Source organism: Rutilus rutilus (genome assembly GCF_951802725.1).
Source record: "Rutilus rutilus genome assembly, chromosome: 7".
Classification (NCBI taxonomy): Eukaryota; Metazoa; Chordata; class Actinopteri; order Cypriniformes; family Leuciscidae; genus Rutilus; species Rutilus rutilus.
This window is the reverse complement of record NC_140221.1, coordinates 40,544,705-40,688,883: the sequence shown is the minus strand read 5'-3', so window position 1 is coordinate 40,688,883 and position 144,179 is coordinate 40,544,705. Positions and strand designations below refer to the sequence as shown.

At 38.6% G+C, this 144,179-nt stretch overlaps 3 protein-coding genes across 9 annotated transcripts; all 3 read right to left on the bottom strand.

Annotated features, from left to right (window-relative positions):
* Positions 1–31,647: 31,647 nt before the first annotated feature.
* Positions 31,648–70,951, bottom strand: tet3 (tet methylcytosine dioxygenase 3). Of its 4 annotated transcripts, XM_084415051.1 has the most exons (12): positions 70,654–70,951; positions 67,495–68,209; positions 57,249–57,305; positions 41,370–44,289; positions 39,739–39,829; positions 37,473–37,566; positions 36,871–37,079; positions 36,365–36,515; positions 36,165–36,254; positions 35,787–35,924; positions 35,069–35,417; positions 31,648–33,516 (listed from the first exon to the last, which is right to left on the bottom strand). In XM_084415051.1, exons 2-12 carry the CDS (start codon positions 67,858–67,860, stop codon positions 31,790–31,792), a joined length of 6,192 nt encoding a protein of 2,063 aa, XP_084271177.1. In that variant the 5' UTR covers positions 67,861–68,209; positions 70,654–70,951; the 3' UTR covers positions 31,648–31,789. The 4 variants fall into 4 exon arrangements, with proteins under 4 accessions (XP_084271177.1, XP_084271174.1, XP_084271175.1 ...); XM_084415048.1 differs by lacking the exons at positions 67,495–68,209; positions 70,654–70,951 and adding an exon at positions 57,720–58,210; XM_084415049.1 differs by lacking the exons at positions 67,495–68,209; positions 70,654–70,951 and adding an exon at positions 57,724–58,123.
* Positions 70,952–71,256: 305 nt separating this feature from the next.
* Positions 71,257–79,520, bottom strand: ap3m2 (adaptor related protein complex 3 subunit mu 2). Of its 2 annotated transcripts, none has more exons than XM_084414821.1 (9): positions 79,409–79,520; positions 78,681–78,961; positions 77,174–77,345; positions 76,948–77,085; positions 76,752–76,837; positions 75,082–75,215; positions 73,651–73,858; positions 73,116–73,260; positions 71,257–72,407 (listed from the first exon to the last, which is right to left on the bottom strand). In XM_084414821.1, the coding sequence occupies exons 2-9, from the start codon at positions 78,951–78,953 to the stop codon at positions 72,307–72,309; spliced, it is 1,257 nt and encodes a 418-aa protein (XP_084270947.1). In that variant the 5' UTR covers positions 78,954–78,961; positions 79,409–79,520; the 3' UTR covers positions 71,257–72,306. The 2 variants fall into 2 exon arrangements, with proteins under 2 accessions (XP_084270947.1, XP_084270948.1); XM_084414822.1 differs by lacking the exon at positions 79,409–79,520 and adding an exon at positions 79,049–79,255.
* Positions 79,521–80,783: 1,263 nt separating this feature from the next.
* On the bottom strand, positions 80,784–131,399 carry kat6a (K(lysine) acetyltransferase 6A). Of its 3 annotated transcripts, none has more exons than XM_084413451.1 (17): positions 131,259–131,399; positions 124,381–125,668; positions 102,454–102,562; positions 101,705–101,820; positions 99,642–99,723; positions 99,412–99,526; positions 98,952–99,307; positions 97,237–97,352; positions 94,352–94,467; positions 93,658–93,799; positions 89,740–89,901; positions 88,964–89,057; positions 88,588–88,819; positions 87,683–87,878; positions 86,824–87,567; positions 86,387–86,645; positions 80,784–86,255 (listed from the first exon to the last, which is right to left on the bottom strand). In XM_084413451.1, the coding sequence occupies exons 2-17, from the start codon at positions 125,008–125,010 to the stop codon at positions 83,005–83,007; spliced, it is 6,720 nt and encodes a 2,239-aa protein (XP_084269577.1). In that variant the 5' UTR covers positions 125,011–125,668; positions 131,259–131,399; the 3' UTR covers positions 80,784–83,004. The 3 variants fall into 3 exon arrangements, with proteins under 3 accessions (XP_084269577.1, XP_084269575.1, XP_084269576.1); XM_084413449.1 differs by having other exon boundaries at positions 98,943–99,307; positions 131,259–131,397; XM_084413450.1 differs by lacking the exon at positions 131,259–131,399 and adding an exon at positions 130,951–131,054 and having other exon boundaries at positions 98,943–99,307.
* Between the last annotated feature and the right edge of the window lie 12,780 nt (positions 131,400–144,179).

Here is a 144,179-nt window from a genome sequence, read left to right as displayed (position 1 = left end):
AATCACTCTGGACCCGTCACACCCAGCACACTTTCTGTTTGAACTGTTACCGTCTGGTCGACGCTACAGAGCACCGAGCACAAAAACAACCAGACACAGGAAAAGTTTCTTTCCCCAGGCCATCTACCTCATGAACACTTAAATGTTCCGCTACTGTGGAACAAACATGTGCAATACTTCCCTCAGACATTTCATTATAGCACCTTATAACTTTATATATATTTATAATTTATAATCTTTTTATTTTTATTTTATTTTTATTTTTTCCATTTTTTATTTATACCTATGTTACTTGTCTTGTCACTTTATATTGTATGTGTACTGGAAGCTACTGTCACCAAGACAAATTCCTCGTATGCGCAAGCATACTTGGCAATAAAGCTCTTTCTGATTCTGATTCTGATTCTGATTCTGAAGGCCTTGCATGAACAAAGCAGTTAACTCACTTAGAGTTTTTATTTTTCTATTTTACTATTTTTCTGAAAATTATTAGTAATAATTAATATTAGAATTTTTCCCTTCCATCCCTGAGGAGATCTGAAAATTCACAATATTTACAAATTATACAGTAATGGGATTATTAAAGCTATTCAAAACCTTCTAAATTCTGTTTCATTCAATACATGCAAATGGAGACTTTTCCTATCATACCATTAATCAATGAAAACAGACTTACCCATTCCATGGTCAGAAGGTCAGCTTTAATCCATTCACAAAATCATCTGTGAAAAAATGTCCTCATTCTGATGGCCGATCAAAGTAAATTTCAGAAAACTCACATCAAGGGATCCCGGGTTTGGGCACCATCTGTAAGGGTGGATTCCTGCAGTGGTTCAAGCTGCAAGACTGCCGAATGACTAAAGAAACGTTAATAGCAAGATGGTAGAAAACTGCACATTTCTTGTCTATTCCACCCACTGCCACTTATACCAACGACTGAAATAAGGTTATGGTTACACTAAAAATAGTTACAAAATAGATGTATGAGATGATGAACTTATACCATTAATCTTACCCAGCATGTAAAATGTTACCAGAGAGAGAGAGAGAATTTTTGAATTTTAACACACCTTTATTACAAATAACCTAAACTAATACATTCAGTTCCTACCTACAGGAGTACAAAAAACATACACATTCAATATATCAAATATCCAAATAAATACCCATAAAAAACTCATTCCAAAACATGTGCAAACTGTAAACTCTCATTAATTATTTCACACAGAGCCCCCTTATAACACCAAATAAATTCAAAAGACACAAGATCCCCCATAGCCTTATAATACCGAAAATCAATTAAAATTCTGGATTTTACTAGGTTAAGAAACACAATCTGTAAATTAACACTTGAATTGCGTTCAATTCTTGTTTTTCTATATATCGCCGCCTTCGCTTGACCCAGTAAAAAGTTCAATAATTGGCAACAAAATCGACGTCTCCAGATGTATTTAAATCCACAAATAAATATCTCCAAAGAAAAAAATCTCATAAAAACGACCAAATAAACTCTTTAAAACCTGAAACAATGGTAAAAGCCTGTTATGAGAGAGAGAGAGAGAGAGAGAGAGAGAGAGTAAAATTGTACATTTTAAAAGTACAAAGATCACACATAGCTTTGTAAAATCAGAAATCAATCAAAATTCTTGCTTTAAGTAATGATTTAAAAACAAAAATAACATCATCATTGCTTTTTTGCTCTATTTTGTTTTTCCTACTCATGTATATTGCCAACTTCGCTTGTCCCAAAATAAAATTCAACAATTGAAAACCAACTCGCTTTTATTTATCATATTTAAAACCAAAAATAAAAGTCTCAGGATAAAAACACTCTTTAAACTTATTACACAGTCTTTCTACCATTTCAAACAAAGGTCCAACTAAGTCTGATACATTGCATGAAAGCATGAAACACAGTCTCTTTTTTTTAACAAAAAGGACAACCTGAGTTATTCTTCGGATCTAAAACTGAAATAAAAGAATTCACTGCAACAGCTCCATGCAAGATTCTGTTCTTTTTGATAATGGTGGCTTGTACAACACTCTCCATTCAGGTCTTACCTCATCACCCAACTTTAACACAGCACGCCAAGGGGTATCAACTCTATTATTCAACTTTCTTTTGTTTAGAACGAGCACACACATTTTATACAGCTCTTTTCCAACACATGAAAAAAAATCAACAGATGAAAACTTCCTTTGTTGAATAAAACAACACCAAACACATCCCAAACACTTATTTTCTTGTTTGTGCAAACACAAACAAGAAAATAAATCTTCACTGTCAGGGATATTAGTCCCTAAAGTATGGAAGCTTGTTTCCGCCACAAAATAAAACATTTTAAAAGATAATTGCAACAATTGCAAGTTTACATCTCGCAATTCTGACTTTATTTCTCAGAATTGCAAGATTAAAAAGTCGCTATTATTATTTATTTATTATTAATTGGCGGAAACAAGCTTCCAAACTAAAGAGAATTCCTCCAACATACATTTTTCTTCATCCGTAAACACTTCTTTTAATTTATTCAGATAACGAGAAACTGAACGAACAGATTGAATTCCAAGCTTTTCAGTAAAAGTTTCTACATTCTGAAAACCAGGCCCAGTTAAACACAATAAATTATTTAAAACATAAATTCCTGAGTCTTGTAAACTCCTACTAAATCCTGGTAGGAAATTGGGTGCAGAAACATAGTCTTGCATTAAGTATCAAGGGTTCATTCAGTAACCAAAAAATGGAGTGAAAATTTTCAGTCCTTTTAATGTGAAAAAGATTCCAGATCTTAAAAAGAACGGCAATTTCGAGAGATCCAAACACTGAGGGTCCATTAGGAGAAGAGATTTGTCCATTCCGAAGTTTCCAACAGTCTTAAGTAGGGCACAACTAATTGCCCTCCAACTCACATTCATCGGTCCATCAAGAAGTTCTTTGTAAAAAATGAAGTCGGAAAGCTGCAATCCTGCTCTGTAAGTGAATCAAACCCTGGCCTCGTTCTTCCTTAGGTAGAAATAAAACACTCTGTGGAATCCAGTGAAGTTTGTCCCAAAAAAAATCAACAAAAGCCGCTTGAATTTCGGCTATTAGTTTCACAGGAGGATCAATACAAACCAGTCTGTGCCATAAAAAAAGAGGCAACCAAATTATTTACAATAAGCGTTCTACCCCTATAGGACATGTTGGGTAGAAGCCACCTCCATTTATCTAAACGTAAACGTCCTTTAACTTTTTGTAATACACCATCCCAATTCTTTTGTAACAAATTATCATCTCCCCAAAAGACCCCTAAATATTTCAAACCCCACCTATTCCAACACAAACCTTCAGGAAGACTTGGTTTCCCTTCCTTCCAATCTCCTAATAAAAAAGCTTCACTTTTTTTCCAATTGACTTTTGCTGATGACCATTTTCCAAAGTCCTCTATCAGTCTAGATAAAACATGTATATCACTTTGTTTGTTAATTACTATTATGAGATCATCAGCATAAGCTGATAAACAAAAATCAAATTCACATAAAGGTATCTTGAAACCATCTAAATTCTTCCAGATTTTTTGTAGAAGGGGTTCAATGACAACAGAATACAACATTCCAGATAACGAACATCCTTGTCTAATACCTCTTTTGACCTTGAACGGAGCACATAAGCCACCATTAATCTTAATTATACTCTCTATGTCACTATAAAGAATTTTAATCATGTTTAGAAAATTCTCATTAAAACCAAAAGCTTCTAAAATATTCCATAAAAACTCATGCTCAACCCGATCAAAAGCTTTCTCTTGGTCAAGAGACAACAAACCACAATTGATATTAAATAATTTGGAAACCTGTATAACATCTCTAATTAAAGAAATATTGTCAAATATTGACCTACCAGGTATACAGTACGATTGATCTGAATGGATCACCTGTCCCATTACCTTAGTCATTCTCTTAGCCAAAGTTTTAGAAAGTAATTTATAATCACTGCACAGAAGTGATACCGGCCTCCAGTTCTTGATCTCCAAAAGATCCCCCTTTTTCGGAAGGAGAGTAACTACTGCCCTTCGGCAACTCAACGGCAGCCCACCCTTCAGCAAACTGTCGTTGAATACCTCTAGCAGGTCAACTCCTAACTCCAACCAGAAAGCCTTCAGAAAATCCACTGGAAGCCCATCTACTGTATACCTGGAGCTTTCCCGGACTCCATATCATGGAGTGCCTTATACAGCTCTCCCAGGGTTAGGCTACATTCCAGTTCTTCACTGGACTCCTCTGAGATCTTTGGTAAATCCTCTAGAAAAGGAGATTTTCCTTTATTTTCCGGCTTAAGTTTACTTTTGTACAGGGATTGATAAAAACTCATTGCTACATCACGAATCTGTCTGGGATTATATAACAAATTGCCATCCTCAGAACGTAGGGCATGAATTAAACGTTTCTGCCCATTTTTCTTCTCATGACCAAAGAAATACTTGGAAGGTGAATCCATCTGATCAGTGTTTAAAAAATGAGCACGAACTAAAGCACCTTGTGTCTTAAACTCTAACAGCTCTTTAAGGTCAGCTTTTTTCCTAAAACAAGTTTCCAAAATATTACTATCAGCTGAGGATTGATACAACTTTTGTAAATCTATTAATTGTTTTTCACGAAATTCTACAGACTGATTAAATTCTTTTGTGACATTTTGAGTATATTGTTGTGTGAATTGCTTTATTTGTACCTTTCCGTAATCCCACAATTGCTGTAAGGATTTAAAAGACATTTTCGTTTCTTTAAAAGATTTCCCTTTTTTTTTTTTATGATTCAATAAATAATTTATCATTTAAAAGACTCGTATTAAAATGCCAATAAGCACTTTTGGATTTCACTGAATTTAAAATAAACGTACAACTTACCATACTATGATCAGTAAAAGACAAAGGCGTGATAAAACATTAGTTAAATAAATTTAAATGATGTTTAAATACATAAAATCTATCTAATCTTGCCAGTGATATATAATTATCACGCATGTGGGCCCATGTGTATTGTTTTTCATTACCATTTATCATCCTCCAAATGTCACATAAATCATATTTCTCAATCAGATGAATTAACCTCTTACGTGAAGCCATATGAGGTTCAACATGATTTCTGTCCATATCCAACTCAGTACAATTAAAATCACCACCCAAAAAAAGAAACTCTTCAGAACCGCAATATTTTAGTGTTGCACAGAGTATCTAAAAATAGTAATCTCATAGGTGTCGTTGGAATATAAACACAAATAAAAACAAACACAAAATTTTCATAAGAAGCTCTAAATTTTAACAGTCTGCCTTTCACAACTTCAACTACATCATACAAAGTTGGTTTAAACTTTTTATTTAATAAACAACCACCCCACCACTTATATTTGAGTAATTACTTTTAATATGACGGATAATCCACTAAATTCCTTAATCCAGTCAACCTCATTCTCCACACTACTATGTGTTTCCTGTAAAAAAAAAATGTTTTCTGCTCAATTTCCTCAAAAATGTGTGCTTTCATTTTTATTTTTTTGCCCCATTAACATTCATAGATGCAATATGAATTTCATTCATAATGAAGGCAAAGAAAGAGAAAGAACACAATACACCATACCAACAGGAAAAATTCCTTTTCTTCCACTTATACAACATCATTGTTGTGAGCGATATTTATGTTCCTCACTATTTTCTTCAACCTATACCCTTCTTTATTGGTAAATGAATCACTAGCCATTCAACTTCTGTCAGGTCCATTAAGTCAAGAACACACAGACAATAAAAATAATTTAAGAATTTTTATTGAATAGATTGCAAACAAGTGGATGTTCCTGAATTGAAATTTGGCGGTATGGCTCTGTTCAGGGAGTCCTCTGACCTTTCATGAGCACCATGAAATAGCAGAGAGTCAGAGGACAGCAGCAGCATTAGGGAACGCTCACACAGTTTAGGACTGTGAGAGCTAAAATATCCCCCCTGTGAACAGAGCAGGCAACATGACATAAAGCAAATGCCACGCTATGCATAAGGAGGAGCTGGGGAGGTGGCGGGCAGCAGAAGCGAGCAGCAAGGATGTATGAGCAAACTGAATGTGCTTTAAATAGGGCGCCTTGTTTGAGCTTTGGCCATTGAGCAGCGAGTGGAGTTAACGAGCTAATGCAGCTCAGCTGGAGCAGATCAGCTGACGGGACAGTGTTGTTAGCAAATAGCATTAGCAGCGTCTTGACTACCTGGCCTGCCAGAACTGACGCTGACGCTCAATTTCTGTCAGGTCCATTAAGTCAAGAACACACAGACAATAAAAATTAATTTAAGAATTTTTAATTCTAATCTCAATTTCTATCGAACGGTCTACCACATTCTCCACCACTACCGAACCTTCTTCTTGAACATCCACATTAACTTCTTTTCCATCATTTTCCTTACCCTGTACAACTACTTCATTACTTTTTTCTCCCTCAACATTTTTGGTTGGGCAATTCCGAATTAAATCCCCTTTATTGCCACATCCGAAGCATTTGACTTTACCAGTCGTGACGAAAACCGAATAACTAAAATCCTCAATTCGAAATTCAAAGTTAAATCTAAATCGGCGTCATCCGGAATTATCATGTATGCGAAGCGCCTAAATGAAACGATATGCTTCAATAACGGCGATTCGCTACGGATTGGGATCTTTTTTATCGGTGACACCAATTTACCATAGCGCGACAGCGCTTGAGTTAGAATTACATCACTAACAAAAGGTGGTACATTAGAAATGATTACTTTTTTCGCTGGCATAGAAAGTGGTAGAACTGAAATAAATTCCCCATCGATGACAATTCCCTGCTCAACCAACTCATTTGCCAACTCAGACCATTTCTGTACAGTAGAGATATCATTTAAAGGGTATCTATTATGTTTATGCACTAAACAAGACCAATAACCTTGATTTATTAACCTATTAACACAGTATACCCCATTTTCCCATGATACAAGGTAACAACTATAGTTGCCGCTTGGACTTTTGATTAAGTATACAAAAAACTACAGATATCTTGTAAGTTTTGTTTTGTTTGGATGATTCTAGAGACCTTCATGATTATATAGATATTTATGTCAACAAAAAATACTTATTAGCAACGTGAAGATGACCTTTCTTTGGGAGGGTTTGCCTTCGCCATGTTTCCTGGAAGTAGGGGAAGGAAGTTGACAGCCTCATGTGACAGGAAGGAAATTAATAATTTTTGAAATCCTTTATTTGGTTGTTTGCTTGCATGTCATTGAGACATAAAACATGGATAACATCTAGAAAAATACTTACAAAATGAAAATGACAACTATACACTGCGGCAACTATAGTTGCCGATGGGTTTAAATGACCAAAAATAAAAATTGCCATTGGAATAAATGGCAATGCTAACAGTTTGCTTTCTCCAAGTAATAAACACCTCCTTGAGAGAGCAGAAGCGGAATCGGCTCAAGTTGGACAATCTGCCTCTTCCTGGTCTGGGAGACAAATAATACATTACCAGTCATGTCGTGCTGATTTAAGTTAATTCCATGCTACCCTTGTTGATCACTCTGCAAGGGTCTATAACAAAGATAATCTCAAATTAGTGGTTGTGATTAAACATGTACGGTTGTGAAACTAGAACACCAGGCTTTCTGTGCATAGACATTACGCATTTTGGCAGTTTGTTGTTAGTTTGTTAGTGTTAGCTGTTGTCAATATTTGCCCTGTATTTAGTGCTCAGTTTCGTGTATAACTTAGAGTGAAAATGCATGGAGGGACAAATCAAGACAAAAATTAATAAGCAATCATGCCTTTTTTTGGGTGGAAATATTATTTTCCAGAGAAGACATATATATATCACTCCATAGGGGAAGAGTTGCAAAATGTTGATTATAAACAACAAGATCATTCTTTATGCATGTAAGGTGAGCAGTTAATGTACCCAGATGCAATAAAAGAGAATGTTTTCAGACTGAATGGGTGATATATTAAGTTTTCCTCTCAGGACTCTATAATGGTGCTATGGTTATGGCACACTGCGTTAGAGTGGCAGCCTTCAGGGAAATTCATTCTCGCCAGCTGAGAAGAACACCAGTCAAACATTTGCTGAGCAGCTCTAAAGCAATAGTATGAATTGCAATAGTGAAAGTATTTTTCATGACATTGTAATGTGGTTGAAAATTTGTTTAAAAGGTTAAAGGAAGTTGAAAACATTCATCAGACAAAATAAAATCAAAGAGTATCCATAAAGTATGATAGAATTGTAAACATGCCAGTTTGAACAGTTTACAGAAGGGTTTCTCAACTCTGGCACTCGAGGTCCACTGTCCCATAGTGTTTAGTCAAGTCACCTTTAATTATATAGTGCTTTATACAATACAGTGATAAACAGGAAAATAGTGATTCAATGATACAGACAGAATTCAATTCTGCTGTAAAGCAGCTCTTAAAAGACAATAGTAAACAGTCATTATTCAGTATCAGTATACTTAATATTCAACAATATTATTGATCTGCCTACATTGACACCAATACATGAGAACTGAACTAAGCTGGACGATGACATCACTGTTTTCTCCAGAGCGGCTATATATATATATATATAAATGAACTAAATTAATAACTTTTTTAGAACAAAAATGAACCATCACTGAACTTACTTAAGGTAGACTATGACGCTATTTTCTTGTAGATCTACTATACAGCCAAAACTTTTTTGCATTATTTTCATGTTATCACTGTAAAGCTGCTTTGAAACAATCAGTATTGTAAAAAGCGCTATATAAATAAAGGTGACTTGACTTGAAATCAGCTCAGTGTTGACTCATTTCGATTAAATAACTGTGTAAAGTTTGTCTATTTTAGTTCAGTTCGTCTATAAAGCATCTCTGGAGAAAACAGTGATATAATCATTCAGCTCAGCTCAGTTCTCATCTAATAGTGTCACAGTGCAGTCAAATCAATAATATTGACGGCTGCTTCTTATTTCTAATTTGTGCATCCTCGTTTCCTTTCCTCGGGTCTCGGTTCCACCCCATTAGGATGCGAGGGAAAAAATTAGGACTGAGGAAACAAAGAAATTTCTTATTTGTATTTTGGAATATTCTTGATCACTTCAAAGCATCACCCGCTGCGCTCAAAGGATCTTGTCATCATGTTGTTGAAGTTTGGTTATTTAATACATTTATGAATAATAATAATAATAATAAAGCAAGATGCCCTGTTGAACAAACAGATTAACAAATGATAAAGCTCGGGTTGCTGAATATTCGGCAGTGCATTGTAGTCTCCTTGAGGAAAAATTTGATTCATTCATTGCAATTGGAGAGGAAGAATTTACTAAACTTGTTAAATCATCTAAATTGACAACATGTACTGTATGTTAGCTATTGAAAGAGATGCTTCCAGAGATCATAGATCCTCTTCCTATTATCATTAATTCATCTTTGTCATTAGGATACGTACCAAAAACTTTTAAGCTGGCTATGATTAAACCGCTTGTTAAAAAAACGCAACTTGATCCTTCAGAATTAGTTAATTACAGGCCGATCTCGAATCTACCTTTTCTGTCTAACATACTAGAAAAAGCAGTCTTCTCACAACTATGTTCCTTTTTAGAAAGAAATGATATCTGCGAGGATTTCCAGTCAGGATTTGGACCATATCATAGTACTGAGACAGCTCTCATTAGAGTCACAAATGATTTGCTCTTATCATCCGATCATGGTTGTATCTCTCTATTAGTGTTACTCGATCTTAGTGCTGCATTTGATAATATTGACCACAACATTCTTTTAAATAGACTAGAAAATTATGTTGACATTAGTGGAATTGCATTAGCAAGGTTTAAATCATACTTATCTGACCGTTATCAGTTTGTAGCAGTAAATGAAGAGATGTCTTCTCGATCAAAAGTTCATTATGGCGTACCACAAGGCTCAGTACTAGGACCGTTGCTGTTCACTCTGTACATGCTACCCTTAGGAGATATCATTAGGAAGCATGGCATTAGTTTTCACTGTTATGCTGATGATACTCAGCTCTATATTTCTTCACGCTCTGACGAAACTTACCAATTCACAAAATTAACGGAATGCATAGCTGATATAAAAAACTGGATGACTAGTAATTTCCTACTACTTAATTCTGAAAAAAACAGAGATTCTAATTATCGGACAAAAAACGTCCTCACGTAATAACCTAGAATACTGTCTAACACTTGATGGCTGCTCTGTCAAGTCTTCGTCGTCGGTTAGGAACCTGGGTGGGCTCTTTGATACCAATCTTTCATTTGAAAGTCCACATGTCTAGTGTCTGTAAAACCACATTTTTCCATCTTAAAAATATATCTAAATTACGTCATATGCTCTCAATGAAAAATGCGAAACAATTAGTTCATGCGTTCATGACATCAAGGCTAGATTATCGGGTAACACTTTATTTTGATGTACCCTTTTGAACATTCTGTTGAATATAAGTAACTTTGCAACTACATGTCAACTAACTCTCATTAGAGTATTAGCAGACTGTCTGCTTAATATCTGCTAACACTTTATTGTGATGGTCCTCCAACAGATATTATACTGACTATAAGTAACTTTGCAACTACATGTCAACTTATTCTAGCCCTAACCCTACCAGTCTATTAATACTCTGCTAACACTCTAATGAGAGTTAGTAGACATGCAGGTGCAACATTACTTATAGTCAACAGAATGAGTTAAAGGGACCATCAAAATAAAGTGAAACCGATTATTGTAATGCTATTATGGGTGGTTGCCCTGCACACTTAATAAACAAACTACAGCTGGTCCAAAACGCAGCAGCTCGAGTTCTTATCAGAACCAGGAAGTATGACCATATTAGCCTGGTTCTGTCAACACTGCACTGGCTCCCTATTAAACAGCATATACATTTTAAAATATTGCTGATTACTTACAAAGCTCTAAAATGGTTTAGCTCCCCAGTACTTGAGCGAGCTCTTAACGCATTATAGTCCTTCACGTCTATCTAATTCCGGCCAGTTGATAATACCTAGAATATCAAAATCAGTAGATCCTTCTCCTATTTAGCACCTAAACTTTGGAACAGTCTTCCTAACATTGTCCGGGAAGCAGACACACTCTGTCAGTTCAAATCTAGACTAAAAACACATATCTTTGGCCTAGTATACACACAACACATTATAGACTTCTATAATTCAATGTTAGGCTGCATAGTTTAGGTCAGCCGGAATCGGGAACACTTCCCATTAATCCTGATGTACTTGTTACATCATAAGAAGGATGGCGTCTACGTTAAGATAAGTCTCTCTAGTCTGTTTATCCCGAGGTTTACCGCAGTCCGCCGTATCCAGGCTGTATCCAGATCTGATGAAGTAACTGTGCCTGGACATGATGACAACGCAGTCCTGAAGTTCATCTAGGCTCTCCCCTGTGAAGGCCTCCTTCACTTCTCTTAACAGATAAAACGTTGTTGTTTTATCTGTACAGAGTCACCACGTGGCTACGCGGACGCGATAAATAATTCTGTATTATAAATTTTTAAGGCCAGACAAGTAGTTTGTTGAGGGTTGATTTGTTATAAAGGACTACACGCCTGCGCACATATATATTAAAACGCGCATACCTATGGACTGAACATGTGATGCACATGTACGCAACGTCGGTGTTTGCACAGAGGTTTGCGCGAGGTTGCGTAGGTTTGTGCAGAGATAACTGATAATCGTTTGCACCTTGAAACCTATTTCCGGGAGTGCGTTCTCGAGCCACCAGGCACTGTTTTGTGTGGATTGGCAGCCGGAGCGCATTAAGGGTTTTCTGTTAGAACGGAGTCGTGTTAGCGGCCCTAAGTTAATAACTAATGATCTTCGCAACGGAAGTGAATCAATCAATCAAAATTAACTTTTGCTGGACAATAACTTTATCCTAGAGCTGCTGTAAAGACAAAACAATCTCTGTTACTGTAATTTCCTATTATCACTGTAAAGCTGCTTTGAATCAATTCATATTGTTAAAAGCGCTATATAAATGAAGGTGACTTGACTTGGCTTGAAATATGTGAGATGCATGGTTTATGTAAACTGCCAATCAATAGGGAAATTGACTTGCAATTTCTGAGTTAAATTTTTACATAGTAAATCCTACACAACACACAGTGTAGGGCAACACATCAATGACAAAAATGTTCAACTTGAATTACTGTTTTGAAATTGAGGTTGGAAATCTCTATGTCATTAGTCAGTGACATTTTAAACTCTTCAACGAATTGAGCTATTCAGTGCTGAGAAAGTGTTTAAAATCAATAAAATGAAATAAAAAATGCTGTCTATTGTTTTTTTTTTTTTTTAATAAGGTTACAGATCCCACACAGATGTTTTGTGTGATAATAGTGAGTAAACTCACCTGGGCATTAAATCCATGTTGATAAGAGATGGAGCAGCTTGAATCCGTGCTATTGTGGAGCTCTTGTAATTGGATGAATTCAGGTTCCAGATTTTATATAGAAGTGTGTGTGTGTGTGTGTGTGTGTATATGAATTTCTATTTTATTTTTTAACAATGCAGTATATTATTCAATAGGTGTTTTCTCTTGTTCTCTTTGATCCTTTTTGCACACATCAGGATCATCTTACAAAAGGTGCAAACATTACACAGTATGTCACTTCTCTGGAGATCTTCTGGAGGGGATTGCTGAGAGGAGAATGATGTCCAAACGGGACCATCATGGACAATACATCTCACCCCCTATATGGCATGTTTGCCGTATCGACCGACTGATCAAAAAAGCCTGCCTTCCTGATGAGTTTATTCAGCCGACAGTCAGACATACAATCAATCGATCAATCGTCAGATGTTACATGATCCACTTACCTCATACCTATATCTATGCCAAAATTTCTTTATGAAACAACTGAGAGAAGTCCAGAACTACAAAAGACAGCTTCTGTTCAGATCAAGTCACCTTTATTTATATAGCGCTTTTTACAAGACAGATTGTTTCCAAGCAGCTTTACAGCGATAACAGGAAATGAATGCAAAAAAAGCTGTACCGCAGATCTAGAAGAAAATAGTGCCATATTACAGCTTAAGTTCAGTGATGGTTCATTTTTGTTGTAAAAAAGTTATTAATTTAGTTCATTTATCTATACAGCCGCTCAGGAGAAAACAGTTATGTCATTGTCCAGCTCAGTTCAGTTCTCATGTAATGGTGTCAATGCAAGCAGATCAGTAATATTGTTGAAAATTAAGTGTCCCCAACTAAGCAAGCCAAAAGCCAAAGGCGACGGTGGCAAGGAACCAAAACTCCATCAGGTGACAGAATGGGGGAAAAAAAACCTTGGGAGAAACCAGGCTCAGTCTCCTCTGGCCAATGAACGAACAGTGCATACACAGTGCAATGTGCAAATTATGATTCAGGCAGCAGTACAGGTCAGAAGTCAGTGGTTTTCTGCCAGGCTATTTCACAGTTCAGAGGACCCTTTGTCAGTCTGTCTTAAACTGTAATTTGTTTTGATAAAATATTATTATTATTATTATTTTTTTTTAAAGTGTGTGTGCGCGTGCGTGCGTGTGTGTGTTGCTTTATTGCAAACAAACCGAAATCTTATGGGTTCACACTAACAAGACATTAGTTGAAGCAAAAACCTTTTTCTTATTCTGTATATCAAAGCTTCACAAACGAGTCCTTTGAGTATTATCTCTACAAGCTGTCTGCATGTTACCTTGAAACTGCTGAAATTTTCCAGAGAAGACATATATCACTCCATAGGGGAAGAGTTGCAAAATGTTGATTATAAACAACAAGATCATTCTTTATGCATGTAAGGTGAGCAGTTAATGTACCCAGATGCAATAAAAGAGAATGTTTTCAGACTGAATGGGTGATATATTAAGTTTCAGAGGTGGAAAGAGTACTGAAAATTTGTACTCAAGTACAAGTACCGTTACATTGCTGAAATAATACTCAATTACAAGTAAAAGTACTGGTGTCAAAAAAGTAATTAAGTAAAAGTACAAATTACTCTTCTCAAAAACTACTCAGAGTACTAGTTACTAATTACTTTTTAGCTGGCGATAGTTAATGCATTACCAATAAAAATATACAACCAAATCATAGATTTATGTAGAAAATAGCTACTTTTAACACATTTTTACCTTATTGTCGAAGGACATTAATTAGTGGATACTGGAATTTCTAACTTCAATATGACACCTTGAAATATGTCAATATTCAGTAGGCCTAGCCTATAATTTTTAATACCATCGGGAAAACTACTACATACTAAATATTTTAATATCTACATTTTTGTCCATCCATTTTGTCAAGGCAATCATTATTTTCAAGCATTGAAAAGCACAACACTCATTGTAACAGTAATCTATTTGAATGGAAAAGTTTAATTCAAGTCTTCTGAAGAGACACGTCCACTTTATAAGGTGAGATTTTAATTTAGGCTTTTGTTTACATATTTAAACATTGATCAATAACCATTACAATAATCTAATATTTACTCACTCAGTGTATTTGTCTTTACAATAGGGTAACGTGAACTGTTGCAATAGCTCACACACAGCACAAGGAAGCTTGATGATTTCAATTCAAACTGAATTTAATTTGCAAAAAGACTAGATTTTTCATAACTTTTGACAGCGTTTAATTCAAGAGCATGGAGAGATTGGAGCTGGACGTCATTTGAGTCTGCAGTGAGAACCACTTGGAGAGATTCGCGATTACACATTATATGACACACAGTCCGAGAGCGCACACTCAATATCCGAGTCCAGTTCATTCGTAGCCTACATTTGAGAGCTCGCGTCCAGTTTTCTGCGATTACATGAATGTGCCCTCGCGTTATAATATTGTTCGTGACATTTGCCATTAAAATATGCCATAGAAACTTGCAGGTATTAATAAAATTATGCGTAATAGGCCTACCTGCAATCCCGCGCTGAGGGGAGGCGGGTGTGTCAAACTCGCTGTCGTTGAGATGAGAGAATGAGAACGCGCAGCTGGTATCGTATTGGTGTATAGGCCAAAATGAGTATTGACAGATATTTCAGTATTGATATGTATCAAAATATAGATATTTTGACAGTACTATACTATGTAGTTTGTTGTTCCAAACTTTCAGTCCAGCCATTAATCACTCTGAGCTCCTCGCCTCCTTCATGATCAGCTCTTCAAAACCTGCTGCGATTGCGGCGGCTTTTATTCAGTCCAAATATCAGGGGTTTTATTGGTCCGTTTACGATCGAATATTTGTATTGGCTACCGAAATGCCATTCAAAGATTTGAATATCAATTCAAATTGTACTCAGTAACGAAATGTGATTTTACAAGTAGCGAAGTAGATTACTTAGCTTAATATGTAGGCTACTTGAGTACAAGTAAAATTACAGATTTAAAAATATACTCAAAAAAGTACAAGTACCCAAAAAAACGACTTAATTACAGTAACGTGAGTAGTTGTAATTCGTTACTTCCACCTCTGTTAAGTTTTCCTCTCAGGACTCTATAATGGTGCGATGGTTATGGCACTCTGCGTTAGAGTGGCAGCCTTCAGGGAAATTCATTCTCGCCAGCTGAGAAGAACACCAGTCAAACATTTGCTGAGCAGCTCTAAAGCAATAGTATGAATTGCAATAGTGAAAGTATTTTTCATGAAATTGTAATGTGGTTGAAAATTTGTTTAAAAGGTTAAAGGAAGTTGAAAGTTAGTAGACATGCAGGTGCATTCAGGCAGCAGTACAGGTCAGAAGTCAGTGGTTTTCTGCCAGGCTATTTCACAGTTCAGAGGACCCTTTGTCAGTCTGTCTTAAACTGTAATTTGTTTTGATAAAATATATATATATATATATATTTTTTTTTTTTTTAAGTGTGTGTGCGCGTGCGTGCGTGTGTGTGTTGCTTTATTGCAAACAAACCGAAATCTTATGGGTTCACACTAACAAGACATTAGTTGAAGCAAAAACCTTTTTCTTATTCTGTATATCAAAGCTTCACAAACGAGTCCTTTGAGTATTATCTCTACAAGCTGTCTGCATGTTACCTTGAAACTGCTGAAATAAAGCCAGATTATGAAATACTAATAAGGTAAAAGAAAAGGCATCTTCATACAGAAACAAATATATTAAGAGTCACACTGTCATTTAAAATAGTTTTAATAAGATGTAAATCACGTATCTTGTATACATTCAAAGAAGTTTGATTATTTCATTGTAAAAAAAAAAAAAAAATTCCATGCAGCAGTCATTTATCCACAATTATTAAAAAATGTAGTTTAATGTAGCCTAAGTCTTTCTTTCTTTCTTTCTTTCTTTCTTTCTTTCTTTCTTTCTTTCTTTCTTTCTTTCTTTCTTTCTTTCTTTCTTTCTTTCAAGTCAAAACATTCCATTTTCCATTTTATTTCGCTTTGCAAATTCGCTTCCACAAATTCTGTGGTTCAAATTCGACAGAAAATTCAACATTTGACTTCCGGGAACGGCAGGAATATCAGTAGATTGCCGAATGATAATCTCCAGCTGTTAGTCGACCTCACCAGCAGGAGGTGCAGGCGGCTGTTGACGAAGAAAACTATAGAGCAATGGGTGAGAGATTCATTCACTCATAAAAACGGATTTACAGAAATGGAGCCAGCGGTAAGTATTTGTGATGTTTATCAGGGCCTGTATATTTGTGGTAAAGCAGATAAAGACACAAAGAGCCACATTTTAACGATCTGAAACGCAAGTATCAAACGCGAAACGCAAGTAACTTTATGGGCGGTTCTCGGGCGCTGTTGCTATTATACCGGCGGGATAAATGACTCTGTGTGACTCTAGATGAGGTGTGCATCATGACTGGCACCTATGAACACTTTACAGTTGGTTTTATGGCTGTAGGTCATTTTCTTCAAATGCTATTGAAGTTAGAAACGTGTGTACCAATGTCGTTTTCATATATATACCGGTCCTGATAAATATCACAAATACTTAAGCTTTCTCCATTTCTGTAAATCCGTTTTTTTTTTTTTTTTTTTACATTCTGTTTAAAAATACAACCTATAATATTCAACAAATTCGCTTCCACATATTCAGTGGTTCAAATTCAACAAAAAATTTTTTAAATTTTTTTGTTGCATTTGAACCACTGAATATGTGGAAGCGAATTTGTAAAGCGAAATAAAATGGACCGAAAAATGCCTGTCGAATATTATAGGTTGTATTTTTAAACAGAATGAATATTTTGGAAGTGAAATCTGAAAGGTGAACATGGATTATTGAATATTTAATAATGAAAACGTGTGAAATGTTTTGAATTGAAATATTCACAGCTTAAATATACAACCGTGTTTAATTTCAGTCCTTAAAAATGCAAGCCCTAAAAATACAATGCGTTATAATGCAAGCATGGTTAATGCAATGCATATTTATTTCAAGTGCATGCCAACAAGCTTTTTTGTTTAAAAAAACATTTGTCATTATTTTATTTCCAAACAGAACATCCCATTAAGTAGATATATATATATATATATATATATATTTTTTTTTTTTGAATCTAGCAAAATGTAAACAGTAACGTAAGTTTATTTACAAAAAAAAACAAAAACACACATGACTTCTTCCCCTATCCTGTTGTTTTGTTCTACCTGTATTATATAGTTGATCCGTGTCTGAAATCTATGGTTATAACTTTATTGTCTTCACTTGTGAGTTAAGTTCTCCAAACTGAAATTCCAGTATCAATTTAAGAGAGTTCACAATTAAGAGGCTTGTGCAATTGTCCTTTTAACTCAAAACCTTATATTTATGGTGCCCCTGACTAGGAACTTGATCTGTTCCAGGCTTTCTGTGAATCAGTGCCAATTAAAGGCACAATATATACGATTTTTTTGGATTAAAATATCCAAAAACCACTAGAACATTGTTGACTTGTGTACTTACACTATCCCAAATATTTTCAACAATCCAGGGAAATCAGCAATTTTGACCAGTGTTGAATGTCATATCCGCGTTACCCTCGATTTCCGGTTTACTTCCATAGAACCCATGGAAACACCAAAGACGCTTTAATATAGTATGTGTTTCATTAGACTGATGAGCAACTGTTTGGATACCTCTATGATTGTTTTGACCACGTAAAAAAGTGCTGCGTTACCATCACAATTTGAATTAGTCAAATAAAGTCAACTGTATCGTAGTAATTCAGCACTTGCGGCTGTTTCATTAGAATAAAATAAAATAATATGAATTTCAAAGTTGAAGTTAAGGGAAGGAGGAGGCAGATGTTAAACATAACTTTAATTGTAAAATAAACATAAACAACAAAATGAAAGGAGCGGCAGCAGCTGAATGCGGCATAAGCTTAATAAAAACAGCAATGTAAAATGTCCCAGGCTCTCGGGACATCATATCACACTATGTTAATAAAACTTGAATGCATTAGATCATCCATGAAAAGAGGATTTCTGCATGAGCCCTTCAGATTGCTTTCATCGGCTGAGAAGGTGAAGACAACAACTGCCATGATTCCACGCTCATTCATAATCAAGCTACGCCTTTGTTATCGTTTTGAATAAGCGATCTCTAGCGGCAAAACTTACATCCGGAAGCATTTCTGTTTAACTAACTGATTTTTTTTCTCTCATAAATTGCTACTAAATTTCTCAAACTAATTACAAAGTAGCCTAGTAAATCACTATGGGATGATTTTAGTCTCATTCTGGATCAGTATAAAGAATCCACCTTATTTTGCAACGCTGAAGTAGGCTAAGCTATTTTCTATTTTCATATGGCGCTATAAGAAATAACTGGACAGACAAGTAAATGGTAGCTAACAATTTGTGCTACAAACTGGGGATGCACCGATGTATCGCCAGTAGTCGGGTATCAGCCGATGATCAGGGGCGATTATATCCTGTCAATCAAAAGGAGGTAGGAAAACGTGTCAGACTGCATCTCACTGTGTGTGAAGAAAATGTCTCTTGTGTTGAATTTAGGGCTGTCTACGTGACAATAACGCATTAACAATTAAAAACCGCGAGGTTTATTTGACCCTATGATTCACCCGTAGATCAAGCAAGTGTTGCCAGGTCAGTGTTTTTTACCCTACACTAAACATTATTTGTTGTGTGCCTCCTATCAAAATATCCATTCCATTTTAATTCAAGTTATAGCAGGATAAAACATGAATGTGCATCAGGGGGCTTGTTGAAAGATACAGTACAACTTGCTGATATGTATCATATTTCATGCAGTTGCTCAATCAGCGTTTCAGCTGTGGAAAGACGTCAATAAAACAGCTTGAGAACAATATGTCACTTAAAGTTGCATTTACCTCAGGAAAGTTATCCAAAATTCACAATTCCTCAGTTAGCTATAATATATATATATATATATATATATATATATTTTAAATAGAGAGGAGCTTATTTATTGTTAGGTCTAATGATGTTTGGAAAAAATGTCTCATGAAGACAAGTGTTTATGAAAACTACCTTAGTAGTTTTTACCTTGTATACAAACATTTAATTGTATTATTTTAGTGTAATTATTAGCCTACAGCATTAACTTGGCGAGATTTTTTTTCCCCTAAGAAAATCAAATTATTGGTTTTGGCAGATTTGATTCTGAAAAATCTCTATTGGATTAAAATATCCAAAAACCACTGTTGACTTGTGTACTTACATTATCCCAAATGTTTCCAACAATCCAGATCAATCAGCAATGTTGACCAGTGTAGAATGTCACTGAAAATTTTTGTATCTGTGCATCTCTACTACAAACCTGTGTGTTTATGATTACCATAATAAATTTGAATAATATTATAAATAACAGTGCGCAATATCAAGCATCAGACTGCTAAAATAACGAGAAACGAATGAGATTGGAAGCCTCGTCACATTGAAGTTACGTTAAAAATAAAGGTGAATAGCTGTGCAATCTGGTGAGGTCTCATTTTGTCTTCATCAGCAAAATCCAAAACTTAATATCAATGAAAACAGGATGTTAATGGAATTAAACATCATTAAAATCATTTGCCGTTGTCCTTTTTAAAGGATTCCCAACCCGATAGCAAAATAAAATGCTTGTTCGGTGAAGGAGTTTTTCTCAAACCTGCTCCTGAGGGACCCCAGCACTTTACATTTCGAATGTCTCTCTTATCTAATGACTGATTCAGTTCATCACCTCATTAGTAAAAGTTCCATGACCTCAGTTGAAGGTGTCAAGTAAGTGCCCCCAAAATGCAGTGCCAGAAACCCCCATGTACCAGGTTTGAAAATCACTGAAGAAAAGAGTTCATAGATTAATCAAAATACATGTACTAAAGCAGCCAGCGAGAGAACTCTTGCCATGTGGGTTATGTGAATGTGAAAAGGGCACACACCATGCACGTTAGTTCACATGGTAACAGAGCCTAGCTGGAATTCTGCTTCAATGGTTGTGTTAGCAGTAAAAAAATATGTGCTCAGAAAAGTTCAAACTATTTTGTTTGTGCAGTATTGTCATGATATTCATGTCAGGCATCAAATTCAGCACCCTAATAAAACAAATTTGCATTAACAAATTGTATATTTGGAAATTTGAACAAGCAACTAGATAGTCTGAAGATGTCTCTTTTCCCCCCACAGCATGTTGATGTTTGGATACCAGAGTTTCTGGGATGATTGTTTACAGCCTCAAGAGAGTCCGCTCTGGAGTCTCTATTATATTTTGTTCCTCTGAAATCCACCAGGTAAACATCAGATTAAAACAAGCACACCTTCCCCCATCAAGCTGCATAATTTGCGGTAGCACTCATGTCTGCAGTGCAAACAGTGCGAGAGAAAATTATGTGCAATATGTGAGATAGGCTTTAATACTTTAGTAAGTGCTACTGATAATGGAAAAAACCCATGAGCCTGTTTATTGTAGTGTCTTCAAAAGGCCAACAGTATTGAACACAACAACCACTATTGAATATATATTGAAAAACTATACAGAGACTAATTTGCACAGAAGCAATTTTATCCATCTATTTTAAATGGATTACACAACAGCATCACATAGTGACTGTACTGAGAACCCTTTCATAGTAGAAACATTACTAAATCGCCAATTAAATGCACTTTGCATTAGCGTGCAACTTCTTTTGATGAGTGGTCTCATGCTAAATTCTCAATCTGAAGGTCTTGAATTCTGGTCTAGTATTCAAAAAGCATGGTAAAAATGACTAATGGCCTCCTTTCTTTGGACTTTTGTTCCTGGTGCTGTTCATTATACCAGTTTTTTTAAAGCACATACAGTGATTTAATGTAAACAACCAATAATTGCAGTCAAAAAGAGAGATTTTTTGAGCAAGAACGCTGAACTGAATTATTTGCAACCACATGAAGATGAGAGGAATCTGATCCAAATAAGCCAGCTTTAATTGCAGTTTCTTCTTTACTCTTCTTAACCTTCTTTGGCATTAACAATGGTCCTCATTTATATTCTGCATTCAGTGCTTTAAGGGAACGTGCTCTGTAAAGGTGCTTGGCTTCAGAATAGGTCAAATCCAGGCTTCCAGCTATTTATAAGCGGTTCACAAAAAAAAAAAAGAAGTAGATTTGAAAAGAAAGCATTCATTAAAGCCATTCATCACACATCTGAGTAACTATACATAGAAGCTGTTCATGCTGCATGTTTTTTCCCCTTCACATGTCACTACAGAGCCATAAAAACAGATAAATAAATTATTTAAAATGGAAGTTTTCACAAATTAGAATATTAGTATGCATATTTGCACCTGTTAGCCTACCATCATTTACATGAACATCTGCCTTCCTCTTCTACTGGTTGAACTTTCACTGTTGGATGAAACATGGAACTCAGATGCTGAGAAGATGATATGGAAGGATGTCAAGACCCAATTATAGCTAGCAAATTAAAACCATGTAAAACATGAGTTAATGTAATTACATAGTGAATGAAGGCCACCAGCTATTGATGGTTTCAGCAGATGCCATGAATATCGGATCAAATGTTCTCCAGATTGTCAACAGCATTTTCAATTTGGTCTGAGTTATAGATGAAAGCTATTCAGTGACTCAGCAAGGTTCATAGCTTGGATATAAACTCGGCTGACCTTTTTTTTCTCACTTTCTTTGTGAGATATATTTATGCTCGTTTGTTCAAATATAGGCGTATGGTGGCTGTCATAAAAAACATGACAGAATTATTTGCTACGGTAAATATTAAAGAACAAGATAAGTATGAATACAATGAATGCAACATAGTGAAAACTGAGTTAATGGACATTGAACGGCTTTACTGAGGAAGCTAAATATTACGTTACGTGACATAGGCCTACAGACCATTTTCACATTTCCGGGTTTCTCAGAAGCGGAAGTCGTCATAGTTGGGTAAACTTTTCTTGCGGTGAAAGAGGGAATACATTAAATATTTTTGTGTGTGTTCCCATTTGCTTAAATAGCAAAAGAAAAACTCCACAATAGTGTTTTCACAACTTTCAAAAAAGGGTATTTTTTTCCCTTTTTTGAAAGTTGTGAAAACACTATTGTGGAGTTTTTCTTTTGCTATTTAAGCAAATTATTTAAGATAAAGATTGATATTGGCAGTCAGAAGAGAGAAAGATGTCAATTTTACAGTCACTCCCACAGCCGCAGTTTTACAAAAACTCTTTTACATAAAACAATGTTATACTATATTTAGTTGACTCGTGTACTTGTAGGTAGGTTCACTCAACGCTGCAAAGCCATCGCTATGGGAACACCTTCGGTGTGACGAATGTCTGAAGCCCTTATACCAGGGGCGTCCAAACTTGGTCCTGGATGGCCACTGTCCTGCAGAGTTTTAGCGAATCAGCGTGCAGTATTCAGGTCAGGTGACAAGGATGTTAGTCACTTAGAAAAGACGTGCTAGCTGAGAGGAGTTTCGTCAAGGTCAAAGCTGACTAAAAGTGATCGAGGATGGATAATTTCACAGACTTGAGGAACCCGTGATATATTCTTTGGGGTGTCAAAGGAAAATAAAAGCTGAAACTTTTTCATGCAACCTTGCGAGGTAAAAGCTCCCTGTATTTGCGTGTAATCAACACTACAATAAAATTTGTCAGGCGTCTATGTCAGTTTAGGAGATTAACGTTACAAAGATTAACCAAGTTTTTTTATATATATCACTGCAATTACTTGGTTTTGTTTAACTCTGAAACATGAAATGTGGAGTTATCTGCTTTTGCCAAAAAATGACAACTTTTGCTAAAAAAAACCTAACTTTTAAGACATACTTAAAAAACATACTTTCAATGAACTTTAATTTTGTAAGTTACCTTTATTATTATTATTATTATTATTATTATTATTTAGTTATTATTACTTTATCAAAATAACCCAGCTGCAGTTGGAATGCACAAAAAAAAAAAAAAAACATGATTTATGAACAAGAATGGAGTTATCTGTTTTTGCAAATGAACTCTTCTGTTGTAAATGTCTTTATTAGGAGAGGGTGTGCAATTTTCAAAGAGTTTAATTAAACGTTCATGTTCTATATTTTGGTTGCATTTGTGAGTTAATAAAAATGTAACTGATTGTGTAAACTTACATAATATCTAAATATTGATACCTCACAATTCGATTCGATTACGATTCAGAGGGCATCTTTTTGTGTGTGTGTGTGTGTGTGTGTGTGTGTGTGTGTGTGTGTGACTACTTGGTACTTTTAAAGCAAAGTATTTATAATGACCCATAAAGAATTTACTTCCAGTATATTTTATTAATAAAACAAATGGAAGTGATTTGGCAAGTCAACTGTAAGGTTACATTTGCCAGCATATGTCCCAACATTGCAAAGAACTAACAGGAAAAGAAATGTGTGCCTGTACCAGCATACTTGTTGTAAATGAATACAAACTTAAGCATATTCTGCTAACATAAAATAATAAACTTCTATCTAACATCCTCCTGTTATGTGCAGGAGAGAAATAGTAGAGAAATGTAATGTAGAATGTAGAGAAATATAATCCTTCAGACCAAAAAAAAACAAAAAACATTTTGCTTTAGCAAAATCACAAACAGCTTTCATACAAAAAAAAAAAAAAAAATAGAATGATGTACCAGCAGCTCTCATACAAAAACCATGCTTGTGGACTTATGAGTTGAAATTGTTGCTGTATACCACAATAAAAAACAACTTAGACAAAAAAAGCACAGTCAAAATGTAACTTTTTTGTGACTTATAATGGTCAGTAATAGAGCTTGGATGTCATCTAGTGAAAAAGTTTGGTACTGCACCCAAACAAAATCTAACTGAAAGCAACTTTTTTTTTAGATATCAACCTAAACTTTGGAAGACAACTTGTTCCGATTTTTGGCTTCGATTTTTTGCAGTTTTTGAGTATTCAACCTCTAATAAACGCTTAAAAAAATTGTTCTTGCGTTATAGCTCGTCATTTTCAGGCCTTTATTCTCATAAAATTGAATTTGTGTTATCTTTTGAACTCAACCTGAGGTTTTTACCTCATGTTCATCGCTATTTCAAAATAAAGGCCTGAACACACCTAATGAGTATGAAATATTCTTGTTGCAAATTGATAAATTACTGCTCCTCTGTAATTGTTTTAAAAAACAGTCACCAAATATGAAAACTACAGATTGTAAGATTTCAAATGATATATAGTTTGTCAATATTACTTTAGGTCTTTACTAATATATTATTGTTTTAAATATATAATGGCAAACTTCCCATGTCCCTTTGGGACGGTGTCAGTTAAGGGGTTTAACATAATCTAGCCTACTAAAGTTAATAGTTTCAAAGTAAGTCACAATAAATCCAAATTTAACAATTTATTAATAGTCAGGAAAATGTATCATGCCAATTACATAATCAATTCAAAGATAATCAATACAAAACATCCAATGCTCTGGAATAAAGAGTAAAAGATGACAAAAGATGTCAAGAGTAAAACCTGACATTAGAAAAAATACATAATGCTGAGTCAAGTCAAGCCAAGCCAAGTCAAGTCAACTTCATTTATATAGTGCTTTTAACAATATAGATTGTTTCAAAGCAGCTTCACAGTGATAATAGGAAATTAAAGTAACAGAGATTGTTTTGGCTTTACAGCAGCTCTAGGATAAAGTTATTGTCCAGCTAAAGTTAGTTTTGATTGATTCACTTCCATTGCAAAGATCATTAGTTATTAACTTAGGGGCCGCTTACACGCCACCATTCTGAAAACCCTAAATGCGCTCTGGCCTGCTCATTTGCACAACAATTGTGCCTGGTGGCTCGAGAACGTAGGTGCAAGCATTGAAAAATGTTGAAAAAGATTATCATCTCCGTGTAAACTTCAAAAACGCGAATCGGTATAAAAACACTGACGGCGTGCACATGCATATTACGTGTTTAGTCTATAGGTATGCGCTTTTGAATATATATGTGCGCAGGCGTGTAGTCTTTCTTTACAAATTGACCTCACCAAATGACTTGTCAGGCCTTAAAAATTCAAAATACAGATTTTTTTGTCGCTTCCACATCCATGTGAACTGGAATAATTTTGATAACGTTTTATCTGTACAGAGGTAAAGGGAAGGAGGCCTTCACAGGGGAGAGACTAGTTGACACTTCAGGACTGCGATGTCCCTCTTCAGATCTGGATACGGCTCGGATCCGGCAGGCTGCGGTAAACCTCGGGATAAATAGAAAGACTAATATTAGCGCAGACGCCATTCTTCTTATGATGTAACAAGTACATCAGGATTAATGGGAAGTGTTCCCGGTTCCGGCTGACCTAATCTATGCAGCCTAACATTGAATTAAAGAAGTTGATCATGTGTTATGTGTATGCTTTTAGTCTAGATTTAAACTGACAGTGTGTGTCTGCTTCCTGGACAATGTTAGGAAGACTGTTCCAAAGTTTAGGTGCTAAATAGGAAAAGGATCTACCGCCAGCAGTCGATTTTGATATTCTTGGTATTATCAACTGGCCGGAGTTTTGAGATCGCAATATGTGAAGGACTATAATGCGTTAAGAGCTCACTCAAGTACTGGGGAGCTAACCATTTTAGTGCTTTGTAAGTAATCAGCAATATTTAAAAATGTAGGCCTATATGATGTTTAATAGGGAGCCAGTGCAGTGTTGACAGAACCGGGCTAATATGGTCATACTTCCTGGTTCTGGTAAGAACTTGAGCTGCTGCGTTTTGGACCAGCTGTAGTTTGTTTATTAAGCGTGCAGGGCAACCACCCATAAGAGCATTACAATAATCTAGCCTTGAGGTCATGAACGCATGAACTAACTGTTCCGCATTTGTAATCATTCCTCAGTCCAGACGGGTGTGTTTTGTTGGTAAAAACAAAGCAGGTGCTGGATGCATTGGATGATAGAGGCTATCTCTCCAGCTTATGAGGCGCGTGGCTTGGCTTCGCCTCTAGGTGAGCCTGCTCATTTTACCAGAGGAATGGCTTTTTCTCAAGCTCTTTTTAAAGGCTTTTCTTTGGAGGATATTTGTGTTATGGCGGGATGGTCTTCTCCAAACACCTTTATCAAGTTCTACGTTATGGTATATCGTTCCCATAGCGAGAACTTTTCAGTATTGAGTGAACCTGAAAGGGAACGTCTCAGTTACGTATGTAACCTTGGTTCCCTGAATAGGGAACGAGACGCTGCGATGTCGGCCTTTCCCATACCTTTCGATAAGTAGCATCCTTTGTCTTAGAAAACTAATAAAATAGCACGCAGCACACTGATATGAAGCTTACGTGACATATTTCTCAGGCGGTGCTAGCGCTACTGCAATGAAATGGTGGGATGGTAATCCAGAGAATTATTTATTTTAACCAGTGTAATGGCCCGTGTCATTGCGTCACCTGTAAATGACATCATATCCGCGTTACCCTTGATTTCTGGTTTTACTTCCGTAGAAACCATGGAAACACCAAAGACGCTTAAATATATTATTAGACAGGTGAGCAACTTTTTCGATATATTTATTGACAGAAAGCTTTGTTATACAGCTTACCACGGTTAGTATTGTTTGAATCTCTTGCTTTACCACGAGTAACATGTTTTTACCCAAAAAGTAAATCAGACAACTATATTTTGTCAAGTGGCTACCATAGTTAATTACATATTGTGCCTTTAATAATCGATATATATCGATTCATCAAAATGACAATCAAATCTGAATGTTTGTGCAAGTTAAAATCTAGGGGTACACAATTCATAAAGTGCTATCTACAGTATGTGACATTTTATTAGCCTATTCCTCAATTCATGTCATCAATTGTTGCAAAGAGTTTACATAATCCAGACACTTCAAGGCCCTCATTTTTCATTTGTCAAAAGGTAGCTTATCTTTGTGAAAGTAGGCATTTTATGTCAAAAACAACATAACCTCTTTATATGATGCATGGACAATTCCTTCCAAAATGCAGAAGCTGTTGAACAACTGATAATGTTATATTTTTATTATGTAAATTCTGACGGCCGTGGGAAAATGTATCCAGCAGATGTTTTTGAGGGTTTATGTGAATGGTCCGATTTAAAGCATCTACAAGTGGAAAATAAAACAATTCCTTCACATCAACCTTTGGCTAGAGTATTATGTTAGTGAGAATATAGTTAACTGAAAACTTTTTAGATGTACTTTTTGACATTGGACACATTACACGAAATCCTCATTCACATGCAAGGAAATTCCAATTGGCACGTTGCCACAATTCAGTTCTAACAGAAGTATTTGCCTGGAATGGTTAGAAAAAGACTATTCTTTAAAAAAAGACTATACCTAAAAAGGTTACATTTTGAATTGCGTGACCATAAGCGTGCATGACTTTTTACTGCACAAGTGTCCAGCAGGGGGCGCTATTACGCCGAATGATTTTTTTTCGCAGAGCTAAAGAACTTTTGAAATTACAAGAACAACTGGAATTAGGTGCAAATGGAGTAACTGGTAGTTAAAATAAAATCTGATGTACAGCAATAATGTATAGTTTCCCATGCACAACAGAACTGTCAAGATTGGCAGTCAATAAATGAATACACACTGCCACACACGTTATTAATTTTAAATTTTTATTTTTTTTCTTAGTTTAGAACATAAAACAGTATTGTGGATCTTACCACATACACTATGTATTCACATAATACACCATACAGCTACAAGGAGAGAGACCAAACAAAAGATAACACTTTTTACATACTGCATACTCAACATGAAAAATAGAACTAAGAACAATCTTTAACTCATAAAGGAATGTAGCTGCCAGTTTTCTTTCTTTCTTTCTTTTTTTTTCCTTTTTAGACATATTGTCCTTTTGATGTTTTAAACTGGGCATGATTTATACTCATAACAGTGAGTGCTGATTGAGGGGGCAGGGTAGTGTGTGTATGTGAGTGTTGTGTTTGTGTGTATTTGTATTTGTATGAGTTTGTGTGACAATGTGGCCAAATGTGAGTAAAGAAAAAGTGAGTAAATTCAATTAAATGACAAAATGTATACAAATTTCAGAATGGGTGAAAACATTTCTGGCCAGTTTAGGTAGCACCAGAATATTAAATTAACAGTCTATTCACATCAAAAGCATGAGTACCTATTCCTCTACCTGCCATCATGCTCTTCAAGTACCATTTCAATTATTTAGGGTGATGGCTAAAAAGGGAAACGATCAGTTGGAGTGCTTTTTTATTTATTTATTTATTTATTTAAAAACTGTGACCATCAGAAGTGTTTCAGAAATAACTATGTAAAAATATTTTAAAATGATCAGCACCATATAGGTTTTCATCTCAAATACTCTCAAAACGAGTTCACATCAATTTAAGAGCCCAAGAACTTCAGCAACAGTGTTTGCCAAGAGTCATTTCCACAATGAACTCTAGAGGGTAGCACCATGGTTCAAAAGACATTTAGGGTGAATGAAATTGCACCGGGCTTCAAGAGCTGTCTTGAAACTCAGCTTTTTCTCAACTTCAGGGGTAAGTCTCACATCTCATAGAACAATGACAATCTAGATAATATAATGTCAGTGCAGACTCAGAGTTCTGTAAAACTTACCCCACACAATATTTAATAAAAAAAAAAAAATCAGCATTACATGATCTACCTGGAGATTTGAACTGAAAGCTGCAAGTTTAAACCTGATATTATTTTAGGTTCTATGGGCAATTTTCGTGTAAAAGAGATGTACTTCCAATCCCTTTATATATAAAAAAAAAAAAAAAGTGAGTCCTGAATCCTTGCGAACTGTATTAGTCAACATGCTCACATTTGTTTCTTTGTTCTCCATTACTTTATGGTTTATAGATGTGGATCAGATGCAGGGGAAGGAAGCCGGTGACAATGGTAGTACAGAGGTATTGGTGTAAGTACAGTACTCACGAAAGGAAGGACAGCAGTATCTTGAGTACACTGACAAAGCATCCTGCTTTGAGATCTGTTGTTGACGGCTTGACATACAGACAACTGAAGACTAAAAATTCAGGAATCATTCATGATTAGGCCATCATCCCTCACCAGTTAAATAATCTTACCTAAATATTTAACTATTTACATTTCTATCTCTCCCAATAAAATTCCTTTAAAACAAAAACTAGGTTTCAAGTTGTCAATAATCCGTTCTTATTTTTTTTTCTCTCATTAAAATCAAGATTAAAAGTGCTTTTATAAAATCCTCTCTTCGATATTTACAATTTCTCTAAAATGAACAAACCCAAAAAATAAAATGACAGCAATCACAATAACAATAATCATCATCATTATCATATAATAAATAATAATAAAAAAGTAGGTACGAATGTGGATGTAGGCAGCAAGCCTGCAGTCTGTAGCGCCCGTGTGTCTGTAGCATGTTGTGACTGGGACCAGTGTCTGTACAACATGAGGTAAAGAGCATTAGGACCACTTAATGAGCACCAGGATCTCTCCTCTGTGAGTGTCAAGCATCTTAAAGCCCTGTGTAAACCAGTGGCAGCCCTGCATTGCTCCCTATATGAAGCTCACAGACAGGCATTCACACTGGCACACATACATTCTAACCAGCGTGCATGTTTAGGAATCCATACACAAATGGACACACACACACGCACGCACACACACACACACACACACACACACACACACACACACACACACACACTCACACTCATGCATCGTGTACTTTTACATACACTCGCACAAACTACTGAGCTGAAACTGTATGCATTGACATTCAGCACCATGAATTCCAGGTGTGGGTGATCTCTCAGGGCAAAAAGAGAGAAGAGGGCTGATTACAACGAGAGGGGCAACTTTACAGGAGCATTAAAGACTCATAGTAGCACCAACTCCAAGAAATGTGCTCTGTCTATCACAAATGGGTAACTACAGATAAATCTGGACATGGAAGACATGTTCAGTTTACACAGGGCTGGTTGTGTTGGGAATCCCATACATAAAACCAATTATTGGGAACTAAGGGAACCAGTTAGGCAAGTCCCCCTTTAGCTTTAACCCTGTGTAGATCTTTTCTGGACAGCCTGCTGACTGAAACCAAGCAGATCCACTAATGTTTCAAATCTACTCATCTGTAATGATAATTTTGCAGCAATGTTTTTTAAAATACTGATTTCTTGCCTATTACAGCTCAAGGTCTTTGCACTACAGTCAATTTGAGCATATCTAGGGTAAATTAAGCAGAGATTGCAGAATTTCAAACCAATAAAAATTGGCTGATGATTTTAGAATTCCCTGTTTGAGCCATGTTTGGATTGTTCAGTCTATGTGGAAATCACAAGCTTAAGACCAATGGTGGGTTATCTGCAGCTCTTTAGGGCGGTTTTATGGAGGTGAATTTTTGCTAGCACTATCAGCACCTTAGAGAACTTAGTCTAAAAATGTCACATGGGTAGTGAAGGATGGCCAATGAAACTGCAGGCAAATGAGTCAGCACCAATCAGATGACATGATTTAAGGTTGAACCAATTACCGGGACTGGGAGGTCCCCGTCACTGAACATGACTGACATCTGCTGCTAAAGAGCACCCAGGTCCAGCACCTGCCTCGATATTGTGAGGGCAAAATTAGAGACACTTGAGACAGAAAAGAAGCACCATTTGAAGGGATGAGAGACTTCACAGATTTCATTAGAGTGGCACCAAACAGAAAGACCCGAGCTGGAGTCTGGCCCTCTCTTTCTTGTGCAAGTGTTCGGTGACTAGCGCAATATAGAGCAAATACTCTATAGTTGCCTTAATGCAGTCACATAAACATGACTTGCAATGATGTGAAGGCGCTTCATTAATATAGAGATTGGTGGGGTTGGGAGAGGTGAAAAGCGCGACAAACAATGCTGAATAGCTTGTTCTCATGTTCATAATGAACACGTGAGAATGAAGAAAGGAAGTCCCTCTTAGTCTAGAGAGAGAGGGGGGGGGGTCATATTAATAAAAATTATGAAAAAAAACAGTAAAATAAAAAATAGTCATCTTCATAATATAATAACAATACCTGTAATATCAACGTTGACAGTAACAATAGCAATTGTAATAATATTGATAATAGAGCAATAATAATCAAATTCACTGAAGGAGGGGTAGCTATGGAAATCCCTCCCACGTTGGAGAGAGCAAGAGCACCATAGACAGCGTGTCCGTTTGGGGAGTTCCCAAACTGCTGCCAAAATTTGAGGTAAAAGAAAAAAAAGTGAAAAAGTGCCCCTTCTTCTAATATCCCTCCCTTGTGGTGGCTTGAGAGGTGTTAGAGCTAGAAGAGGGTAAGCAAATGGTAAAGGTGTAAGATTCATGATCCTTATCATTTCTATTCCCATCTCTGGCTCTAGGGGGCAACAGTTTACAAGAGTTCACACGAATCGGCTGTAAGGACCAGTGAGGTGTGTGGACGGGTAAGGTGAAACAGTGACTACAGTGGTGGTATGCTGTGTGGGCGCCATTCGTGTAATCACACCCTCTCGTTTGTCCTTGGTTTGTCCAGGGGATGGGCTTGCTGATCCAGCGGCCCACTTGCGCTTTTTCCCATAGGCCTTAATTTCTTCCTGTGAGAGACCCAAAAGAGCTGCTTCTTGTTGCCGCTGTCGTGCTCGCTCGGCCAGGAGTTTCATCTTGGATTCCCACAAAGCCATACCGTGGCAGGGCTGGTTCAGGTTCTTGTGCTGGTAGAATACCAGGGATATGCGGCTTGGGTGAGAACGGTCAGGCTTTTTAAGTGGTGTGGTGGCATGGAGCTCCCGACGGGCACACTCAATCAAAATAGAGCCATGAGCAGGGGCAACTGCAACTCCTCCAATGTTGGGATCCATGAAGTTGTGTTCACTGTCCGACCACACCTCATCCTCATCAGGGTCACGTTCACTCTGGGTCTCTGCCTCACTGTCCCAACATGCCTGACCATTCGACCTTTGCAGTGCATCAGGAAACAAGCGTCCCTCAGGAGCTGGAGATGGTGTGCTTCCTGCTGCTGATCCACCACCAGATTTCCAGGCTTTCTCCTGGAGTCCCAGAGGTGCAGAGCCACAATTCTCACCTGCTTGGGAAAGCATTTTATCTGGGAAAGCACCAGCAGGGTTGCCTTGCCTGATACCACCAGTGCCGTAACCCATGGGACCGTAAGGACCCCATGCTTTAGGCTGTGGACTAGGGGCAGGGCTACCCCACTGTCTTGGGGTGGATGGGTGTGGAGAGGGTGCAGGTGATGGACTGCCTTTTAGGGATGGGGACGGAGATTGGGCAGGGGATGACATTAGAGTGTTAGGGCAGGGATTCCACTGTTGCTGCTGTGGATACTGAAGTTGTTCATGTTGGTGTGGGTGTTGCTGGTGGAGCCTCTGCTTATCTGGAGTGAAAGGCAAATTAGTTGCAGTTCTGATGTTTCCATCCCAGCCTTTAGAGACTATGCTGCCATTTGGTTTGTGCTCAGGCCAGCCTTCAGGTTTTGGCGTGGTACTGGGAGTGCTAGGGAAGCTCTGAGCTTGCCCATCCGATCTGCCATCATATAGTGGCACATCCATGGGCTCCTGCTTGATGATTGGTGTTGAGCGGTGGGTCTGCTCAAGGGACACTGATGGAGTACGACTAGGTGGAACAGGAGACAGCGAAATCTCAGAAGGGTGTGGGTAGCCTTGAATGGATGCATTAGCCATTTGTTGCTGTGACTGCCCAGGACGGCTGTGATAGGCCTGTGCCAGTGTGGCTTGGAGACACCGAACATCTGGCTTTTGGTCAAATGGTGTGGCAGAGGGTTCTCCAGCTTTGGGCCAGGCTCCGTTATCATATCCCAAGAGCTCAGGAGGAAAAAGTGCACTAGGAGGGTAGTTGTAATATCGGTAGCGTATTTCTTGGAGGTTAGGGTGAAAGCCATTGATGGGGCTCTGTGCAGGAGGTTGGCTGTTGGTAGGGATGCGACCTCTTGCATAGTTACCAGGGTAGGAGAACGAACTGCTTATGCTGTGGGGATCAGGGGTTGTCTTGCCGTTCCTTAGTGCTGGGTAGCCATGTATGGCTCCATTGAAGGGCTGGAAGCGGTCGACAGGCTCTTTTTTGATGGTTGGTTTCACCTCTTGTTTTGGAATAGCTAGATAACAGATAAACAAGAAAAAAACAGTATATATTAAATGCATACCTGTCAACACTCCCGTTTTCCCCGAGAGTGTCTCGTATTTCACACCCATCTCCCGCCCCCCTCCCATTTAGTTATTTCTCCCGTGAAACTCCCCTAATTTGTATGACATGGTAAGCAAGTTTGTGAATATTTTGAATAAAAAAGGAAAAAGGAAATAAAAGCTATACATCTGTCATAAAGTGTTATTGTGGCTGCGGTGTGTCACGTGACAAATATGCCGCGCCGCCGTGGAAACATTAAGGGGGAACACGAACACGCCGAAATGCTCTTTTTATGCCGAAATGTCCGTTTTGTCGAGTAAGAGCAGACTGAACAGTCTTAAATTAGTTAAATAAAGTATTACAAACAAAGAGTTGTGAGAGAATGAGGCACATGTGAGATGTGTCATGCAGCAGCGGCTGGTCTTAAAGGGACAGCAGCAAATAAAGCTTTCTGTCAGTAAAGTTAATCAAAGAACAAAGGTAACAGAGAAAAACACTCGCTGCTCTTGACTAAAGAACTTTTGTAACTTTTATAAGGATTAATCAATATATAATTAAAAATTTATGCAGTGCAAACTGTTAGATAATTTTATTAAATTTCTGTAGAAATATTACAAAACAATAATAGAATATTTCCTACCTGTGAGACAAACATTTAAAATATACTGTCTTTATGTTGTTTCTACATTAATTTGGAGATTAACTGTGAAACTATTACATTATAAAATATATTAAAACGTATGTTTTTTTTAATGGCGATTAATTGAGATAATCAGAAAAAATGTGATTAATCTAGTTAATTTTTGCAATCAATAAAAATAAATAAAAAAGAAACATGAATAAGTATTATTCATGTTTATTTTTATTGAATATTATGTATTTATTTATGTTAATATCTGCGCATTTAATGTGCATTTAGCCTGCCACTGCCATCCAACACCCCCCAACACCCCCCAACACCCCCACGTGACAAGTTTCCAAAGTCCACGTCTCTAAAATACTCCCACTTCAGCTAAATTAAAGACTCCAACATGCAAACACATATAAGAAGACATCATCCAGATGTGCCAATAACCGGAGCTTGGCAGAAAAGCACTACAGGAGTACAAAAAATAATCTCTGCAGTTTTACGTTTTATTTTTCATTATTCTATTTATTTTGTACTTTTGTAACACAAGAGATGCTTTTCAGTTTTGTAACCGACTGTGACCAAATACCTTTTGTTTTTTATCAGCCCTACAAAAAAATGACCTATGCAAGAGTGCATTCTGTTTACGGCTCTGTGCTTAATACAATAAAGGGGGCTGTACTGTATCAACTAAGGGGACTAAATGCCGCTAGGTGGAACAAACTGTAATTTGCACTGATGTATGTTCAAAATAAATGAAAAGAAACCTAGCTTTGGTGATTTGTTGCTTTTTCCTGTTGTAACGAACTCGTATCGAACCGTGACCCCAAAACTGAGGTATGTACCGTACCGTCACACCCCTAATATAGAGTTAAACTAATATTTAACCACTGACCTTTATTGCCTTGCTGAGGGTGGGGTGACTCCATGTGGTGCATCTCCATCTTGACAGTCTTCTCTGGGGTTTCTGCGAGCTGCAATTTTCTGTTCTTCTTCTCTGATGCTGCCTTTTTGGCCTCCAACCGACGCTGCCGGCAGGATTTAGCAGGTTCCGGAAGTTTTCTAACCTCTCGACGGAAGTTAGAGAGCACCTGGATGGCTCCTGTTTGCATTTTGAGACGCTGGTTCTCCTCACTACCAAATTCATCGGTTGTAGAGATCTTGTAGAGTGGAAGCACATGCAGCTGCTCATCTTCTGGAATTGTGCCCACTGAGCGATTGTCCTCTTTCGTAAGAGTGCACACCTGAAAGTAACAAAATTAGGAAGTGTAAGGCTAAAGTAAATAGCAACTACTTCCACCATAGGGTGCATCTAACTCCTACTACCTGTTCAAAAAAATTGAAATTGAAAAAATTTTTCACACAAAACAACTCTAAACTCGACAAGTGAATCATTTTTATTCATGCTTATTTATTTGTACATGAATAATTCACAATGCATGTATTGTAACAGTAGCACTCCAGGCAGTGATCACAGTACAGCCATGGAGAGCATTCACTTAAAAAATAAGTAAAACATCTAAAATGGCCTCTACAGACAAAAAATACGCTGTATATAATCGCACATTATTTACACAAATACATGTACATGTAAATGAAAATTAGTAACGTACCACAGTGCAGCCATTGTGAAGGTTATGCTGGTCTTTGTGAGCATGGGCACAGAAATCCATGCATGCAGTGACTCCTGAAAATGGCCGTCCTTCCTTCAAACCCAACCGACAGTCTGAAGCAATGTCTTCATTTAAACACTGAGAAACACAGAATTTTTTTTTTTATAAATTAGTTTTCTGTTTATTTCTTTAACACTTCCTGATAAATATAAAGTTCTGAAACATTAAAATAATACACTTTTTGATCACATAAACCGCACCAAACCAATTACAAGAAAAGATGTTTGGTTTAATGTGCCTGAATGGTGTGAACTGGGAACCCTTCAGTGTAGTGTGACTACACTGACTATTTTTAATTGTCAAACAAATTCAACAAACCTGGTTACTGTAGGCCTGGGGAGCCAGCTGATGATATAGAGGGGCCACATGCGTGGCCAAGTTTTGGAAGTTTTCCCTGAGATCATCCTCCTATTCAAAAAATAAAAAATAAATTACTCATGGCTATTTTTATTGGGCTTATAAAAATAACTACTAATTACATTCAATAATTATTCTCCCCTTCTTTATGAGCAACTAACCTCTTTGGGGTGGTCTCCCTGCAGTCTGAACTTGCGAGGGTTTTTGCTTCGAGCATACTTGCATCCATTGAAGTACATGCTCCAGGAGCAGCCAAAAGAGAAGGAAGCTCCACAGGTCTCTGAGTCCTTCCCTTGGCACGCACATGTTCGACTGCAAAAGGCACCCACCATGAATTTAATAAGTTGTAACAATAAACTCTTACAATAGGTGACCTAAGTAGTAGTCATTGTAAAATAGTCCAGAAAAATGTACCTAATATAATCAAAGGAATGATTCAGAAATTGTCTTAAGGTCAACACATTTTTATAGAAAATCATCAAATATAAATCCACCTGATGTTTGACTGATACACATGTGATACAACAAATTAGGTCCAACTTTACAGTCATTAAACACAAATTAGTCAACCTGAAATTTAATTTTCTTGTGACCTCTTTGCTACATCTCTTGAAGACACAAAAGTCCAAAAATAAAAATAAAAACATCAGTTGTGTTCAAAACTCACTCGTCATTGAGTCCACAACGGCGGCTGGTGGGGTTGCCGTATTTAATGATGGTTTCTGTGAGTTCTCTATACAGTTTATCTCCCAGAGCACGGGGCACACCTTCCCAGGCCAAGATAATAACAACAATAACAGAATTGGCACAGTGGTGCCCAGGCCGTTGCTTCACAACGCATAACAATTTCTCCTTCTCGCTGCCGCGACGAATCACCTACAGAGAGAAAGACAGTCAGTAACGATGAAGGCATACGGCAGATGCTAATCTGTACGTGTGTTTACAGCAGGAAGACAGAAATCCTATGTATGCAACTTGTAAATTATTTTCCCTCTTGGGGAGGGTCACAATGTAAAGAAATTATTCGGAGGGATGTCTTTGACTGTTATGTCATGTCTTGTGACTTTTGAAGTTTAAAATAGTCCCGCAGTGCATGCTGACAAGCTGTTTTTGAATGCCAGAAGGTTCTAAGAAACATGCTTGTTTGGCTTATGTGAACTCCAAACCATCCGAATTATACAGGACTTTCTTAAGCCCGATTAGTTGTCCGATCATTCAGGTAACCAAATGACTAATTGATAATAGAAATATGTAGTTTTCCACACTTACCCACTTAGCGATAGGACATCCCTGAGAGCTCTTTCCTTCTCGTCCTGTGTAAACCACCCTCTCAATACGAACGGCTTCACCCTTCTCCCCATACCTGGAATAATAAAGAGAGAGAAGGGGACATATGTAACTCAAATCACACAGATTGATAATGCAACATGAAAACAACCGTCCTCCTCAATCTTAATGAAGATTAAACCACGTTGTATACTTAAATCAGATTTTTGGCAGTCAGAGCCAGTGTGGAGAGTTCTGTTCTCCTACAAAGCAGGAATAGCTTCAATAATGCAATTATGATATTGTGATACGTTGGAATGTATTGAACGGTTACATATGTGACGTGATGCATGTCATATAGTGAAGTAGTTGATGATACTCAGTCCTAATGTTTACACACATTTGTGACCCTGGAACACAAAACCAGTCCAAATATTTGGCCGGGATACAACAATTTGAAAATCTGAGAGTGCAAAAAAATCGAAACATTGAGAAAATCGCCTTTAAAGTTGTCCATTTATGTTCGCAATTGTGCTGCATTCACTTACAAAAATAAATGTTTTATTTATTTACGGTAGGAAATTTACAAAATATCTTCATGGAACATGATCTTTACTTAATATCCTAATGATTTTTGGCATAAAAGAAAAATCGATAATTTTGACCCATACAATGTATTGTTGGCTATTGCCACAAATATACCTGTTCTACTTGTGACTGGTTTTGTGATCCAGGGTCACATTTGTGTATGATGGCCCATGTTCGCAGTCAACAATTGCTTGTCTCCTCAAATGAAACTCTCAGTGCATGAGCATGACAGCAGCATGTGGGAAGGATAAATACTGTTCAGTTATAACTACACAGTCTGATGGAGAAGCTTCCAAGATCCACAGGGGTGGGCTATAAGGTCAAAGGCCACAAAAGGGTCAGGCTTAGGCTTAAGAAGGCTTTAGCCACTGTCTGACAGACAAACAAAGGGGAGGTTCTTCTTCTACCCACCACCTCCCCCTCTGTCTCAGAGGAGATGGCTCAAGCTATAGAAATTACAGCCACTATGCCCTCAATCAGCACTCAAATAAAGCAATGAGAGTGGACAAGTGTACCAGAGGTCAGCAAAGGTGGAGATACTCTATCCAAATGGGTCAAGGAAGTCTTAGCTTCTGTATGCTTACAGGAGAAAGGGGGCAACACCCTGTGGAGCTTTTCATATTCCTCTTCACTTCTGAATGATCACAGGATCTTTAAGTATTAGTAAAAGTTTTCAGACCTCAGGGAATCTATAAAGTAATATCATATATAGCAAATTAACTTGATTTACAGCATAAATAGAGCATTTTGAACATATGGACACCATATGACAGCACTGCTGAAAAGGAAATGTTATTTCCTTTTGCCATGTGTATCTGGAAAAAACAACAACTACAGGATACTCATTGCTTCAAGTTTTAATATATACCCTTTATATATACCCCACCATTTTTATCACTTCACCACCTCCTTCTTTGATTTCCTCTAAATTCTTTCTCTCTTCCCCTGCTATTCATTGTCTTTCTATCTCCCTGTCTCTCCCTTGTGTCAATCTGCTGATGCCAATATTTCCTGTTACTCCTGTTGGATTCTGGGTCAGGAATTCCCTGGGGACAAGATCATAGAGAAGGAAGGTGGGAGGAGGGGAAGGGGAGAGCAAACGGCAGAAAAGGGAGATGCTTATCCTCGGCTGGTTAAGAATCTGTTGCCAGGATCCAACTGCCAGAGCTTCCAAACAACTCTCACAGAACAATGAAAGGGTCACTAGGGAACTCTTAAAGCAAATGACGTAGGATCAGCAGTATTCCTCTGTGGTTTCAGAAGTTTAATAACTTCTAGTTTAAACAGTAGAAAAATATATTGTAATCTATAAATGGATTTTCATTTGAGTTTGTCTGAATGTTACTCATTGAATGTGCATGACAATATTTTCTGAAAATTTTTTTTTTTTGGTTAACATTTTACTAAAAAAGGACAAGACAGAAAAGGCAATTGCAAGAGTAAAAGCAAGCAGACTGACCATTAAATTCAACATTCAAACTAGTTTCTTCAGCTAATTCCATTGTTTTAATAGTAGATCAAGAAAGTTAAAAAAAAAATTGATTTTAAAGTAGGATCCCACATGGCCCTTACATGTCCTGCAGGTTGTGTTAGCAAACACACATGCCCACAAAAAAAAAATCTGTGGAGGAGACATTATGGTATGCAATAATGATTCAGAAATCTGACTTGTGCATCTCACCTCTCTTCCATCAGTTTTCTGACTGAAGGTATGTCTGGCCCAGATCCCAAATGGTTGTAGTATGGGCCCTCGTCCTTTTCTAGGATTTGGTCTAAGGGAGACAGATAGTGAAAGAGAATGCAGGTTAAAGCATGGACACACTCTTTTACAATGATGGTTAATTCAGATGGCTAATGTGTAATTCCATTAGAACGATAGTATGAGTCAGTCATGTGTGTGGGTGAGCAAAAAGAGATAAAGTCTTATGAAAAAAGTGTTTGTGAGAAAATAGAAACATCTAGTGGATGCATACTTCCTGCTTACTCAGCAGTGTAAAATACTGTACCAACAATACATGTAAGAATAGCTAACAAAATAGGAAAAACTGAGTGATTTTGAGAAGCACAGACTATGAGAGAGAAAAAAGATACAATCGTCAAAAATATATACTAAATATATTCTCCCATGTTAAAATCAGAACTGCTGAATGTACTACATATGGAAAGTGTTTGGTGTGTTTTTAAGTATCAAATGGCACTGGGTGTTCCCTGTGGTGTTGACAGAGTGCTATAAGGATTCACTATGGAAACCTCCCTTCTATTGTCCTTTGCTTTTAGTAACAGTCAAGCTCCAACAAGTGTTCAGGCACAGCTTACTACCCTTGAATGAATACTTTCTTAACTGATTTCTTTCATATTTGGCAAATAATTTTGACAATTACAAATCACACATATAATACGGTTTATATAATGAGGACAGCTTATTGGAATATCTTCAGTTGAAATTTGCAAATAATTCTTAGCTATACTGCTGCAATGCAATCAAACAATGCAATAGGAAAAAATTCACACAGTTCACCAAAGCCTCTGAAATGACAAAATAAGAGATACAAGGGCTGAGCTGAGAGGTTGCAGACCATCTCTTCTCACCCTGTCCTCCCTAGTCCCTCCCTTCTTTGATGTCTAGCCACAGTATATCATATGATATATGAGCAGACTCTCTTCATTGTTACTGCCTCCTTTGGAAAACTAGCTGTACTCACTGTACCAATAGCCTGAACATAGACAGAAGGCACTGCACTGCACTGGCACCCAAAGAATTACAATGGGCTCCTTTCTTCAAAACTATTGTTCATCTGCAAGAGGCACAGAGAACAGACTGCAGAGCAATGCACGGCCCCTGATAGAGCACACATTCTCAGACATGGCCCAACACTACCCTGAGAAATGTGCTGATGCAGAAATTATGTGATGAAAAAGAAACATTTTGATCTTCCTGAAGGGAATTTTGATGATCAATTTAGTCTATGTTGTAGTCTATTGGAATAACCTTAATCCTAACATATACTGGTAATAAAGCTAACTGCAATGAAGCTAAATTATATTAAAATATAAATTGAGCTGGAAAATGTCAGTGGCTAAAATAAAGCAAAAAGATAGGGGGTTAGGTGGGTTAGCTAAGCGAATCTCATTGCCTGATCAGTAGACTGAAAGGGGATCTGGGGTGATGTGCTATAATGTCACAAAATCTCAATGTCTGTTTATCTGCTTTTTTTATTCTGTTTGAGAATATGAGTGTTCTTTCCCAGTTTGGTCCAATATTTTTTTACTGGACCAGACTTTTTTTTTTTTGCTCAATTCTCTCACACTTACCTACGCAGTCACAGATGGGAAAATCAGGTTGGGAATTTTTCCCAGGTGTATCCAGTAGGCTCTTGGTGGGAGTGTCCAGGTAGCGCAATGGTGACTCAAGAAAACCTTTAAGTGAAGGGGAGGAGGGAAAGCTATCCTTGGTGGGAGTATTCAAATCATCCCCCTCTCCGTCTGTAGAGAAGCATGCAGTTGTGGAAAGCACAGTCACGCCACCAGATGACTCAATCTTTATACGTTTAGTTGGAGGGGAGAAAGGTGTGATGAAGGGGTGCTGTCGCTCCAGAAATGCATCCGTAGCTACAGACAGGAGCTGCCCAGAAGGTTTCACATCCACCTCACATTCCTCACTTTCCTGTTTGACAGTACAGAGCTCCTCAGATGGCAATGATGTTTTTTCTTTCAGTCTTTCAGTCATGTCCTTTTGACCTTCATCCATGGGCTCAGACTCATTTGTGGGAACAGGAGGGCAGTTAACTGGCTGCTTTGGGGATGGTGACTCGGGTCTGGTTTGTCCTGAGTTTGGTTGTGACTCGGTCACCACTGGCTGAGCAGGGCCATTCTCTGGGGTCTCTGCTGCAGAAGCTGAGGAAATGGTGTCCCCAAACTCCTCCTCAAACTGGCGAATAAGCTCTTCAAATTTTGGATCTAGGTTACTGAGGCCAGCCAGAGAAGGAATTGGCTGTGTTGTAGAGGTTTGAGGCGTGATACTGGTTGTTTGGATGCTGTCATTTGGCCCAGCTGGGCCTGAGCAAGCTATCACCTTCTGGGTGGATGGTGCTAGAACTGACACAGGGGTAGAAGAAAAATGAGTATTTTCAGAGATAGGTGCACTACTGCTATTCAAAATTGATTCCTGAGATTGAGCTGGAGCTGGGTGGCTCTCAGCCACCTGAGAGGGGGGAAGCCCAGCTTCCATGCCTGGTAGAGATGGAACAAGCTGAGAGAGGGATGGTGTATATCCTGGGGAGATGAAGGGAGGTTTCGATATTGTAATCTGTTTCTGTGGGAGAAAAGTTGGCAGGGAAGCTTTCTGTTTATGCTTCTTGATAACAATCTGTTTGGGTTTTGGAAGAGGTGTGCCTAGTGGACCAAATAGCCCACCCACTGACTGCTTGAGAAGAGGAGAACTTTGAGCACCCTTTTTCTTTTTGGGTTCTTTGTGCTCCTGTTTGATGGTTACAGGACTCTCTGGAATAGATTGTGGCCACCATTTACGAAGGTTCTGACAAGCCATGGGGGCTAACGGACTAAAGGCAGGAGAATTAGAGAAGAGGTTACGTTTATGATGAAGGTGCTGCTGTAGTGCTGCCTGAGTTGAGTGCCTAATGGTGGGTGAAAACTGCTGACCCTGGAATGGCTGCTGGCCATTTACCATCCCTTCCTGGCCCATGACTGCACATCCTGAGCCCAGGTACTCCTTTGTGTCTGCCTCCTGCTTGATGTGAGGCATCCCAGCAAGGCTGCCCTTGCGACCATCCTGCAAGCTGGGGTGAAGGAGTGGGAACTTGAAGGCTGAGTTGGTGTACTTTCCACCGGTGTCTCCGAGGAGTTGCTTTAGCTCGGACACTGGGTCACTGCTGCCTTGGGATGGGTTTACAAAACGAAGCTGGGACTCTGTGTTCTCCATCATCCATGGGTTCCGGGGGGAGCTTCTCTCGCAGCTTCCAGCTGTGCCCTGGTTCCACTGCTGGGGTCGGGGATTGGGGGAGGATGGGTGTATGCTTGAAAATGGGGACTTGGAGGATGGGTATGGGGAAGCATAGTGAGATGAGTTAGGTGCAGGGGCCTCACCCTGAGACTGAGGTCTCTGCTGCTCCCAAGATGATACCTCCTGGGGGTAACGTCCTGAAGGGATGGATTGTGGCATAGCAGAGGAGGAAAAAAAAGGACCAGATGAAGAAGAGACCACTTGTGGCATACTCTGGGGGTAGGAGGTTGGCAGATGCTGATGGTGATTTGCAGGTGAAGATTCGCCTGGAGGAACAACAGTTTGTGGGACAGTTGCAGACAACTGGGTCAGAGCCTCAATTGCAATGGCTGTTTGCAAACTAACATTTCTTTCCTTGGCTATGGACAGAACAGTAGGGGAGCAGGGAATAGGTGCTGGTGGGCCAAAGGGTCTAGGAGCAGAAGGCTGGTTAACAAGGAGCTGTGGATTTGTGTCTTGCATACACAAGAGGTTACCTCCACATTGTTGTGGTTGGGATTGAGAATAGCGATGCTGTGCATGTGGCTGTGGAGGAGCACCCGTGATCTTACAGGAACCTTTATCCTGGGAGTTAGCCACCATTTTGATTTGCTTCTCCAGCCACTCCAGGTAGTCAGGGCAGTCTGGGCCATCACAATCACAGTTAGGTGGCTTGTGGCCATGACGGGCCTTGCTCAGTGCTGCCTGAAGAGTGTTTAGATCTTCAGGGGGGCACAACTCACCATCCACACCTTTCTTTCTGGCCTCCTCACCTCCATTAGACATTTCCTGATGGAACCTTTCATACAGCTGAGCTGTAGGAGTCTGAGAAGTTTGATGGTTGGTGTACGGTGGCAGTGAGCCAACAGTAGCAGAAAAGGCCACCAGGGTTCGTGCATCCTCCATATCCACATCATTCACTGGAGTGCTGGCATTTTGGCCACTCCAAGCACCCTGTTGAGATTCAGGACTTGAAGACTTCCCAGCTTGCTCAGGGACCCAGCCTGGTGTCTGGGAAATACATCCAGCCCCCTCATGGTAGTTGTGCTGGTGTTGCTCCCTGGTCACGCCCCTGACTTCTTCATCACAAATATTTTCTTCATTTGCTGCATGTTTGCTAAGCCCATTAGGCAGTTCATGGTTTAACATGCCTTCTTCCAGGCGATCATGGGACCCAATTTCCATCTGTCCTCTTCCTCTGGGGCCATCCACTGAACCCACCACAGAAACAGTCTGTGGAAGAGCAAAAAACACAAGTTACTTGACAATTTAGCAAACTGACAGTTTACTTATATGTATTGAGTGTGTGTATCCTTTTCAAACCTTTTAAACTATTCTCAAACCTTTTGTATCAACAATGTGTTCTGCATTGATTACATAAAAAAATATAGGGCAAATACTATTTTAATTTATTAATTGCAGACTAATTCAAACAAACATCATAGCATTTTGTCCTGGAATAGTGACATAATCTTTGACCTCTATTAACTAAACAACATACTCTGACCTGTTGGACTGATTCATCTTGGTATTCTCAGTAAAGTTGCTGCCTGATTTGAGAGAAGACTACATAATACTTTGTCCCATGGAGATCACCGAGTTGTCTTATGTTCTTCTTTTGCTCTCTCTTTGTCTTTTTTTCTCTGCTCGCAAGAAAACACATTCCGCAAAGAGAACATAAAATTGGTTATCGCTGTATTGTCTAATTTAATTTGTCATTGGGCAGATGCTACTAAAATAACCTGAGCCTACCTGTAAATTTTTCAAGGTCACAATGAAGACCAGATCAACTGTCTCATGCAAATACAACCCCCTATTTACAATTACAATACAACTGGTAACGCCAAAGTAAACATGCTGAGAAACTCTTCCTGGTTCCTGGTTTGCAAATATCCTCTTTGCTGGTCTCTATTGTGCTTTTTATCTTGAAAGGGTTAAATGAATGTTGTGGAAACTCTGAACTGGCTCCAGATAAGTTAAAGAGCAATATCACCATGCAACCATTTTGTGGCACTTTTAAGTGATAATGTATCTCTAAAACACACCATATTATTATAAATGTATGTGAATGATTTGTATAATGCCTTCAGTGTTCGGTGCCTCTTTCTATGTGAAAGAGTGGATGAAATTAAAACCTGTTTGCTGCACAGAAGACAAACACAGAACTTTGTCCATGGTGAAGGCATATCTTAGAAAAGAGGACCTTGTGGTTTTATCACGTTAACTAAATAAATAAAAAACACCCATGAAAAAAACCCCACTAACATACATAACTCTGTCTTTTCGTCGTAAGCAGTAATTCTGTAGTAGCATCTACAATATTTGACTATAATATATATTTTTCCATTAAATGAAGTTGTTTAGACTGCGGAGACAAGACATGCATGTTCATAAGCACCCTTCTAACCTAATAGCTCTGCAACTAAATGTCTAAACCTGTCTAAATGTTTAATAGCTCTGTAACTAAATGTCTAAATCTCTCTGATTGTGTCTTCATTGTGACAGGCCTTTAAATGGGTTTTACTGATTGGCAAGCTGTTCATACACTTTGAATTCACCTTAACTGATGGTGCCTGTTTGGACCCCCATGGGCAGTGTGCCAGCCACTGAGCAGACTGTTTGTGTGTGTGTGTGTGTGTGTGTGTGTACGTGCGTTTCAAAAGCATGCGTCAGACTAGTACCCCATTTACCAACAATGGTCACACTTCAACTCTTCAAAAAAGCTGAACCACACAATTGTTACAACAGACTATTTTTCCTCTTTTCAGTGATGCAATAAGCACCCACGTGCATACCATCACGCAGAAAACTTTCACAGTATAGTCTTAGTGCCACCGCAGAGTTCACTAGAACACACTAACACGCAAAAAAAGCACGAAATAGTTTGTATTCTAAACAGAGAGTTGATTTATTACATGCGCCATGCAAGATGTGTATCAGATTCTTTGGATCAGTGACATATATATGCCGTACACCTGCAAATACACACCTGTCTGACAGCAGAAAGCACGTGCTTAGGCAATTATCTGAGGCGTGCCAGGGCTTTGATCGCTGCCAAAACTCTCTCCCTCTTCTTACAGACAGAGCTACTACTACTACCAAAACATTAACACGCCCAACCAGAAGAGACTGTAAAACCGGTTTTACTCAGAAGTATGAGGTGCCCTTTAAACTCTATGTTGCATCTACTATGTCTCAGAAATTACACACAATTAACAGCTGTCTCAGAGGTTGACAGCACAAATAAAAAAAACAAACAAAAAAAGCAACAAAAAAAAGGCAAAAAAAAAAAACCCAGAGGGTTGGGGTTTAAAGCCTAGTAGTAGACAGCTGAACAAGGTAAGACACACAACACCCCCCCTCCCCTTCCCGTTCCCCCGTACTCCGGTGTCTTTCACAATCAAAATACAAAGCTCAAGCATACAGAGAGAGAGAATTTAACAGATTGGCGTCTACTCACAGTGGTCTAGCTGTACCAATAACGTTGCTGGAGAGACAAAGGTGGGAAATGTGGACAAGAAAGTGCATGGAATACAGCTTTCAAGACAGTGCCAAATAAAAAAAAAGAAGAAGAAGAAGAAGCCAGCTGGTGGAAATCCACTATGGGTACTTTCTCTTTCAGTCTTTCTTTCTCTCCCTCTCTTCTCAGTCAGCCAGGCAGTGCGGCACACGGACGCGCACACACATGCACGCACACACGCACGCACTCTGTCATACACACCTCCCCCACGCACACACACTCGCTCTGTTTCTCTTCCTATCGCCACTGCCGTTTCTCTCTTTCTCCCTCTCTCATTATGTCTCTCTGCTCCTCCCTTCCCTTTTTCTATATTCTCCTTCTTCTTTCTGCTTTTTGCATTCACCGTCTGCTTTGCCTTACAGCCCCCACCTCTCTCTCTCTCTCTCTTTCTTTCATTTGCTCATTCACTCCCTCCCCCCTCCCTCGTTTTCTCCCTCCCTTCGTTTTCCTCCTCCCCCTCCTCTTTTCTGTGTGTGCAGAGTGAGAGAGGCCATTATCTGAGCCACACTGGGCACGTACGATGGAATGGTGGATAGTGCAGGAAATACAGCTGCCGCAAAGCGTAGAGAGCAAGAAAAAGCACGATTGGCAGACTGGCTGGCTACTGTGCTAAATAAAGGACTATATGAACACAGATCGCAGGGATGAAATATGAAAGCAGAGATGCATGCAAAACAAAAATGAGCAGCTATATTATTGTAGAGGTGTTTTGGTCTCCATAAGATGGAGGCTGCAGCGGTTAAATGCAGACGTCTACTCAGTCATCACACAGCAGCTGCCATTCAGTGTTTAAGAATAATACCCAAAAAAAAGAAAGGGAAATAACTGGCTCCGATATATTTATTCCTGTCATTATAGTGCCGTCCTCAATAGTTCACAGTCTATTTGAACTCTTTATTGACATGAGCTTTATATTGCAAAACATCATAAGACGTTGATTTCGAACAGATGATAGCTGGCAGAAGATGCTTACAGACAAAACATATACAAGTGCTGCTGCTTAAACCAAATCATGTGAGACTGTCAAACCGTGAAAGGAATGGCAGTCATCTACATCATATACGAAGCATATACATGGGTGCGCTTATATAGACCACAGATATAAGAGTCAAGCAGCAGCAAACAAGCCTTGAAGCCGAGGAACACAGGATGTGAAGGGGAAAGCACAGCGACTGTCAGAAGCGACCACAAGGTACAGGGAGGTTAACGGGAACCGCAGAGAAATAGGAAGCTCAAAGTTTTGAGGGAAAAGACAACGAACGACACATAACACATGCGTTTATGCACAATTTTGCTGCTATTTAACTATTTTGACTTGTCGATGGTGTTTATTCTGCTCGGAAGCGAGGCAGGGTGACGAGGTGCTATTGCAGCGATACAGAAGGGGCAATGTTCGTGTGCGGGACTCAAGGCTAGGGAAGAGCAGAAGATAGATACCACGATGGTAAGTGAGTGTTCAGTGTAAAAGACGAATTTGCTTTCAGTCTCGCAGTCTTAATCGTGTTCTGCTTTCCCTTTTCTGAGCCACTCTTGCGCTTTCTTTCCTTCCTAAACACTTTGTTTCATGCCAACCCATCTCTTTGAACTCCGAAGCTTCTCAGCTGGGTCTCTCACGCTCGCTCTTTTGCTGGCATCTTTTCTATCTTTACCTCTCCCTTTTCTCCATGAGCTTATTTTTTGTACTCGTTCTGTTCAGAGAAAAACATGGCAATCGTCTTTGACAGTCGTCAGAAAGCCCCTCGGTAGAATCGCTTTTGTATTATGAGGGTGCGATCACACACTGCGTAACACGCAATTTGTATTAACCCGCATAACCTCTTGCCATGTCCGCAACTCTCTCGTTTTGTCGTCTTTCCTTCTGATCAGTGTCTTTCTCTCCCGCTCGCTCTCTTGCTGTTGAGTCCTGCCAGTTGGATCGCCACCATCAACACAGTGAAGGCAAGGCAACCCCATGGACAAACATACACAGACCCAAAGCCCGAGTGGAGAGGTAAAGTGCAGTCACCAGCGGAGGAGAAGTGCGTGAATGAGAGAGAGGGAAAACGGAGAGTGGGAACCGTTATGACGTTGCAGTTGCGTCACCACAATCATTCAATGCTCCCAGTCGGCGATAGAGGGCTGGGCAGATGTGTCATAACACAAAATGTAGATGTGCCTCCCCTTACACACATACACATTGGCCCGTCTAAGCGTAATCCCTCACTCCTTTCAGCGTGACACAGCAGTTCTTGTGCCCTGTAGTAACCTCACCCTTCCTATTGCAAGTTACGGCGCATCTATGCTGAGAGGAGCGAAACCGGAGCACTAACAAAATATTCAGCAATGCGGAGCTGACATAACACTGATTACATGGCAACATTCCTACAAGCGTTATTTTGTTAAGCCACAAGGTGTCTTTGGACTTTATTTATCGGGTGAATGATTTGTGCCAATATTTGTTAATGCTGACGAACAATGAACCTTTAACACGCCATAAATAGACATAAATCAGGTGAACCGACACCATTTAAGCATGTACACATGCAAACAAACATACACACATTTAATGGGATAGTTCGCCCAAAAATAAAAATTCTATCATCATTCACTCACCCTCATGTCGTAACAAACCTCTATGACTGACCTTCTGTAAAACAGCATTGGACCCCACTGACTTTCATTGTATGAACAAAAAAAACAAAAACTGAACTTTGTAAATGCATACAGGTTTGGAACAACTTGAGGTGAGTAAATAATGGCAGAATTAACATTTTTGGGTGAACTGTCACTTTAACAAATTTTCTTCTCACCTCGATGTGAGACGCGACAAGCTGGTTGCTAATATTGAAAGACAAAAATGATACATACCTGTCCTATATAATCAGCTCTACTAAACCAAACAGGAAAATCTTGATTCTTCACAAGTATACCCAGGGGTCCTTTGCTTCTACATTACAGTAAATGGCTGAGGTGCCTTGTGTCTTTTAAAATATGAGAAATCTAAACCAAGCAAGCCACAAACATCCACAGTGTCACAAGACAGTTGATCATTGATCCAAACACAAGAGACACGGGGGATGTGAAACTAAACAGGTCTCAGAAAGACCACGGTAATACACGGAAAGATTTGGCATTTCAACAAGATCCAAAAGGTCACCACTAAATGCTCTTTCTAGCAAGTTACTACTCATCAGACGAGTCTCACCTGAATCTTAAACCATCATTAGAATACAAGATGTGCAAGGTCAAACTTAAGTAATGAGAGTCGTTGACCTACTACCACTAGACAGGAACTGAAATTCGCTACTAGGCAGATGCAGCTTGCTGTGGCAGTTAGCCTGTAAAAACAAGACATCGTGTTTGAGGGCACAACATTGATAGAGTATGCCTGGGATTAGTGATAAATTATACTGATAGATTGGCCAGGCTGATTTTGAGAATACTGATCAGTAACAGTTATACATTTACATTCAATGTAAAAGTTAATTTTAGCAGGTCTGGGTTTCAACCACCAAGTCTTAGGAAAACAGCACAAATAATTAAACAATAATTTCCAATTCTTTACCAGCAACATCTAAAGAATACTCATGTTTGATTAGGAACTCAGTTTAAGAATGCTCATTCTCAGATTTGCAAGTTCTCTGAAAAACGATGACTGACACCTTAGTTGTTACGGCATTTGATGATTTACGGTCTTTTTGTCTTTTGGTTCATCAGTGTAGAGTGACTCATCCGTTGCTCACAATCACCCACATTCACCAAAAAGGGAGAAAAAAATAATAATCAAACCCCCACCCACACAAAACCACCTACAGAAAAACCGAAAGAAACACACACACCCATAGGAAACAAGCAAACACATGAACACACACAAGGATTCAAACATTTCTGTGAAATAACTCATGAAGCATGTGAGGTTGAATATATTATTACAGTGCACAGTATTTTAGGATGGAATGTATAGATTCTAAATACTGCATTTTAAGTATTCCGTATATATCTACAGGAAACAAACAGTTACATTAATTGGATTAGAATCAAGAAAGATAACGGTTTCATCTTGTTTGGTCTGCTTAAGCACAGTTTTCCAAAAGCCTAGTATCCCCAAAGAAAATTCCAACATTTGAGGAAGAGTGTAGACAAGAATAAAAAAAAAAGGTAACAAAGCCAACTTTACTTTAAAACACAGCTGTCTTTTTATCTATCACAACAAGTTTACCCTTTCCATCTCTCTCTCACAAACCCTCCCTCCCTTTCATTATCTATATTTGTTTACTAAACCTCTCCCTCCAGTCCAGAGCCCAAACTCTTTCACATGAACAGATAAAACATGCCTGCGCTAAACTAGGGGCCCAACGAGAGGCTAAACCATGGAAGAGTTTCAAACATGCTTTCTAAGAAATGTATATGACTGCGTGTGAGGGCACACGCACACACTAAAACGAATGCAGAACACTTGCACGTGTACATGCTGATGCAAATAAGCTTAGGGTCACTGAGTGCATTAGGTCTGGGGCAGATCATGAATGGTACAGACAGTCATTGAGACTATCAAGGCATCTACTTCTGTTTCTCTTGACTTACCTTTCCATTTTTTCCAATCTTTATAATTCCCATTTCTTTTTTCTCATTTTTGTATTTCTTTAGTTCTACCTATTGTTCTCATTCCCCCAACATTTAACTACCTCCCTCCCTCCCAACCTCGTCCTCTTTCTTTTTGCGTGCACCTTGTTTTTGGCATCCCCTGACGTGATGCCTCTTTTTTTGGGGCAAGGCTGGTAGGTCTGTGAGGTGTAGGATGTTGAATGTAAATCAACATGAATGTCTGTGTGTTGAATGTCTGTGTGTGCACGTCATAATTCGTCCTGCCTGACACATGGCACATGCAAGTCAGCATGCACAACTCAGCTGAGAGCCCCCTCCTCATTTTACCCCACAAATACTCACAAAGGGAAAGAGAGAGACAGACCAAGAGAAAGGGAGAGAGGGGGAGAAAGTGAGGGGGAAGCAAAGCAGAAAAGACAGGGAAAGGGGGGAAGGGAAGGGAAGGGAGGAGCGACCCTCATCACTCAGTAAGATGTTGGGAAAGGAGGAGGTATGAGACGGAGGAATAACACAGCCTAAAGAGTGGTCTTTGTGCAAGAAGTTTTGGAGGAGAAGGAAAAAAAAAACTGGTGAAATTCGATGAGGGGAATACAAGAGAGAGGAAAGCAGAAAATAGCAGACTGGTAAAGAGACGAAGGCTTGAAAGAGAAGAAGGACAGAGAGAATTGAAAGACAATCATGTTGAAGGAGATAGATAGATGACATCATGCAGATCTCTTTCAAAATAGAAAGAAACCAGATCCATAACCCAGTCTAGGTTGACTATATATTCTCAAATGGCTGAGAAATAATATATCAAATAATAATAAAAAAGCCTCAAAACTCAATCTATGTTGGGCAAAAATCTGCCACTATTAACCCAAAAACCTTATTCTGTTCAACTTCTATGGAGAAAGCAGCAATAAGAGAGAGAGAATACTATCTCTCCAGTTCTGCAGTGGCTTGTTGCCAGCCTTGTTTCTCTCAGGAGTAAGGCTAAGATTAGCTCCCCATATGTTCAAGTCAGGCGTAGCTGCTCTTAAAGGGCCAGGGTCTCTTTGAAAATGGTACAAAGTACACTGCAGCAATGCATGGGCTGTTTTGTCTCAGCCTCTCTTTCACATACAGTTGAGCACAAATGCCTTCCAGCTATCAGCCAATCTGCCTTTCATGCATGTACAATCAATCAATCAATACTTATATATACTCAGCTGAGTTATATATAACTCATATATACATACATACATACATACATGTTTTTGTACATGGTTTGTTTTTTAGCACCAAATCGGAGTATTAAAGTGATAACTGAAAGATCATATGACACTAAGACTGGAGTAATGGCTGCTTAAAATTCAGCTTTGTCATCACATGTCTAAATTACATTTTAAAATTATATTTAAAAAACAATAAGATCATCTTACCGACCCCAACGGTATTGTCTGTATTTGTGTGTCTTTGTGTATGTGTATGTGTATGTGTATGTAGAAATTACAAATCACCAGGGGTAAGATGAAAAGAGAGATAAACACACCGATACTGAACTAGTTCTCAGCTGATGTGTCACAGTACATCCTGTCCATTCATTTTTCATTAACTGCAGTAGTGCAGTCATCCATTCCACAGGAGAGTCACAGCCACAAGCCAATGTGAAGGGCAAACATATTAATACATGTGTGGTTGACTTTACCCAACATCAGTTTGAGAACAACTAGGTACAAATATCCTGGATAGAGACAGAATTTTGGTTAAAAAATGTATTAGGACACCAAGCAATGGTCTCACACCATGTCCTCCTTCCTAGCATAACAAACAACATGCTAGGGAAGTATGTACTTTCTCTGCCACTATAGAGTCCATCTATCCTCCATCTACTGTTTCTGTCACTGGCCATAAAAACAGATAGCCTCTCCCCAAATTCAAGCCATTGGTTGTGATGCACAAACAAACTGAGTAATGTCTTTGCATATTAAGATAAGAGATTATTTTAACATCAAACATCAAAATTCACCATTTTAACCTTTAACTATACAAGTTATTTTGGTTATTGTATTATCTTAAATGCATCTGCACACACATGCAATTTTTCAGGGTATACATGATGGTTCAGCACAGAGCCGTTTTATTTACAAAAACAGACAAGGATCTGCAAGCATTTATTTTAGCTGTAACAGTTTCCAGCCTCCTGGTGTTGATCAAGCCTGGATAGTTGAAGCTGACACTCTTAAGGATCATTTGAGTATGTTTAGCCTGCTCTGTGAAGAACCCTGCATATGTTTAACGTAAACACCTTTCTCTTTCTGTCTTATGCATGCACACACACTTTTAATAATAATAATAATAATACGAGTTTAGTATGTTTATTTAGCATTTTGAATTACAAGGACATCGGCATGTCCTCATAATATAGGGGCTTTGCCAGGATCCTGAATACACACCACAATATAAGGACTTTGGCTCCTCATTATGTAGGTCAAACCAGTGTGTACACACACACACACACACAACACACACACACACACCCCTACTTGACATTTAAAAATGCAAAACAGGATGCATGGTCTGCTGAGGTGTCATTTTTTGGAAGTTAAAAATGTGTTTGTATACCAGATTAATTTGTATACCAGATTAATTTGTAGAGACAATTATCTACAGTAGTTCAGTCATGAAAGTTTATAGGGTGCAGGCTGATTTTACATGCAATCTGTAAGCAATCACATGACTGCATAGCAAAAGCTGACTGGCTTCTAAAGATCCTGCAGCCAATGAGATTGCTTGCTCAATGTTTAAATGTAATTTGTGACCTGTGCTGGCAAAATTAGTCACAATGAGCACATTTTCAAAAATGTTCTTGTTATATTCATTATCATAAAAAAAAATAAAAAAAATAAAAAACACTTCAAAACGAATATGATTTGTTGGAATCGGACAAAAAAATGATACACCTGTCTGAATCACCAGTCGTCAAGAAGCGAGCAGAAAAATTGCTGGGGGGTTTTCAGCTATTAATTAAAAAAAGGAAAGATTTAGGAAGGTACACCTCTCAGAAAACGTACAAATAAAGATCATTTTAGATGTTTAATTGCTATTTGGAGCATTAGTATAGATAGACGAGGGCTTAATGAACTAATTTATTGTGAAAACCTAAAATTCAACAAAAATGTACACATTTCACTTGCTTTGCCTGTAGCTTGTAAATAGTCTGTGCACTTTCCTACTCATTTTGCTAGCATAGGTCACATTTAAATATCGAGTTCCTCTGAAACCCTCCAGCTCCACCTGCCTAGATCTGCTATGGGATTTATGTATGCCTATTTATGCAGCAGCAACATATCTTACACGCTCACAGCAGCGTGTCTGTGAATCTGTTAGCAGTAGTAAGTACATACTTGCTCTGCTGCAGCAGAAGCATGGCAGATCTAGGTGCAGATCTTGATGTCACCAACACCAAATACATTAACATTGCCATATTCAATAACATGCTCAAATTATTTTGAGAGTTGTCATGTTTGAACTTATAAGAAACATGCCGTGCTTACTATTGATTATTGTTAACAAAATAAGTTTTAATTTTGTTATATGATTCAAAGCAAGCATACATACATATAATATATATTTTCAAGTTACAGAATTCAAAAAATATTGCATAGCAGGAATGACCCAGTTATCAATCAAAAACATCAAAACAATGAAAAAGGTAAGAATTTAACTGTTTTTGGAAATTGTTTAATGCAACAAAAAAGTTTTGCACAGCTAAGAATAGATATACAACAAAACAATTAAAAGTAAAGGTGAACAAATCGTTGTTAATATGAATCATGCCTAGTACCTAATAAGTCCTAGTGCGTGCTACTAAGATGGTGGTATATTTAGTTAGAAAATCCTTTTTAGGTCACTCGCTGGACTTTGGAATGTTTGGTTGGGTGAATAGACAGGGGAAAAAAACAGACCTAATGATGTTACGTAAACTAAGCTTAAACTATAGCTTGTGCATGTATTTTTTTCTCTCCAGGAAATGGTCATGTGGTGAGAGACAACGGCCAATCAGCTAATTAAAATAGTTTACAGCCATCATTTTTAACATCCTGTTTTCTCAAGAGTGAACTTCCGTCACCGTTAACTCATGGTGGCATCAGTAGAACACAACCCGTCTATACCAGAGTGAATTACAATGTGCCCGTAATTTCAGGAGTGCGATGAAACAAAAACAAGCGGCTTCCTGCCTTTCGCATTACCTTTAAACGCTCACACTCACAAACCATTTCCCCTCACAAGCACACATTCACATATACATACACACAAATACCACATCACGTGAGCAGCCTAATGGGCGGGTCTGAACTATAATTACAGCTGTGATGTCATCTGCCACTCACTGTTGCCGCAAAATCTAGGTCACTGTTAACCCTTTCCCGTCACGCCAGGGGATTCCACACACCTCGAAATGAACCATTACTACAGATTTTCCATGAGCTCTTTTATGTGGTACTGCCTCTCATGCAACTTTCGGAGCCTATTAAACTAATATAAACTGGGGTGATGGTGTACATTTACCCCACAGATCAAACGCTTACAGTAGAATGGCGTCAGCGTTTATAGTCAATTTCAGAGCACTTTCATGTTATGGTTATCCCCACAGCTACAGTACATTACGTCAATCGGAAGCCAAGCCAAAGGAAAGAAACACTGCACAGAAATGACACCTCTTCAAGCAGCCTCGGATTTCTGGGTATACTTGAGTAATTATATAACAATACAACTGAACGTCACCACATGCAAAGTGTCGCATCGTAGCAAAATTTCTAACAAAGCTTGACAATGCCAATCCACAGTCATCCAAATTCAAATTATTTTGAGAGCAAATAAGCATGTGATGCAAGCCATCTTCTCACGGCAAACTGGCAATTTGTGGCCGAGCGACAACAATACACAACAGATGAAGGGCATGTTGGCCAACTGGTAAGCGGCAAAATTTGAGACTACTTTTAGGCAAGCAAGATTTAGCTGTACTTTAACCGAACGTTTCTGTGTTAGGTTATGTAATTCTTTGTGAGTGTGTGAAGGTGTACAGGATTTAACGGCGATGGACAAAAATAGTCAGTTGGAAATGAACTGGCATGGATTATAAGTTCTGGATTCAAGAACAGTGAATCCTGGCCGAAGCTTTAGCTAAACCTGTCATGGTGTAGTCAGAGCGCCGCTGCTGTCGAGACTGTCTGCTTGATTTTGCAGCAGTTTCCCCAATCACGATTACTCCTACGTGTAATTCAGCATATTTGTTGCGAGTAATTCGCCACTAAAGCTCTCAAGGCTCGTCGAGTCTCTCTACCTCTGACGCGAAATGTTACTCAAGTCCATAAACACTCCGCCACGTGCTCGCTCACATGGACACACAAATACCAGCACCGTCATCGCGCATGCGTGCACGTATGTGACCCACTAACTTCTACTCCCTTTACCTCAGATGACTGGAAACTTTGGCAGTCCCGCCTGCCACTCTTTTCTCTGTTCCCAGGCTTGACACAGAGCACAGAGAAAAAGGAAGACAGACAGACTGACAGACTGAGCGAGAAAGAGAAAGTGAGAGAGAGAGAGAGAGAGAGAGAGAGAGACAGAGAGAGAGAGAGAGAGGCCACCTCCTCCTCCTCTTCTCTTTGCCAGGCGAAGCTCACGCCTACGTCTCTTCCAATAAGCGCAGAGCCCGGGTCTCTTTAAACCGGGGCCTAGTCCATGTGATTGTCCGCTCACTCCATTCTGGCTGGAGAAGACACACTACAGTACACCGCTGCGAAATGGACCTGGCATAGTACTAGGATCTGAAACGGAGGCCACAAACACTGAGTCACACCTGCAGCACACAGGTGGATGCCTGAACGCAGCTGTCACTTCAACCCCAAGCAGTCACACTGCATCTGGGCACGCATTGAGCCTGTTGAGTCATGCAAAAAGCACAAATCATCAACTGCAGCTCAAAACACTGTACCGTTTCTCATTCATACCCATGCGCTGAAGAAAACCTCAGGGAACTAGAGGACTATCAAATATAGTTGACCTGTGCTGTAACAAGATACATACAGAGAGACAGCTGGCCAAAGGTTATTTAGCTCACCTCTTTAGCCAGGTTTGGGATTATGGACTGGGTTTTTACGTCTTCAAAATATTCCACCTTCCGGACAATCATGTAAAAAGAAAGAGAAAAGAAATAGATTGAGATCAATCAATAACCATCAATGACAATGAAAATACCATATCATAATTATATAAACCTTCATAACCCATAATAATTATTGAGAAAAAAACAAACCATTTTTATCAGAAAGAGTCAGAAAGGTTTTACTTTTGACAGGGCTTATTTACATGCATGAAACAGAACATGTTAAATAAATGATCAAATTCTGTCCTTTATATTTATACAACCCTGCCAATTATGATATAAAACAAACCTGTATGACATAAAAAGACATTTAACTGTGAGTTGTTTCTGACCCCAGCTTTTCTATAAACCAGTGCTGTTCAGAAGCCCTCCCCCCCATCTGCCATTACTGTCCGTCATTTTTTCCCTGTGCTAATAAATATTTACCTACTCAGCCTCGCTGCCTTTGCGTGTTGCTCTTCGGTGGCGAGAGGTATCCCCCATCAGAAGACCCGAAGCATTCTCTCTGTGTCCCCCCACCTCTCTCTCGCTCTCTTTCTGTCTGTCTTTCTTTATCTTTCTTTTCTTCTCCCTCTCTCTTCTGGTCTCTGTCCATTCAGGAAGCCATCTTGTGTTCTTAATCCTGTTTTACATTAGCTCTCGTACGCTCTTTCGTTCTCGCCCTCCCTGCCTGCCTCTCTCTCTCTCTCACTTCCTCCAATTCATGGCTCGACCTCATATACACAGAAGAGCTTCTTTTTTTTTTTAAAAGGCAGTGTGATCGCTATCACTGCTGCACTATAGCCTCCTCCCTCTCTTTCTTTTTCCTCTACCCCCCTTCCCCCATCTCCAAACGAAAAAGCTAACAGAATACGTGATGTGAATACTCCCCCCGCCTCCTTTCCGACCTACACACACTCAACAAACGCACGCAAGGCGGCGTCACGCCACCGATAGCTCACAAAGAGCGGCCGTCGGCCAATCGGAGTCGAGCATGAGCACTGCTGCTAGGGTGAAACAGACAAGAGGAGAGAGAGAATGAGCGAGAGACATAGAGAGAGAGAGCGCGAGGGCGGGATGTGCTGGATAAAGAAGAGAAGAGGGCGCGTGCTGTGAACAATGCGTGTGCATGTGCGTCTGTGCGTTTCAGACTGGGGGGAAGGGTTTCTCTCTCTTGCGCTGTGGCTGTCAATTATCTAACCCGGCTTGCCTTCCTTAAACAATGGCTCTGGAATGTGGTATCACTGAAGACCATCTGTGTCTCGGCTGCCTGCAACAACTGGACTGGACTGCACACGTGCATGTGCACGCCGTGTCTTTGGTACCATGACGCAGGCGAACAATGTCACTGACAGAAAAACACACATATCCGATCCTCTTGACAGTCCAGAGCCCGATCCAGCCAGTGACACACGATCAGCTGCCAACAGTTGTTTGAAAAAACACAAAGGAAACATACAAATTCTTGTTTTCTTCCATTCCGCCAACCAAAAAATGTGCACATTGTGAATACCATATGAGAACGTAACACCACTTTACATTCATCTGATCTTACATTGCATCGCAAATGCTAGTCAAATCGCAGCTGTTTTAAACGCTCAGGAATGACAGACTGTGCAAAGCATGTGTGCATGCTTAAAATAGCATTATAAATGCTCCAATTTCAATCTATCAAAGTCTATAAACCATACACAGTAGACTACAACCTCTGCTGGCCAGACCTACAAAAGCCTGCTAGATGGAAATGCGCGAGTTATTTCGAGTGCAACAAAACTGACGACGAAAGGTTAGTAGCGTACGTGCTTCCATTCATTAACCAGAAAACAGCAACTGCGAATAACAAAATCAGAAATGTGAAAATTAAAGAGATCAAAATTTAATTTGCTTTAATTTGACTTCATAATCCTCAGGATTTGCCTGTATTTTCCTTAAGCAGAGACATGTGGAGGACGAGAGTGGAGGGAAGCATGCGCTCAGGCTTTCGAAGAACCAGCGGACGATTGGTGACGCAGCAGTTGTGATGAGAGTGGATTACGCAGCGTGGGAGTTCCAGTAACACCGTGTTCGTGCATGTGTGCATCTGCGTGAAGGCTTGCAGTAACCACGAGACTAGGGAAGGTTGCGCTGTGGCACCAAATTTCTGTTTAACTTTTTCTTTACGCTTCAAGCATCATAAGAAACAATGTGAATGCAATTTTGAGGTTTTGCCCAATGGAATCGTCAAAAGCATGTTCTACTGACGGAGAGAGTTGTGGTGCAAATGCATTCAGAATGACTGCCGTCTTCCTGATGTTATCTCATCTGTTTGCTTTGATACTGGCTGAATCACCTGGTTCGTCATGAGAGCCAAAGTGCCTAAGTGGTCATTAATCTCTTTCCTAGCACTCTCATAACAGGCCAGGTGATTCAGGCTGTATCAAAGCAAATCCCCTTTAGGCTGTCGGAAATTGTCATAATCCTACCTGTGCCCCCCCCCCCCAACCCACTTTTACGCACACGCTTATGTAAAGTTCTTGTGGTTAGACTGCAGAAACATCATTAGGGCTTCATTGTCAATGAATTGCAAAGGTGTGCGAGCCTGCGTGAGTTTAAATGAGGGTTGAGACATCGTTGTAATAACAGAAGGATTAACAATCCTAATTAACTCCCTCCTCCCACTTTTGTCAAACAATGGCACCCCAAATTCAACTAATCCACATTGAGTTTCTAAGACCCTGTTCCAATACACAGCTTAACACACACACACACACACACACACACACACACACTCTCTTCGGGCCTAGTACTGCACATAAATTGAAAATTTAAACTGCGTTACGTTATCAAATCAAAATCACATCTCATAAAATCTGCCAAGAACTTGTCTAGGTCATATTTCACCCAAAACTACAAAAAATATATAGAAAAAATAAAATAAAAATATGGCGTATAATAAATAAATATATAAATAAATAAATACTTATACATATATTTACATATATTTATTTCTTTATTTATTTAAGTACTTGTACATCATGGTCGTATTTGTTTTTCTTTCATTTATTACAGTAATTCAATTCTCTTTCACTGCAATACCGTTATATATTACCCTCCTGGGACCCAGGAATAGACTTTTGTCCACTGTAGTGGACATTATATTTTAGTGAATTTCTCTGGCACCATACTCTTACACATCTCACAATCTGGGTGTCCTGTAAAGAGCACATTCAGGGCTTTTCAGAGGAGCAAGGAGAACAAGGAGAACTTGTTTTCATGGAGGTTTCACCATGAAAACAAGTTCTCCTTGATCTTTAAAAATGTCTGACATTAATTTAGTGATCAAATGTAGCACTCTTATGTAAATATGATAATATATTGTAATTATAATTTAAATTGGACCACTTTTCAAATTGTATTTCATAAACCAACATCTCAGGAAACCGTTATGGGGTTTCAAATCAAAAAATGACTTTGAGGACATCAGGACTTAAATCATGTTTATCAGGCATTTTGGGAGACACAACAAGAGAATATGCAAATAAATTATTCATCAATATTTCTATGAAATATTAGATATTATTATTAAAATGTTGCCAATTATTACACTTCTTTTTTCATTAAATGTTGCTCCAAGAACACATTAATATGCAAATTAGATACAGTGTATAGTGTCCACTACAGAGGACATAGCATAACATATGAATAAAATATCATTTTTCAAAAATGTTTTTTACCATTTGTTTCTTATGCTCTAAACAATGTGATGACATGAAAAAAAAAAAAACTACATTCAAAAAACATTGTTATTTTTTCTGGGTCTCATTACAGTAATGAGAGGGCAATAACAATCATCACTGGGAATAAGAAATACATAAAAACTAAAAATTACTAAATGATTACCCAGTTAATGTAGTATTATAAGTTAAATTTTACTGTTTGAATGTTAACCATAAAACTGTGTTAAGTTTGTTTTTAATTTACTGACAAAAAATAAATAAAATTATAAACCCTCAAGTGGTACAACATTTATACAGCGTTATAGTCATTGCATGCAAGCTAATGTCGAGGGGGCTATCATTTGTCCACGTTATAAAATAAATAAATAAATAAAACATAAATAAATAAAAATATCCTGCAAGCCAAGCGTATGACCAAATGACACAGAGAAAAATAATACTTGCACTACTTTTAATGCATGTGATGTAATAATGCATTCTTTTTAAGATTAATTCTCCACAAAGTATCTCAGTTTCTAGTAGTCTTACATGACTGATGCAGCAGCCCTGTTGACAATCTCTATATGCTGTAGCACTGACTGATCCATACTGCAGTGAATGGATCAATAAATGGGCAGTGATAGTCATTTGTGAAGAGCCCTCATTAGTTTGCATTATTTAACTTTGCCATTCATTTTCAAATGCACCTTTTCACATCTATATCGAATATAATGTAGATTTAGATCTAAACTGCTTAATGTTGCTCATCTTCCAAACACACAGAAAGCTAACAGCTACAGTAATTATTCTCGTTCAGTGACTGGTTGGGGTTTATTAGCATTATTGAGTGCTGCTACCTGTCATGCATGCTGGGTCTGCATTCATTCTGACTCAGAGCAAAGCTCTGATTGGTGGAACAGGCTATAATGTGATTTGGTTGCCAGGCAATAGTTAAGTCAGCTGGTGGTATAGTGCAGAGGTCAGCTCAATGAAATATGGCCAATTTGGACACTGTAGCACAACAAGGTTTGCTGTTCCAGCTCTCAAAATATAATATCTTTCCACTTTCAATCTCAAATTCAACAAGGCATGCGCTCAGAATAGGTTATGTGCACACATGCCAAGTGAAAATGCTTTGTGAATCTGGATTTTTGGATTTGGATTAGTTCACATTTATGCTACTGGGTTTCTCAGAATTCAGTGATTTATTAATGAATGTTTTGCTGCACATGTGAGATTTCAATGGGCAGATTTTGGAGCCGGTCTCTTTCATGTGCTCAGTGAAGTGATGAGGAGGGAAAGAGGGTGGGAGAGGCGAGGGGGGGATGGGTGACCCTGACAAACACACAGACAGACATTTAAATCTAATCCACCTCATCCTTTGTCTGATCTTAGCTAGTAAACAAAAACAGCAAACTGGTCTTTCAGAAATGTCTTCGGTAAAAAAAAAAAAAACTCTTGTTATCGGAAACATAGCTATTACTATAGTTATCTATATACTGCTACTTAGAGTTTGAGATAACAATAGGCTATAAGGTTCATTGATAAAATGCTTTGTGAGTGCAACAGTAAAAGCAATAAGTATATATAAGTGTATACAAGTTAAACATTCCAATTTTGTAAGAAACTACTTCACTTTCCTGCTTCCAGCATGACTTCATACAGTCCTTACACTTGGAAATCAACAGCTTTGTGTCTAACATTTTACATTTACAATTATTCATTTGTTAGACTGTCTGAATGCACTCAGTCACTTTGAATTAAACTGAGTATATTGTTCAAAAGTTTGGGATCAGTACGATTTAATGTGAAAGTAAAGACATTACAATGTCACAAAAGATTTCCACTTCAAATAAATGCTGTTCCTTTTAACTTTCTATTAAAAAATAGTTCTCACTAAAATATTAAGAAGCACAAAGGTTTTCGACATTGATAATAATAAGAAATGTGTCTTGAGCACCAAATCAGCATACTAATATGATTTCTGAAGGATCATGTGACACTGAAGACTGGAGTAATGATGCTGAAAATTCAGCTTTGCCATCACAGGAATAAATTACACTTTAATATATATTCAAATAGAAAAAAAGCTGTTTTAAATTATAATAATGTTTTTCAATATTACTGATTTTACCATGGTGAGCATAAGAGACTTCTTTCAAAAACATTTTTAAAAATCTTACCGGCCCCAATCTTTTGAACGGTGGTGTATGTGTACATACAAACAAACTCAACCAACACGATGGAATTGAGGAATGCACATTCAATTTAAAAGCTTGTAGAAAACCATAGTGCTTTGTTGTGAACTGAAGCTAGTCAGTCTCTGGAGTAGTCAGACCTCCATCTCTACATATCTACCACCACTTGTTCTTGCTAAAATGTAACCAGAAGCATTCCATGCCTTGAATTGTATGGCCAATAATTAGGGAAACGGAGGGAGAGTGGGAAGGAGTGTAAGAGAGAGGGAGTATTGTGGTTTCCTGTTATAGAATCAAAGATCTAATTCTGTCCATTTCCCACACAAGCACACAAAGACATGAATACCTTTCCTTCAATTGTCCTTTGCACTTTCTGCCCTTTCTGTTTATCTGCATTTCTCCTTTACCTTTCCACGGTTTCTCTATTTCTTTTGCTTCCTGACCTTCTCATCTCCTCTTTCTGGTTCTCTTTTTTTGACTCTCGCTCTATCCCTCCCCCGTTCTCCTTCCTCTTCTATTTGGCCACAGGTCAGCCCCCACGACTCCAATGGTCAAAGGTCAAAGAGCAGAGTATATAAAGTAAGCGAAAGGAATTCTCTGCACTGAGACTCTAAACCTGCTCAAACGCATATACACACACACAACTGGAACCCATGTGAGTGAGCTTAGCCTCAAAATAAAGAAAAAAAGATCCTTAATTCTTTAAGTTGCAGTAGAAAAAGGACAAAATGAAGGTTTGATAACCAAAAAAGTAAATTAAGAGATAAAAAAATATCCATTAAAAAACAGACATATCATTAATGGTAATGATTAATAGGAAACATCTCGATTACTATTGCTACTCAGTTTGCAGAATGCCATATAAGTATTAAACTTCTGTGCATAACTCGCACAGTTTGTGCTTCGGACATGAATGATACCTCAAATCGTGTGGCTTGGCGAGGAGAGCTGTGCTATTACTATTCAAGTAATATTAACTGAATTACAAAAATGTTGTCCTTGTAAACAATTAAAATGGGCATTAAAAACACACTTAAGATTAACTTTATTAAGTATAACGGTAACACTTTACAATAAAGTTTCATTAGTAAACATTAGTTAATGTATTAACTAACATGAACTAATAATGAGCAATATATTAGTTACCAGTATTTATTAATCTTTGTTAATGTTAGTTAATACAAATCCAGCTGTTCATTGTTTTTTAATGTTAGTTCAGAGTGCATAAAAATTATTAATACAACATCTGATTTCCATAATGTATTAGTTAAAATTAACATTAACTAGAATTAATAAATGCTGTAGAAGTATTGTTCATACTTAGTTAATGTTAACTGAAAGTGGACAAGCTCGAAATGATCACTTGTGATCCGATCGACCAAATCGCATCTTAATACCAGGTTAAAAGAGGGTCATAGTGACCTGGCCACTATTCTGGAGGAGGAATGGCTCAAAATCCCTCTGGGCACTGTGAAGGACTTGTATCTGTCATCCCAAGACGAATTTGATGCTGAATTGGCCACAAAAGGAAGGTCCACCATACTAATAAATTATTGTGGTCTAAAACCAGGTGTTTCAGTTTCATTGTCCAACCCCTATGCTAAACACTTTGGAATCTTTTGACTATGCCAGTAAGCAACCACTCAGAATACCCTAGCAAGTCCCAAAAATAGCAATGTGCTAAAAAAAAACATTCAGAACACAGATTCAACTGCAAAGCAACACCCTGCAACCATACACAACACCCTAACATGATGGCAATGACATTTGCATGGATTAACACTCAGAAAAATCAAAGTGCAAATCTTGTTAAATTTGAATTTGGTAAAGATCCTATAATGCCAAATACACTGAGGAAAAGTGAATTCTTGTTTGTCAGAGTAACAGACTTTTAGACAGCTGCTCTTTGGAAAAATAAAAGGTATGATTAGCCACTCATATGTGATACTTCGGGAAAAAAGGACACACTACAGCAGCTGCCTCTTTTTAAAAAACAAAAAAACAAAAAAACAAACAAAGAGAGGCTCATTTTGTTAAGCTGTTGAGAGAGAGCTTTGCAATGAGCAGCTGAGCAATTCTTCAATGCTTTTCAGTCTCTGTGGGCTGATTTCCATACCTCAGCTAACCTCCCAAAGCGATGTGCAAATACAAACATGCTCCTTAACTCACAAACAGCCAGCAGTTACAATACTGGAGTCAAACCATCTTAATGTCACTGATGCATAGTGTAGCAAAGTACTAACTCCCATTAATCACATAATCATAATCAAATAATACGTATGTTAAGTATACATTAAAATAAATGTAAATATCATAATAATACATTTAAATATCATAATAAATATCATAATTAAAATATCAAATATATCAAGTGGAAAATAATGAGTGTATTGTACTGAAAGGACTACATTAATGCTCAAAATCTACATAAATGTTATTTATATAAGAGTTTTATATATATATATATATATATATATATATAAAAAGAGACTTTCAGAAACTTAGCCTAATTACAATCTAGGCGAGAATGAAGGGACGAAAGCAGACATGTCAAGACAGGACGGGTAAGGAATGAGTCTAGGTGGACCAATAACAGTTAACAGACAGGAAGTGGTGCCTGTAGCCCTGCCTTTAAATGATAAATTCTCCAAACAACATTTGCAAATTACATAGATATATATGTAACATGCTTTTATGTACAGGGGTGGACTTCGTGATTTGGGGACCCTAACCCTAAGCAATTTCAGGTATGATACCCCAACACACCATCTATGCACCCTTTCACCTTTGTAACCCTTATTTTGCTGTCTCTTTCTCAAAAAAATAAATAAAATAATAATATATATATTATATTTGTTTTACAATATATATTTATAATATATATATATTATATATAATATATTATAATATAATATTTATAATATATTTGCAAACTATAAGTCAAATCTTAATGTAACGTAATCTGTACATGTTGTATTTTCTCATTGTGAAATAAGATAATTAATAATGAATTCACAAATAAATACTAAATTAACTGGGATGTCTGTGATTGGCTACACTGTTCAACGCTGCAAAAACACATTGTAAATAGAAACCTTTGACGTTCTCCAGAATGCAAAACACAAATAGCGTTTGCCATCTCCGTTTCGGGCATATGCTATCATTAAGGTTTCTCTAGAATCTCGTAGAATCGGGTCTGATCTTGTCACTGTTTTTCATATTAATGAAGTAATTGCTGTGTGTGTGTGTGTGTATCTACGTCCAGCACTGTTAACTGAGAAATTATCTGTGATTTGAACTGGGCCTCTCCTAACAGGCTCATAGCACTCTTTTTCTGACAGGTGTTTTGGCAAGAAAGCAAGGTTCACCATTCATAAACCCTGCCTGTGTGCTGTAATACGTATGTTGTTCATATGCTACACTCACCGCACCGGCACAAAAAAAAAACGGGGAAAAAAAAAGAGACTTTGTAGCCTGGTAATACCAAACTCTGCTACTTCGCTTTGCTTCGTAGACAGAGTCTGGCATGGCATAATTGAAAAGCATTTTGTCTGAAGTTTAAAATCATTGGTTCCCGTAAGCCAATCACATAATGTTTGGTTATGGCGTGTGTTATGCGCATGCTCAGCCACATCTAACTTCCACTGTAAACACATGTATGATGCGAAAACAAAACCATCGAGCGAAATACCGGAGTGAACATGGCTGTGAACGACTTTTGCAGATTATGTGAAGTAAATCTACGCATCCACGGTACAATCAGCGTCTACGTCACAGCTCTCAGCCCGCCCTCTGTTCGTTGATTGGCCGGCTGTTTTGAGGCCGGAGGAAAACGGGGAAAACGGTCGCTATCTCAGACTGAGTACAGAAGCGAACTGAAATTGAGCGGAAGTACGAAGTCTGACGTAGTCAGGCTAGAGACTTTGGGGAGTTTCCTGCTTCACTGGGGTAACTGCGTTTTATTATTAAGTTATTCCTGACAACTTTCCCGTTGACTTAGCTCTGCTGCTACCGTTTTACTCGCACTCGCTCCCTACTGACTCTGCTTTAACTTTCTCTAAGTTCTCGAGTTGCTACTCACGGGCATGACTAATGAAATGATCCACGAGAAATACACGATAGGGGGTCCCCGCATTCGCAAGATGCAATATTAACATGAATCGTTTTTTGTATATTCAAGATATCACCAAGTTTTAATGATTAAAAAAATGTATACATTCTATATTATTTCTATATGCTTCTGGGTATTTGTTGGGGCCCTAAGTGGCTGCTTGCCTCACTTATTGGTTATGTACAAAAACAGAAGTGTAATATGATCAAATCTTTTACCTCCCATAGGCTCTTCCTCCTCTTCAGCTCATCACACTTTCTCAGTTTGCAGATCTGGTGTCCGATCTTTCTGTTCAGGCAGTTGCTGCAGGAACCGCAGTTCTCCTTCTGCATACAAGGCCCACATACGCCACATCTCTTCCTTTTCTTTTTTTGGGGTACCAGAGGCTCATTCAGTTCCTGGTCCTCCATATGCGACAAGGTGAACATTCCTGCTTGCTCATGCTCAGACCTGATGTAGTCAGCTGCAGGAGAAACCACCTTTGTGCTCCTGGCCCCGAGGAACACTTTAGGGTCCTCCTCGTCCAGAGAGAATTCATATACGTCCTGGACGGGAGGGCCAGAGCCACCCTTCAGCTTGTGCATACTGAGGGTCCCACTCTCCTTAAGGACAAGAGAGTGGTAAAAGTGGCCGCTAACGGTTTCAAAATACAAGGTAAAATATAAGGTTCTTTACAACACAGCACAAACCAGTCCATAAAGTGTGTGTGCTGTGTTAGGACCACAAGGAAGAATGTCTGCAAAGGGGTTTAAAGGGTGGCGATGGGCACAAGAGGTAGTTCTGGGCATGACGTCATTCACCTGCAGGTGCAGCAGGAATGTTAGGAAGAAGGCCGCAGGTGATGGAGAGCATCTCTCTATTACACAAACTTGATGTCATTTGGATGTAGACAAAAAGCAGTTCAGCTCATTGCCACTTAAGGCAGTCTGGGGACTGTATGGAGAGAGAGAAAAAATATGGATAAGGATATATTTCAGTTTTGGTTAAATTAACTATTGTCAATAAAAATAAAAATAAAAACATTTTTCATCTTAAATTAAAAAAATGTTATTATTGGCATGGCTGTAAATAATACAATATTGCCAAAGTTTGGATTATATGTAGGCTACAAAAAATAAAGATCAAAATAATAAGTAAATATTAGAATCTATCTATCTGTACATTAGGCTAAGATAAGTTGGGATATGGATATATTTTCTATGTAATATAAAGTTTTTAATAAGATTAATAATAAAGGTCGTAAGTCAAAAGACATTGACAGTAATGAAATGTCATGATCGTTGTTCAGTCTCGTTCAATTATCTCCAAAGGGGAAAACCCCAAACAAGACAAAGGTACTGAATCACGATAGGTACTACGTGTGAAATGTGAGAAAATGCTCGGTTAGAATGGCGAATCCCTATGAGACAGCACTGCTCTCCACAGCTCTTTGTTTGTCCTCTATGAGTCTCAATGCAGGTCTTTCGCTCGACGCTCTTTGTTCAGCGCTTGGGGACCGTCAATAAACTCAAATATTTTAACAGTAACTACGGGTCACGCATGTATTATTGAGCATTATTGTTAAGGTATCGTATAGTTACACGTCAGTGAGGAATCGTTAACAGAACGATATGATTCACAATGACGCGTTATTTATTTAAGCGTTATTACTATTAAAGTATATGCGTGGAAGGTAATTGGGTTTTAATGAGGAATTCCCTCTGTGCCTGGCTTAATGTTTAGATAGATATAAAACACACTGCAAAGAAATTACTACGGTAGCTATATATATATATATATATATATATATATATATGTATATATATATATGTATATATATATATATATATATATATATCTGCAAGTCATCCATCTTCAACTAAGGCGAGTAGGCTATGACTTTTTTTATTTTATTTTTATATAGCCTAGCCTACTAAGTTGTAGCCTACAGTCTAGTCTACATATACATTATTGGTAGTAGCCTACGAGCAAAATATAGTTCCATATGGCAATGCTTAAGTAAGCAGAACGTAAATGTTTAAATCAGCAGCATTTTTCAGAGTTTTTAAGCGCTCTTAAACTTTGTAACAATATTCCCATTTTTATCTGATACAAATTAAAAAAGCTAATTCAGACATATAGTCTACAACGCACCCATAAACCGTGTAAAACGGATTCTAAAAGCATAACAGAAAATATGCGCGCCCGTATTCATGACTATTATCCTATCTCGTGCAATCTTTTTGTGAATCCAGCACTGGAAAGCGTTACAAACCTCACTGTCTGGTTAGTCAAGTATTTTTAATTTGTAGATTAAAAACTTGATTAGAGTTAGACACTATATGAATTAAAGAAGAGAACCTGCTGATTCGGATGAAACCAGTTATTTATTTTAACGCCCATTAATTACTAATTATTGTAGCCTACTTGAAATAATACTTACATGTGAAAATTGTTTTGTCTTGCAAACCCTTCATATTTTTGGTGGTAACAGTCATTTCACCCATGTAGGTAATTTATAAATTACTAAATTACGGTGTTACAACTCACACCGTGTTCCAAAATATTTAAGGGTTAATCTGCTAGTAGTGAGCGATCTTTTAAATGAAACTAAAGTAATGTCATTCAAACTGAGTAGCCTACATAAGCACAGAGCTAGAGCAAAATAAACCCGTATGAACCCTATTAGTATGGCGAAATGAAAAGTATAGCCTATCCTGCAATCGACAACTAAGGCAATCCTGCCTAATCGTTAAATGGCCCAAATATAAAAAACAGCCAGTCAAGTGAGTCGCACGCGCTCTCTGAGACTTGAGCACGTGGCTCCTCACTCAGCCGGGCGCTTTAACTGGCGGCAAAAATGAAGAGTTCAAGAAACTGAGGTGTAAAAACCGGCGATTGATTCATTAAACTGTGAACAAATACACGCCCGTATTAGCTTTTCCGATTTATGTTGACAAACAAGTGACAGTTTTCCTTGGAAGGGTGAGAGAAACGACACATCAGCAAGGCCCCCCCTCTGCATAAAGAAAACAACACCCCGGGGTGCGTGATGCAGCGTTGCCGGGTGCGATTTGTTACAAACACACAAAAAAGAACATTTCTGAGTGAACAGAATGTTACATTTATAACGCATTCAATACACTGTAACAAAGGCAGTTCCAACGTTTTCTGGTGTTGTCGTTACATATAGCTCTCATTTTCATCGCATAGCCTGATATATTCGAAAAAGTTGTCAGTAATCGATGTGTATTGCGCTAATCACCTCATTAGGGATTCAAAAACGTACACAGGAGAATACACATCTTTCACTTGTGTAAAATTGACGTTTTCTAACTTTTTCCCCAAAGAGAAAAAGTTTCCAAAATGTAAAGACATAATATGCAGGAAGGACTTACCAAACGATGGAAACGTGCTCGTGCGTCTTGTCAAAACCCATTTAGATTAAAAAGATGATTTACTTTTAAAAAAATGACATGCATATTCAACTCCACATGACTAGAATGACTAAACCGCAAGTAGTTTTTATCTTAAAATGCAGTGCAAATGCGGGAAAAGTTCATTTGCTGCACGGGTTAAAAAAAAAACTAAACAGTCAGGACATGACATGGCGAATTTCACGATAAGAAAAAAAGTTGATATTTCATTAGGGGACAGACCCTTTAAACTTTCCTCTAAGTCTCGTCCATGTACTCTAGGGAAGTTTTAGAGTTAAAAGACGACGATGAGGAGGAGGAAGGAGAGGCGACGAGAGACTAAAGTAAGTTGCGGAGTGGAGTTCAGAGAGAGCCGTGGAACGATGGGGTTAAAATGACGTCATCGCGGTTTGAAGATTTGAACAGAACTTTAAGGGAAGAAAAATGTTAAACGCTCTCTATAAGACTCGATGGTATGTCACGTTGCCGACATCCTTACCACATGGTGACATTTAATCTCTAGATATTAACATAATACACATTTTAAAATGTGCCTGGTTTAAGAGATGCACACTGCCAAACATAGGGCGTTTTTGTGTATGTTTTATTACATAGCACTGTAAACAGTTGTATTTATCTGAAAAACAATAAGGAGGAAAGAAGAACATCAATAGTATACTAAAAACAAAATTCACATCTTTCCTATTAAATTTCATTCAGTTTCCATAAGCAAACAAACCATGAATCATCATCATCATCATCAAATCTCTAGAACTGCACTTCAAATGACTGGACAGATGCAAATACTGTGCTAAGAGTCCATCATTTTTTCAATGCATGTCGCATTCTGGGTAAGACAAATGATACAATCAAGCATCACATATAGCATTATTATGGATTGTTATGGTTATGTTCAAACAGATTGGTTATGGTCAGATATGCAATAAATAATATAAGAAACAGTTTTCAAAAACATTCAAACAAAAGAGATTTATACTGTCAAAATAGTACAGTAAACAAATAAAGAAAAGCTTCAGTGTTAAACCATCTGAAATATGGTTTACTTTGCACACAATCATTGGGGACGGAAGCCAAAATCAGTCTGTAATGGTAATATATGACTACTGTTCTGCAATGCAGAAATTAATCACCTATTGCCTCACTTCTCAGAGGCACAGATCAATACGTAACAGTACAGTTCAATCTCATGAAAAAAATGAGACTCAGAAATGTCAGGATGGAAATACAGTGTGAAGGACAGAGTTATAAAACTGACCATCAGAAATAAACCAAGACAGGAGATTGATGGAGGTTTGAGAGCAAATGTTATCCAAACAAGCTGTAAATAAAAATTTTAAATGAGAAAATGAGGCTCAGAAATGTAGTTACTGTCCCTTTAACCTGGGTGGACCTGTAATAGCATATTTGATAGTGTTAATAACAACATTGCCTCTTTGGGAGTCACACGCTTCCATTAATGGCTGACAGTCTTATCATACATTTTCCTGAAAAAATCCTGAAATGCATTCCAAAGGACATGTATTTACTCAAACCTGTTCCCTCTCTCTTTTCTTCGTCCCCATTTTGCCATAAACCCATTGTTCTAATTATGGAATGGAAGCAGAAAGAGGTCCTCTAGGTTCGGACCTGGAATTTGCCAGCCCTGGTCATGTATTTGATGCCTTTGAAAGGTTTGTACTTCTCGCCGTACATGTCCAACCTATTTACTTTCAGACCTGTCGGGTGAGAAAGCGGAAAGCAAACATGTCAGTTGCGATTCGAAGCACGTATGTATGTGGCACGATAGAGTCTTTGGGGAAAGGTTGCGAATGCTAACGAATCAATGATGAGTCAATGCGCTTGAAACCCTCTGTCTTACAGTGCCATGTTACAGGTGCAGCTGTTCCAACCATCTGTTTCAGAGTCAAACAGCGCCACCTCCTGGCCAGATAACGCAAATGTCATAACAGTCTCACTTGCACATTCATATGCAGAATTGCACTTTATTACATCCCCTGTGGGAGACTTTAAAAAAAAATAAAAAAAATCCTAACTGAAGGTCAACTGTGAAAATTTCTCTGTTCACATTTATTTTATCAGAGCAAAATCTCTGAGGTACAACAAACTAATTTTATATTTTAATGGACTAATTATATATTATTTTAACGCAATACATTTTATATCCCCAGTGGCAAATTTTACTGTGCATAGTAAAAATAACACAATAAACATCCACAATTAAATGTGAACTAAAAGCCTTGTATAATCCATAACTGTTTAAATTCAATTAGTGGGCTAAAATGGTTTTAAAAATGTATAAAACACGTTCAACGTTTTGTTACTTTTCTATGAACAATCTTGGTGTTGTGTTGGGTCAACACTTGATGTCCTATATAAATTCTGAAGCAAAATCAGTTAAGAAATCAATCAATGATCCATGGTACCTGAAATGGCCAGCTGCTGAATCTTGAACTGGATGTTGATTGTTGGGTTTTCATCAGGTTTGGAGGCTCCAGTCTGGAGACTCACAGATCCTTTTAGACTGGGCAGTTTCTGGGGGTTTATCTTACCCACATCCCATGACAAAAGCTGCAAATAACAACAATATTCATCGCAAAATGAATATGCAGCTTCTGCCAGTTAAAAATTCACATGAAACTAAATAAAAAGACTGATGCACATAATGACAGCATTATATTATATTATATTTATTATATTATGAGCCCATATCTGGTAAATCATGACCTGCTATTAAAATGTACGTATTTATTTATTGTCACCATTAAACTAATTAATATCGGTTGATCAGGGAGCACTTCTTAGCCTTTGCACGTGAAAAATACAATGCACACTTGACATCACTGACTGATTTTTACAAGGAAAAACGGTGTAAAATAAAAAGTTTGCTCTCAGTTAACTCAAAATGAACATCAGCAGCACCTAAAGAACTTGGAACACAGAAAACAAATGCTTGTTTACCTTGGTGACAGGATCAAAAGTGTAAGTGCCCTGTGAGGCGTTGAGGTTGGCGTTGAGGACGCCACGGGGCAGCTGACTGCTCACCAGGACAGATTCCACCGCCTTACCCATGGTCTGCTTTGGGCCGAGGGTGAGCTCAAAGCGACCTTGAGAACTGCCCTCTCTGAAGCTGATGTTATGCTTTACATACACTGGGATGGCCACCAGGCTGAAGAATAAAGCAATGAAGTATTCAAATCACAGATATAACTGTATATTAAACTGCAAAATAACAGCTTATAGCTTTGCTCAAAAATGTTATATAATGGGATATATAAAATGTATTATAATAGAAAACAGTTGTTTTAAACTGTAATAATATTTCGCAATATTTTACTGAATGCAGCCTTGGTGAGCATAAGAAACTTTTTCCAAAAACATGAAGAAAAAAAAAAAGTTACAAACAACAGAATTAAATGACTGATATTAGTAAGGGATTCTTGAGATTGTCCCACTGCTCTGCATAAAAAGGGGCTTTCGCACCAGGTAGTCATAGGCACTAACCTCCGGGCGGTCCCCTGAGAACAAAATTTTCCCCTAGGGCCACTTTCCTGGTTGCATTCGCAACGTAAGCCGGCTGACAGTGACGTCATTTAAGCATGGTATTCAACAACTGGAGGATGGCGTGATCGGCGCTGTGTTTTTGTTGTGTGTTGTGGGTTTCGTGATAGTCGAGATGGAATGTAGTCGTACAATTTATGTGATTGAAAAAGCAAAAAAGAGGGCTTAAACTCGGTCCTGGAGGGCCACTGTCCTGCACAGTTTAGCTCCAACCCTGATCAAACACACCTGAGCAAGCTAATCAATGTCTTCAGGATCACTAGAAACTCACAGCTAGTTGTGTTTGATCAAGGTTGGAGCTAAACTGTGCAGGACAGTGACCGGACAGTGACCAGGACAGAGTTTGAGAAACCCTGGCTTAGAGAGACTACATTTCCTACAAGTTGCTGTGCTACATTTCATCGAGGCAGACAAAGGCGACAGGTAAATGCTAGCCATCACTGTTTTCCATATCCATGGAGTTAATTCCTGTATATGTAACCTTTGCGTTTACATGGCCATTTTTAAAAATGGTTGGTGCCGGTGCTTTGTATGGCATGCATTCGGCCAATCAACGTACACTTATGTCACTGATAGTTCCTGTTGTGCTGGGTTAGACCCTACTCTGATGTAGGAGATCATTTAGTTCCTATAACTAAAATTGTTCACAGTTCCTGCAGAGCGGACACCACAAAAAGCAGGTACTTCCACCAATAGTTATAAGAACTATGAAACCGTTCCTCTGGTGTGAAAGCCCCTAAAATGAATATCTAAAAGGTCATTTTGGTCATTTCCCCACTATGATTTACTAATCCTGCCTTTAAAGCTAATCATATGTTGGGATGTTCTCACTTCTGAGAGCTGACGTGGTAGGAGAGGAGGCGGAAGTTTCCGTCTGGTGGGATGAAGGAAAGAATTCGCTCGGCTTCCCAACGCTTGAACCGCACACAGGGGTGGAAGCTGACATCATCCAGGAGTCGAGGGTTCTACAGCATGACAGATGCCGAATGCAAAAGAAAAAAAAAGAAAGAAAAGCAATGAGGTATATGGGTTAGAGTTAGTAAGTATATAGTAATATAAAATATATTGCAGATTTTAACTTATTGCAGAAGTGCATTTGGTCATTTTGTAAAAGTGAAAAATGTTCTAAATTGATAAGCAATTTTGAAAAGTGAAGATGTCAGCCCAAGATAACACAAGAAAAGCATTATGGAGTGCAGCTTTAAAGGTATTGAAGTCTTCAAGTAAGTCACTTTTCATTTAAATGCTTTTCTCATTTTTATTAGTTTTGTTTTTGTAAATATTTCTGTTTGGCTTTACTTTATTTTGTATTACAGTTTAGTTTAGTAATTGTAGAAATTCAAACTGAAACTTATTTTATTTCAGTTAGTTGAGACCTATTTGGACACATGTATATGCAACTTTATATAAAGAGCTGGGCGATAATATAGTTATATTTTGCAAAGCAGTTGAAATTTGCTATATCGCTTTACACTGAATTTAGAACAGCTTTTTTAAGCACGATGTGGAGCGGAGATATATATATAGCTTTTGTAAAACAGTTATTTTAATATTTATTGCAGTGGCGCAGCAATGGTGAAGTAGTGAGGTCACAGGTGTATGTTTGTAGAGTAATTTACAATGGCAGAATCAAGGACTGGAACTATCCGTTTCATAATTTGATAATTATTAATTCATTACTTAAGTTATTAAAAGAATTGTTCACCCAAAAATGAAGATTATCCCATTATTTACTCACCCTCAATCCATCCTAGGTGTATATGACTTTCTTCTTTCAGCGGAACACAATCGGAGCAATATTAAATAATATCCTGGCTCTTCTCAGCTGCACTGAATAGTGCCAGAGTTTTCGAAGCTCAAAAAAGCGCATGTATGACGTAGGTGTAGCGTAAGCTTAGGTAAGAACTGACGAACGAGGAAGCCCAGAGGATAGAGCAAAACAAAACACAGCTCACGAAACGTCTAAAACAAGAAGTTTTAAAAGAAAAACATCAGAGGGTTTCGATATAAGAGAAGAGGAGCTACGTCCTACATAGTGTCAGAGGTCACGCTTCTTCCGAAACTCGACTCTCTCGTAAACGCGTGTACGCCCTTTGCCGAAAGTCAGTGATTATAGTTTATAAAGTTTTAAATATGGATATTTTTCTTACAAAAACCCATCACTTTGTTTCAGATGGCACTTATTAACCCACTGGAGTCATATGGATTACTTTTTCATAATGGATGGATGCGCTTCTTGGAGCTTCAAAAACTCTAGCACTATTCAATGTCATTACAAAGCAAGGAAGAGCCAGGATATTATTTAATATAACCCTGATTGTGTTCAGCTGAAAGAAGAAAGTCATATACACTTAATATGACTTGAGGGTGAGTAAATTATGGGCTAATTTTCATTTTTGGGTAAACTATTCCTTTAAAAAACTCCAAGACACTGGTGTATTGGTTGTTCAGGACTTCAAAAAGTTCAGCAACCTTATTTTTGAAAAGATGACCAGATTTACCATAAATGACAAGGTGAGATCAGGCATTCCTGTAAGTTTCACACAGGCGTCTACCACTCCCTGGATCTCTGCTGTGATAGTGGAACCTTTGAGGGAAAATATATTCATTCATGAATGATTTACTGATTCATAGGTTAGTGATCAGACAGCAATGTCATCTGCGAAATTTGAGATTCGGCCAAATAATTAGATCTACCTGATTTGTCAATGATAGCATCGATTTCTTCCACCACGTCAAAGTAAGCTTCGTTGTTGGTATATTTGACTCCTGTGCGCCGCCATGGTACCACTGACAGCTGACCTGTAGGAAGCTGCTCGCCAACATTAGTACTTCCTGTGCACAGATAACAAACACAAGAAATTATTATTATGGATTCACGAGCTGAGAGACGTTTAACACAGCACAAAATCACACAGAATACCTGTGATGGTGTTCACTACTGTGCGCAGGATGGTTGGAGGTTTAATAAGCTCTTTTAGGATGTTTGATTCGGTGGCCAGAGGGAAGCCATTATCCAACATCTCCTCCAGCAGCTCATAGACCACAACAACATTGTCTTTAATAGCTGCCTCTGTGCACACCCCAAAATAGTCCTAAAGGGGAAAATATAACACGTTAATTGAATGTTTTCAGAAGTAATGGTAGCACTTAAAAGTAATGCTTTATATTAAATTCAGTAATACGTTAATATATTTTATAAAACCGATCAGTAGGTCATGTAATGTACCACGGTAATCTAATCTACCACATGTAATATAACCACGGTAAATGTACTGTGTAAATACCATGTTCTATGAATATCGTACTCATTCAGTATATTTGATACTGATCTACCATGTTATCACCAAGATGGTACCATCACTGTACCATGGTAACGCCACAGTACTTTTTTGGTTTGAGGTGTTTTTGGGCATGATATCATGGTAATATGATACAATTTTGGACATGTACACTACCGTTCAAATTTCTAAAGTTTGGGGTCAATAATATATATATTTTTTTAAAGAAAGGAATCATTTTATTCAGCAAGGATACTTTAAAAGTGACAGTACAGACCTTTATAATGATACAAAAATCTATTTAAAAATAAACGCTGTTCTTCAGAACTTTCTATTCATTAAAATATCCTGAAAAAAGCATTACGGTTTCAACAAAAATATTAAGCCGCTCAACTGTTTTTAACATTGATAATAATAAGAAATGTTTCTTGAGCAGCAAATCAGGGTTACACTTTATTTGAAGGTGTCTTTGTTACACTGTACATTTTAGTATTGAGTAATATCAAGTACATAGGCTTACTATAGGGTTAAGATTAGAGTTTAGTTTGGTTTAGAGTTTAATTTATAGTGATTACTATATTTTTGAGTAATGAACAATGAGTTTAAACAAGTTTCAGCTGTTAAATAACATTTCAAAGTGTTTAAATTCATTTTTTGACTTTTTTTTATGTCAGGCGGGTACAACCAAATAGTTCTACCACCTGACATGGAAAATGTACCAACCGACCCATACTTGAAATGAGCAGTTTTACCAGTATTTAAGAGGGATGTACAAACCTTTTCACTCTGCCACAAGGATCAGTTGGGCTCCTATGAATGATGCACTATGATGTTAACCATTACCTTGTCAATTCATAACAAAAGAGCCATGTTTGCAGTTGTGCCACCCTGACATTTGAGAAAATACAAATTGCTGGACGATTTTTATTTTATTTTATTTTATAACTAAGACACCATTTTAAATAGTTTTCTTAGTCTATTCATTTGTTCGAACAGTTGCACCACCTGACATTTTAGGGATTTAAGATAACAATAATGCAACAGCAGGACACAAAAATATGCACGTTATGACATTGACCCATATATCAAAGCAACATGGTATTACAATCTAACACCATGGTAAATTAGAAGAATAAAAATCACACAAACCTGAAATGTGTCCACCACACGATGGAGGAACTCGATGACAAACAGAGGAGGCACCTCGCTCTGTATGACGGCCACGAAGTAGATGCGATGTCGGAGCACGTTAATGAGGTAGTGGTGCGGGGTCGGGATCACCGGAGGCACGTTCTCCGGTTCCGTGGCCCGTTCCAGCGCCTCGAAAAAGTAATCGCAAACGGATCGGCTGACCACACTCTTCCAGTGCTTCTCCAGAAAGATATCCCCCGATGCGTTAACCAAGAAAAGACTGTGGATCATCGTGACAGCTGGAAAGACAAAGCAAAAAATGTGAAACGCAAATTACACAATATTTTTATGACAGACATGATCATTAATGCAGATCTGAAGCCTACATGGTCTTTAGTCGTTAAGGCAATAACAGAAGAGTAAACCTGCCAGCATCTTCATGGGAAACTGATAGGCCTCTGAGCTCATTTGTTATTCTACATCCCTATCTGGTTACCGGATAGAAGAATAGATTGTTTTTAAAAGCTCGGATGAAGAGACAGGAACGAGCTGGTTTAGTTGTTAACATGATCACATCACCATCCCCGTATCTATGCGTTAATATTTTCTCCTCCCCTCTCTCGCATCACAGGACTGTCTTGTGACAAGCTACGGATTAAAAAGGTTCATTCATTCCACATTTTCACCAGCCGTTTCTTTTTCTTTGGGTGTAAATGCTCATATCATATACATTAAATAATACTCACGATTTCTGGATTTTATCTCTGCCCCTTCTCGTGATTTTTTAAATAAAGCACAGGCAGAAATGTCGCTTCCTTCTCTGTTATTTTGAGACTAGAAAATGTGTTAATGACTGTCATTCGCTCTGACCAATGGTGGGCTACGTATAGCACCTGTGCCCGCCCACTCTAGTTTTAATTGGTATATATTGCGGAAGTTAGTTGACAATAATACTCAAAGTTCATTGGACGGGGGCAAATAAACGTCACCGCACAGCGTTTTTTTTATTGGCTCAAGGTATCGTGCCCTCTGACAATGGGCATAAAGGTTGAAAAAAGGTCTGCCAACACACTCTCACATAATAATACACTCTCTACATAATGCATAAGACATATTGCTTTCTTTGCACATAAACAAAAATCATTACAAATATTTTGTCTCCACATAGATGCCTGTTAATCCTGTCACCATCTTTGTGTTTCTAACTTCTCTGTATTAGTAAATATTCACTTTTAAAACTAGTTCTTCCCAAATATGGAAACGAAGAATAGCATGTTATATTAGATTGCTGTCTATATAGACAGATCATTTTCATATACAATAATAAAACTAATTTAAGTATTAATATAATGTTTAATTCAATCCTTTAACTCTGTAAAAATTCTAAACTACACTGTCCAAAAACAAACATATAAATAAATAACCTCCACTAGAAATAAAATGAGATTGAAATGCCACTAAGGATTTATTTAGGTATGACAGCAACCTATAGTCCAGTATAAAAGATCGACATACATTTTGAGATCTACTAAAGATTAACTTTAAAAAAAACATTGTTAAACAATGTTATTAAAGACTTTAAGTGTGTGGTACATGATCACAAAGGTAAGTTAACTGTAAAATTAGATTTAATCTTAAATGTATAATATTATATACATTTAATATAGATATCAAATATTAAATATAATATTAATATATGTTAGATAGATAGATAGATAGATAGATAGATAGATAGATAGATAGATAGATAGATAGATAGATAGATAGATAGATAGATAGATAGATAGATAGATAGATAGACATATAATAATAATAATTTGATCTTCGAAGTATCTTTTTTTATTTAGCGGCAGACAGCGCAATGCAATTTAATAAAAAGACTTGTCTGATAGAATGTTTAAAGTTTAGTGTAAAAATAAAATAAAATGGAAAAGCTCAGAAACCTTATTCAGCTATTAGTTTCTAAATAAGAGCTCAGTTTTTACTCATTTACAAGACTCCACTGACTACATTAGGAACACTGTAAAGAAGCACACACTGCTTTTGAAATGATAGAGTAGCATGAGAAGAAGTGAAGAATTTGCTCCTGAAATTTTTCAAGAAATACAATAACAAGTGAAATGGCTCAACATAATTTATTTTTGTTTCATGTTAAAATGTACAGAGTTCTTTGAAAGTACTTGCTAAGAAAAAAAGAAAAGAAAGAAACAAATAAATGGAAATACATACAAGGACAAAACAGAGAGGAGTGGAAGGTGGACGCTTCCCACCATCACAGAGCGCCCCAGCTTGGCTCTCTCTCTTTCTCCGGCTACCAGGCTCTCTCTTAGCTTACAACTCACCATGTACAATTACAAAGTATACGAAAAGGTAAGCAATATAAACAGACAGAAATATACTGAGCTCATTTTTACATGCCTCATAGATGTAAGGAAGTTGTCCTATACACACACAATAACCAAGAAAAAAAAAAAATGAAAATAACGCTAAGTGACCTTTAGATATCTGTTTTTTCCTTTTGTTTTAAAATAGCATTAATATACTACACAAAGATAGAAAACTCTAGAGATGAGATGGAATGGAAAGGTTAAAGGCATCTTAAATGCACTAAAAGTGAGTTGTAATTTTTTTTAGTTTTGAATTTCTTAATAATTTTACCCCAAGAGTCGAGCTAAAAAATATGCAGTTTTTTCCTGAAACAGAAGTGAAAAAAATGACAGTACCAATATCCATGTCAGAATTTCTTTTTTTATATTTTAGAAAAAACATTTTCTCTACAATAAGTCTTCTAAAGTCAAAAAGAGTCAGCTTGTGTCATAAAAGAAAGCTGCCCAGTCTGATAAAATTCAGAAAAACAAAAGCGCACAAATAATATATGAAACGTCAGGTCTTTGAGAAAGATTCCTCATATTGACAATGAATACTGGAACATTAAGAAATTCTCTGCCCGTTGTCCTAAAACAGTAACATCTCAGGACATCATGCACTTTAACCTTTATTCCGGGTATGAGTGTTCGTTTGTCCATGTGTGCATTGCAGACACGGATCGAATTATTTGTACAACTCCCTCTCGTGGCTAACAGACAACATTTCTTCTGCATGATCAGCTGGAGTACGAGGAGCGCTACTTACTGGTGCCACAGTAAGGCCTACTTTAGGAGACATCGTTAACATCATTGGATGAGCACAGTTGCAAAGCTAACTGCTCAGCAGATGTACTCCTGTGTGGTTAAACCCTTTTGACCCACCACATTACGTGGACGCTGCACTGTGTAGTATGAAATAAAGACCTTCCCACTATTGACATCTGTGGAGTGTTCGTGAAAAGTGTGTGTAATAGATTTCACGAGTATGTGCTGTGAACCAGGTAGTACCAGAATATTTACATTATTCATTTCCATGAACTTCTGTTCAGTCCAGTCTATGGACGCATGGTCATTACTATTTATGTCCATTAGGGCTCTTACCACTATCAAGTTGTGATATACACGGTTCCATACTGGGAAGACACAGATTTACAGACAACTCGGACACCTTGTGCGTCCCGACTAGAAGTGCCTCCACGTAAGCTTTTCAAGTGGCTATAGAGCTGTGTGTGTGTGAGCGAATGTATTCATGAGTGAGTATATGAGTGAGCGAGCATGAATCACTTTGTCCAGAACAGCCACACACATAAAGCATGAGAAGGTCAGACTGAAACACAAGCATTTCAACAGTCATTGAAAAAAAGGAGAACATTTTAAAAAATAAAGTAAATAATAATAATATAATATAAAAAAAGAAAAAAGTCCATCTACAATTATTTTGTCTCTTTTAAGGTAAGGCTTCCTATGTCAATTGAACGATTGTGTGCATGATTCAATGTATGTTCATTAGCAACGTAAATGTATTTGTTTCTCAGTTTGAAAAGTTAGGTCCACTTCCCCTTTAGCTGCTTATATGCTTTGCCCCTTCTGTCGCATGGATGGAGTGGCGGACACTTCGGCGGACCAACCCCTGTTGGTACAGCCATGGCAGACTGGTCTGAAGGACTGAAGGAGCATGACACTTGCCACAATAAAGGTCCATTAGATCATCTCGCATGATCAGCCCATCATCATTTCCCCAGCTCCATCAGCTCAGGCAATTGGGAAATGAACCTAAAAGGAACAGAGCTTGACGACAAAATATTTATAAAGGAAAAGAAATCGTCGCAGTCTCTATGTCCTCTTTCTCCACCAAGCTCACTTATCGTGTTGCCTTTTCGCCCAGACTTTGGAGGGTGGAAACAAATGAATCAAGTACAGAGATGCAGAGTCTGGTGGGGAATGTCTCTCAGTTCTCTCTGCTAGTTCTCTGGTGCTCATCTGCTCATGTAAGGCGACTGTTTGGGGACGCCAGCGTAGCTGTGGTGTGAGGGGCCCGTGTACATCATGTTACCATGATGATTGGGCTGCATAGGCTGCTGTGGGTAACCCTGCCCTCCCATCATGCCCATTTGCATTTGCATGGGGTACTGGGCCGGCTGGTTCATATAGGGCGCGTTACTGTGGTACCCGCTGTTCATCATGGGCTGCGGCATGCGGTAGCCAGCTGACATGGCAGCATTTAGCTGATTCATGTTCATAGAGTTGTAGGCAGGTGTGGGCATAAGGTTGGTCATCATGCCACGCTGCACCGCTAGAGTGCGTGGGGAGCCTTGCATGGTCACAGTGCCAGAGCTGCGACTGTACAATTGCTGCTGGTGAGGGGAGCCTGCAGGAATTTGAGAGGCTTTGGAACGAATTGAAATGTGGCCTTTGACAGTAGCCATTTGGCCTTGCAACCGCTGCGTATGGGGAGGGGGAGGTAGTCCGATGTTAGCGCCTGTCATGTTGCACTGAATCAAGGGAGAGCCCAGGTTCATGGAGCCAGAACTCAAATTGGGAGGTGGGGTCATAGTGGGCTGAGCCTGGGGCAAGGGTGGGTGTGGGGAAGAAGCAAGCTGTGCTAAGCCTGGGTTGGATAGCGAAACACTTGTGGCGTATGAGGTGACAGCAGCTGAATGCGAGTAAGACATGGCATGGGGGTCCATGATGGTGTTGGTTAGCTGCTGGAGTTTGGCTAAACTGAAAGTAGCTGAGGGTTGACCGTACCCACCCGCTCCAAAGTCCTGGCCCATGCGGTCATACAAACTCCTGCCTCCACCACCGCTGCCTGCACTTTCAGGAATCTCCATGATCATGGGTGTGGAAGCAAACCCATTTCCCATGCTGCACTGCGAGAGCGCTTGCTGTTGAGGTGGAGGGGGTGGTGGAGCAGAGGGTGGAGGCTGAGGGTTTTGCTGCTGTTGAGGTGGTTGCGAGACTTTCTTCTGTTGTTGCTGCTGGCTGGCACTTGGAGGCCTTTCGATGACGCAGCCTTGTGGAGACTTTATACCACAAGTTGGAGTGCTGGCAGAAGGGGGAGGAGGTGGGGGTGGAGGTTGTGGGACTCCACTACCACTGTTAGCTCCAGGTCCATTAGTTGGTCCAGGACCTGCTTGCTGGATAAGGCTACAGCTCCCCATGGTGATCTGAGAGCCAACACCTGTGCTAGAGGATGTTAGCCCAGGAGTTGAGACGAAGGAGCAACTGTTGCCTTGCGAAGATGATGACGATGGTGTGGTTGAACTAGAGGATGAAGATGATGAAGAAGAGGAAGCAGCCACTGCTGCTGCAGCAGCTGCAGACATGCCACCTCCATTACTTCCATTTCCTCCTCCGTTACCTCCACCACCCATGGTTGAGTCATAGCTGCTCGGATTGTCATAGTTTTCGGTGGTGCTTTCAATGCTGCCAAGGTCACTAAAGCCACTGTCCACCACTTGCTGTGAATGGTCAGAAACTGACGGCACATCCATCATGGGGGAGGTTTCCATGTTTTGCAGTGAGGGAGCAGATAGAGAGCTGGGATGTTCTGGGGTTATTTGGGTATACCCTCCGCCTGTTCCACCTCCAGTTCCTGTGGGACCAGGCACCCCTGGTCCGGGGTCCAAAGGACCAGGAGTCATTCCAGGGCTGTTGACTGAACGGACAGACTGGTTTGGTAACGTGGGCATTGGTGGGTTGGGCATGGGACTGTGCTGGGAGGCTCCACACTCTTCCACCAGTGCTAGAGTTTCCTCCTCTCCCTCACCGTGACTGTAGCTCTGGAGGGTTCGACAGGCAGCTAGCGTCTCCTCACAGTCCTGGTAGGCTCCATGGGACTCTGCATCCTCCTCTTGAGCCTCACCTTGCGTAAGTGACTGGACAGCTTGCACTGTTTCTAGATCCAGCTCACTGCTGTGGTGATGCGTGTGTTGCTGGTGGCTCAGGTCATCTTTGAAGTCAGGATGCTGGTGTGAGTGCTCAGTCCCCATCATGAGCACAGATTTATCCTCGGCGTGTAAAGGCTGCATGTCCAGAGGTTCAGAGGGGACTGCAATGGTGGTTACTGTCTCTACAGCTGCCGCAGCTGCTGCAGATTCCTCCTGCTCTCGTCGTCGACGTTCATCTGTATCAGCAGAGCTCGTCTTCACCTCTTGTACCTCCTCTGCATCCTCCTCCTCGTCCTCGCCCTCCTCCTGTTTGCTGACATAATCCCGTGTCACGTTGACCTGCATGTCTAAAAAACCCTCACCACTCTGGGGTTCTTCTTTCACAGGGGGAGAGCGAGCAGGCGACGATGGTTCCTCCTCTTCATCATCCTCTTGCTCCTCCACATCATCCTCAGAGTCTTGGCTCTTCTTCCTTTTACTGCTACTGCTGCAGTCACTTTTCTCTTCAAGACGACCGTCCCCTTCGTCATCTGCATCATGATCATCACTACGTCGGCTTCCTGAACCTGGTGTAGTTGCTGTTCTCCGCTTAACCCCATTATCGCAATCTTCATCATCCTGCTCTTCATCCTCCTCTGCATCTGCCACATCTGTGTTAGCTCTTGGTTGCGAGACTCTGGTGCTGGAAGACTGTGGCATGGAACGAGACGTTGGACAGCTGATCTTCTCCACTGCCCATGGTCTGTCATCCTCTTCATCATCATCTTCTGGCTCAGACAGAGGAGAAGGTTTGGGTGCAGGGGGAGGGAGGTTGGAATTTTTTGGTGGCCGACCTCGCCTTTTGGGTTTAGATGGCTCTCTAAAGCTCTGAAGAAAATCATCCTCCTCTTCAGAGTCTTTCTGCTTATCAGGGTTGAGGTCAGATGTTATGGCTCTGGCTGTCCTCTTACAGGTCTTGTCCTCCAATGTTGAATCTAGCTGCTTCTGCTGAGCTAATCGGCTTTGCTCAAATTCCTGTCTCGCTGCTTCCTCTTGGGCCCGCTGAAGGTAATAGCTGCGAGGTTTTCTGCCAGGCTTCATTTTGATCTTTGGGGGTGGTGGGTCCTCTGAGGATGGAACTGCCAGACTAGTGTCAGCTGTCTGACCAGCTCCACTACCAGGCTTCCTGCCTGGGCGTTTCTTCCAGTGGAGTGGCTTGCGACTCTTGCCCTTAGGCCAGCCTTTCTTCTTTTTTACTGGGACCTCAGGCATCTCAGTTGTTGCCCCTGTTCTCTGTGTGGCCTCTGAAGTTTCAGGTCTTCTCAGGACATCAATTGGCTTCAGCACAGGAGTGGGATCTGAACAAAAAAAAGAGGTAACCATTCTTTAAGAAATTTTTTAAATCACACTCTGGCAAACACAAATATCACACAAAACTTTCAAGAATGCATATATAATAACCCCAGCAGGAGTCCTTTAGTGTACTAACCGTCTTCCTCCGATTCAGTCAGATTCCCTCTGTTGATACTTTTAAGGGCTGGTCCCATGTGTTTGCGGGCTGCTGTGTAGCGTCGGAGAGGGTTGCCGAATGGAGTTTCCTCTTCTAGTCTGGGCATGGGCCTTTCAGAATCTGAATCCACAAATGGCTCATCCAGAACTTCAGTAGTCTCTGAGATGGTTTCTGTAACTACACTGCTGTGGGGATGGCTGCGCTGACGTGCACGTCGCTTTCGAAAGGACTTCTGAGACTACAGGAGTAAAAAAAAAAGAAAAAAAGAAGATTATTTTTTATTATCCACAGCATTGCATGTTATGTTCAAAATAATAAAATAGGTTTCATAGACTGACATACTTATTTTTAAGGTCTATATTAAATAAACATGCCATGCAAAAGAAAATACATACATGGACCTGTATTGCACATACCTTGCATTTAAGCCCTAATGTGGGCTTAGTGAGGAGAGGTGGTGAACGAGCCCTTAACTCATCCTCATCCTCATCCTCCTCATCATCTTCATCCTCATCATCCTCATCCTCATCCTCATCTTCACTGCTCTCACTGATAAAGGCCGGACAGACTGGTGTGGGTTCACTCAGCCTTGTGGTATGGGGCAACAATGGCAGGTCATCTTCAGGCCCCTCACTGAGCCTGCGTTTTGGGCCACGCTTTTTGCGTGGAGGACGCCCTCTGCTGCGTGGGGGAGGAACTGCAGGATGCCTAGAAGCTTCCGAGGGACAGGCTGATGTAGAGTCAGGCTCATTTTCTAAGGCCAGGAGCATTGACGATGTTGTTGTCACTTTGTTAATGCCAGTTCTTTCATCCTCCTCCTCCTCATCATCATCATCATCATCATCATCCTCCTCCTCATCCTCATCATCATCATCCTCTGGGGGCCTTAGTTTACGGGGTCGACCTGGCCCTGGACGTGGTGCATCCTTCACCTTGCCCCATAACCAGTTTTTGGGAGGGCGCCCAGGTCCCCTGCGTTCCCCATTAGCCGTAAGAAAAAGGGAAGGACGTTCAGGACTGAGAACATTGTTGCAAACAGAAGAGGACTGTGGAGGGCTTTGGTTTTTGGGCAATGCTGTGAAGCACTTTTTCTCATCCTCCTTGTCCTGTTCTCCTTTCATATGCCAGGAGAGTGGGGAACTCTTGTGGCTGGGTTTGATCTATACAAGAGATAAGGTGCACATAACAGAAGTTCAGCTTCAGAATGTATTGGTACACATCACAAATATTGCATACTTCATCTAATGAATCTTGAATAAAAGTTAAGATGCTTACCTCTTTAAGTCCCTCCTCTCCTTCCTCCTCCTCCTCATCCTCCTCCTCATCTCCTTCTCCTTCAGATGCTACTGTGTTGGTGACGATAACAGGTGTCCAGCGGAGGCAGTCTGGATCAACTTCAAGGAGTCGAGGTTTGGCCTTCAGTCGGACCATGTGAGTTGCCACCAGCTTCTCTCTGCGCAGAATAATCACCCTATAATAGGAAAGGAAATCAAAATCAGGAGACTATAAAGAGAGCTAAAAATGTAACAAATATACACTACTGCTCAACTCTGGGGCCAATAAGAGTTCAATAAGAACTCTTGTCACCAAGGATGCATTTATTTGATTAAAAAATGAATAAAAACAGTAAAATGGTGAAATATTACAACTTAAATAATTCTTTTTACTTTAATAATTTTAAAATGTAATTTATTCCTGCAAATGTTAAGCAACCATTACTCCAGTGTTTAGTGTCACATGACCCTTCAGTAATCATTCTAAAATGCTGATTTTGGGGAGAATTTTTTTTTAATCAATACTAAAAAAAGCTGTGTAGCTTAATATTTTGGTGGAAAACATGATGTATTTTTTCAGGATTCTTTGAAACTCATTTACTTGAAATAAAAATCTTTGTAACAAATGTCTGTACTATCACTTATGATCAATTTAGTGCATTTTTGCTGAATTAAACTTAATTCGTTTTATTTTTTCTTGTTAGCACAAAATCATGTACTTATTCAAGTATGCTGAAGACAAAGCACTGTGCACATTTTGAAATGTAAATGTTTTAGGTTGAAACATATGAGAATTAATCTGCGACAACTATGAAACAGAACTTGCATTATTGTTCTCTACTTCAGCTTGTACAGAAAAGGAAAGACATTAAATCAGACATTATAGTGTGCGAGCGTCTCTCTCACCGGTCCCCTCTCTGTTCCAGCATATTTAGACTAAGCAGGGTGGCCGTGATATCTTGAGGACAAATGCCGGTGACTTTGCTGAGTTTGCGGATGGTGAGCTGTCGATCTCTGATCTCATGTAGGCACTCCAGCACCACACTACGCCAATATGCCATGTAGGATAGCCGGCCAAGGTCTGACAATGGCTTCTCTGGTGAGCCTGGCTGGCCTTCCCTCTTGGACAGAAGGTAACCTGCAGAGAGAGCGTAACAGTTTATCCTTTGTGTCTAATGACACCATCTAAAGGAGTGTAATTGTCAAATATTTTCTTTACTAAATAACAAAAAATAAAACCACAGACTGAGGGAAGAGAGGAAAGATAATGCAGAGTACTTACTAAAGTCAATGAGGAATCGCCCATAGCCCCTACGCTGATATTGTGGAAGAATCATGATGCAGGATACATTATATTTTTGTTGACAATGCTTTTCCTAGGGATAAAAAAAAAAGATATTTAAAATAAGTATAAAATAAGATTTTAATATAAGATCTTACTTGCATACACTAACGTTTACAAATACTCAATGATTGAGTAATGATTGCTCAACATCATCATTTGACTTTAGAGAATGTAAAGCCCCTTTCACACAGAGATTCCGGAAAATACACGGATAACGCGTCCTGGGATTTGTCCCGGGATCGAATGATTTTGGTTCATTCACACTGCCAGTGATTTTCCGGAATCTGTGAGTGCGTTCACACACATCCCGTAAAGACACGTGACGTCAGGATGTGACAACTCCCCTTCGTCATTTCTACACGAAGACGAGTTCATACTCCCCGGTAGCGCCACTGGGTCTGCCGAGTGGCTCGTTCCCCATATGCTGTAACATAGGTTGTAGAAAGGGCCGTGCAATGGCACATGCGTCATCACTACGACACACCCCTTACGGCGTCGGTCCTGGCTTTTGTTTACACAGGGTGTGTTCCGGGACTGATCCCGGTAATGTTACTAGGTCCCCATCCTGGCATCAATCCCGGCATCAATCCCGTGACGTGTTTGCGTTCACACAGAAGGCACTCTAGCAATTTTACGGCAATTTCCCGGGATCAACGTGCTGTGCGAAAGGGGCTTAAAAGTAACAATTGAACTGAGTGAAATTATTTGCTCACCTTTGAAAAGTATCCTACGAGATGGCAGCCTTTACTGTCATTCTGTGTGAGCACATAGAAGAGGAAGGGCTCCACGTCATAGTACAGCGTCTTATGGTCCAGGAAGAGTTTGGCCAGCAGGCACAGATTCTGACAGTATATTGTGCTGACATTTCCATCCACCTGGAGTGGAGAGAAGTTTTTCAGACTTTGGTCAACTTACTGTGTCCTAACCAAATATGATGCTATAAAGCAACAATGTGAAGTGCATTTGCTAGGATTCAGACACTAACAATTAGTTACACTAACAATTAGCTCCCATTCATAATAGCAAAATGCAATGCCAGTAAGATTCTCAATTTCTAAATACTAAATCAACATTTTGAAACAAGTCATGCAGCAGAGACTGGCACAAAACTTGCTCCACATGAACAGAGGCTATGACAAATTGCACAGCTCCTGCTTTCTTTCTGTCGGCTGAATGCCAACCATTTTAGCTTTTTGCAGTGCTGCCACCACAGGTATGCTTGCTGAGTCAGGACCAGACCAGAAGCAGCTCTGAAACCTGAGCCTCTAAAACCAACTGACCAAACAGGAAGGCAAGCAGTAACACACCCAACACCAAGTGGTGTTGATTAATGTGGAACATACAGGCAGGTCACACAGCAGCAGAATAAAGTTGTCAGTCCAGTTTAAGTGCACTAAACATTATTACATTCACACATACTTTAGTTATTAACAAAAAACAACTGCATTGTATAACCAGATAACAGACTCCTGAAATTTTCAGGTTCCCACGTTTGGTTAACTTTTGCTGTGAATGGAACAACAATGAAGGACTAGTTATGAAACGTCATACAGTATAATAGCCACTCACATTGGTTACAGGGGTTATTGACCGCTATCATTAGAATGACACGGATATCGGCAGAGTTTTTAAAAAGAAATTGTACGATTTAAGACCCTTTATTTCAGGGGCCAGTTGCATAAGCATAGCTGCCCAGTTAAAACGGTGTCTTGAGAACTTGTCTGACCAACAAGCAATTACCATTTACTTACGCTTCTTATCATTTGAATGTGTTTTTTTAAGAAGGGAAAAAGCACTTACGTGGACTTTTCAAAATCAGTAATAAAAGAATCGCTCTTGGCAACAGGGATAGCTAGTATGTTTGCTAGCATAGCGTCAAACGACAATTTATGAGATTAATATCATGTTTTGCTCCAATTCACTATTTATATATACACACATCAGTCGTGTTTGAAATAACTTTTTTATTTTTTACATAACATGCTGTATTATGTATGTCAGACAAGTAATTTGATGTCACTTTGTAAAGAAAGACTACGTGCCCGCGCACATACGCATTCAAATGTGCATGCCTACTAAACACGTAATACGCATGTGCATGCCATCACCGTTTTTACAGATTCACGTTTTTTTAAGTTTACACGGAGATGATAGCGATATCGTTTTCAAAACTCGTTTTCAGAAAACTATTTGATAATTTGTGTTCTCAGGCCACCAAAACACTGTTGTCGTGTAAATGAAAATCCAGAGCGCATTAAAAGTTTTCTGCTTTCATTTGAAAACGGTGTGGTGTAAGCGGCCCCATAGTTAATAACTAATGATTTTTACAACGGAAATGAATCAATCAAAAACTTACTTTAGCTGGACAGTGACTTTCTTCTAGAGATGCTGTACAGCCAAAACAATCTTTGTTTGTTATTTTCCTGTTATCACTGTAAAGCTGCTTTGAAACAATCTGTATTGTAAAACTATATAAATGAAGGTGACTTGACTTGGTCCCATGTTGCTTCTTAGAGTGAGAGAGTGTCGATAAGCATAGCATATAATGCATTGCATTATAGATAGGGTTGGGTACCGAACTCTGTATTTTTAAGGGCACTGACCAAATTACGTCGGTACTACAGAGTACCGACTCACATTAAACCAATTGGTTCCATATTTCGGTACCTGAGAACGCATCTGGGCGTGAGTGTAAGGTACGTTATAGAAAGAATGAGAGACAGAACATGTGAAGTCAACCCAGCAACTTATTCAAACACAACACACAGGGCAATGGCTAACAGAAAAATGTACTTAAGTGTGGTTACATTTCACAAAACTAGATGCAGACAATGCTATTTAAAATATTTGTAATACTAAATGCGTCTGGCAATGGTAACACATCTAAACTTAGGAAGCACCTAATCAAACAAGCTATATTTAAAACCTCAAGAGTTCTGTATTTGCCAAAGTTTAGGGGCCTATGATTTCCACGATGCAGAAAACGCGGACGGAAATCACAGAATCCAGTCATAAAAACGAAATAATAATAAACAAACAAAAATATTACTGTATAACGCGGAATTTGTCAAATTTTTTAATAAATAAAAAGCAGGTTAGTACACTTAAAACAAATCATGATATAAACCAGTGTCTGTGAATGTTAAACTGCAAAAAATATTTAAATACGAATCCTGCATGTTCTGCGTATCTGTGCGAATGAATGGCGTAGATGCGCGGTTTCATTTAAAACTTTTAAATGACCAGCAGGGACCCCTGGAAAAAAGGGCCAGAAAAGGATTATCGGTTCATATAGATAGCAGTCTGTAAGCTGCTTTCTGTAGTGGAGAATTTGAGAATCATATGGTTTTCAATCCCCAAACTCTGAGAGTGTGAACTAGGGCTGAACGACATATCGTTATCGTATCTATATCGAGATATGAACTTTCAAGATATTACTATCGAAAAAAGCAACGATATAGACAATATAGATTTCCCCTCTCCGCGCTCGCCCTGCATACAACTCTGGCAGTCACAACAAACATCAGTTTTACGAGTGCCCTTGAATGCACCGCTAAAGCCAGCGCGCACACACTACCAGGGACGTGGGAACTATACTGTGAGAGGGGGGGCGGCGTTTCCATGGTGACGCGTCATTGCTTGTCACTTGACACACCGCAGCAGCAACAGCGCTGAATGAATGATGATCTGCTTTTATGTCATATTTCCTTTTTTATTCAGAATATTCACAAATGTGTTAGCTATGGCATGAAATATCTGATATTCCGATTGTCAAATACATGCAAGTGGAAGTATATTGTTTAAACACCTTTATAACGATCGCGTTAGTTGAGCTGTATGCGCGATGGGCGCCGCCGTGTTAGTTTGTGCCGCAGACGAAGTTCAGAGAATCGGATCTGTTGGATTTACAACCTCTATGTTTACAACACGTGAATTCATCCACTTCTCCCGAAATACTTAAAAGTAAGTGGCTGGTGAACTGGGAATAGAATAGAGTAAACATTGAAGTTACTTACACAATGTGTATCTGACATGAATAAAACGTGTCGAATTATAATGGAAAGGATTATTATTACCTCTTCCATAGACATCAGTGTGTATTTTACAAACTCTAAATGTATTGTTTTTTTAGTACTTACGTAGTCATATCGTATTGTATCGATATCGAGATATGAAATTTTGTCCATATCGTTCAGCCCTAGTGTGAACGTAACCATGTAAGCGCAGTTAATTCTGGTCAGACAGCACTGATATAGGCCACACCGATACAGATCTGTATGTCATGTTTACACCTAAATGTTCTTTTATAGAAACACAATTGCTGCAGTAAATCACCATAGTGATTCTGAAACAATGAGCGCTCACCACTCTTCATTTATTACCCTGCTGTGCGGCACCATTGCAACACCTCGTAAGGGCAGGAAGTGGGTGGATGTTATTGCCTGAGCCAGTGCGTGTCTATCAGTGTGAATGAGATTTCCTTTGTTGACTCATCACGTACGAAAACACACGTGCAGGTGCATGACTAGCACATGTCTGTGCTGCCAGATGTGCATAAACAAATATGTGTATGTGCAAGTGTCTGTGTGCATTTGTGGTTTTTATCCAGAGTGGAGATCTCTTTTCCTCACCTCGAACACGGACACGTCGTCCTTCCTGTAGATCTCGTTGGCAGGCGGGTGGAACCAGCTGCACTTTCGCATGTGCTGGTAGAGAATGCTGCGGCTCTTCATGTAGCGTAGACAGAACTCACAGAGGTAAAGCTTAGGGAGCCTGTCAAATCGAAACAATCACACATCAGTATTTAAAACCAAAAATAAAATAAAAATCAAGGTGCAGAAACATCTCTCGTGCAAGCATTTAAATAAAATCAACCAGCAAGAGGTTAAGTTTGACACTAATGGTTTAGCAGTCACTATAATAGAGTCAACATATACATATGTTGAGAAAAGCATGTGCGCATTATATATATATATATATATACACACACACAAATATAATGTTAAATTGACCAAATACTTGAATATTAAAAAAATATTGGAAGTAAAAAAAAAATTTGATCATCCAAGGTTGCATGTCGGTTTAGATCATGACAAGAAAATGCCAATCATAAAAAGTATGTCAACCAACAAAGAGTCCATGGGTATTGATGATGGGGATAACTTTTAAATGGCCACGTATAATTCAATTAATAAAAATAAATATAATTCTAAATGAATATTTTTGAAAACCAAAAGATTAACATGTTGAAGCTGCATTAAACATCAGAATGGGATTTTTTTTTTTTTCATGATGATGATGATTATGGCACATGTTGTTTGTTACCTGCTGTACTCCTGTGGGTATGGAGAAGAGTACCACGTCTGTATTTCATACTTCCCAAACTCTATAACTGATGGGCATCGCATCTGGGGGTCCGGTGGACCAGTCACTCCGACTTTCTATAAGAGTTCAAGCACAAGAAAGTTAAGAAAAAAAAAAAAGAGACCAGTGGGCACATACAATTTAGAGACTACTAAGCCACTATGGCATCCAGAGCGTCCTGCCACACACAGAAGAGAACAAAGTCACTCTTTTACACAAGAAATGTGTCAAGGCTCTGACTTTTGTTCTAATAATCAAGAACAGTTTTTCACAAGCATACAGCTCCCCACACTAAGGCTTACAAGATTATTATTAGCTCTTATCCGCATACCAACTGGAAATTGAGAGCATCTGCCACTCAGTAATGATCACACACTTTTCTGCTCTGCATCTCAATAACATGCAATCCATTTATTCCATATACAAACTAGGGGTGAAACAGCTTGTGTTGAACCACCGTTCAAGATCACGTCATGTTGGTTTTGAAAAAAACGTGTATGAATTGTAACATTTCCATGTTCAAGAGTAAGTACTTTAAGGAAACTAACAAAACACAAATGTAAGCAAATACAAATATGAGCAGGTCTATACTTAATGCATAAGTTCTACTAGCAATATATTATATTCCAGTGAAATTTAACAATTCTCGATTCCATTTTCGATACCACAGCTAAAACACCAAACTAATATAAATTTCAAAGATGATTAAAGACAGGTAAACAGTCATTAATAAAAAAAGAACAAATAATTAAACTACAAGCAAGTGCACAAATAAATAACTACAACAAAACAAAGATGAAATAATCAGTGCTTTTAAAGTTTTTCAGGTAGGTCCATCATCAGTAGTTTTCAGGTACAGAAATTTAATAAAGTAATCAAATGTAAAAATAACACTGCATATAATCTTCACAGTACAAATTAAATTGAAGTTACAAAAAAGTTATTCAGTGAAGAGCAGGGAGTTTGTAGTTTGATTAACATTAAAAACACAGACAGCAACAGGAATATTAGGCTGCTGTCACTTTAAGACTAATGCACAGATCCAATGACGACACACATGCGTTCTTTCTCTAGTGCTTGCTTAAGCCAAAACCAACTATGTTTACTTGGATACTCGCAAAGGCAGGCATTTTGAGATAAATTTGCGTTAATTTGTCAGTTTAGGTGCAAGTCTCGTGAAAGAATTCATTTTATTATTTGCACGCTGTCTTAAGACGCGCTACTGTGCGCTTCGGGTGTGTGCACACAATTCCAATTCATTTGTAAAGCACATAATAATACAACAAAGTTCACCATAGTGCTACACAAACAATAAAACATTAAAATATAACAAACACAAATAACTATAAATAAAGAATATGCATATATCTACTCTCAGATTGTTAAGACCCAGACTCTTAATACACCAAAACTTCTCACACAGCGTGCACGAGTTCTCCATTGCTTGAATGCCTAAATTGGCAAGGCTTGAAAACGCGTGCAAATGGTAAACTTTCGTGACCACGCAGCACTGGCCCGACAGGGACACTGACTGTTCCTTATACTGTCCGGAACATCTTTAACGCTGAAAGGCTCATATGCATCCGCCATGTTCAGCACTGAATGAATGACAGGGTCCCCACTGTAACATTGCGCAAGGTAAATAAGAGGATGACATCTAGCGGAGAAGACTAGTAATAAGATTAACGTCAATCAGATATTATGTTCAATGTTTGCGGAAATAAATACGGGAAAAAAAATATGTATAATATATAGAGAATATTTTATTATTAAAACATATATTATTATATATGTATAAAAATCTATATTAAATTGACCACATTTAAAAAAACGATTAATTGAAAAATCTAATTTTTTTTGTGCCCAGCCCTAGTTTTTATTAGATAATAAATCAGGATTTGAACCTGGTTGTGCTTGCTAAATAAAATTGTATCTCTAAACTGCCAACCATCACAACTTCAGGAGTGACTCTTATATTCCTGTACACATAATCATTTAGGGGGATTCATATTCAAATGCAGCTGTCCCTCCTTTGGACTTAGCAGTGCACATGGCCTAAATGTTATAGAGCAAACAAATTCAGTTTTATTGTCAAATTACAGCATGGTATTTTTTCTTTCTGTCTGCTCAACACAAGCGTGCTGGTTCTTTCTGATGCAGTGTGTGCAAATATGATTGTCTCTCTCTGGGTTAGTGTTTGTTTTTCTTCAACTGATGGCCTCAGGCAGTCAGAGTGGCTGTTTCTGCTGGGAGCTTCAAATCACACACACACACACACACACACACACACACACAAATCAGCCAATCAGTCTACACATGTGCATTTGTGTTTGTGTGTGTATCACTGAGAGAGGCACCAGCTGTCAAGATAATGGAAACTCTCAAATCCCCCACATTACATTCTGCAGAGATAAAGACCTTGACAGCTTCCAAGTCTTCACTAATATACCAAAAGAAAATTCAGTGACTGCAAACAAACAATGGGCACCCCAACCATCAAGCATACGATTTGTAGACAGGATTCGGTTTGATTTTATTTGACGGCTGTCAAAGTTTACACATTAGTATATGGATTTAATTAAATGTTGTTGTTTTTTTTAAATGTCCAAAAATTCACTTTTTTATTATTATTTTATTTTTAAGTTTCATTCTGTTCTGAGTGATGTCAAAAAACTGAGCTGCAGAGCAAGTGTCTCACACACCCACACTCTGTCACACCTAGAGGAGCACATTTCTCAGTAAATGGAGAAAGACATTCTTTACAGATTATTTATTAAATTCAGATGGGACAGTATTTTGCATTCGCAAGACAAAATTTAATGATGTTTCTCCCTCCCTTTCTGTACCTGTAGTGCCAGTTCCTGAATGTGCCTGAAGAGCTCTACGTCTTTCTCAGTTAGGTTTTCATGTCCTGGCAGCTTGTCCTCATCCTCCCGCCAGTTGTCTCCACACTCCTGATTGTCTGTGATGCAAACAGACACCAAGACAGTTAAAACAGCCAGAGAGTAAGTGCGAGCACAAAACTGAAGGTACAAAGCAAACACACTAATAAAAGAGACAGCAGATTTACATTTATTCGTACTTTTCATTTTACACTGATTTAATTGGGCACAATGTGACAAGTTTTACAATTATTCTGTCTTCAAATGTCAAATAACAGTAAAGACAATTATAATGTTACAAAATTATAATGTATTTCAAAAAAATGCTGATCATTTGAACTTTCTATTCAATCGAAGAACCCTTTTCACAAATATATTGCATGGCTCCAGACTAATAATGCCAGGTTCACACATACTCCGTTTGCTGTACGTATTGTATGAGGTGCAGAAGCGGCACAGGCAGCACGTGTGCTTTCACATATGTACGCGTTTACTGATCCAGAGCTGTTTACCACAAATACAAAATATATTACTTTTTATTTAAAATCCACAAATTGTTACTGAAAAAGTTTTTTTTTTTTTTTTTTCAGCATCGTGATTATCTTTGTACACAGAGTTATATAATCATTCATAGACATAAACGCACTATTTAAACATATTATTCAATTTATTACTTCTATATACATTTATATATTAAGTTGCTCAAGCAAGTGGCAAAACCTTTAAACATAGCCTATTCTTTTCTTATGTTATGTCTTTTCTTTTTTTAATTAATATTTATAATTGACAAAAACAGATAACTCTCATGCTTTTTCTTTTGCATATAAAACTTTAAACAAGAAATCCTGCAGGTTAAAAAGCCATGTGTTGACTGTGAAACACAGTAGAGTTTAATTATATGCATTTATGGTGAAATTACTACACACTGCAAATGGAGTATATGCTAACCTGGCATAACATTTGAGAGCAGTTCTACAGATGATGGGACCAGCACCGGATTTGGTAGAGCTTCTATAGTATCATACTGAACTGAACGACAGCCTCAGTGTTTATAAAAGGAGCGCTCTTTAAATGCTTTGTGTATTTCACATTTATTTATTTTTTTAAAATTATGAAATTGTGACTTCTACACAATCTTCATACTTAAGTATAAAAAATGCAAACCTTTGACACAAAAGTTATTTCTTGATGATTTGATATGTTATAAAAGTGGTTGTATAATGTGCAAATGTAAATTCAAAAGTACAGTGTGTGGAAAAAAAATATTAGCAATAATAATAATAATATGTTACATTTATATAGTAGCGTTCCATATAAAAGCGTCCCGCTTTCTTTTTTCATTTGCCGTGTGATGTTTCTCATACGCAACAGAAATGGCAGCTCTTATCAGTTGGACAACGTGGTGGTGACTAAACTAAATTTAGTCACACCGGCAGGAAAAAAGGTTGCAAAATGTGACCATTTGGTTGCAGTCAGGAGCCCTGCATTGTGCAACTGTTTTCAACATTGATAATAATAATAATAGTTTCTTGAGCAACAAATCAGCATATCAGAATGATTTCTGAAGAATCATGTGAAGACTGGCATGATGGCTACTGAAAATTCAGCTTTGCCATCACATTACCTAATATGGATATAAAAAAATAAAATATAAAAAAAGTTACACTGACCCATCTCACCTCCTGTCCTGTCATCATGCTCGCCCTTGCGGTTGCTCTTCTTGCGTATACGATATTGCTGGGAATAGTCCACCACTTCAGCACGGGCTTTCCTCCCGTCTGGGGATGGTGTGAAGAACTTGCTGAGAGCGTCAATCAGACCCTTTGTTTTCTTGTTAAAACGCAGGCCACCATGCCCAGAATCTTCTTCTCGGAGAGAGAACAGCATGCGATCGTCACCAGGGTAACCTTCGCATGAGGAGCTCGAGGAAGAGTGCGGGGAGGAGGAGCCTTGCGAACACCGATCCACCCCTCCGGTGCCCCGCCTTCTCCTGCCACGCCCACCACCTCGAAGCTTCTTAAAAGGTCGGCCCGGTCTGAGAACAAGAGAACTTGTAGTAGTCTTATGAACACTTATGCAAACAATTTCAATATAGTTCTGCAATCATGGTCATAAAGAGGATCAAACAGTTTAATATACCTGCCCTTTGGTCGCCCCAGTGGTGCATTGTATCGCCGTTTGATTTGTGCTGCTTTTTCATGTAAGAGCTTTCTTCCCTTTTTTCTTGGCCGACAGATCTGACAGATCCACATGCCTGCGGAGCAGCAATCAAGAATCATTACTTGGAAGTATAATTATGAGCCTTAGACACAAATCCACTGATTACACTGTAGTAGAAATGGCCTGCATTTGAGTGTGTGGGCACTCACCTTTTGGCATTCGCATCAGTGGGGGGTCACAACACTCCATGTGGAAACCTCGGTCACAGGAGTCACAGAACAACATGTTGTCCTGTAGAATACAAATGCACAAAGGCAACACAAGAGTCAAGGACCCTAATTATGAATTTTTGCCATTTTGAATGCTAAGAGTTTGTGACTGCTTTCTTTTGAGATCTTCAGTTAAAGAGATGTGATAAGGAACGCAAGGCTATGGTTAAGTAATAAAAAAGTAGTTTTAATGTAAACATTACACAACCAGAAATCTGTGGTATCAGGACACAATTTTGACAGGGTAATACGTCCCAATACTGACCCACTGTTGTACTACACTAGGGCTGGACGGTGTGACGGTATGCATCTAAGTGTATAAAAGGTCTATCATTGGAGATTTTGCTATATTGTGTTCATCACGGTACGTAAACATATACGTGTAGCACAGCACTATTGACACTTTAGAGAGATGAAACACATAAATGAGACAAAGAGCAGGACTTTCTTGATGTTAAAAACAGTTATTAAGCGCAATAAATCGTGATAAAGAACTCAATGTGGTGCTTGTGCTGAGTGACACACAGCTGAAGCACGAGCACAAAAAGCCACATATCTAGGCATTGGATCGCAAATTCGGTTCTCTTTCACATCTTATTGCGCTTGAATGGTCGAATACACACACTATTGTCAAAATGCCTCCTGACTGAATAACTTTTGTAGCTTTAATAAGATTAAATTATTTATGCATGCGTGTAATTCATATTGTTAAGACTATGCAGTACTTTTTTGTGCATTTGATTATTCCTTTTCTGTTTCTGTGTATTTAACTACATGTTAAAGGGTTAGTTCACCCAAAAATGAAAATTCTGTCAGTAATTACTCACCCTCATGTTGTTCCAACCATGTAAGTCTTTCGTTCATCTTCGGAACACAAATTAAGATATTTTTGATGAAATCTGACAGAATTTTGACTCCTCCATAGGCTTCCAGTGTGACCGAAACTCACCGGCCCAGAATAGTTATTAAAACATCGTTAAAATAGTCCAAGTAACTACAGTGGCACTACATTAAGTTTATCATGCGACGAGAATACTTTTTGTGCGCAAAAACAAACAAAAATAACGACTTTATTCCACTTTTCATTTCCTTCTCTCTGGGCCTCGTAGTGTGTTTGCGCTGCGCGTCTGTGTTGCACGTCATCACGCAACACACACATGACCGGCGTCGGCCAATAGTGAGCCTACGTGGTGACGTGTAACACAGACAGATTAAATATCTTAATTTGTGTTCCGAAGATGAACGAAGGTCTTACGCGGTTGGAACAACATGAGGGTGAGTTATTACTGACAGAATTTTAATTTTTGGGTGAACTAACCCTTTAAATAAACTTAATGTACCTGAAAAACTTAATTTGTTTAATTCATATTTTTGCTATACTGTATTTGTCCTATTGTTTGTCATTTGCTTATTTTTAATAATAAAAAAATTGTGATATACATTGTTATCATGAAAAAGATTATCATATTTTGAAACAGGATTTTGGTCATGTCACCCACCCCTATACTACACACTGAAAAGTATGTTCTTTCGCCATCACCAGTGAAGTACATACCGAAGTGCATAATGTAAGTCTATACACTACTATTCAAAAGTTGGGGTCAGAAAGATTTTTTTTTTAAATAAATGTATACTTTTATTCAGCACGAATGCATTATATTGATGAAAAGTTACAGTGAAGACTTAAGACTTAATACTGTTCCTTTTGAACTTTCTATTCAGCAAAAGAATACTGAAAAATCCAGTCTCTATAAAAATATTAAGCAACTGTTTTCAAAATTGATAAAAAAAAATATATATATATATATAATGTGCACCAAATCATTATTAGATCAAATAAATGCAGCTTTGGTGATCATAAGAGACTTCTTTTAAAAAACGTTCGATTTTTTAAACCTTTTGAACAGTAGCGTAAATGAGGACGCAAAAATTAACTAAATTAGAGGACCCCTAAATTAACATGATCTGGCAGCAACAATGAGAAAGACCCTGGAAGAACCTACTGCATTTTTTCCTTGGTCCTGGCAGCTGCTGCAGGTCTTACACTCAATACATTGCCACCACAGAGCTTTGACCCGTGCTGTGAGCTCCGGAGAGAACTTCAGACAGGATGGGTGCCCTGAGAAGACAGAATCAAACAACCTTAAACAACCTGAATAAAGCCTCATCCCGATGAGAAGACAGACAGTGCCATTCACGCTTTCTACTCTTATCTTGAACCATGATTATTTTTCAGGTTATCTGTTGAGTTTTGAAAATCTAATTTAAAACCTTTTTTAAGACATGCGCAATTAAAATTAATATTGTATATCCAATGAACAAGCAAATTCAATCTCAAAATAATTCACATATATAAGATTATTTCACCTAATTAAACATGTTTTATCCAATACATATGTACTGAAATTGGTTAACATACCAACATATTAATACATACGGATTAGAGCTCAACCGATATAGGATTTTGTTTATACGACAATATTGTGTTTAAAGAAAGGCAAAAAACAGATCATTGTGCCGAAACGAATTAATGTGATATGGCGTGTGAAAACACATGTTCTGCCATCCCCAAATTTAAGACCTTTTTAAACGTAATAAAACTGAATACAAAAACAATAATCTGTATTTTTTAAATGTAATAAATTTTTTAGCAGATGCCTTTGTCCAAAACTACTTCCAGTATACTTGGTGTTTTTAATATTTCAAAATAAAATAATACAACTGTTCAAATGAACTTTCACCCCTTCCTTACCGCTGTTCCCACAGTCTGCACAGGAGATCAGCTCTTCAGGCTTCTTGTCGCGGTTCTGTTCCTTGGTCCCCAAACAGAAACTACAGATGGGTATGGGCTCTGCCACAGGCTGAGAGAGAAAAACAGCAAATAATTTAATAAATAATATTAATATTTAATATTAATACATAAACTTTGCAAAAATGGCTAAGCAGATCCAAATGATACAGTGAAACCGAGGTCTAAATTTTGTGTAAATGAGCTCAGCTGAGGACAGCATGAATGAATTAATTGCCCTTTATGAACCATATTAAGGTCTGCTTCATTCAGCTCTGAGCACTGCTTATACCTCTCCACAGAGACAGATTTAGAAAAGCCTGAAGCAAATAGATCGGCTTTTACATTGTTTCGGAACCGTATATAAATGAATATTTTTTACATTTTCTGAGTGGCATTTGCCCATGCAAAACTCATTACCAGGCAGTTGCTAAACTCTCTAGAGTCAGTCAATGAGTGGCATCAGAAAGCCCCGAAACAAATCTGACACAAACCAAGTGGTTAACACTTTATTTTGATGGTCCACTTTAGACGTTCAGCTAACTAGAAGTAACTTTGCACCTACATGTCAACTAACTCTCATTTGGATGCTCCTCCAACAGTCATTCTACTGACTATAAGTAACTTTACAACTACGTCAACTTATTCTACTCACCTCACCTAACCCTAACCTAGCAGTCTACTAAGAGTCTACTAATAGTCCAATTAGAGATCGACCGATAATCAGTTTTACCGATATTTAAGCATTTTCCCATAATCGGGTATCGGTTTTGTAATATCGAATTCAAAGATAAATTGCACACAAGACCGCCATTGAAGCACTGTGTCTGAGGGGAGATCAGTCAACAACCGTGTTCAAAGGTAAAATAACTGACCTCCCTTTTTTAATAAACTTTAGCATAACAGTCATTAATGCACAAACGAGATGTTACATAAATGCTTGAAATGTAGTTTAAACTTAGCGCTACAGAATAGAGGCAAACTGACAGTCATGTAATCTGTCAAGTCCTGTCCCAATAAAGATGCAACTTTACATGAATTGAATAAAACAAACATGAAAATAATTGGTATCTGTAATAAAAAATAAATAAAAAATAAATATCGGTTGATCTCTAACTCTATTGAGAGTAAGGTGGCATATGGTGCAAAGTTTCTTCAAGTTAGTAGAATGTCTGAAGTGGACCATCAAAATAAAGTGTTACCCAGAGTTTTGATAATCAAAGAGGCTGCAATGGTCATGATCACAGTGATTTGTGTGGGCCTAGAGGTGGGATTATTGTCAGGGTGTGGGCACAAAAGCATGTGTTGATGCTTATTCCAAGCCACACCATCTGACATTTGCTTCTGGAGCAACATTAATCTTTCAGTGTGTCCAAGAGAGACCCACCCACGATGCAGTATGCATCATACACCACACACACAGATACATGTGAGTGCAAGGAGAAGTTCAAGAAGAGCTGAACGTATGGTTCTTTACAGATATTGTACAACATTACAGCCAATGGAACAGTACAAATATGAAGATTGCTACTATGGTTTTGAATGCGACTCAATCTAATAGGCTATTATGGCAGTAGCTGTAAAGACAGACACTATGGGTGTTGTGTGTTCATATAGTGTTCTTGACTGGCTAGTAAGAAATGGCAGATTTAGGCTGGGAGAAAAAAGGTCAGTGCGCATATGAGGGTGTTTCTATGGTTTGAATGTGTGTGTGTTTGTGTGAGCAGGTCCAAGCAGGGAGGAGAGAGAGGACAGTGTGATTTATTGGGTTCATTTTCCTCTGACTCAGGTCCACACACATCCATACTCAAGGGTGGGACTCTAAGAAAGAAAACCAAACCCTTACATACAGCTCTCTTGTTGTAAAAATGCACTTTGACTATATCTTGGTAAATAAAAGCAATTAACGTGCATGTCATAACTGGGCGTTTGCTCGGCGCTCTGCCGCTCATGCATGAGCGCAAAAGCTAACGTAGAAAGACGTGAAGAGTTTTCACAATCTCTTCATGTCTAAATGCAGTTTTCTAGAGTTTTGAAAAAATTTAAGAGTTTAAGGTAGATGACCTAAAAGGGACCAAAAATCTAAAGTTCACCAGACAGAGTGCAACAATCTGATTGGCTGGTATAAAAACACATAATAAATAAATAAAAACATTTAAAAACCCTGGGGTTGGTAAGATTTTTGAAAGAAGTCTCTTATTCTCACCAAGGTGGCATTTATTTAATAAATACAGTAAAAGCATATTTAAAATGAATTTTCTATTTTAATATATTTTACAAAGTAATTTATTCCTGTGATGGCAATTACATTAAGATTAAGTAGATGATTAATCTAGTTTGAAGGGTCACATGATGTTGAAAACAGTTGTCTTGCTAAATATTTTTGTGCAAACGATAATTATTTTCAGGATTCTTTGATGGAAAGAAACAGCCTTTATTTGAAATAGAAATCTTTTGCAACATTATAAAAGTGTTTACGGTCACTTTTGATCAATTTAATGCATCCTTACTAAAAGAGTTAATTTCTTAAAAAAATAAAATAAAATCTTACTGACCCCAAACTTTTGAACAGTAGTGTATTTTTTTATTTTTGTACACTACTAATACTATTACTACTACACACACAACTTAGGATAGTGCTTGATAATTGTTTTTGTTCAGGACAAGTCAGGACAAGTAGCAAACCTGGGCAGTTTGGGGACACACCTTGAGTTCATACAACAACTCTTTTATTCTTCAAAAAGACAAGCAAAACAACTTAGATGAGAAGAGCAAACTATTCACAGAGCAAAATCACAACTAACGCACAGCTGCCAGGCAGCAGACCACCACAGGAAATCTAAAAATATTTCATGTAGGAGAGAAAAATTATTCTTACAGAAGCGCATCTGACAGGACAAAAGCCACCCCCTCACAGACACACACACACACACACACACACACGCGCATCAATCTGCCAGTTTTTCCCCATTCTAATGAAGCCTTCAATTTCCTCTTAATGTACACAAAGCTGAGTGCATGTTGTACGTGGGCAATCAGATGCTGGAAACCCGAATGAGTAGATGGGGATACAACAGGAAAGGCAGGGGGTGGGAGAACAAAACCTACTGTCCTTGTCTCTGGCTCTGTCAAGGTTCTCATTAACATGTGAAACTCATTTCTGCATTAATGCAGCCCCCTACCCATCACCCACAAGCCCCTGTGCAAGAACCTCACTGATCAACGTACAGGGGGAGACAGCTGGAAACACTCGCACACATTAAAAAACACAACCAAACACAAACAAGTGAGAGAAAGGAAACTGAAAGGAAACAACAAGAGGGCAGAGACGTGCCAATGCAACAATACTGTCAAACGACAAAGCAGGCTCTCAGTGTCTCACTGGTGGTTCTGCATACAATCAAAATAACAACACGTCTTTTGGATGGGAATATGGGGTGGGCCTTGACCTTAAGTATTTAATTGCCATGGTAGTACTAGACAATATTTTTCATCTTAGATACTCCCTGTATCTAAGTAAATCAGATACAGCACCAGTAAATCAGAAGTACCCCTTCTTCATCAACATCAAATCTGAAATGTTATAATGTCTAATATTATTAGTAACATTATTGAAATGATTCACTTCAAAACTTCAAACAACTGTAAACAATTCTGTGAGTGAATAGACACCATTCGACAGACAGATAGATAGTAGAATCACATTTTTCTTATTTTCAAATAGAGATTACGATTCTCCCATGATTCTGAAGAGACAACTAAATTATATAACGTAATTTACTAGAGGTTCTGACAAAATGTTAATTGCTGTAGACTAGGGCTGAACGATACATCGAATTTTCATCGTCATCGCGATATGAACACATCGCAACAGACAGCCTGACACAATGAATAATGCCTGGTTCAGATTACAAGATTTTTGTGTCTGTTATGATAGTCACGGTGTCAGATTACACGATTTTGACTCCTAAAATCTTGTCGTGTCGTGGACAAGAAACATGTCAGACTACACGTTGCTTTCCGACCAGTCATCGCGTGCCGTCACACGCACACATTCACTCGCACGCACACACACACACACACACACACTCACTCGCTCACTGGCGCACACACACACACACTCACTCATAAAAAAATAAAATAAAAATAAAAATCAGTTTGAATGAGTGATTCAAAGACTCACAAATAAAGACTTGTTTCACAACGAGGAATCAGCGGTTTTGACCGAATCTCTTGAATGAATGATTCAATGACAACTACAGGGACTGTAAAAAATAAAGCTGCTTGAGGATTCGTTGATATTTCACATGCATTTGTATGTTTACATACGTGAGTTATTATTCATGGAAGCATCTGGTGCCTTTTGTTAACAGTCACTTGTTGCTAACTAGTAGCGTTAAAGGGATAGTTCACTTTGAAATTATTTTTTTATATGTTTTAGCTTACCTCAAGGGCATCCAAGATGTAGGTGTCTTTGTTTCCGCAGTAGTTTCAATTTTGATATTTTTAGGTCAAACCGTTCTTGTCTGTCAGTCATATAATGCAGGTCTATGGTCACTGGCTCAAAACACAAGCACAGAGTCCAAATTAAAACAATTCCCCATCGTCCAAATGAAACAATTCCCCATCATAAGTACACATTGATGGCCTAAGACACGAAACGAGCGGTTTGTGTGAGAAAACGAACAGTATTTATATCGTTGTTATCTCTTGAAAACAGCACACGTCCAAATGATCTGACGGCGCGGGCGGGTATAGATATATACATAGATGTCGCCTTGGCTACGGTTTCGTTCCAATGAACTGCAGTAGCGAAGGCGACATCTAGTGTATACATCTATACCCGCCCGCGGGCGGGTATAGATATATACACTAGATGTCGCTTGGCTACGGTTTCGTTCCAATGAACTGCAGTAGCCAAGGCGACGTCTATGTTTATATCTATACCCGCCCGCGCCGTCAGATCATTTGGACGTGTGCTGTTTTCAAGAGATAACAACGATATAAATACTGTTCGTTTTCTCACACAAACCGCTCGTTTCGTGTCTTAGGCCATCAATGTGTACTTATGATGGGGAATTGTTTCATTTGGACGATGGGGAATTGTTTTAATTTGGACTCTGTGCTTGTGTTTTGAGCCAGTGACCATAGACCTGCATTATATGACTGACAGACAAGAACGTTTTGACCTAAAAATATCAAAATTGAAACTACTGCGGAAACAAAGACACCTACATCTTGGATGCCCTTGAGGTAAGCTAAAACATATCAAAAATTAATTTCAAAGTGAACTATCGCTTTAACAATGCAATTAATACAATCTTTATTTGAAGCGCCAAGTTCTTTCAAAAGGTGATTCTCTATTTTGAGCTCTACCACAGACATCAGTGTTTATATCCGAACTATAAACTATTACGACTATCCCAGTATTTCTGTGATGATTTGAATTATTTTAACACAGCAATAATGACACTGTGTGGTTGAAAAGCCGTTTCATATCAATAGGCTACATGACAACTGCTCTCTCTTGGTCAGCAGCAGTGCCAACAGAGATCTAAATGCTCGCTGTGATCATAGGCTACTTGTCAAAAGGTTTAATACAAAAGGCAGAATCATTGTCGCTTAGTAATAAGATTGCGTGGGTGTTTGAAGCGAGACTACGATCTTTTAACGATTAATCATTTAGCTCTTAATAGATAGACATTCTTTACACAGATTGCCTCTATTTCTAAAAGACCTTTCACAGTAACACAAACAATAAAACACCTTTCAGATTGGGTGCAACTGCCAAAATGCCTCCCGCTGACTTGAGAAGCAATGAGAAATGAAGCCCATTGGTTGATATATCAAGTCAGGGTGGCTTCACAAATAGAAGAGCCAAACAAGTCATCATACTATGTGTAGACCATCCCTGATAGACTATCTAAAATAAGGGATTCAGATTTGGAGGTCACGCTAGTGATACCAATGACATGTACGGTAGTTGCAAATACATCTAACAGCAGGGAGCAATGAAGCAGAGAACTAAATAATGGTCAACCTTGTAAAGCTCAAGTCCATCATGGGACATGACGACCATACGATGCCTGAGGTCATGAAAGAGTCAACGTGAAGAGATGCAGTCACACAAAGCAAGGTGCAATTAAGGTTTAATTGCAATTTATAGGTCTAAATCCATTTATAGTAGGGCTGCACGATTTGGGGAAAATATTGCGATAATTGAGGTCAATATTGCGATTGCGATATGCGATATAATAAACAAATGGTTTCATGAGTCAACTTGCTTGGTTCTCAAGGAAAATAAATGCACAGACAGATTAGTGATAATCTGCCTAAAGAAAAAAGTTTAGTCAAGAGCAGTGAGTGTTTTTCTCTGTTCCCTTTGTTCTTTAACTTTAGCGACTGATGTAATTAGTGGCTACTGTGTACTGTCCCTTTAAGACCAGCCGCTGCTGTCAGAGACGCGGATCTCACACGCCTCATTCTCTCACGAGTCACAACTCTTCACGTTCATCATAAGACTACTCTTATGTTATGAAATACTCGACAAAAAGACATTTTGGCATAATTGTTCGTTCAAGCTCGAAAGAGAACTGTATTCTGGCATGCTGTTTTGTGCGCACGCACGATATTAGCGCGAGTCTTTCTGTGTGTCACAGTCAGGACATTCACAGGCAGCGCGTTCATTTTGGCATACATGTGTGTTGTTCGTTCTACCGCGAAAGAGAACTTGATACTGGCGCGCGTCTATCTGTGGGTCGTGTGTGTGTGTGTGTGTGTCAGGAGTAGGGCTGAACGATATATCGTTATCGTTCGTATCTATATCGAGATATGAACTTTCAAGATATTACTATCGAAAAAAGCAACGATATAGACGATATAGATTTCCCCTCTCCGCGCTCGCCCTGCATACAACTCTGGCAGTCACAACAAACATCAGTTTTACGAGTGCCCTTGAATGCACCGCTAAAGCCAGCGCGCACACACTACCAGGGACGTGGGAACTATACTGTGAGAGGGGGGGCGGCGTTTCCATGGTGACGCGTCATTGCTTGTCACGTGACACACCGCAGCAGCAACAGCGCTGAATGAATGATGATCTGCTTTTATATCATTTTTCCTTTTTTATTCAGAATATTCACAAATGTGTTAGCTATGGCATGAAATATTTGATATTCCGATTGTCAAATACATGCAAGTGGAAGTATATTGTTGTTTAAACACCTTTATAACGATCGCGTTAGTTGAGCTGTATGCGCGATGGGCGCCGCCGTGTTAGTTTGTGCCGCAGACGAAGTTCAGAGAATCGGATCTGTTGGATTTACAACCTCTATGTTTACAACACGTGAACTCATCCACTTCTCCCGAAATACTTAAAAGTAAGTGGCTGGTGAACTGGGAATAGAATAGAGTAAACATTGAAGTTACTTAACGTTACACAATGTGTATCTGAAATAGGGCTGGGTATCGTTCAAAAAATTTCGATACCAATACCGATACCTTGATTTCGATACCGGTTCCTGAACGATACTTTTTTCGATACCAATTTTATGAAATCCATTTTAACAAAATTACATAACACATTAACTCAGAAAAACTTTGGTTTTATTTTTTCAGTTTGACTCATGCTCCTTAGTCAGTGCACAAAGGAACAAAAAAAAAGCACAAAGGAACAAAATATTCCTTATACATACATATACATAAGGAACAAAATATTTTTTTATAAAGAGCTCATGCTCACCAAAGCTGAATTTGTTAAAAAAAAAATACAGTAAAACTTGTAATATTGTGGAATAGTATTACAATTTAAAATCTTATTTGAATATATTTCAAAATGTAATTTTTTCCTGTGTTGTCAAAGCTGAATTTTCAAAATCATTACTTCAGTGTCACATGATCCTTCAGAAATATGAAAACAGTTTTTGGAAACTATGATACATTTTTTCATGATTCTTTGATGAATAAAAATTTCAAAAGAACAGCATCCTTACTGAAAAAAAATTCTGACCAACACATTTTTGAACGGCAGTGTACATTCAGTAAATTGCAATATAAGCACTGTCAGAGTGATCAACAAGGTATCTCTTCATTTACCAGTCAAAGACGGAGCAACTTTCTGCTCTTATGTTTACTCCGTGCACTGTCAAGGGCTTCATCATATCTGTCGTGGTACCGGTCTTTGCAGCAATTATTTTACCGCAAATACTGCATCGCACGCTGTTGGCATTGAGCCTGGAGAAATGTAGCCACACTTTTGATTGACTTTTCCACATCTTTAGGGTATTGTGAGTGTGTGTGCTCGCGTCTCATTGAGTATGTGCGCAAGTTTGTGTGTGTGTGCTCGCGTCTCATATGAGAATGTGCGTGGACAGTTTGTGCGCGCGCGCGTCTCATATGAGTATGTGCGCAGAGTTCCGCGCGTCTCGTGTGTGTAGAGTTTGCGTGTATGTGCGTGAGCGACTTTAGGCGTGTCGTTGTGCATTTCATATGTATTTGTTTGAGCACTGACGTTGACGAGTTAACCCCTTAGGTATCGAAATCTGGTACCGAAAAACAAGTCATTTTTCGATACTCGATAGTATCGAGGCAATTCGGTCGGTACCTAAAAAGTACGATTAATCGTGCAGCACTAATTTATAGATGTAAAAGAGCTTCCCTTTATGAAACTTGTGAATAGTTGTGAAATATTTAGCTATCCATATTGCAAATACAAAACCATCCAGCACAATCCACACTTTCTATTTTCTTACACCATCACAAGAAAATGTTCCAGCATTGTTTCTGTCCTCACTAAAAGCAACACCGAACAAAAAAAAAACAACAACAACAAACAGTAAGAATAATCATTTAATACACAACAGGAAGCTGGATGTTAAACTACTGAGAGAGCATGTGTCAGCTGATAACTGTGCATTTTGGCTAATAAACAGAAGATCCAAAATCTACCAACAGCCTTGTCAACAACAAATTTGATTTATTTTGAAATAGAGCAAATATTGTGTATCAAACGCATTCATTGAATTTACTTAATTCTGCATATATCTCATTTGCTATCCTTACATCTTATATTTACCAGATATATAATTTGCCACTGCATCAGCATTAACTATAAAAGAAAAATTAAATCAAAGCCTGGTTAGGAAACAGGGTCCATTGCCACTCTGATGCTCTAATGCCTCAATGAACTTAGACCTATATAGAGGGATGATGGTATTTCTAATGGTTATCACACAAGTCCTGTAAACCTCTTTACATTCCAGTAACGTTTATGGTCAACTCATGCCATGCCAGAGCAGTCAGGACAAAAGGGCCAACACCGATTACCTTCCAGACACATAATCAATGTACGGGGCAATTTTGTATGCATGTCCCTTGTATTCTCTACAGCTTCACTTTGAAACAAGAAAAAGGTGAAACGGTACACATTTATATGTGCTGATGGGTTTGAGGGGTGCAGGTCATCACAACAATGCTGTTCAGAGGAATGAAGAGAGTATAAAACAGGAATATGCACTCAGAATTCAAAGTTATAGCCTTCATATCGCCCCACCTTTGTGTCTGTCTGTGTTTATTAAATATTTTGGGATAATCTGATTATGCTTTCAGCTTCCAATACAAATGCAGAGCTATCAGCTCCTATTTAACACATTTAACTAGGGCTGTAGTCAAGACCACCTTTGTCGAGTCCAAGACAAGTCCAAGACCAGGACTAGTCGAGTCCAAGTCAAGACCGAGTCCAAAGAGGTTCGAGTCCGAGTCAAGACCGAGTCCAAAAAGGTTCGAGTCCGAGTCAAGACCGAGTCCAGGACAGGGAAAAAAAAGTCTGCTAAAAAAATATAGGCTATAGCCTATAGAAATTAAATCACTATGTAATAATGAAATAATGAATAATTTTAATTTTATTTAAAATAATTGACAAATTCAAAAAAAAAAAAAAAAAAAAAAAATTATATAGGCCTAAAGGAGCACACACATTCGTTTCGACTGTCTGATCAGCCTCACATTCTGTTCCTGTCAATCATACACGCGATGTCAACCAATTAAACTGCATGAGGGAAGGCCGAGCCAACTCACAGACACACACACACACACAAGAGATGCGGATAAACCGCTAACCGCGGATCGGGCGGATGACGTGACGAAAAATAATATTTTAATTAAATTCAGGCGGGTGGCGGCTGAAGCAATCAAATGAAAAAAGTTTGCCACTAAGCAAACCTGCAAGTTATGAGCTGGGTTATTTTGTTTCGATATTTGCTATATTTTAAAACAGCCAGTCATTGGAGCCTAACGTTACCACTCGTGGAATAGGCAAAGAAAGAAAGGTAAGAAAAAAAGTCGGAAACCTTTGCCCATTAATTAGATGTGCAAGGCAAGCAGGCTAGTTTTCGGGGTGTTATGGGCAATCAAAAAATGTGAATATTCACGTTGCACTAGCGGTGGACTTTCAGCGAGTTTATTTAAACATTTATTTTTAAAGAGCCGTTTGTGAGTCAAAAGAGCCGGCTCTTTTCAGTGAGCTGATCAAACGAGCCCGTTCACGAAAAAGAGCCGCAGTGAGCTGAGTGAAACGAGCCGGCTCACGAAAAAGACCCGAAATGCCCATAGTTATTAAGTGGCCAGTGTTTCACTTTCCCTCCAATAATATTTTGTTTTAATATCGCGGCGACGTATGTGTGATTACTGGGAACATAATAAAGACTCCTGGACTCGGTCGAGACCAAAAGCCATATTTGGCAAGACCAGTGGCCGAGACCGAGACAAGTCCGAGTCCGAATACCAGCGAGTCCGAGACAAGTCCGAGACCATAGAAAAACGGTCTCAAGACCGGACTCGAGTACTACAGCCCTACATTTAACCACGCTTAAATCAATCCTGCAGATTTTCCACCAAAATCACTGAATAAGATCTGCAAATTGCACCCGGACATGAAAATGACAAACTTACAATGAAAAAAGGAGTCTGCACTCTAGGTTATTTTATTTTTGGTGAGATTTAGTAGGGAAACTGAGGGTGTAACAAAATCTTGTGTCACAATATCATTAAATGCAAACAACATGCATAGTGTATTGCAATATGTATTGTGAACAGTTCACACAAAATAAAAGTTTAGACATTTAATTTAGCATCGAATACGGTAAACCCAGGTGGTCACACATTTGAGCTTCCATGTTTATTAATAGGGGTGGCACGGTACATGAAAAAACATCCGAACCGTTCGGTTCGCTTGTCTCGGTTCGGTGCGCGTGTGCGTCGCGCGGTTTGCACGGTTCGACGCATGCGCAATGTAGCCTCGTGCCCGTGCTAATACAATGCTAAATCATAAATCAGACATATGTAGAATTACATTACAATGTCCAGCAATCGATTTATATAGTACACTGAGTTTACCTAGACATTTAATGAGATCTACTCCACTATATGTTGTTTTTTTCATGTGAATAAATAGGCTACATAGATCGACTGTTCCACGTAGCCTAATGGTCCAGTGGCAGAACTTGCCAAGCGTATCAAAGGTTCTGAGTTCTAATCTGCGATCGTATATATTTTTTTCTTTATCAAAACCGATTATGTTTATCAGCAGTTGTATATCAAGCAGGGACCGATTTGTATGAATTTTGTTTTATTATTTAATCGGAACGAGTAGCCTTGAGTCTCCTCAATGGCTTGAAGCGCGCGTCCGAGTGATGAATGTGCGGCCGCTGCGGTGTGTGCGCGAGCCACGAGAACACTGTATCAGCACCACTGATCGCAACTGCAACGAGCACTTTGATCACTTGATTAAAAAAACACATTTCAGCGCTAAATTGCTTCTTATTTAACAAACGAATGAAACAAATACTTTGCTAGTTAACTGGAAATGTTTTATTTATTTGTATTGGTACACCCGTGCTGCAAGATAATATCAACCCTGGCAAAAAATGGTGGGGACATGTCCCGCCTATGATGACGAGACACGAGGATAAATTGACAAATAACGGTCCAACACAGCCCACGTAGCTCTACAGATGATGGACCTCCAGGGCCACTGAAAGTTTCCTCAGGGTGACTGCTCACTCATATTACTTCAGAATGGGAAATGAGAAGCTGCGTTTTGCAAACACACCCCATTTATGAAATAAATAAATAAATAATTAGATAATTCAGCTATATATCATATTATGCTGAAGTAAATTTTTGGAGTGTTAAAGATTAAAAGAAAAAACAACAACATGAACCGTACAGAACCGAAAACCGTGACCCTAAAACCGTGATACGAACCGAACCGTGGGTTTTGTGAACCGTGCCACCCCTAAATAAACTGAAAATAAAACATCAAATAAGATACAAAATTTAGTTCCATTATGTGCATGGGGGAGAATGACCAAGTCCAAGCCTATTCAAGTCCACTCCAGATGGCTTTGTTTACAGTCTCATCATGATATCAGTATCGTGTGTCGAACCAAATCGGGACATGAATATACGGTTAAAATCCTACTTACTAGAGATTACTAGTAAGAAAAATGTCCAGGTTTTACCAATTAGCTGCTCCTGATCACCATTTCAGTGGTCCATACTCACATTATGCTGACTGACTATGAACCTACTGAACATCCTCAGGCTACAAATTCACATGACATACATTTTGAGCGTCATCAGAATTTTCACACGTCCCCAGAATGACCGCCTGAGGAACTTTCCTTCAACCCTGGAGCTTTCAGCTGTGAAAGGGCAACACGAGACTCCCATCCCTCTTACTGCTGACTCTTATACAAAACCCTCTCATCAGGACCAGCCCACTTAATGTCCATAATACACACACTCTCATAATAACCCCCCGCAAAAGATTTCCCATCTATACCTCCATGCCCCTTGTTTGACTTCAGCCCCCCCCCCTCACTCCCCACATATGCCCTGGCAATGACCCCCTATTAGAGGAAGAACGTGTGAGCGAGTCTGCTATCATGTTTAAATGGAGGAGTGTGTCATTCGTGTGTTGACTACACAAATCGCTCCTTCATATCGGGGTCAAAGCCAGTGCTCACCCATTTGTTTTGCTCCCTTCCTCACTGCACTGAAGCAGAACCCTCAATGATCATATACAGGCTGCATGGGAATAGTCAGTAATATGCGGGTATAAACGGTCAAACACCATATCAGACAAACATAAACCTGTTAGTGAAAAATCAAGTGCATTCTTCTAAATTCAAGCATTAAATCTAAGTTAAAAACAGCTGTGTTACAAATAATTCAATGACCTCAAATGACAATAATTGCTGCAATAAAAGCTTAACTTTGAGCAAAACAGGGCCAAAGTGTTTCGTTTGCACTAAATAAGTTGATGACAGCTTTTTGTGTAAACCTGTAAGCAGATGAACCTAAAAACGCCAGAGTCAAGAATGCGTAAAAAAAAAAAAAAAGCAGCAGCAATGTTGGGGTTTGTTGGTCATCTGAACATGAATCAATTCAAATTGCGATTACATACATTTTGTCACTTAGGCTATTTATTGTCCAAAGCCAATTCTTAAATGCATTCTCATTTTATATATAGAGATTGCCCTTATGAAGAGCAATATATAGCCAATGACATCTTAAGGTGATGATACACAGGGCAACTTTTTGAGCAATGTTGCTGGGAAATCTTGCCAAGCGATTGTTGCTTGGGTACTTTCCCATTGAAAATGGGAAATACATTTCTATCTGGATCATTTAGATTGGTTGTGGGCCCTGTCTCTCATCTGGTTGCCCGTTGAAGGCAACATTGCCCAGCAACATTGCTCAAAAAATTGTGCAGTGTATCATCACAGAGTTAAGATTTAAGTTAAGCGCATAGCCTGAAAAGGCCAATTTTAAAAGTCAACCTCCATGCATGGAAAAGGACTAGGGATGCACCGATCCACATTTTTTCACTTCCGATCCGATCCCGATACCTGAATTTGGATATCGGCCGATACCGATACTATTCCGATACCAGAGCTGTGTTTGATTTAATATTATTATTATCATTATTGTTTATTTTATATGTTGCTGAAATAAACTTCTCTCAACAGGCAAGTATGAATGATATGTTATGTACGCATGTATGTCCCAAAAGGCAACTTGAGGTAAGTATAAGGTCAGAAAGTCAGAAAAACAGGAAATCCTGTTAACAGGAAAAATCCCATTCTGAAAACAAATATGCAACTGTAAGGGTTTCAAATTGATTGTCATGTCAATATTTATTACATTCCCAAAATGTCAAATACTTGCGTCTTGAAATATAAGAAAAGTGCAAGTGTAAACATCTTACACACACACTATCTGAAGGGTGATCCTCGCTCCGATGCGGTAACTCTCTCGATGAATGCTCGATCAACATCAGCATCGTGCAAACAAACAAGCGGATTTCGCCTCAGACGCGCGTCGATTTCGCTTCAAACTTTTGCTTTTTACGCACGTCAATTTTTCTCTGGTCGCGCGAATGGATTCAAAATATTCAAATCTCCAAAGAGACGCGGTAGACGCGAATTTGACGCGCTATTCGCGTTTGGAGTGAACGCACAGTAACGTGGTGCTTTTTTAAATGTTTGATTGCGTTGTGTTGTACGACGCGAGGGAGCTTTAAAGGGCTCTGAATTACAGCTTTGCAAACATTGCATTTTGCTGTCTTGCTCTGCGGTGTTTCCAGTGTGAAGTATTTCCACACAGCGGACGTTGTTGGCTAGCCGCAAACCGTGGAATGGATTTCCTGAGCGGGGGCGTGTCTCATAACTCTGTGTCTCATTGAGCCGCGCCTCCGTTCAGGAAATCCATTCCACAGTTTGCAGCCAGCTAGCAGACTCGCCGGACGCCGGCGGGAATCACTTTTGGACTTTGGAGTTATTTCAGCAGACGTTAAAGCGAGCGCAGACATGACTCATGGATATCGGATATCTCAGCAGGTTGGATCGGGAAAATCCGATACGTGAATTACGCTGGTATCGGGTCCCGATACCGATACTGGATCGGATCGGCCCCATCCCTAGAAAGGACATAAAGCAATTGCAGAGATAATACTCAAAAAGATGACAAAAACATTGATCGAGGGCCTTTAAAATGGAAATGCAAAAAGAAAAGTTTAAGAACCAGAATCTTCTTGAGTTATAGGCATGCAAACTTGAGGCAAAAAAAAACAAGCACTTTTTGCCATTTTTGAACTGTCACCATTGGCATATAATGCAACAAAGATTGCTAAAGTCAACAGATTTTTCTAAAAGACTTGCCAATCTCTGTGTAAAATAATAAAATAATAAAATAATGATGCTGCCATCTTTCTAAAGTCATTTTTACACCCCTATAATTTGTCTCCAAATATCAGGTGAAAATTGTAATTTTGACCCCCCTCTACAAAATAGTGAATTACTCAGTAGATAATATACATCTGTGACATTTAATATTTTGGCTTTCAACACTATTTATGTTTGTCTTTCTACAAAAAAAATTTGCCAGTGACCTCTGGTTAATAATGTTAGTAATATGGCCAAAAAAAAAATATCACGATAATTTTTTTTTATATCAGTCGATATCGATAATTATCACAATAAAAGTAAAATCTTTATTTCTTTCAAGTTTAAAGGCAGATTTTTGCTCCTAAGTGAAAGTTGTAGAAACAAGAGCGTTAATTGTGGTTTTAAATAGGGCTGCACGATTTGGGGAAAATGTCATATTGCGATAATTGAGGTCAATATTGCGATTACGATTGCGATATGCGATATAATAAACAAATGGTTTCATGAGTCAACTTGCTTGTTTCTAAAGGAAAATAAATGCACACACAGATTAGTGATAATCAGCCTAAAGAAAAAAGTTCTTTAGTCAAGAGCAGTGAGTGTTTTTCTCTGTTCCCTTTGTTCTTTGATTAACTTTTGCGACATTTTTTTTTTTTTGCATTTTTTTTTTTTTGCATTTTAACAAGAACAAAACATAATTTACATACAAGAGTACATATCAGGGGTAAAGAAAAATAATAAAAAAATAAAAAAAAACTTTAGTGACAAATATAATTAGTGGCTACTGTGTACTGTCCCTTTAAGACCAGCTGCTGTCAGAGACGCGGATCTCACACGCGCCTCATTCTTTCACGAGTCATCACAACTCTTCATGTTCATCATAAGACTTACTACTCTTATGTTATGACACTCGACAAAAAGACATTTTGGCATAATTGTGTGTGTGTTATTGTTCGTTCAAGCTCGAAAGAGAACTGTATTGTGTCTTGCTGTTTTGTGCGCACGCACGATATTAGCGCGAGTCTTTCTGTCTGTCACAGTCAGGACATTCACAGGCAGCGCGTTCATTTTGGCATACATGTGTGTTGTTCGTTCTACCGCGAAAGAGAACTTGATACTGGCGCGCGTCTATCTGTGTGTGTGTGTCAGGAGGAGGACATTCACAGGCAGCTCGTTCTTTTATGTCTTATCGCGCATGAATGGTTTAAAAGCATTTGCATTAATAAGTGCGTTAACAGCGCTAATTTGTTTATTTTATATAAAATCGCAGCATTTTGCGTCATATAATAGCGTAGGCTTGACATCGCGATTGCGATTGAGATACGATTAATCGTGCAGCACTAGTTTTAAACTACTCTTTATTGTCAGAACATATCATCGCGCTGTTCAAATGAGTTTCGTTCCGCTTTTGGCGCATAAACATTATCGAACATTTATCAAACTCTTGATATCGTTTTATCGAGAAAAATTATATCGCGATAATTATCGTTTTATCGCCCAGTCCTAGTTGACACGGAATGACCCCATGGTGAACCAATCTGAAACAAGCCAAGATTATATTCTAAACCTTTTCTTCATCTGCAGACATCAGGCCACTTGTAGAAGCCTTTCCTGAGCCAGACACAACACACATGGAGAAACTTGGAAGCGTGTAACAACTTCAACATCATGCTCACAAATCAAAACACAGACCTGAACAGCAACAAACCGAGCTCAAATTTAGCATGGCATCATTCTGACAGCCAACACCCTGCAGTGAACATCATGGATGTGACCCATATCAGATGTGATAGGAGGGGTGGGTGGGTGTGAATGCGTGTGTGTTTAGCCTCTGGGGAGCATAAGGCAGAGCTGCTATTTATCAGGTTACAAAAAAAGTGGGTGTGTATTGTGCTGCTCTTGTCGCCTGTATGTCTGCAGTTCAGCCTCTATCTCTCTCTCTTCATCCCTCGCTCGCTCTCTCGTGCAGAATGGTATGGAGTTTATCAGTCGGCGCATGTGTGGATCTCTTCTGCCAACGCTACATGTTGGACAAAATCTTCCATTTCACCTGTCCCATCTAACACATAAACCCTTGTTTTCTCATACTTTCTAAAACAAAAACGAACACACGCACTCTCTCATTCACTCACATGTTGTCTTTCTCTTTCTCTCCCCACCAACACAAGCCCATCTTGCAGCTGGTAGCCTGGGCAGGAAGCAAAACTCACGTCACGTGACCTCTCATTCTTGACCATCTCTGTAATGTTTTCTTTCAGACTATCTGGCTTAAACAAGGCATTTCAGACTGACAACTGCAGTATTTTGAGAAACTGTCCCTACTCTGGATGTACCGAACATGCAACCTTAGAAACAAACTCCCGAAATCCATTAGGATGTCATCTAAACAAGTTAAAATCTTCAAAAGGGGTAATAATGGAACAACAGTTTTAAAAATTGACTTTTTTTACATTTACAACAGTATGTGCATTTTCATGGGTTTAAATTAATTATTTTGTTATAAGAGACAATAAAACAACTTTGCTCATTAAAACCACTCTTTTCCTGGTAAAAAATTAACTATATTTTCAAAAGTCAATGAATCTGCGACAGCTGAATGTAAAATTGTCACAGGGCTCCAGACTAACTTTTTTTTTACTAGAAGTGCTGTAGCCCCTTACTGCAAATTTGTAGGATTGAAGCAGAAAATTTAGAGATTTAGACACCTTAAATCAACCTGCAATGCAGTTATTCACATTTCCCCGCATTTTGACTATTACTAACAAACGCCTTGGTAATAAATAGATTTAACGTACAGAAAATATAATGTGCAGTTTTATTTCAAGTTCACAGGGCTTCAGACCAACATTTGAGGGCAGCAGTACTAGAGTCACTAAGTTCTACAGAGAGTATCTGGTAGCACTGGAGGTGACAAGCACTGCGCTTAAGTTGAGGTGTAGATAAAACTAGCTTTAACTATTATCATTCATAATGTCTTAATATTAATTAAAAATCAAAATGAGTGGAAAAAAAATATTATGGAGTGGAAATAGCTAAGCCAATAAGTGCTCAATGGTAATGTAATGTTTTTTTGTTTCGTTTTTGTTCTTTAAATAAGTGTGAGTTTTCCTACATCTTGAAACTTGGGGATGATATTTGAAGTATGAATCACTCTCAGAAAAAAAGGTACAAAAGCTGTCGCTGGGACAGTACCCTTCAAAAGGGTACTAATATGTACCATCATTTAGGTACTAATATGTACACTTTTAGTACCAATATGTACCTTTTGGTACCAATATGTACCTTTGAGGGACTAATATGCACTCTTTAGGTACAAAAGTGTACCTTTTGAAAAGGTACCGCCACAGTGACAGCTTTTGTACCTTTTTTTCTGAGAGTGAACAGAAGTATGAACAAATAATGTTTTGGTCATCACATTAAAAATAACACTGAAGATAATATTAGCTTTGAAGTGCTGGAAAAAGATGTGTAGGCCTAGTACTCGTAAGCGTTTTACTATTTCTGTCACAATACCAGTTAGTGTTGTTACTACATTAAATCCATGGTGAATGTTGCTGATTTGTGGACTTAAAGCCTTCTATAACTTGTTCATTAATGACACAATGTTTCTCCTGGCTTCCACGTCAAAGCGGTTTGATCTGAAATGTATTATAACAGAATTCTGCGGCGAATTCAAATGCTTCTTATGAGTATCGCAGTTTCGTTCCGCTTTTATTTCGTTTGCCATTTGATGTTGGGCAACGTTGTGCCAGTGCGACCTCTAACAAAATTTTGGTCGCACTAGGAGGAAAAATGGTCGCAGTCTGGAGCCCTACGTCAGTCTCACTCTGAGCAACGTAATTTAAGTCATGAAATAAACTTCTTTCTGTAAAATACGCATAATGAACTACGCAAAAAGCATTTTGAATGTCTCCAGCACATTTCATAATTACCCAAAAATCAAACATATTTCACATCACTTCACTGAATACTTGCTGGCTAAGAATGACATTATTACCTTTCTATCCATCTGTTTTCAAATCACATCATTAGAATATCAAGACATCGATGTCTGTCAAAACATAACCCGCACACACACACACTGAAAGCCTGTCATGATATACGTGATATATATTTTTCGCCATATCGCCCACCCCTACTTCACTCACTAAAATTGAATAAGAAAGATCAGGGAACTGAAGTGAAATGCTTCACACTGACAAAAAGCTAAAGAGAATAAACGACAAACCAATTGAAAAACGTTGCCAGGTTAGTCAACATTACGGATGCACCAATATGAAAATTTTGGCCGATACCAATAACCGATAATTATTTAAAGTCGATAATCGATATATTGGACGATAAATCTAAATACACATTTTTATATCATTTTTGAGAGCCTGATTACAAAACCAAAAGTCTCAACATTAAAAGCTACGTCCCAAACACTTCCAAATAAATCAAACATATACAGTACAGAAGCCAAGTTTGAACCAGTGTAAGTTCTAAAATTAATTTTACACTCTATGGCCACTTTCTTTAAATTAAAAAACACACCTAAATAAAGCAAACAAACAAGTCATTGGACACCATTACTTATGTATAAAGAATCAAAATACATGACATAAAATTACAACATAAACAATATTACAACTTATATCTGCAAAAAATGACAAATGCACAAGTGAACTTGAACTAAAATACGTGCTAGTCAGAATGTGTAACTCCTCCTTGTGGATGCGCTCTTTTCCGTAACAACGCACTGAAACACGGCAATTAAACCCAAAGAATTCACAACGTATTATTACAATAGTGTTCTCATTATAATGTTATGTCCCAATCATAGTTTGTCATCCATTGCGGTTTGAGCTGCATGCGCTGAAGCTAAAGATGATCACCGGCGCACTTTACTAGCACGTTATTTCTTAACCAAACACATCCTATATGAGATAAATCAGATATATACACAAAATAAACAATACTACAACTTATAATTGCACAAAACAAATGGCTGCGAAATGCACAAGCAAACTTATAGTCATGAAGATGTAACTCCGTTTTGGAAGCGCTCTTCCCATAACAACACTCTAAAACACGGGCGAACAAAGAATTCACAACATTCTTTTACAGTAGCGTTTTCATTATAATTTTATGCAGCCTATATGAGAGAGTTGCGTTGCACTTGCACATGTTGCACTTAACTGTATTTTCCTTTTCACAGTGATTCAAAACCATCATGACAAGCCGTGCAAAAAGTGTCTCAGCTGAAGGAAATAATCCATTATTTATCGGCTTTAATATTTTGGCCAAATTTTCTTATCGGGTCGATAATGATAACATTAAAAAGGATCATTCATTGGCCGATACCCTAGTGCATCTCTAGTGAACATCGTTCAACGTGGTGTTGTTTTTTACGGATATTTTTATGCAAGAATTACGCATTCTGATTCTGACATTCATGATTTTAATATTTTCAATAATTTTCTATTTTTTTTTTCATAATTTTGGCAATAGATGAACTGATAAATTGATTATTGATCTTGAGATGAGTCCTTGTAGTTGTCCAATTTGACACTCACATGTTTAAGTAATATATTTTATAAAATGTAGTTTGACCACTATCTTCCCAGGAATTTAAAATATTGAGGCAGTTATCAAAGTTCGATAAAAATGTTTAATTTTCCAATAAAAGATAATACATTTTTACATGATTTGTTACATTTAATTACCCTTTAGCAGATTTTGACCTGCACATCTTAACGTCTAATAGAGTGCAACAGTGCCTGGCTGCGCACTTTTTCCAGTGTTGTTGATCTCTAAAGTATTTTTCCATAAATTTTTAGTCTTTAGTCTTTGGTAAAACGTTTTAAACCATGAACCAAACCAACCAGTTACGAAGTGAATCGCAACATTACAAATTAGATTTAAAGCAAAAACGTATTTCAAAATCAGACAAAAAGACAACATACAACACTGTGCACTTAATGACTTTAGTGAGGGAAAGAACTACAATCCCATGAAGCATTGCGAATGAAAAATAAAACTATTCATTTAAAGTTTTTGATTTCATCTATACAAACAATAGGCTATATTTTAAATTTATTGTAAAATAAGTATAATATACAAATTATATAAAATAAAATAAAACATTTTGAGAGCGTAGGGAGACCAACTCGATAACATCATTTGCGGTGCTTTATAAGAGAGGGCTGAGCTTCAAGGCTCAAATTTTTTTGAGATTTGCTTGCTGCGACTCTCTGATTGGTGGAATTTCCTTATAGCATCATGTTTAATGTAGCCTAGTTTCCACAACGAATTCCGCAGTTAAACATGATTATATAAAAAAATATGTTTGTAAACCTTAAACAGACAGCTTCAACACTGATTAACAACCAAAGTTATTGTTAAAAATCAGTTTTCAAACCCGACTGCTGCACTCTATAGAAAATGTCAGAAATGTAACATGCACTTTATGTGGATGCCTTTAACATGCTCAATTAATTCTGGACATTTTAGCAATTGTAAGAAATCCGTTTGCCAACTCAAATCATGCCACAGCTGAGAGCCGGTTTTTGAAACAGAAGTGAAATATGTAAATATAGGTCATCAGAAAAGGAAACTGAAAGTTTGCTTTGCTCAATGCACGCAGCAAACTTCAAAACACTCAAAAAAAACTTCAGCTCACCCGATCTTGTTCGTGGGGCAGCAGACGCACCGGAGGCAGAGAATCCAGAGACACGCAGCCCGTCCCGTCATTATGAGAACTCCTGCTTACCAACCGGAAGAGCGGTCCTTGTTTTACCACCCGCCCGTGAGCTGCGGCCCGCTTCAGAGCAAGCCGGAGCTGCTGGTGGAAAATGCCTGGCCCCATAGAGCCACTGCCAGACAGATAACCTGCAACATCTGCCTGGCATTTCAGAAAGCGTTCGATGCTCTTTAGGGATGATCCACCAGGTTCGTGAAGCCCCTCCAGAGAGCGCTTTATGAGTTTGTTCCAGTCCAAGCCTGGTTTTTTGCTGGAGCTGGAGGTGCTGGAACTGCCTCCACCTCCTGCCGCCCTGGGTTTTGGGAGCGATAAACGTCCAGGGTTATCGGGGTCCTTGTATGAGTTGAGCCCCTTGTTGGACACCTTGAGTATGGAGCCATCTTTAACACTGAGCTCGAGGTGCTCCAGAACCGTCTTGCGGTCAAGCCCATGGGACATTGACACAGCATTGCAGATGCGCTCTTCGGACGGCCGCTGTTTTTGCTTTTTCACCTTCTTGATGGCTTCCAAGATCCAGGTGGTGTATAATGGGTTGGCCAGCTTCACCATGGCTGCTATAATACTGCTGGGCAAAAGCCCAACACACTCTCACAACCGTTAGGGAGCACCCAGCGGCCTCAGCCCTGGCGCTGCCTCAACGTCGTTGTCCTCCTCTCTCTTCTTCCAGGAGGCTATCCTTTGTCCCGGGGAGGTGTAGTAAGTCTCTCTGTGCCTGAGCAGGAGCTGTTAGTGAGGGAGCCGATCACCATAGCATAGGCTCCCTAAATCCCCCCCCCCCAACCTCGAAAAGATTCCCCTAACCCAGTGACCCTTCCTCCTGAAGGGCTGCCACACCAAAGCAAAGAGGTGAGGTATGCAACAGGCGGACACAACAGCTACTCCAAGAGAAAAAGTTGCAAGAGCCTTGGGTGTCGTCTTATTTGCCCGTCTCAAAAGCAGTCAGTAAAGTAGAATCCTCGATTCTGACGGTTAGTGTTATCCGTTTAGATGGAGCATCATTGCTGAGAATGGTGACAGCACTTTCGGAGAGTTTCGGTTTCTTCCGTTGGGGAAACGCAAGTGTGAAAATACTGTCCAGCAGTTCGTTCCTTCCTTGTTGATCCTCCTATCGCTGTTGGAACAAGCGGTCCTGAGCAGAACTCTCACTCCAGGAAGCGACGTAGGCTGACCATCTTCCTATTGGGTATTCTTCAGAAATTCCTGCAACCTGCACACAAAAAAACATGAAAAGGATCAGTATCTGAAAAGCACACAAAACATTACAACCAACAAAATTATTGAACGCTCATCAATATTAATCATCCAGCACATAAAAAGGGCCGGAAACAGAAACAGGTAAAATATCTATATGAATTAAATGCACAATGACAGCAAACTAACTCCACATCACACTTCAGAAATGTTTGGGTCACACTTTATATTAGGTGTATTATTACCATGTACTTGTTTAACAAAAATAAATATATATTGGTACAATGTACTTATTGTCTTTGTGTGTTATTGCAAAACACTTTTGCTGCAATTGAGGTGGGATACTGTTAAGGCTACTGAAAGGTGTTATGGTTAGTTTAGTTTTAAGGGTGGATCCACAGTGCAATTATAGATGTAACCATAGAAATTAATTACAGATGTAATTACATGCACTCATACAGGTCATTTTAAATACAGGTACAACATAAAAACATCCATGTACACAATAAGTGCATTGTATCAAATGGTTAATTGAAATGTTAGCATATAGTAGTTAAAAACACTTCATATAAAGTGGATCTGAAGGGTGCACTTTACATTTTTAAACCAAGTTAGGCTTTGGTTTAAACAAGTTTAAGCCAATATTATCAACAATAATAATAGAACACTTTATTTTACAGTATCCCTGCTACACATGCACGGACTATAGTAATAACAGTAAATCATGGATAATTACAAGCAACTAACTAGGGCTGCAACGATTCCTCGAGTTACTCGAGTTACTCGATTACAAAAATTCCTCGAGGCAAAAACTCTGCCTCGAAGCCTCGTTAAATTCCTATGACGCGCACTATACGCGCGGCGCAGGGATTTAATTGTTTCACACGGACCGTTAATTCACACGGACCTGTTCAGGAAGCACAACATTTATTTTGAATTTAGTTGGCGCGATGGCGGAGAATAAATATGTAAATAAACGGCAGAAATTGTCTAAAGTGTGGGATCATTACACACTTTATAAAGAAGAGAACAAGGTGCAGTGTCTCTACTGCAAAACAGAGCTGGCATACCACAACAGCACATCTTCCATGATTCAGCATCTGAACAGAAGACATCCATTCCATGCTGTTTCACCAAGCATCGCTGTCGCTGAAACAAGGTAACGTAGTCTAAGCCTATTGATGTTCGCTGATTTTAATCCCATACTGTATTTGTAGCGATGTCGTGTGATGCGGTTTGACTAGATATGATGTTTAGCTTTGATTACGTTTTTAAGTAGTAAACGTAACTCGCGTTTAATTCCAAGAGAGTATAGCCTAAAAAAAGAACCCCTTCACACACACACACACACACACACACACACACACGCACGCGCGCGCGCGCGCGCCAGTCAGACCAATTGCAGCAGTGCATATGCTTAAACTAATATGTGGCCACGCAACAATAATTTCAGCATGCATTCACTGTATACACCGGGACGTAATGAACAATATTGAACAAATATTGTATTGCAGTCTTTGCGAGACCTTGTTTGTATAATGTCACATCTGTCAAATAGTTACAGACAACAACAAAAAATTAAACTCCCCAGCCTGTTGGTTTTTAATAAATACTCGGAGTACTCATTTTTCAGTTAAAACACATGGAACAAAAAGTGCGTCAGCCTTTACTGTGTGTTCAACAACAAGTCACGTTACAGCTCTTCTTCAGCGTTAAACTACCAGAATACACAAATATGCTTAGATGCTTAGAGTGGTTATATTATAACATCTTAAAGGAGAAATTTACATATGAGATTGCTTTATAACTTGCATACTATATAACTTATAGTATATGTATAACTTCTTATTTACTTTGATGTCAGGGCTAGATTACAGCATGAAACCTGTTGTGCATAGGCTATTAATAAATTAAATTGCTTTTTCTCTTTTTCTCCCTCTCAGCACTTCACAACGGAGTATGAACAGCTTTGTTCGCCCAGCTCAGTCATGCACTGTTCAAGAGGCTGCAATTTTTACAGAGAGCATTTTGAACATGCTTGTGACCGACATGAGGCCAATGTCCATGGTGGAGGACAAGGGATTTAGAGACATGATCTCAACTTTCAATCCTAAATACAGCCTGCCATCAAGAACATATTTCACACAACTGATGGAGAAGAAACACAGAGACATTACAGAGAAATTGAAAGCTGTCCTAAAGCAAACAGAGTGTGTTGCCCTGACAACAGACATTTGGACCAGTGTGGCAACAGAAGCCTACCTGGGGGTGACATGCCACTTCTTGGGGGAAGATTGGGAGATGAAGTCCTTCACCCTAACCACAATGCCTCTAGAAGAGAGACACACTGCAGCCAACATTGCAGACTGGCTAGAGGAGACAACTGACAAATTTGAGATTCCACTTGAAAAGGTAAAGGCAGTTGTCCATGACAATGGGGCCAATGTGGTGGCAGCAGCAAGAATTCTTAGAGAGAGGCATGGGTGGGCTTCTGTGAGATGTGCAGGGCACACTTTAAATTTAGTTGTGCAGAGCACACTCAAAAACAATAAAACAATTGCTAGTTGTGTGGGTTCTGCTAGGTGCCTAGTGGAACACTTCAAAAAGAGTGAACTGGCCTGCACTAAGCTCAAAGAAAAACAACAGCAGATGGGAAAGCCACCACTCATGTTGATACAGGATGTCAGTACCCGGTGGAACAGTACGTATCACATGTTATCAAGACTCCTGGAACAGCGATGGCCTGTGACTGCAGCTCTCTCCGATCCAGCAGTCAATCCAAGAGGTAAACACCACTACCTGGATCTAAAGCCAGAGCAGTGGCACATCAGTGAGGAGTTGACACAGGTCCTTGGGCCATTTGAAGGAGCTACAGAGTTTCTTAGTGGAGAACAGTATGTCACCCTCTCTGCCCTTCCACAGCTGGTCCAAAACCTTAAAAAGTCCACACTGACTGCAGAACCTGAAACTGCACCAGTGAAGGCATTTCAGGCTTCTGCTGCAGAGCAGATCACAGAGAGGTGGGAAGGGCTGTATGAATTTCTACCTGAATCTGGTGCTCCCAACCCTGTCCTTCTGGCTGCTGCTTTGGACCCCAGGTTTAGAAAATTGAAGTTCTTGCCTGCTGTAGAAGTGTTGAAGGTCCAAACTAGTATTCAATCAATGGCACTAGCTGCCAGAAAGGACTCAAAACAGACACATGTAACGGTAGAGAAAGCCACTGCCACCACATCAGCTACACACACTAAAGGTAGATCACATCAGAAAAGTATCCTGGGATCATCATCAGAGGATGAGGATGAAGGAGAGGATCATGATGAGGATGAGCAGATGAGCAGAGCGGTGCAGAGGGAGGTCTTGGAGTATTTTGGTGAACAGCCTATTTCCAAGAAGGAGGATCCACTGCCATGGTGGAGAATAAATCAGGCAAGATATCCAACATTGGCACAGCTGGCAAAGTCTTTCTTGGGGATCCCAGCCACATCAACACCCTCAGAGCGCCTGTTCTCTGCTGCTGGGAACATTGCCTCAAAACGTAGGGCAAGCCTAAATGCTGAGCATGTGGATATGTTGACATTTCTCCATTGCAACTATAAGCTGTTGTAAAATCTGAAATCTCTCTCTCTCTCTCTCTCTCTCACACACACACACACACTCAGACACACACACACACACACACACACACACACACACACACACACACACACACACACACACACACACACACACAGAGAGAGACACACACACACTCACTCACTCACTCACTCACTCACTCATCTAGGTACATTTTGATGTTTGTTTTGAGATTACAACTTAGGCTATTTATAATTTTTATTTACATTGATTTTTTTTTTATAAATTTTACACATTGTGTACCTGTTTGGCTTGATATTTTATATTATTTTTTTGTTCTCAGGTTAACTAAACTAAATTTGCAGAAGGTGCAATCCTTTTTTTGTAATGTTGTGTATTAAGAAGACACAAAACTAAGTTTATATTCATATTAAGTTTGTATTCATATTAGTTTACAATACATGTTCTACATGTTACAGTAAGTTCACTTAACTGTATATTGTTATATAATTGTTGGCAATGCCAACTTGGCACTTGAAAATAAATACCTCTGTTGAGAAATAAAAGCCAAATGCTTGATCATTATACAGCCACATAATTTTTGTTATCCATTATTTGTTTTGGTTGTTCAAAAACACGCACAAAAAAATATCCGATTACTCGATTAATCGATTCGATTAAGTGTTAGATTAATCGATTACAAAAAGAATCGATAGCTGCAGCCCTACAACTAACCCTTAACAAAATCAAAACCTTAATAATATAGTAAATCCAAATATTACTTAGTACTTATTTGTGTAATTACACTATAACAATGACACCCTAATATAAAGTGTAACCCAAAAATCTAAACAAAAACAAAACAACTGGCAAAGGAGTACTGCCTAATAAACAGTTAAAAATACACTATTTTCAATGACAGCAGATCAGTGACACAAGGGTTATATTAAAAAATATGTCTCACAACTAGAGTGCCTGAAACATCCTTTTTTAAAAGTTATATGACTGAAAGAAAAAAATAATCAGCACTGTTCTTTTATGAACAAAACGTAAATTGTGTAATGCAATGTCTATTATTATAACTTCAAACAGAAGTTGAGCAACTTCACAACACCTATGACAGATGGCCAGTCAGAAATCATCTGTAATGAGGTGCTAATCACATGTCAAACTGCAGCAGAAAGGAAAGCACGTAATAAATGTCAACACATGGCTAGTAGTAAACAAAACAGAAACGGTTCTTGAACGTTGAAAAAATGTAAACAATATTACCAACAGCGGTTTGATAGTGGCTAAACACCAGCAAATATACTTTACTAAAGATTATTAAGGCATATTTTCCCATCCCAAACGATGTAAACTTTGAAGTAACGAAGCCAGTGCACTGAGCGGATGTTGTTAGCTCCAAAACACAAGCAACGTGCAGCTGAGAATAAGGACAATGTTTCCACCATTCCTCTCAGCGCCTGAGATTTCACACCATAACAATCTGAAAAAGGACATTTTTCTAGACCTTTCCAACCTCATATTCCGTTAAGAAACATTGCGGCCTAAATGAAAACACAATGCTCGTAACCAGTGGCTACCGCGGTTAGCGCGCCTCAGCCGTTACAAAAAAGGGACGCCAAGATTCCTTCCTTCCTTCCCTCGCGCCAACGTTTGACACGGCCGCGCGCGGCCTCAATCTCTGCCTCGGATAAGCGCATGACAAAAAAAAATCCTCACGCGAGATGTTCAACTGCTCCTCCGCGCTTCCTCCACCATTTTCTCCTCCACTTCCTTCCCCGCTTACTGTAACCTACCCTCCCTACCCAACAGGAGAGCCTGCGGTGGTGGTAGCGGAGGAGACGAGGCCCGTGAGGGAAGTAGTTAGGCCTCGGCTAGCTCCCCCCCACCCTCCCCCTTCATCTCCGCGTACCCCCCGTTCCCTCTACCTTCTCCCGCTCCTTCCCTGAAAGGCAGAACCACGAGTCCAGTTCGGGCTCTCGAGCCGAGAGCATTTTGAACGCAGCGTGTAATTGTGAGCTACTCACCAGAATTTCGGCTCGAGTGGCCGAGGAGAATGTGCCAGAAAGCGTTCGAAACACAGACAACAACAAGCCCGAAAAATGCAGCCAGAGAGCAGTGGCTCCAGAGCTGACGCCATCTTTGAGTGAAACAGGAGCTTTGCGGGTGGGGGAGGGGGGAAACAGTCGGCGCTAGGGAGCGTCTGCATCGTGCGAATCCGAGTGAGAGAGGGAGAGGCATGGGATAAGAAAGGGACTGCAGCGGGAGGAGAGAGGGGGGATACGGCTGCACACATCTGAAGGGCGAATGTCCGTTGATTCTGCGTGAAATGGAAGAAAGGGACAGATGGTAGAGCGGAAAAAAGAAAAGGCGATGTGGCACGCTTAGGGAACGTCTGAATGTTGCAGTCGCGCCTTGGTAGCGACAAAAGAAATCAAAGCGATGGAGTGTGGTTTTAATGTTAGAGGGTATTTAAAGATCAAAGACGGCCCCTCGACACCTCCCATCGGGGTTCTGCGTAGCCATTCTGCTGTTTTCGTCCCCTGTTTCCAAGAGAAATCATAATGCTATAAAAAATAATAAATAAATAAACGCAAACGACAGCGCTTTTGACAAAGCATATGTTTTGATTTTGGGAACGGGGATGCACTATATAAACAATGCCTGTGAGAGTCACTACTAGATATGATTATGTAAATTTCCCGCAGTGCTGTATGAGCCAGTGATGACAGGTGACCTACACACACCTTTCCCTTCGGTGCTCCACGCGAGAGATGTTTCAATTTAACACCCACTCGGGAAATGTGGATCTGTTGCTTTAGTGCCATCCCTAGTCATTAATAGAATATTTATGATATGATGTAGCTGCGTTGTAATTGCAGTAATTTTTGAGCTGCGTGAATATATTACTATTATGAATAGCCTATAATTAGATACTACTATGCATGCTCTAGATAATTTTTAAAATTCAAAAGAGCAAAGTTTGGAAATATTAGTAAGAGTTATGACTATCATAATTGTTTCAGAATAATTGCAATTATGTAATACATGTAGGGTCTTTCTTATACGCCATATAATATTATATCACACAGTATGGATCATCAAAGCCACTTCTTTAAAATATAAAACTGATATCTCTGCTTCTTTCAATTTTCTTAATGTGTAAGTAAAATTAGATAATTGTTGACATAGCCTACTTTGATACATCATAGTAGATCACCTAACTACATTGTGTGAATATGGCCTTTTATGTGGCTAACTGCAGAAACCAATATATGGTAAATCAAAGTATACTTGAAAGCCAAAAAGTAAGCCTATGAGTTAATATATGGATCAAATATATTATAAATCAATGCATATATTCACACAATGCATGGATTATTTCCTGAACAGCACCCAATAGTGACTCACTGGTGTCAATGACTCCATACAGCCATTTTAAATGTATAGGCCTACTTTATATATCCTTATACAGCAGAATGTTGAAGTCGTTCTTTTCTTTTCGACGGCTGTCAGATACCGAGCTAGCTGGCAGGTGTTGTTTTAAAAACAGGAACTACTATAAGGGAAATGAATTCAGAATTTTCAAACATGGATTTGGTCTTTTTTTGTGTACAAATCAATCTTTTTCTTTTTTTGTTAAGTAATGGCTCACCTGTTGGACTAAGCTTGATTAAAAAAGGGGTCACATTTAAACCATGTCTGGCCATTCTTTCGAAAGAATTAAATTCAGTATTGTCTGGCATTTAATTGACACAAAGTAAAGTCAGCTTTTCCTGCTTTTCCCCTCCATAGTTCTCTATGTATGGGAGTAAATAGATACTTTCATTTTATTATCTGCTATACATGAGGAAGAAGGTGAAGGAAGTTGAGAGTGTGATAAGTCTTCAACATACTTCTCAAATAGAATCAGTTATTTAAATGAACTGCAGTTATGAAGAGACTTCATAAATGTATTCAATGTTTTGAATAATATGATGCCACTGATGTTATAAACTAATACTAAAACCACTATGATGCTGTACACACAATGTCTGCCTTTTCATCCAAAACACTTGCGGTAAGAAATAAAATACATCTAAACTGTTTAATTTATGATTCATTTGTGCCAGGTTGACTCAAGAGTATAACTCACCCGAAGCATTGCTGACACTTTACCTCAGTATTTGTTAACTTTTATTACACGTTGGTTTCATTCTGGGTTATATGTTTAAATTTGTCTTAATACTATGAAGTATTAAAATACCAAACTAATATTTCTCCAATTGGTCATATTAAAGAGATGCCTTGCACCTTTAAAGTAAAAATTCTGATATTCCTTTTGCATGATGAATGTCAAATGAAACGAATCTTCACTTTTGTGAAGTCCTCCTAATATTTGAATTTATGCTGGTGAAAGTGTGAAAACAGCATCATGTCAACCTTCTCAATGCATGAGGGGATTGTCCTGTTTTTGAGTGCTACCAGCACTGTCACTATAGAAACACACACTTATAAAAATAAAATAAAGCCGTACTATGAGGAGGTAGCAATGGCATCTGATAGACTTTCATTACACTATGTGGGCGAGCTTCATCAAATAAAAATCATCACAGTTTAATTAAAACATTCAGTTTAACTGTTGGGTCATTCCCTCTTTGGTAAATACAAAGTGTTAACAAGGATCAAAGCATGTTTAATTGGTAAAGAAGAACAAGCATAAAATCTGTAGTGAAATAAAAGAGCTGACCTTACATGTGAGCGAAAGCAATTTCTACAGCTAACAATTTTTGGTTCCCATAACGTTAGTTTTTGGTACCCAGAACATTCTCAGAATGTTAGTTTATGGTTCCCAGAACGTTATTTTTTATGGTAACCACCCAGCAACGTTCTGGGAACGTTATTTTATTGTTACATAAAAATAAAACCAAAAAAGAACGTTCCCCTAACGTAAGTATTTGGTTCCCAAAAAAATAACCAAAAAATAACATTAGGGGAACGTTCTGTGTTAACTGGAGAAGAAGATCTTCATTTTGGGTTCATCTGATTGTAAGGCTCCAAACCATTCACAGACCAACTGCAAGCATAATTCAGGTTAGAAAAGCTTCCTCTGACTTATGCCAGTGTTTACTTGAGCTTTTAAAAGGCCCATACTCTTCTATCAAACATTGGTTTCTCTGATGTGGCGTTGTGGACAAAGATCAGGACTGGTGAATGTAGGTTGTAAGGGCAATCTTTGTACTATCATCATTGTGCCCTTGAGCAAGACTCTTAACCTGGGGGGAATATCCCTGTAATTTAAGATGAGATGCAGAGCATATGTGTACTGTAAGTTGTGGAAATAAATTCTATTCTATTCTAAAGCATTTTTGCTAACTGTGCAAATTGGTTAAATGGACAGTTCACCCCAAAAAAATTGAATTCTGCCATAATTTACTCACCCACATTTTATTCCAAACCTGAATGACTTTCTTTCGTATACGAAACACAAAATAACATACTTTGAAGAATGTTGGGGTCCAAATAACATTTAAATTCCATTGACTTTCATTATGTGGACAACAACACTGAGACTTTTTAAGTATAAATAGAACACAGTGATCCTAAAAATGCCATGAACCATTTTTTGCATCCCCAGAGAACACTTCAGTGAAAAGTTATTAAAAGAACTAATTGTTTTCTTGGTGTGAAGAACATGTTAATGATATAAAGATTTTTTTTTCCACTATAAAGAACATTTTGTGCAATGGAAAGGTTCCATGGATGCTAAAGGTTCTTCATGGAACCACCAATACCAATAAAGAACATTTATTATTAAGAGTGCAAAAAGTATTTAGACACTTAAACAACATTTAAATTTAATGCAACGCAGTAAGTAACAAAACATCACAATAAGTGGCACCTGTGAACTTCACCGTTCTGAGCCTTTTTTGCAACTTTTAACCATTTGGTCTAATGGGTGTATGAAGTCATTTAACCTCAAGCTCGCACAGAGTATGGTGTAGTTCATCATGTTCCACCAACATTTGATAGACAGTAATTTAAAACTCTCCAAACCTCTTTTTTTGCTTAAGAAATATCCTTTTGCCTTTTTCAAAATAAAAATCACTTGCTTTGATGATTTAATCCAATGACATTTAGTCTCCATGTACTTCTTGAAGCCATCGTGACTAACAATTCTGGGTATTTCAAGTGTTTTCTCTCAAGTCACATCTTAAGTCACGTTTACAGTGGGCCAGATATTGGCTTTGAAGAAAAAGAGACACTTTTGAAGGGGGCTGGGGTGGATGATGACAGTCATGTCCACCACAGACATCCTTGGAACTAGTCATTACTGCTTTTGTCCGTGTGAACCAGCAGGCTTCCTGCTGAGGCTGGCTCATGGCCAACTCTCAAAATCCAACTCCAGTCCCAAACCACTGCTCTTTATTTCTCCATAACACACGCAAACCCCTCCCATCCTGGAGCAGATTGAGGCCTACAACGGAAATTTCCAGGCATAACTGAGAGACCAGGCTCCCCACCCACTTTAACTAATCTATCTGTTGGTTCTCACTTTAAAGTCAAAAGAAATTCAAAACTGACCATATTTTCTTCCTTTATACACGGGGGGTCACATTGTGCATGATTCATCAGTGTGTTTGATTCTTTGTTTGTTTTGTAATCTTTTATGCCTTTATATTTTGGCTGACATCACTGACAAAATTATTTGAACTAAAACCAAATAGCTTCCAAATCTTCCAATTAGTTATATAATTATATATAACAGAATGACAGCAATAATAATAAATAATATTATTTACCATTTGGAAATGTTGAGATGCTGAAGTTGAACTTGCATCCATGTCTCAGACACCATCTTGGCTCCCAAAAGGCAGAAGCTAACATAAATATGACCTGATGAATGGGACAAAAAATTGAAGACAAAACAAAGAATATCAGAATCTGAAAATATCAAGTTGTGCCCTATGTTTTTTTATTCAATTTTCCATTTCAGTAAAAAATATGTTACATTATGAAGGTTAAATGTGGACATTTACCTCCAATCTGTCCATTTAAAACTATAGTGCTCTTGAAACTGAAGTCTGGCCTGTTTGAGAGACCCAATCCTCCTCCACCTCACTTTCAGCTCAATTGAAACACCTCTACCTCATCCAATCCACTATAGACGTTTTTCATCCCAAAGCCTCTAAGCAGAGAGCAACTTCAGCAAGATCTCTCTGACACTATACTTTAGTTCTGTTTTTCCTTCTCGATCCCTCAAGTGCACAGAAGTGCACTCCTCATTCAAGTAGGAGTTCTGCCAGTCTGTAGGACCGGTGTTTGTGTCTGCTTGTGAAGAAACTATTGAAAATCTGAATGTGAAATATACAGTGATTTTAAATAGATAGTTCACCCAAAAATCATTTACTCACCCTCAAGTTGTTCCAAACTTTCTTTCATATTTTGAACATAAAAGAAGAATGTATGTAATCAAACAGCTGAGGGTAACCATTGGCTTCCATAGTAGGAAAAAAAAACACCATCAACTATCTGGCAACATTCTTTAAAATATCTTCTTTTGTGTTCAACAGAAGAAAGAAAGCTATCAACTTGAGTGTGAGTAAATTATGACAAAATTGTCATTTTGGGGGGAACTATCCTTTTAAAAGCAAATTGTATGCTACAGTGTTGTGTTTTAAATTCAACGTGAAATTGTGTTCACATTTTTATATATGTCACATATTTCAACAATTTCTGAAAAACCTGTGTACACAATCTTCTACAGACCTTCTGTCATCTGTTTGATAGTTTATGCTTTTTTAAGAGAAAGGCATTTTAGGCCTAAATGAAGCTAATTAATATTACTCAGTAATTACATTCTAACAAGGACACCTTAAAAATCATGTTTAAATATGAGTATCAAATATGATACATCAGGCTTTTGATGATTGCTGTTTATTTGTTCATTTCTCAAGTTCCTGCAGAGTTCTCGGCTGCACATCCATGATGTGAATCTCCCGTTCCATCACATCCAAAAGGTGCTTTATTGGATTGAGATCTGGTGACCGTGGAGGCCATTTGAAACTCAAAATTAACTCATTGTCATGTTCAGGTTAAGATAATTTGAGCTTTGTGACATCGCATCCTGCTTGAAGTAGCCATCAGAAGATGGGTTCACTGTGGTCATAAAGGGATGGACATGGTCAGCAACAATACTCAGGTAGGCTGTGGCTTTAAAACAATTCTCTATCGGTACTAAGGGGCCAAGACAATGTCCCATCACACCATTACACCACCAGCAGCCTGAACCGTTGATACAAGGCAGGTTGGATCCATACTTTAATGTTGTTAATGCAAAATTCTGACCATCTGAGTGTCCGAGGCAAAGTTTTTCCCAATCTTCTTTGGTGAGCCTGTGCGAATTATAGCCTCAGTTTGCCGTTCTTAGCTGACAGGAGTGTCACTGGTGTATCTTCTGCTGCTCTTCTGCTTCAAGGTTCCATGTGTTGTGCGTTCAGAGATGCTCTTCTGCAAACCTCGGTTGTAACAACTGTTTTTTAAGTTACAGTTCCCTTTCTATCTGCTCAAACCAGTCTGGCCACTCTCCTCTGACCTCTGGCATTAACAAGGCATTTTTTATCATAAAAGCAAGTCTTTTTTTTTCTCTAGTATTTGTGGAGTAGCCTATATTCGCAAAGGGCCAATATCTCAAATTACAAAGAGCAGTCAGAGCAAGGAAACAAAGTCATGGAGCATTTGGTCCCCTGGCAGCCCACCGTCTGAAAAAGAAAAACTCAAAGTTTGTTAGTTTGCATTATAATTTCAATAGGTGGATGGAGACAGAGACATAAGCTACATGCTCTTCACGTGGTCATGTGACACAGTCCATAGCTGGAGTGTCGTGTATATTTACAGGGCAGGATACAATGCAGACAACAATGCAACCTAAGACCTTCCTGAATTCCTGCAGGGGCTGTCGGGTATTTTTTCTTCTGAGCCTAGCAGACAATGTATGCCTCTCTCATTCTCACTCTTCCTACTCCCTCTCTCCTGTTTTGGCAGTGAGTGGAGGACTCCCTCTCCTACTCTCACCCCAGCAGCGCACACCCCTTAGGCCTCCAGAATTGGAGCTCTTACTATACGTTTCCCTTAAGAGCTCATCAGCGTGCATCTGACTTTAGTTTTACAGTGAAAATTGATGGTGATTCTGACTTCTGAGGTCACGTAATGCCAGACTATATCCTCAAAACACAAGTCAAAACTTTATGCACTTCACCTTGAATATGAAATGAGTTCATGTCATTATTGATTTAGCCATGCATGTCAAGATTATTCAATTAACCTTTCATAATATTTTGTTGAAAGTCAAAATTAAAAACAGATTAGTTATTTTGTTTACAGATTATTTTGTGAATGATTCATCAGTGCAGACATTACAAGTTCCCAAAAAAGAAAATTTCACACTTTATTTTTTAACCCCCTCTTATTTTTTTAATCAAATGCCACCCGAATTGAAAATATAAATAGGCTTACATATTATATATATATATATTATAAGCCTATATACAAATACTATAATGTTTAAATATATTTTATAAAATTGCACTTTACAATAAAATTCCAATTGTTAGTCAACATTAATTAATAAATATCCAATTTAGACTTTTTCTTCTGTCTGGTGGACAATAAAATGGAGGGGAAAAAGTCCTATATATTTGCATCGAAGGAGTGGTGCGGTTTTATGACTTGGGCCAGCAAGCATTCAACTAGCCACCATCAAAAACACCCGACGGCATAGCAACACCCTGGAAACCATCCACAAACTAAAATCATGTCTGTGACTTTTACAAGGGTACGCATGACTCACATTTATTTATTTAAAATCTGTCCATAGCTGTTTAAAAATCCTATTTTAAAAATTTATTTTATCTGATTTTATGATTTGTGTTTTGGATCTAACTTAACTTGATTTGTTTAGATCATTCTGCATTTTATGTAGTTTAAGTGTAGCAGTCAGATTCATGTTACCCCCAATTCTGCTTTATACTGCTCATTATATCAGCTCTGGCACTCTGATATAAGAGCCTGTCAGTCTAATGAGACAAATCGCTATGAAATTGAAGTTAAGAGTCAGTGAAAAGTGTCTTTAATTCAATAGTACAAATCCAAATATGATTAGATCCTGACAGAAATAGCTGAAATGCATTACTACGGCTGGCTGATTGTAGTTATTTATCATTCATGCTCTGTGAGTAAACAAAAAAGCTGTAAAATACAAGGGCAATGTCTCAAATGAAATAAAATCAGCTTCGACAGTACATGGAAAATGAATTACTGTTATTGGATTATGTCCGGTTTCCAGGACACACAGAGACAGCTTTCCTGCTCTCTGAACTGTCTTGATAAATTGTCATTTAACAAAGCATTTTTTCATTTGTACACAGATATTTAATTTACACAACTATATCTCCCTCTAATAATGCTGTCATTCTTGTCACAATGGAATATTTTCATTGTCATAATTGATATGCAGTCTGTGGGCGGCTGCTCTGGCTTTTGTTTTGATAGTTAATCTTCAGATCTCCTCACAGCACAGACCCTCTGGCCCGGGACAGCGTGACCCCTGACCTCTGACGATCACTAATCTAATACATCAGTCTGCCTCTGCCCATCGCAAGCTGGTCAACAACTCATGACATCACTGCTTAACCCTGTTAATTTACTCAGTGTGTGCTCAACTAATTCTGCTGTAATCAGATACACTTTTATAGTTCGTTCTAAACCAAAAAAAACACACAAAAAAACCCCACCAATACTTTTAAATGACCTCATTACAACCAGGCTTCTGGAATATAATCTATCCTAAATCAATAAACCAGATACATAAGGTTTCTTGAAAGGAATCTAATCTAAGTTAATCTAAATTAACAGCATTTGTGTTGATTTCCACAAAAATAATTCTGGTTATATCAGGTGTAAATGGTCACTGACAAGCACCTCTGATAGGCTATTGTGTTCAAGTTCTCAACAAATATGATTGTGATTGACAACAATTATCAACGCTTGTAAAAACATGCTGTAAAAGAAACCTTTAACGCACAGAAAGCAGCATCTATCAGCTGCTACCAGTACTGCAGAAATTCTAGTACCGTCAACTTGTTTTTGTATACCAACTGGTATCAGTAGTATCGGTATGTTTGACAACCCTAGTGGCCATACTAAGAACGTTTTTTTTAAATATATATTTAACCTCATGTCGTTCCAAACACGTAAGACTTTCATCCCTTTCTGCCTCTCCATTGACAGCTACGCAACTACCACTTTGCCACTTCAAACTGTTCATAAAGAGATCGTAAAAATCCATATGAATTGAGCGGTTTAGTCCAAATTTTCTGAAGAGAGTCATTTGCTTTATATGATGAACAGATTTAATTTATGCTTTTATTCACATTTAAACATTGATCAGTGAACATAAACAGAAGCTCAATGCAACGTAACAGGGAGGAGAGTAAAGATGGAAAGCTCCTAAAACTTAGTTCCATATAAATCACGGATAATTTGTTGTTTTGTCATTAGTGAAAATCAATACTGACCTTGGATTTGAAAAAGGATGCTCATATAAGAAACAATACAAAAATTCAGAGTCAGTTCATTCGCATTCGGAGATCGACTATTTTTGACTGACAAAATGCCGGCGGACGGAAACAACAGCTACGGTGAGTTGTTCAAAATCTTTCTTTGTAGTAAACTCTGTGTACACAAACAATGTTGTCAATGCTCGAGTTCATGTGTAGAGCCCCTGGTGATACTTCGAGCACAGTTTCATGTTGTGTCGAGCCTTCTTAGTGTTTTAAAAATAACGATTTTGATGCTATCATAGTCGTGCCCCTAGCACTCCCATTCAAAAGGCAATTTGACCGAAAACGAAAATACGGTCAAACTTAAAAGTGGCGTTTCCATTCTAATTATGCTTTTAAACGAAAGCTTGTCTCCAGTAGATTAACAAAAAGACCCTAGATTGCATTTTGGCGAGAGTTACGCTTTAACACGAGAATGAACCTGATTGGTTCTCGCACATCAAGCGAACATGCTTGAGCTTCTGTTTATCATAACTGATGTGTGAGTTGATGAATGTTTATACGTGAATAAAAGCCTAAATTTAATCTGTTCATCATATAAAGTGAGAGTCTCTTCAGAAAATTTGGACTAAACTGCTCAATTCATATGGATTAGTTTTACGATCTCTATGAACTTTTTGAAGCGTGACAGTAGTAGTTGGGTAGCTGTCAGTGGAGAGACAGAAGATCTTCATTTGTGTTCCGAAGATGAAGGAAAGTCTTACGGGTTTGGAAGCACATGAGGGTGAATAATGAATGACAAAATTGTCATTTTTGGGAGAATTAGCCCTTAAAATTGTGAGGAACTCAGAATAAGAAAAAATCGAGATAAAATAGAAGAGCAACTCGTTATTTATTTGAAAACAAATCTAATTAAAAACGTACTTGTTTACTCATTACTTTAAAAAAGAATGGAATCTGCTCATGGAATGCTTGCAATGCAAAATCATCCACAACATTTCCAGGTCTCGCCCCAACAATTTCTTGTCCGCTTTCTACCATGTCAAATTCCCTCCCAAAAACCATGAGGTATAGGCAACAGGCACTGGTACTGTACCAGCAAACAAAACTACTCATAAGGAGACATCGTTTGCAGCAGCTGTAGAGCAGAGCCCGCACAGTTCTTACATTGTCATCTTTCAGCAGCAGACAGTGTGCGCTGAGGACTCAACAGTTCATTAATAATGGAGCAAGCAGGCATGGGTTCCACATCGCTCCACTGAAGTCCGTCCCAGTGGAGATGCGGCGAGCACATCCTCCTCACGTCTCATGTAGGCCTACTCGCTCACAGGCCAAGGAATATGACTTGACGTAAAGAGAGCACATTTCAAAGAGATAAACAGCAAAGACTGGCAGCCCTGCTGTTTGGATCCTTTGGGCTGCTGGGAAACTAATGATCCGTGATCTGGGCTGCAAACACTAACTTTATAGGTTCCTTTCCAAAGTAGGGGTGCGCGATCACCTAGAGAGTTGCTCAGATGTTTGTCTCTTGTTGTAATGCAGCACCACTGTGGCTTCAAGGAAGACATTTGACCCCGCTGAGGAGTTTCGGTACCAGAGCAAAAACTTGAATTAAGTAGCTACTTTAAAAAATGTGTCCTGTTTTGTTTCGTCCGTTGGTTATCACTGTCAATCATCACAATTTCCGATTAAATCGTGCATTTAAATACGGTTGCCAATACAGAAACTTTGCAGTGTACTTAGCAGCATGAAAAACTAAACTTGTAAACGTGAATGCGTTTCCCTCGTCTACTTGTGACCTGATTGAGCAAAGCGCATACCAGGTGTAAACATGGCAACTGACTAGCACCTCTTAAAGGCTATTGCGTTCACGTGCTCAACAGATATAATTGTGATTGGCTTCAATTATCACCGCTTGTAAAAACATGCTGTAAAAAATAACCTTTGACGCACAGAGAGGAGTGGACCTGAAAACAGTGCAAAGGTTAAAAGACGCATCAGGTAAATGTGAAATAAGGCAAGAAATACTCTATACAAGTACGCAAACATTAATATTTTGCTAATGCATCGCAAGTATTTAATAAGCATGCATTCTTGCTTTACTGTGGAGATAATCTATATAGCCTATATATTTTTTACACAAAATTTGTGCAAAAGATATTTAAATAGAATGCACTCAAAATAAAATTAACAGGCATAAATTATATGAAATCAATAGTTTTTAATACTAGGCATCAAATAAATGAAAGTGAGATATATGATTAATGTGGGATATTTTAAATATCACATTTAATAGAGTTAGTACATTATTATTTAATTAGTGAGCACTGGAAGATGGCAAAATCTAAATGTAAAAACAGGTTGGGCATGCATAATTTTATATCCACTGATGCTGCTAAAATACTTTATTTTAAATAAAATATGATATGGATGCCTAGTTATAATAAACATTCTGACAGTTTAACTAACTTTAACTTGCCTAACAACTGTTGCTGGTAACACTTTAAAATACTGTTCCGTCATTAATGAATAACTACACAGGAACAAATAAGTAACGTGATATTAACACTCAATAGTAGTAACTACTATTAACTAACAAAAAATAAATAAAAACTTATTAATTAATCAGTAAGTAATAGTGCTTACTTAGTCAAATGTGGTAGTTCACTGCTAATCAATACTATCTTTTTCATACCTCCTGAACTACTAAGAACTACAATATACAGGTTCATAATAATTAACATGAATAATGCATAATGTATAGTTAGTTATAGAGTCATCACGGTAACCTACTTGTGATGACTCAAGTATTACAAAATCCTTCAGAAGGAATCACAAATTATTTGAACCAGTATTCTAAAGTAAAAAACACGATAACTTCCTAGTAATGACCCATGTCATTGTAAACTTTTTAGGTTTTTGTAAAGTATTGATAGTAATGACTCGAGTGTTAGGCTACTACATCCTTCAGAAGGAATTATTTGGAACAGTAGCCTATTCTAAAGTTAAAAGCATTATAACTCCTTAATATGACTGAAGTCATTGTAAGCTTTTGAGGTTTTTGTAGTAATTCCTTCTGAAGGATTTGATTACACTTGCGTCATTAGTGGGTTACCATGACCACTCTATAATTTATTATAGCCTACATTATCCATGTTAATTATGAACTTGTATAAAGAAGTTCTTAGTAGTTCTCTAGGATGTGTGAAATACTTTAGTGAACTACCGCATTCAACTTCGGTCAACTAATTCGTTAATCAGAGAGTTTCTTGTTAGTTGATACTAGTAGTGATAATGTTATAGTGTGCTGCTCATTTGATACTGTGTTTTTAAAGTGTTAAAGCTGCTCAACCACGACAGCAGCAGAACCATAGACTGTGAGTAGAACTGAAAGAGAACATTGTAAAA

Bases quoted from the DNA above. Each gene is read 5' to 3' on its own strand.
- kat6a (XM_084413449.1), bottom strand. From the start codon at position 125,010: ATGGTGAAGCTGGCCAACCCATTATACACCACCTGGATCTTGGAAGCC. The intron at 101,821-102,453 runs GTAAGGAAGGGG...CTGTCTTCTCAG, and splicing joins TGCAGACTGTGGGAACAGCG to GGCACCCATCCTGTCTGAAG. The intron at 94,468-97,236 runs GTACAGAAAGGG...GAACTCTTATAG, and splicing joins TTCAGGAACTGGCACTACAG to AAAGTCGGAGTGACTGGTCC.
- tet3 (XM_084415051.1), bottom strand. From the start codon at position 67,860: ATGCACAAGCTGAAGGGTGGCTCTGGCCCTCCCGTCCAGGACGTATAT. The intron at 57,306-67,494 runs GTAAAAGATTTG...ATTGTCCGGAAG, and splicing joins GGAGGAAGAGCCTATGGGAG to GTGGAATATTTTGAAGACGT. The intron at 37,567-39,738 runs GTGAGATGCACA...TTATTATTCCAG, and splicing joins AGAAAACTGATGGAAGAGAG to GTATGGGGAGAAGGGTGAAG.
- ap3m2 (XM_084414821.1), bottom strand. From the start codon at position 78,953: ATGATCCACAGTCTTTTCTTGGTTAACGCATCGGGGGATATCTTTCTG. The intron at 73,859-75,081 runs GTGAGAACATCC...TTTATTCTTCAG, and splicing joins TACCACGTCAGCTCTCAGAA to CCTGGTGGCCATCCCAGTGT. The intron at 72,408-73,115 runs GTACCATGGATC...CTCACCCGACAG, and splicing joins TCAGCAGCTGGCCATTTCAG to GTCTGAAAGTAAATAGGTTG.